At 50.6% G+C, this 141951-nt stretch overlaps 1 protein-coding gene and 1 non-coding gene across 2 annotated transcripts; both read left to right on the top strand.

Moving 5' to 3' along the window:
- The first annotated feature begins 21782 nt into the window (after nucleotides 1–21782).
- On the top strand, nucleotides 21783–79897 carry WDR11 (WD repeat domain 11). The gene is made up of 29 exons (XM_002718693.5): nucleotides 21783–22063; nucleotides 22669–22780; nucleotides 26950–27103; nucleotides 28138–28311; nucleotides 30357–30543; nucleotides 34278–34443; nucleotides 35206–35320; nucleotides 36915–37110; nucleotides 37420–37523; nucleotides 41085–41261; nucleotides 43604–43688; nucleotides 50736–50842; nucleotides 53343–53418; nucleotides 57049–57157; nucleotides 59578–59702; nucleotides 60386–60533; nucleotides 66124–66230; nucleotides 66607–66721; nucleotides 67087–67258; nucleotides 70866–70974; nucleotides 71854–71916; nucleotides 72989–73054; nucleotides 74197–74359; nucleotides 74893–74988; nucleotides 75489–75654; nucleotides 76073–76170; nucleotides 76584–76729; nucleotides 77462–77541; nucleotides 78986–79897. The coding sequence occupies exons 1-29, from the start codon at nucleotides 21978–21980 to the stop codon at nucleotides 79141–79143; spliced, it is 3660 nt and encodes a 1219-aa protein (XP_002718739.2). The 5' UTR covers nucleotides 21783–21977; the 3' UTR covers nucleotides 79144–79897.
- Nucleotides 47899–48019, top strand: LOC127484291 (small nucleolar RNA ACA64). Its single transcript, XR_007911172.1, has one exon. It is a non-coding gene; the product is annotated as a small nucleolar RNA ACA64 (small nucleolar RNA).
- Nucleotides 79898–141951: the final 62054 nt, after the last annotated feature.

Raw genomic sequence — 141951 nt, 5'->3', positions numbered from 1 at the left:
CTTCCTTCCGTTGGTTCACCCCCCAAATGGCTGCTGCGGCTGGTGCGCTGCACCGACCCAAAGCCAGGAGCCAGGTACTTCCTCCCGGTCTCCCATGGGGGTGCAGGGCCCAAGCACTTGGGCATCCTCCACTGCCTTCCCGGGCCACAGCAGAGAGCTGGACTGGAAGAGGGGCAACCGGGACAGAATCCAGTGCCCCAACCAGGACTAGAACCCGGGGTACCGGCGCCGCAGGCAGAGGATTAGCCTAGTGAGCCGCGGTGCCGGCACTTTCCATAAATTCTTAAAGATCTCTTGCATAGGAAGAAGCACCTGAAGGAAAAGAGTTGTCTTTTTTTTTTTTTTTTTTTTTTTTACTTCCAGAATCCAATCCTACTGTTCCAGTTGTGGGAATGCCAAGTTCATGACCAAGCTGGGCCAAGCTTCTGTCTGGGGTGTTGCACCTTGAAAGAATGTTGTGGACTCAGGAGTCCTGGTGCATGGGGGTGAATCTGGCAGCAGGAAGTGGGATGTCCAAGGGTGGTGAGACCAAAAGCAGCAAGTGAAGTGTCACGGAGCCCGGATGCAGTCCTGAGAGCAGATTCCCGATGCAGTCGTGAGCATGTTTCACGGCCCTGCTCCTGGGAGCCTGGTCTCCCAGTCTTCCCATTGATTTTACTGATTTCCAAACCCTTTAGAACAAGTTCCTTCTCCAGATGAGTTAGCCAGAGTAGGTTCTGTTGTTTGCAGCTTAAAACATTGATTAAGACACTGTCTGTAGGCATAGGTTTACAATGGTTTCTAGATAATGGGATTGATCAATTCAGCTGCAACATAATGCAGGCCAGCAGGGGGCAGTAAGGTAGAAGAGGGCAGGGGTATTTCTTCCATGCATTCTTCCTTAGTTATTTGTCTCCTCCTATTTTAAAAAATGTGTGTGTAAGTGTGTGTGTGACTTTGAAATTTTTTTATTTTTATTTTTTTGACAGGCAGAGTTAGAGAGAGAGAGAGAAAGAAAGGTCTTCCTTCCATTGGTTCACCCCCCAAATGGCCTCTAGGGCCGGCACTGCGCGGATCCGAAGGCAGGAGCCAGCTGCTTCTTCCTGGTCTCCCATGTGGTGCAGGGCCCAAGGACTTGGGCCATCCTCCACTGCCTTCCCGGGCCACAGCAGAGAGCTGGCCTGGAAGAGGAGCAACCAGGACAGAATCTGGTGCCCCGACTAGGACTAGAACCCAGGGTGCCCGGCACCGCAAGCAGAAGATTAGCCTAGTGAGCCGCGGTGCTGGCTTGACTTTGCATTTTTTAAGAAAACTTATTCATTTCATTTAACTTTTCAAATTTATGAAATACAGTTATGTCATACTTTACAAATAGTTTAGAGGCAGGCATTTGGTGTAGCAGCTAAGAAGCTGCTTGGAATTCTGCATCCCATGTCAGAGCGCCTGGGTTTGAGTCCCAGCTCAATGTGCAGTTCTACTGTCTGGCTATGCACACCCTGGGAGCAAGCAGGTGGTGGCTCAAGTGCCTGGGTCCCTACTATCCACGCAGGAGACCCAGATCGGGTTCTGGGCTCCTGGCTTCAGCCTGGCTCTTGAGGTCATCTGAGGAGTGAACTCACAGATGGACTCTCTCTCTCTCTCCTTGTCTTTCAGATAAATGAAAAAAATTAAAAACATGACTATGGGGTATATTCCTTTCAAAATATTTTAATGTTGCCATTGCTATAGCTTCTTCACATCCCAAATATTATTTGTGTTTCTCTCATTTAAAAATATTTGTCTCCAGATTGTAATGCCGTTCTTGTTATTTTCAAAAGAGTGCTTTGATTTATTGATTCTATTCTTTTATATTTTGCTTCTCTTTTGTCTTCATTATATCCCTTTGTTTGATGGGAGCAATTCTTTTCTAATACCCTAAATAAAATTCTTAATTTGCTCTATTTTTCTCTTTCTGTGTAGCATAAAAATCATTTACGTGGATTAATCTGGTTCAGTTAAACAAAGATGCATTGCAGGGCTGTATGTGTCAGGCAGGGGGCAGCGGAGAGGATGACACAGATGGATTAGACATGAGTGTGGGTCTCTAGGAACAGGCAATGAAAAGATGCTTTAAAGTCATGGGAATCTGGTAGTTGTCTTTAGGGGGCATTAATTATTAGTTTTTTCTCTTTTATAAACTTTCAAATTTACTGATATTTCAGTGATACCTTTTTAAATTTACCAATATTTCATTCATGAGTGCATATAATTAGAAGCACATGGAAAATACATTTTTAAGAAAGCGAGCATGTGGGGAGCTGGCATTGTAGGGGACTGGCATTGTGGGGGGCTGGCATTGTGGGGGCTGACATTGTGGGGAGATGGCATTGTGGGGGGCTGGCATTGTGGGGGCTGACATTGTGGGGAGATGGCATTGTGGGGGACTGGCATTGTGGGGGGCTGGTATGTGGGGGAGCTGGCATTGTGGGGGGCTGGCATTGTGGGGGCTGACATTGTGGGGAGATGGCATTGTGGGGGGCTGGCATTGTGGGGGCTGGCATGTGGGGGAGCTGGCATGTGGGGGGCTGGTATTGTGGCACAATGGGTCAAGTTGCTGTCTGCAACACCAAAATCCTGTATGGGTTCTGATTCATGTCTCAGATGCTCCACTTCCAATCCAGCTCCCTGCTATGGCCTGGGAAAAGCAGCAGAAGATGGCCCAAGTCCTTGGGCCCCTGCACCCATGTGGGAGACCCGGGAGAAACTCTTGGATCCTGGCTTCAGCCATCGTAGCCATCTGGGGAGTGAACCAGTGGATGGAAAACCTCACTCCTTCTCTCTCAAACTCTGACTTTCAAATAAATAAATAAACATTGTAAAGAAAAACAAAAATCTGTCCAAGGCACACCCACGGGTGCCAGGCAAAGGAAGCAGCATAGAGGAAGGCCCAGAGGGGTGCAAAAGGGGAGCCTCGGCCAAGTGTGAGCTCCATGCGGCCGGGCCTGCCGGCCTCACCACGGCGTCCCTGGCAGCCTGGAGGGAGCACAGGACCACAAGCCGGCCTGCAGCACTGGACCTAACAGGTGTTCCCCGGCAGGAGGGGAGGGCAATGGTCAGCACATGGTGCCATTGTTTGATCCTGGAAGTTGTCTCCGTTTTCAGAGCTAGAAGTTTGCTGTGCTTGCCGCTGTCTGTTTTAGAAGCACAGGCACTGCTCGGGGCTGGACAATTCCCCCATGGTTTAAAAGCAGATGCTGCATGGTCATCACTTCCTTGGACCACAGAAGTTCATACAAAGGCACCTAGACCTGCTGTGTAGGTCAGTAAGCCCTAATGCAGATTCCGCAGTAGCCGCAGAACACTGATAGGAGCACATTGCCACATGAAGACTACTCTTAGGGTCTGATTAAGCTGAGACCCAATGGATTCCTCCATCACGGACATCATAAATGCCTCTGGGGACGGCTGCTCCATGGGCCTGCTCTGTTCTTGCTCTCAGCAGCAACCCACGGCCCTGGAAGTCACTCAGCTAGAAAAGGCAACACTCAAAATGGGGACATTTGAAATCATTGCCATCTTCCCAGATAGCCACTTATCATAGCAGTTAAACATTGGATGTGCATATATAATTTGTATTGTGGATTATACAGGGAGATGTATCACTCACATGCAGACACACAAAATAGAAAATATGTGTATCTATAAGATATACAATGCATTATATAGAACATATAGAATATATAGTCACAAATGAAAAGTTCCACTTACTATCTTGCTTCTCAATAAATAGCATTGTTACTCAGCTCATCAAGTTTTATAGGATGTCACTTTCTACAATTATGCAAGAATCCTAGTGGTTTTCCCTCTTAAAAATATAAGTGAAATTTAAGCCTGATTCCTATAGGGAATTAATTTTTGTAACCACTACATTGTGCCACAAGGAAGATTAATTACTGCTTTCCTTCTCTGCCTTCTATCGAAAGTCGCCATGCAAATAGGACAAATGTGAAGAACTTGGCACAGGGCAAAGTCAGGTATGAATTCCCTAATTAATTTGGCTGGAACTCCCGGGTATTGTGCTTTGCCCTCTAAAGAGCATCTTTCAAAGGCAGAAGCCAAACTGTGTAACTGGCTTGTTTTACAGTCACCTGGCTAGATCTGCTGAGAAATGATATGTGGGTGTGGTGGGTCTGCAGTCACCTGGAGCCGCCTCCCAGGTGTTGGCCCTGGGATGTAGCAAGGAACCAGGGAGGGAAGGTGAGGCTGAGAAGCCCAGGCCCCTGCTGGGTGCAGATCCTCTGAGATGGCTCTGACTCAGCAGGTGCCCTGTGGGAACAAGACCAGGCCAAGGGGTGGAGCAAGGTGAGAGGGAGGGAGGGTGATGCCTTCGGGCCTGTCTCCAGCTCAGCTCCAGATTTGGAATCTCTCAGAACTTTAGGAAGAGTTCCTGTTCCTTCGTGTCTGAGTCTGTCTTTGTGTCTGGCCAGTCCTCAGATGTGTTTGTGCTGTCACAAATACAAATAGACTTCATGTTGGCAGATGACACATGGGCATTCAAGTAAAGAAAGGCATGTGATGAAAAGTCAACAAATCTACAAACCTACAAAAGGCAGATGCTAAATTAGGAAAAGATTGCACATGATTACATCAGATTATTTAGTGGAAAGAGAAGAGTAAACACAGTTTTTTAAAGTATAATATCAATTTTATAAAAGTAGTTTGTGGGCCGACGCTGTAGTACAGCAGGTTAATGCCCTGGCCTGAAGCTCGGGCATCCCATATGGGTGCCGGTTCGAATCCTGGCTGCTCCACTTCCTGTCCAGCTCTCTGCTATGGCCTGGGGAAGCAGTAGAAGATGGCCCAAGTCCTTGGGTCCCTGCACCTGCGTGGGAGACCTGGAAGAAGCTCCTGGCTCCTGGTTTCATATCGGTGCAGCTCCGGCTGTTGCGGCCAATTGGGGAGTGAACCAGCAGATGAAAGATCTCTCTCTCTCTGTCTCTCCTCTCTCTGTGTAACTCTGACTTTCAAATAAATAAATAAGTTTAAAAAAAAATAAAATAAGGCCGGCCCCGAGGCTCAATTGGCTAATCTTCCGCCTGCAGAGCTAGGCGCCCTGGGTTCTAGTTCCGGTTGGGGCGCCAGTTCTGTCCCGGTTGCTCCTCTTCCAGGCCATCTCTCTGCTGTGGCCCAGGAGGGCAGTGGAGGGTGGCCCAAGTGCTTGGGCCCTGCACCCACATGGGAGACCAGGAGGAAGCACCTGGCTCCTGCTTTGGACAGGCTCAGCGCACTGGCCGTAGTGGCCATTTGGGGGGTGAACCAATGGAAGCAAGACCTTTCTCTCTGTCTCTCTCACTGTCTAACTCTGCCTGTCAAAAAATAAATAAATAAATAAAAGTAGTTTGTACATGTATTTTAAAGGGAAACATATAGTCACTTAAAGGAAGCACTTTTGGTGTGTTTATGCATTATGAGACTTTCTGAGCTTTCTGCTATGAGCATCTATTTGCTCTTTAATTAAAACATTTTAATAGTAAAAAGTATATTCTATTCATTCCTGAAAATTATCTTAAGGAAATAAAGTTAAACCAACTATAAACAAAAAGATGTTTACTGTAACTTTATTGTTTTTAAAAATTGCAAATCAGTTAAACAATAGTGCACATTGTCACTCAAATACTAATACCTAAATATTAGGGAATAGTGAAATAGCTAAATAAGTTATTGCATATCCACTCTAGCAACTGTTATAAAATCATCCCAGTAATGATTATGACTACATAAACATTCTAAAGGTGATTATGATAGAATGTTCAAAGAAAAAAGATTAACAAGATGCATGTATATTGCATGGTTTTATAAAAATATGCTATCATTCAGATAGGAGCTGGGGAGATGTATGTAAACAGGAAAATAATTACATCAGCGAATGAAGACTTTGGCTGCAATTGCTGTGTTACTCTGTGTGTGTCAGAGAAGTAACACGAGCCAGTCCCCGAGCAGGTGCAGCCGTGTCGAATGCTGGCATCAAGGCCTCTCGCTCCAGAGCCCTCCCTGCAGGCTGGCTTCCGCAGACTCTGAATGACAAGTGAGTCTTTCCCTGAGCAGAAACACAAGGATGCGACTGACTCAGAGAAGCCCTGCTAAATTGGCATCTATTTTTAATCACAGCGATTGGAAGATTCTGTGAAAAACCAGACAGGGCTGTGAAACCACTAAACCCGGTGAAGCGTCTCAGAACTTGTTTTCACCGGGGTCTGGCTTGTTAAAAATGCAGAAGTAGGGTTAACTATACGATCATTAAGTAAACTGAAGATAGATCTTTGTGAAAATTACGAGCGGGAATGTGGGAGGGAGGGGATGGAGGCAAAGTGTCACTGTGTTCCTAAATCTGTATATGAAATACATGAAACTTAAATAAAATTTTTAAAAATTTTCAAAAACAAGAATGCAAAATCAATAGGATCGTTTCTCCCAGAAGTCGTTATTGCGCCCCGCGTACAGCCTTGTGCGTGTAATCTAATGCATGAACCACTGTTCCACAAGCACACTGTCAACACATTGTTTGGACTAACAAAATGAGGATGAAAAAACCAAATAAGAAAGTCCTGCAGCTTGTTTTTCCTTTAAAAACAGCCCATAACTAGAAACACATATCCTGGCAGAACCCAGCAGCCCCAGGAGTGAGGCATGCAGGGACACCCCCCACCTCCCATGACCGATGGAGCAGGGCTCAGTCCCCGACAGAGAGTGTCCCGCGGTGCAGGGTCGGGCTCTGTCCTCAGAGCACATTGCAAACCCCGAGCGAGCACTTGCCCCCCCACCCATGTTACACCTCATTTAATCCTCACAACTCGAGGAGTTGAAGGGTTAATAGGCAGTAGGAAAGGCTGCTGTGGGAATAAGGAACTGAGTGTTTGTGTGAAAACTAACATCAGCTGATTGGACAGAAGACATTGCCCCAAGACAATGAAAAGGCTGACAGGGAACACAATGGGGCCCCGACCCCATAGGTAATCCTATGAGAAACTGGGCTCTGGCACCACACCTGACCACACCACAGAGCAACAGGTCTCAGGTGCTTAGCAACGCATCAGGTGGCCAAAACATTTATTTATAACTGGTCAACAATATTTCTCAGCTGTCACATCTGCCAAGCGGTCAACATGGTAATGTTTGTTCATTGGTCAGGAACCATGACCACTGCGCAAGAGGCATAATGAAGGAACACCTTGACAGTAGGGACTCCATTGTGGAGAACCTGAGACTCCATTTTGAGAAAGCACCCCCCACTGTGAGGCTCTGGTCTGAAACTATGATCTAAACACTCAGACAATAGCAGCCCACGACATCACAGGGCCATGGCCGACGGCACAACTTCTTTGTTCACTGATGGGGGTAGCACAGTAGAGATGGGGTAAGAAGAGCAGAGACTGCTGTCACCCTGAGGACAAAGCCATGTGGGCTCAAGCCTTGCCTCAAGGGACCTCCACTCAAAAGGCTGAGCTCAATGCTCCCTCCCAAGCCTTGGGCTGGGGAAACAAGGACGAACTCAACATCTACGCTGACAGCTGGTATGCTTTCACAGCAGTCAATGTTCACGCTGAAGGAAAAACTGTTTAAAAACAAAGAAGAGCTATTAAAGCGTGTTAGAAGATGTATGGCTGCCAAAATGGTGGCGGTCATTCATCGTAAGGGACACCAAAAACTATATCCCCAACAGCCAAGGGGAATCATTTGGCTGACAAGATAGCCAAAGAAGTAACTTTCCTGGTAGGTCCTGTAACTCTTCTGCCTCTAAAGGGCTTCCCCTCCCTAAAATACCAGAGACACCCATTTATTCAACTGAAGAAGAATTTCTAGTTAAAAACAGACAAAAAAAAAAAGGACTCTAAGGGCTGATGGATATTGCCAGAGGGACAAATAGTAATGCCAACCAGTCTTAGTCGTCAGCTGATTAAACAACTACATCAGCCACCCATCTGGGGGCCACTCGACTGGACCAGCTTAGCAAAACACAGTTTTTCTTTCCTGTCTGAGCAGACAGCCCTCAGGTACCCAGCCTGGGCCCAGGTAAACCTGAGTCAAAGACCAAGAGAAACTCCAAGGACACGGTACCAAGGGCTGTCCCCAGGAGGCCACTGGGAGTTAGATTTTGCTGAAATAAACCCCCCTCAGGCAGGAATACAAATATTTGTTAGTCCTGGTAGATGCTTTTGCCCGATGGTTGGAGGCTAAAATTTCTTGGTCAGAAACGGCCCAAGTATGACAAAGTTTTTGCTCCACGAGATTTTTCCAAGATACGGGTTGCCCGTCTCCATTGGTTCAGATAATGGTCCTGTCCTCACTGCATCCATAACTCAGGAAGGTGTTTAGTATTTCCTGGGAGCTGCGTTGTATCTACTGGCCCCAGAGCTCTGGACAGGTAAAACACTTGAATAGAACCATCACAAGTACTTTATCTAAATTAGTCTGGAGACCGATGAGGGGTGGAGTTCGCTGATTCCTATTGCCCTGCTGAAGGCCAGATACACTCCTTATAAAGCAGGATTCACTCTTAAAATTATGTTTGGGGGCTGGCGCTGTGGCATAGAGGGTAAAGCTGCTGCTTGCAGTGCCAGCATCCTAGTTCGAGTCCCGGCTGCTCTACTTCCGATCCAGCTCTCTGCTATGGCCTGGGGAAGCAGTAGAAGATGGCCCAAGTCCTTGGGCCCCTACACCCGCATGGGAGACCTGGAAGAAGCTCCTGATGCCTGGTTTCGGATCGGTGCAGCTCCGGACATTTCGGCCAACTGGGGAGTGAACTAGCAGATGGAAGACCTCTCTCTCTCTTTCTCTCTGTCTCTCCTTCTCTCTCTGTGTAACTCTGACTTTCAAATAAATAAATATATCTTAAAAAAGAAATTATGTCTGGGAAGGCCTCCCCCTTTGTTGCCCAAACTTACCGATGTAAAGAAAGGAGAAATCACTAATCATGTTCTCTTCAAGTCTCTCCAGTCTGTAGAACAGGTCCAGGGGTCAGTCCATCGACAGGGCCGTTCTGTGCTCCCTCCAGTGTAATCTGTTCACCGGCATCCTTTCCAGCCTGAAGGCACAGTTTTATTCAAAATGTTCTAAAAAGTAGGGCTGGCTCCAGCCTGGAGAGGACCTCACGTTGTCATTCTGACGATGCCCTTAGCAGGAGAGGTCGGCGGCATCCCTGCCTGGCTTCCGCAGGCTGGGGCCACACCTGCACCGCCGGCAGAGTCTGACCCAGACAACCCGAGATTCCACATGTATGCCATCAACATGGAGCGCTGTGAAGGACTCAAATCCCCTCAAACTGAGACTGGCTCATCTGTAATAGTGCGTCTAATTGTATTCATTCCTCTGGTCTTTGCACCCATCAACAGCGATAAGTGATTATGAGTTCACGTTGCTTTCCTTCCAGAATGGGGTTGTCCTCTAACAGATCAGTTGGACAAACTATGGTCCCTGGAGTCAGATGAGCCCTGTCATTTTCTCTGTGGATTTGGTCGATCTCTTCCCATACATCAGAGGTGGGAACCAATTTACCAATCCAGCTTCCTACTTTGCCCAACGGGATTTTTATCTCCGCCCAGGAAACCCAGTCAAGACCTATTGTAATGATGTCAGTGAATTCCTTTGCCCATACTGGGACTGTGTGACTATCACCACAGACTCCTGGGTGGGTAGAAATGACACAGACTATCAGTTTTTAGAGAGGAAAAACCCAGCCTTACTGTAGGTGAGGAGAGAGGTACACCCTGGCCTTCATTCAAGTGGCTCACCCCGATCACTCCATATGGGGTACTGGCCTGACCTGGGAAATACGTCATAAGCCTGGGCCCTCCAGAGATCCTGGGTCCATGTTCCATGTACAGCAACAATTTATTCCTCCTGTTCCACAAAAAAAAAAAAAGGCCTACTGGTCCTCTGGCCAGCCTAGAAGATCGATTTACTGACCCCCGCAAGGTTCCCCCCACACCAGGACCTATGTCAGACCCTGGTTTTCCCTCTCTTTCCTTTCTATGGCTCCAAGCCTGCCCCCCATTCTATGGGATATGCATCACCTCTCTCACTGCACCCAGCCCTCTTTAGCACGAGATTGTCAGCTCAATATTACAAAGGCATAGGAAGCCCTCACCAGATAGTAAGTTCTAACACTCCTTGTTTTGCTACAAATCCTTCTCTCTCTTGGGCCTATCCAAGGAAATACTTCTTTGTGGGGAGCAAACCGGATTAGACTGAGTTACTGGAATTAAGACTTATTCTATGCATCTGCTCTCCCACAATATGGCGCTGGGAGAGAAGTAAACAGCTTCTACACAGCTGCCTCCAGTTCAGCTAATAAACTGTGGGACCTGCTCCTGATTGGAGAGCAGCGTACTCGGCGTGTGGGCAGCCGAGTTAGGATTGGCGGAGGAGGACTATAAAGGAGGAGAGAGACGGCATGCACCAGGAACATCTAAGGGGAACATCTAGCTGAAGGAACACCCGTGCAGCCCCCGAGAGAGCCGGCCGGCGGTGTGCCGCTCCCCTGCGGAAGTGGGGAATGTGGCCAGGGGGAACTGCCCTTCCACGGAGGTGGAAGGGATAGTAGCCAACCCGGGAAGAACCAGCAGCAAACCCGGGGAGGGCCGAGCAGACGAAAGAACAGTGCAGGGTCCTGTGTCGTTCCCCCACGAAGACGGGGAGCGACATAATGGTGCCGTGACTCGGATATGAAGCCTAGGCAGGGCTTAGTGTCGTTCCTCCACGAAGAGGGGGAGCGACATAATGGTGCCGTGACTCGGATAGGAAACCTAGCTCGGATAGGAAACCCAGGACGGATAGGAAACTTAGGAGGGAAGAAACGGGAAGAACTGGGAAAATACCGGAGAGAGAGACTAGCAAACAGCCTAGGGAAAAGCCGGACGAAAAAGGTGCCGGAAGAAGCTATTGAAAGCCTAGGCATAGACTCGGATACGGACTACAGGGGGAAGCTGGGAGAAATCTCTAAGGTCGAAAGCGAAAGTGAAAGCTAGAACAAACAGGCTCCGATGCGGACTGTGGGGAAAGGCCAGGAGAAATGAGGGAGGAATATTGTTGGAAGAAAACTTAGGGAAACGTACCGGGTAGAGAAAAGTGTTAGGGAAATTGAAGCCGCGGGGGGCAGGCCGAGGCTGAAACGAAAGCCACTTTGGGATTCTCAAGTTAGCCCGGGAATAGGGGGCGAAAAGTTGAAACCAGAAGCTGAAACATAAGCCTGGTTGGGATCCGTCTGATTAGCCCGGGGAGCAAAGGACGGGAAGCCAAACCATGGGGCGGAGACGTAAGCTGGGTTGAATTCGCCAGGCTAGCCCGGGGAACTTAGATTGAATGCTAGTGGCGGACACATAAGCTACGCTGTGTGACTCGTGGAGGCTGCCGCGCGCAGACAGAGCGTGCGGGGCTCAAGTACATAGGGAACGCAGGGCTGGCGCGAGGCCGTGGTTCAGACGCGAAAGGGTTAAGTGCGAGACCGCGGAGTGTGCGCGCAAAGCCGAGCCGCACAGATGAGAGAGGCGCGGGCTGAAGCGGCTCAGAGCCGGCGAGGCGCCGAGAAGCAGCCTCGGGGCGGAGCCCGCCGGCAGGGCGAGGCGCCGGGAGGCCGCGGGGATAAGAGAAACAGAAGTTTAGAAGTAAGATGAGAGAAATAGGAATGCTGGAAGATAGAAGTAAAATGGGAGAAATAGGAATGCCCGGAGATAGAGAAATAGAGAAAGAGAAAGGCCTCCCCACAATACTACAATGTGAGAGCTTGGATTCGGTCTGCCTGATTAAGTGAGGCGATGAGCACCTGCGGCGGCTAGCAGCTTATGCGCCGCAGGTCACCAAAGACAGGCACGAATTAACATCAGTAAGGCCTCCCCACAATACAACAATTAGGAGGCTTGGATTCGGTCTGCCTGATTAAGGCGGTAAGCACCAGCAAGCAGCTCGACCAGAGTATGAGCTGCAGGTCACCGAAGATAGGCACGAACCAACACTAATAAGTCTCCCCCACAATACGGCAATGAGAAAGCTTGGATTCGGTCTGCCTGATTAAGGCGGTAAGCGCCAGCAGGCGGCTCGACCAGAGTATGAGCCGCAGGTCACCGAACACAGGCACGCATCAGCGCCTAAAAACCTCCTCACAACATGGCGAAGAGAGGACCCGGATTCGGTTTGCCTGATTGATAGGACTTGTAAGAACTTGTGGCAACTCTGGCAAGTAGAGCAGAGTGTGTGCCGCGGGACACCGAAGACAGGCGCGTATCAATGCCAAAAATAAAAAGAAAGGGGGATCTGTGGGGAGCAAACCGGATTAGACTGAGTTACTGGAATTAAGACTTATTCTATGCATCTGCTCTCCCACAATATGGCGCTGGGAGAGAAGTAAACAGCTTCTACACAACTGCCTCCAGTTCAGCTAATAAACTGTAGGACTTGCTCCTGATTGGAGAGCAGCGTACTCGGCGTGTGGGCAGCCGAGTTAGGATTGGCGGAGGAGGACTATAAAGGAGGAGAGAGACGGCATGCACCAGGAACATCTAAGGGGAACATCTAGCTGAAGGAACACCCGTGCAGCCCCCGAGAGAGCCGGCCGGCGGTGTGCCGCTCCCCTGCGGAAGTGGGGAATGTGGCCAGGGGGAACTGCCCTTCCACGGAGGTGGAAGGGATAGTAGCCAACCCGGGAAGAACCAGCAGCAAACCCGGGGAGGGCCGAGCAGACGAAAGAACAGTGCAGGGTCCTGTGTCGTTCCCCCACGAAGACGGGGAGCGACACTTCTTGCATATTTTCATCTAATTATGATGTTCTTAACTCTCCTTACACTAATACTTGCACGTCAGAATATACTTTTTTATTTTTATTTTTTTGACAGGCAGAGTGGACAGTGAGAGAGAGAGACAGAGAGAAAGGTCCTCCTTTGCCGTTGGTTCACCCTCCAATGGCCGCCGCGGCCGGCGCGCTGCGGCCAGCGCACCGCGCTGATCCGAAGGCAGGAGCCAGGTGCTTCTCCTGGTCTCCCATGGGGTGCAGGGCCCAAGCACTTGGGCCATCCTCCACTGCACTCCCTGGCCACAGCAGAGAGCTGGCCTGGAAGAGGGGCAACCGGGACAGAATCCGGTGCCCCGACCGGGACTAGAACCTGGTGTGCCGGCGCCACAAGGTGGAGGATTAGCCTAGTGAGCCGCGGTGCCGGCCCAGAATATACTCTTAATGTTTCTTTCCCTTCTACGAAAAAATACCACCACCACCCCAATAACTCGTGGTTTGCTTCCACAGTGGGTTTGACTTGCTGAATTATGTTTCTTGTAAATGAAAAGCATGTAGCCCCTTTCTTGAGTGTATCAGTACACGTGCTTCCTCAGGTGGTGCAGAGGGGGACCTACTCCTTTCCAGTTCTCACCCTGAACTAAACCAAGCAAAACCAGCAGCCCCTCTGGTTGTCCCAGTCCTGGTAGGCTTGGGACTTGCTGGAATAGCGGCCCTAAGTACTGCTGCACTGGTACGAGGAGAAGTGGGTCTCACCCATTTAACCGAGGCCAGGGATGCAGACTCAGGTCACCTCCAGTACTCTGTTGACCGCCTAACGACCAGGCCAGTTCTCCCGCAGGCAGGGTGCTGCACAACAGGAGGGGGTGGGCCTCCTGTTTCTGACTCAAGGTGGCCTGTGTGTGGCACCAGGAGAGACTCGCTGTTTCTGTGCTCATCAGTCAGGAGTTATAACTGACTCCCTCCAAAAGGTGAAGCAAAACTCAGAAACTTGCTGTGAACAGCGTGAAGACTCACAACTGAGGTACAGTTGTATCTTTAATGGAACCCATGACTGGCCACCTTGTTAACTGACCTCAGGGGACCGTTAACCCGCCTCCTCCTCCTCCTCCTCCTCCTCGGACTGATTGCAGGACCCTGCACTCTCAGCTGTTTACTGAATTTCACTAGACAAAGTGTAGCTTCTGGTAAACTCATGAGTATGTACACCTCTTACTCTGCTTTTTTTTTTTTTTTTTTTTTTGGACAGGCAAAGTGGACAGTGAGAGAGAGAGACAGAGAGGAAGGTCTTCCTTTTCTGTTGTTTCACTCCCCAATGGCCGCTACAGCCAGCGCACTGCGGCCAATCCGAAGCCAGGAGCCAGGTGCTTCTCCTGGTCTCCCATGGGGTGCAGGGCCCAAGCACTTGGGCCATCCTCCACTGCACTCCTGGGCCATAGCAGAGAGCTGGCCTGGAAGAGGGGCAACCGGGACAGAATCGGCGCCCTGAATGGGATTAGAACCCGGTGTGCCAGTGCTGCAGGCAGAGGATTAGCCTAGTGAGCCACGGTGCTGGCCATTGCTCTGCTCTAAAAAACAGACAATCACAGTCCACAGCATCCTACTTGGCAGAGCATAGAACCCCCCTAGTATCGTTGCTCAAGCTTAAAAACAGGTAGGCTGCACCCGGTTTAATGATAAGATTGTAATCTGTCTATGTCCTGCATATGATTTAGGCCAACACCTGGATTAATGTCAAGATTGTAATTGGAATTGTTAAGATTGTAACAGGTATGGTCAAGATTATAATTGATATTAGTTTCTCATAAGCCTTAGGTCAGCTTTACCCCAGTAACCATGTAGTCCCCCCGATCCTAGCAACTGTGGGGAAATTAGACACACGAGACAAAGATGGCGCCCAAAGGAAGTAAGGTGGGCAGAACACAAAGTTGTCTACCACCAAAGCTAATTGGCTGCGCAGCATCAGGGAGGTGACAAGTGATGATGAGTGTACAGACATATGGCCAGTCCTATAAAAAATTGCCCTGTAAAATGACCTTTAAGTGATTGGTTAGTCCTTATGCCCTGCCCCAATGACTGCAGTTTTGTGCTTTAAAAGGCTCTGTTATGCGTGAAATAAATGGGTTCTTGCTTGACTTGACTCCCCACTGTGTCTGATTGTCTCCGGGATCCTGAGGCTGGGAAACAGGTGAGCGGCGATTACCCTTCCTCGGGCCCAGTCCATCCTCGTATGGGTGGACTAAGACCCTGCAAGCAACCATGTGTTCCCCCTCCTGTTTTTGTGGGTTTTGCCCTTATAAGCCCTGTTGCTTTGGGCTTCAGGGTGGAGAGTTCTTTGGGGGCATGAGCCCACTCTCAGCTGCCAACAATAAAGGACTCCAAAATTGATCAGTGTGTGGGGCTCCTCTGTCAGCACTCGCTCGGCACAACAATAGAAAGAGCAAAGCAGACTGCTGACTTATTGAAACTAGGTAGAAGAATTGGCTAATTGATCTGTATTCCCTGTGTAAACTCCTAATACCCAGACCTGGATGGACCCCTTCCTTGGGGGCCCCTCCTGGCAAGCAGGAGGCTCTGTTTAGCAATAAAATCTACTTTCACTGGCTTTGCTCACCCGCCTTTATTGTCCACATTGTGATTCTTTTTTTTTTTTTTTTTTTTTTTTTTTTTTTTTTTTTTTGACAGGCAGAGTGGACAGTGAGAGAGAGAGGCAGAGAGAAAGGTCTTCCTTTTTCCATTGGTTCACCCTCCAATGGCCGCTGCAGCCGGTGCACTGCAGCTGGCACACAGTGCTGATCCAAAGCCAGGAGCCAGGTGCTTCTCCTGGTCTCCTATGTGGGTGCAGGGCCCAAGGACTTGGAACATTCTCCACTGTACTCCCAGGCCACAGCAGAGAGCTGGCCTGGAAGAGGGGCAACCGGGACAGGATCCGGCGCCCCGACTGGGACTAGAACCCGGTGTGCCAGTGCCACAGGCAGAGGATTAGCCTATTGAGCCGTGGTGCCGGCCCACATTGTGATTCTTGATAGCTGTGAGATGAAGAACCAGCTCCAAATTCCTGTAGCAACAGCTTTACCAGGTAGGTTATTATCAGCCCTGCTATTCAGATGACGAACCTGAGGTTGGCAAGGCTCACTTACTTTTCCAATAGCACTCAGCAAGTGCTGGGCTCCCGGGACCTCGAACCCATGTCACCCGGCTCTCAGCCTGGTGTCCTTTCCTCCAGGTTATATTACTATAATTGATCCATTACTATATTACTGTAATTGATCTATTACTGTCTGGGGCCAGGCACCTTAAATATATGACTTCAGTTAATGAACACAGTGTTACCATTATGTAATATTTTATCCCCTAAACTTGTCTAAAGTCTCAGAACTAAGAGGTGGCAGGGCTGGGCAGGACTGTTTGTCTTTGCCGTTCCAAAGGCTTCACTGACTCCGGCAACATCCAACTGCTTCCCTCACACTGAGCACGTCCCTCCTTCGGCCTCTCTGGGACTGAGCCATCTTCTCCAGAGAGCTCCGTTCAGAAACCTCCTCTGCTCCAATAAAGCTCATCACCAGGCTGTCAGGCGCAGTGACTAATCCGTTCTGTAATTATTACCCACAATGTGTAGGGCCATAAATGACATTAATAATGACTGCAGCCAAATAATAAATTGGATTGATAATCATCTATGTTGGAGAAATGAGTGGGTGGAAGGTATTTAAGGGAAAGCATGCGGAAAGAAAAGTCGATACTAGATCTGACTCTTGCTCCAGTGCTCCCTCGCATTGAGCCAGGCTTCTACCCTGCTGCTGACTTTGTCTTCCACGTGCCTGGACGGCACCAGCTATGCTCCTGGTCCCCATTCGTTCCCCCATGAAAACCTCACAACACTCCTATCTCACACAGAAGCGGCTTGAGCTGAGCCCTGGCTTTGGAGCAGAAAAACCTGCACCAGGTCCACCTCTGCCCTTGGTGAGAGGCATGATCTTGGGGAAGTCACTTACCCTGTCTTCATCTGGAAAATGGGTTTGGTGATGCTTATCACTGACAAAACAGGGTTGGCTTAAAATATAAATGCTTTTGGCTGCACAGTGAAGGACTGACCAATTTAAGATACCAAGTGTGATAAAGCAAATAATTTAACAAATGCAGCAAACATCTCAGCACATTTTGAAGCCGGGTTGGTTTGGAGTCTGAGCAACCAAGCATCAGAAGAAGGTTCTGAGTGCAGAGACAGTGTGAGAAAGGAGGCTCCTTCGAGGCCGGACTGGAAAGAGACAGGTGACAACCTCTTGCTGAGAGGCACACAGGCTGAAGCTCCTCCGCTTTGGAAGCCAATCCAAGGTTATCCTTGAGAAGCACCTGCCGAAGCCAGCAGGAAGTGACTTGTAGGTGGCTGGCCCTGGAAGCAGATCTGCCTGGAAGCTCAAGTAACCACCTTGTCTTCGGCTGGCCTTTTAGAGAGAGCTGAGTTAGCCCCTCTGTGCCACCATCAGCAGTGATTTCCCAAACTGCTTGAGGCCTTCCCTGTTACAACTTCCTAAAGCCCTCATTTAGAGCTGGCTGCAGGGGGTTGGGTGTCCAGGCAACAGACACAGCAAATTCAACTCCATTTTTACCCATATCCTTACAAGTTCTTCTCTTGAAAGCCACGTCTTAAAGAAGAAAAGATGTTTTTTTCAAAGTCAAGGTGATATAGCTTGGAAGGTCCAGTGCTTTCTTGAAGACCAGAGACCTAGATTGATGCCCCAGCTCTATGAACAAATAAGAAGGTCCTGTAGGAAACTCAGGATTGTGTTGAGCTCTTTAATACATTCTCTAATTCAATGATTTTAATGACCCAGGGATAGTTTAATCTCTTTCCCCCAAAGAATAGAAGAAAAGGAGCCTTGATGAAATCAAGTAAGCTGCCAACATCACAATGCATGTCCTTCTATTGTTAACACTAACCTTCTGTGCCTCCCTAGAAGATATTTGGTCAAGTGTAAAGTTCACGTGAGTATTTTTATCTGAGCCGGCACTGAACAGGACTATCAGTGGTATGTCTGAATTTGCTCCTGTCCTGCCATCTTAATAAAAGAAAAGTACAAATAAAAGCTACAAGAGTAGTGAAAAAAATTTTTACAAAATGTACAAAAATATTCCCTTTGACCCATTTCATTATTTGTGAAAGTGCACCCTGTAATTATATATAATGTTGATGTCAGAATCATGTTGTCTTCACTTTCTGAATCCTGCCACAGCCAATTCAGCACTGTCTTTCTTAGCTCTGGAAATAAGACTATGGCCTTACCGGGAGTGTTTGCTCAGCCAAGTTGCTCCAAGTCCATGCTGCCACCTACAGAATGGGAGAAAGTTTTTGCAAATCATATATCTGATAAAGAACTTTAGCTTTAATATATTAAGAAAACACAACCTCATAGTGAGAAGACAGATAACCCAATTTGAAAATGAGCAAAAGATGGATCTGAATAGATGTTTTTCCAAATAAATTACCGTAATGGGCAATAGACACATGACAGGATGCTCAATATCATGAACCATCAGAAAAATGCAAATCAAACCACAATGAGACTCTCTGTATACCCACTAGGATGGTTAGACTCAACAGAACAGAGAACAAGTGTTGGCAAGGATGTGGAGAAACTGGAGCCCTCACACACTGCTGAAGTCTATCTTTGGACAGCAATCTGATAGAGTCCCAAAAAGTTAGACCACAGGAGCCACACTTCTTCTAGGTGTACACCCATGAGAAATGAAAACGCAAGTTCACACAAAAACATGTATATGTATATTCACAGCAGTGCTCATAATAAAGGGAAAATGGAAACAACTCCAATGTCTGTCAGCCAGTGAATGGGTAAATGAATGATGGTATATCTGTGTGATGAAATAAGAGGGATAAACCACTGATAAATACTGCATTGTGGAAAAATCTGAAAAACATTATACTCAGTGGAAGAAGCCAGACACCAAAGACCACACATACTGTATGATTCCATTTGTTACTGTGTGATATTCCCACAATCAGCAAATCTGCAGTGCCAGAAAGTAGATCAGCAGTTGCCAAGGGCTGAGGTGGAGGGAATTAGTGGTTGCTACTGGGTGCAGGGCTTCTTTTAGAAGTGATATAGTGTCCTAAAATTGATCACAGCGGTGGTTGAAAAGCTTTAAATTTACTAAAAGCCGCCACAATATTCCTATGAAGTGGATAAATGGTATAGTATATAAATTATATCTCAGTTGTGTGTGAGACAGAGTGCACAGTGCATTTAAATTTCATGCGTCCCATGCAGCTTCAGTTTATTCCTACTGGGCTGTGGATCAGATTGTGGCTTGGAGGGCAGTGTGGTGCCATAAGTAATCTAAAGCATGAGTTTCGGAATCACTTGCCACTGGGTTCCAGCATTGTGTCTGTCTTCTTCTGTTGGCTGTATAACCTGGGCAATTCTGTAAACCTTGATTTTGTCATGTATAGGATTCTTGTGCTGACAAAGTCTTGTGGATCTGAGTAGATTAAGTAGGTAAGGGGATTGTTATGCTGCTGGTTATGCTGTTGAGTGCTCAATGGTAAGCTGTTGACCTCATCATCTCAGTCCTCAACATCTGCATTCAGGCGCAAACCCGTTTACCAGTGCTGCCTTTAATGGTTCCTTGGAAAGTGTATTAAGGAAGTGATTCATTCAATTATATATTACTTATCATCACTCTCTCCTGATTCCCCACACTCAATCAGTGTAGGATTAGGAAATTTACATCCTCTTATCTCCACTATCTTGAAAAGACAAGGGGAAAAATTGTCCTAATTTAGGAATACAAATGATGCTGTAGTGGCAGGATACCCCTGAGTTCACAGCACCAGGCTTTGGAGTCAATGTCATTGTGCATGGGGGGACAGGACAGTTTTTTAGGTATCAAAGAGGAGAATAGGTTTGGCCCTGCTAACAGATCAATTGTCTTGTGTGTTTAACATTTTATCTTCCATGCCAGCCAGGACAGATGCTTCACAGAAGGCCATAAAACTCCATTAACATACTTAATTGCACACTCTTATGCCATGGGAGATATATTGCTGTTCCAACCCCAGCTGGCCCTTGCTGTAAATATTCAACTTTCATGAACTCAAGGTATCTTACAGATTTAAACTAATTAATCTGTCTTCCTCCAAAATCCTTTTTCTTCCCAGGGAAATGGGAGGTCCGGTTACCTGCTGCCCGTCTCCATCTGTGAGCTTCTGCACTGACTCCTGATGGTCACCTTCTACCTGCTTGACCTTATGCTTCCTGAGCACTTGAAATTCCTGGAACATCAGTCACTGATTGAGAACCAACGTGTGCCACGAGGGGTGGCAGGCATGGAGGAGAAAGAAAGGCTGGGATTTGGTTCTTTTCAGAAAAAGTCGTGAGTCTAACAGGGTCTATTTATACCTCTGCTGATACACTACAGTTAGCTGCAAATGTGCTGCTCTCCTGTGAGTCAGACATAGTTGCAGCCAACACCAATGTCTAAACACTGAAATAGTTCATATGAAAGCACAGACAAGTGAATTCTCAGAGGTCACAACGCTTCCACTTAACATCTCACTGGCCAAAATTTATCCTTACAGCCTGGTCTAGTTGTTATGGATGCAGGGAAATGTACCCATTTAATGGAATGACAATGTGCCCAGATATAAATGGAAGTTCTGAGCCTATGAAAGAAGGGAGGAATGAATTTTGGAAGCCAGTTAGCAATCTCTGTCATAGGACACATCAACCATTTTTAATAAGGGACTGATAAATTCAGATCTGTGGCTATGGGCATCTCTCGGGCCCTGGATGCATCATTAGGAAAGACGTGGGACCAGGGAGAGGAAGATGAGCAGCAGCAGCAATGCATTGCAAGGGCACAACTAAGAACTAAAACCTGTTCCTTGGCTTTGACAGTGAGGAGGACGTCTGAGGACGTCTGAGAAAGCTTCCTTTACAAGAGTGCTAAATGTTGGGACCGCAGGAGAATCCAGGTTAACAGGTTGACGAATAGTGTTAAGGTTGCATGCTGCCATGCCTGCTTATCTATGCCTCCACAGATAAGTTCCCAGTGATAGATGCATTGCCTGCTGGCCAGCAGGCCCAGGATGGCTGATAGATTTTCTGTGGGATAATTCTTTGGCTGATGGCCACTGTTGTGTAACCCTGCATAAAAGGAGCCACCCCTTGTGGGCTGCTACTGCTGCTCTGTTCTCGTCACCTATGCTGCTGGTGCTTCTACTGCCCAAAAAAAAGAATGACCCATTAGCCTGCAGCTGGGCCAGTGTTCTGTCAGTTCCCAGCCCTGAGTGCCTCCACGTCCCCGACCAAAGAGCTGGGGTCCAACACCAAGGTGGACACACAGACTCGTGATGAAACTGCCAAATATTTTGTCCGTTTTTGCTGATCAAGGAGCTGACCATGTATGGAGGGGAAATGGTCAATTATCATTCCTGAAAGAAATCCTTGCGTTGAGTGCTGTCATAAAGGGTACAGCGCAAAGGAGGGAATAAGTGAGTCTGATTCCAAGGAGACAGGCATGGGGGAAACAGCAAAAGTCAAAGCAAGCCCAGCAAACAGGTGAAGGGGCACTTGGCCACGAGCACAATGAGCGCCATTTTTCCTCAAGTGCGGAGGGGACACTGCCAGGACCGGACACACAGTGTTCTCTGTGTTTCCAGAGCCTGGAGTCCATTCACGTCAACCCCCGCCCCCCCCCATTTCATTTAATGCACCCCATTCATCCATCTGTCCATTCATCCATTCATTCTTCTTCGTAAACTCTGTGAGAGCGGAGACCCGTCTTCTACAAGGACCCAGTCCTGACGTCCACCTTGGTGCCCGACACGGCAGCTGTCCTACATTAAAAGAAAGTCCCCCTGGGACTTTTATCCCTTGCTTTTCACGACTTCCAGCAGGGCACAGGGACTTATGCACCCCCCCGCCCCCCAAAGCAAAAACAACACTATCTCCTCTTCAAGCACAATTCTAGCAGGCATCGAGTGGCGGAACCACCTGGGCGTCGGAACCCTGGAAAGGCGGAACGCGTTCCCGGTAGGACCTGAAGGCAACGGAGCCTGAAGTGAGGGAATCCGGGTCGGTGGAACCCGCGGGGAGTGGAACGTTGGATCCGGCGGAACCCGGCAGCGGCGGTCCGGGGGCCACCCGGACTCCGGAACGGAAGCGCGAGTCCGCCGCTTCCTGGTTGCGGGTCGGAGGGCAGGGCGGGCGTCGCCGCTGAGATGTTGCCCTACACCGTGAACTTCAAGGTGTCCGCGCGCACCATCACGGGGGCCCTCAATGCCCACAACAAGACGGCGGTGGACTGGTGAGGCGCTGGGCCCCCGGGCCGCCGGGGTCGGCCAGGCGTTTGTGAGGGGAAGGGGAATGCAGGCGGGTTCGTGTGGCTTCGCCGGGACAGGGGGCCGCCCTCAGTCTTCCAGATGGCGGATACCGGCTGTGGTGGTGGTAAAAGGAGTGAACGCTCCGTGTGGGTTCGCCCGCGCTCTCCGGGGCGTGCTGCCCGCACCCCGGTCCGTGGCCGCCGCCTGCAGCCCCCGGCCGCCTGTCCCCGCCCCTTCGGGCCCTGTGCACCTGCTGGTCTCCGTGCTGACTATCCTGTCCCCCTGCCCTCGGGTTTCACGCCCCGTCGCTCGGCGGCCACGCCCCGGCCCCGGCCGCCCCTGCTGGCCCTTGTCCTTGCTGGGGCTCCCCGAGTCCAAGCCCTCAGGACGCCTTCTTATCCGAACGAAAAGCGAATTTCGGCAAGCGTTTTGCGCTTGGCTCCGCCTTTTCTGTAAAGGAGATCATAGAGAACGCTGACTTTGGTGTCTAAATAACTCATGGATGGTGCTTGTGAATAAAATTGAGCATTTATTAAAGAAATTAACATCCTTGTTTTGTGCTTAAATTTGAATTTTGCTGTCTTGCCAGGGGCTGGCAAGGTTTAATTGCCTATGGATGCCATTCCCTTGTGGTAGTCATTGATTCCAGTACTGCCCAAACTCTTCAAGTTTTAGAAAAACATAAAGCTGACGTTGTCAAGGTAAGCCACGTCCCGCTTTGACTCTAACTTGTGTGAAGTTCACCGAATCGCTGGGTTCTCATTAAGTCCCGCGTGGAGCGGCTGAAAACCTCTTCCGTGTAATCCGCACGACTTCTCGCCCCTCTCGGATGAGTGATTAAACGCTGGTTCTCACCTCGCTGTGAGGCTGATGGGAAACAGCAGTTGTGCAGTTTGCCAGGCCGCCCGCCCGCTCGTCCCTTCAGCCTCCCCTGAGAGCAGAGCAGGCCCGAGGGGGTCCGCTGAAAGCCCCCGGGTGAAGTCTCACAGCTGATGACCGGCTGTGGGAGGGCGGGGGTCGGGGGTCGCAGAAGGCTCTCCAGTTCAGGGACTGGTGGACACGTTATCCAAGTGACAGACGGGACCCGCATGGCAGGGAGGTGAGCAGTGTGCACGCAGTGGTGAGAGGTGGGCACCCTGGTAGGAGTGCTGACAGGGGACGCGCCCCGAGAGCCGCCCGTCTGTCCTGAAAGCTGTCACACCAGGAAGGAGTTGGGATTTTAAGCAGGAGGTTGATGTGACCATGTTTGCATGTTAGAAAAACTCCCTGTGGCAGCAGTGGAGAAAGGCGAGACTGGAGGCAGTGAGGCCATTTAGGAAACGTTTGCAGGAGTCTCAGCCTAAACTGAAGCTGAGGCATGGAGGAGTCGTGTTCAGGAGCTGCGGAAGAGGGAAACTGGTCGTCTTTCTAGATGATCGATATGAGGAGGATCAGCAGAATGACTCCAGGGTTTCTCTGAGTAGCTGGTGGTATTGCCGGTTATGGTAAGCTGAGTGTGTGTGACGTCCGTGAGGTTAAGTTCTGAGCATGACAGTCGGAGATGCCTGGAATGTATTACAGCGATGTGACGTGTAGGAGAGGTCAACACTGGAAGTTGAGATTTAGGGTTTTTGTGGTTTTTTTTTTTTTTTTTTTGTAGTAGTAGCTTTATTGAGATGTTCATACCATAACATTCACCCACTTAAAGTGTGTAGTGCCGTGGTTTTTAGTATTTTGACAGTTGTGCATGAATTTCATCACCCCAAAAAGAAATCCTGTACTTGTTAGCAATCACCTCCCATTTCCCCCATCCACCTCATTTCTAGGTAGCCAGCAAGAAGCTTTCCATCTCTATGGATTTGTCTCTTCTGAACTTTTCATATAAATGGAACCGTACAATCTATGGCATTTTGTTCCTGGCTTCTTTCACTTAGCGTGATGTTTCCCAGGCCCGTCCATGTCATTGCATGTATAAGCACTCAGTTCCTTTTTAGTGCTGACGGACACTCCACTGTAAAGATATGTCCCGTTTTGTTAATGGGCGTTTGGGTATTCCCTCCTTGTGGCTGTTATGAGTAAAGCTGCCGTGAACACTTGTGTACTAATGTTTGTGTGACTCTGTTCTCACTTCTGCTGGGTGTGTATCTAGGAGTGCATCACTGATTGGCTTGGTGACCCCATGTTTGACTTCAAGGAATAGCCAGACTGTTTTCCAGATTTTACATTCTTATTAGCAGTTTATGAGGAGTCCAGTTCCTCCAAATCCTCACCAGCACTTGTTCTCTGCTTTGATTATAGCATCCCAGTGGGTGTGAGTTGTTCGCCACTGGGGTTTTGATTTTTTTTTTCCCATGGCTAATGATGTTGAGTGTCTTTTCAGGTGCTTATTGCCCATTTGTATATCTTCCTTGAAGAAATATCTATTCACGTCCTTTGCTCATTTTTAAATTGGGTTTTCTGTTTTTTTTTACTGTCAGAGAGATGTCTTTTCAGAAACTGTCTTTTTAAATTTGTAATGTATTTTTAATATTGAGTGAGATAATGTATTCTGGATACAAGTCCTTTATAACATGATTTACAAACATTGTCTCACATTTTCTTATGCTAACCTTTAAAGGACAAACATTTTTAATTTTGATGTAGTCATTTATTCTTTTGTTGCTTGTGCTTTTGGTGCTATGTCCAATAAATCACTGCTTTCTTCAACATGAAGATGTACACTTGATGTCTTCTCTGAGAATTTTGTAGTTTCATTTCTTCAATCCTTGATCCATTTTGAGTTAACTTGTGTATATAGTGTGAGATAGGGGGGAAAATACCGCTATTTTTACTTTTTAATTATTTGAAATGCAGAGAGACAGAGAGAGAATGAATCTCTTCCATCTACTTGTTTACTCTCCAAAGTCCCTTAACAGCTGGAGTTGGGCCAAGTCGAAGCCAAGCGCCCAGAACTCAGTCTGGGTCTCCTACATTGATGTCAGGGATCCAAGTACTTGGCCTGTCGCCTGCTGCCTCCCATGGTACACGCATCAGGAGTGGAGCCAGGATTCAAATCTAGGCACTGCATGTTCACAGACATATGTATACATGAACACACCCTTCCAAATACATGTACTACATATGTGCATACATATGCCTGTATATATACATACATCTTTAAAAAGTTACCTGGGAAAAAGATATATTACAGCAAGGCCTAAGGCTCATTCATACTAATGTTCAGAAATCTTTGTTTCCATCTTTTCACGAATACCATTGGAATCTGTTAGCTCACTTTCTGACCTTAGCGTAATGTATGAGTATGCTTATGTGTGTATGTGTTTATATGTATATATTTGCAGATTTTATGGTTTTTAAGGTGATTCATTAAAGGGAGAACATCAGCTCTGGGCATGGTGCTAAGGTCTGGAAAGAGAAATTCAGGCCTACGTGATCGGCCCTATAGAGCTGGCAGTTCATGGGTGGATGACGAGTGAGAAAAAGTGAACAGTTACAGGTAATTCAGTGTCTTTGAAGGACACAGGCAGGATGCTGAGGCAGGAGGTGGTGCCCAGGGAAGGTGTGGCTCCTGGTACAGACTATGGAAGTTGTCTCTGCTCTGTCAGCTTTCATTGTTGAAGGATTCAGCCAGATTTGCTTTGAGAGTCTTGTGTTTTTTATTTTAAAATTCTGTTCTTAATAATGTTAATAAAGGTATGAAGCATTTATTTTAGAGGAAATGCTCTTAGATTTTTATTAAAGAACAATGTTTTTTGTTGTTGCTTCTTTTGTTCTTTGTTGCTTTTTTTCTTTTTCTTCCCCCCGTGCGAGATTTTTGTGTTCTTTAAATCAATAGAATAAAGTTCAGGAAAACATTCTACTTGGCAATTTATGACTTTAGATATTCTGTCATAATTAAGTTTTAGGAAATCTAATTTTTTAAAGATTTATTTTATTTATTTGAAAGAGTTAGAGAGAGACAGAGGGGTGGAGGGGGGAGAGAGAGAGAGAGGTGTCTTCCATCTGATGGTTCACTCCCCAGTTGGCCACAACAGCCTGAACTGCGCCAATCTGAAGCCAGGAGCCAGGATTTTCTTCAGGGTCTCCCACGTGGGTGCAGGGGCCCAAGCACTTGGGCCATCTTCTACTGCTTTTCCAGGCCATAGCAGAGAGCTGGTACTCTTAACTGGCACCCATATGGGATGCTGGCACTACAGGCGGCAGCTTTACCTGCTATGCCACAGCACCAGTCCCAAGAAAACTAATTTCTAAGGTATTTTGGAGTCTTTACCTGAATTTCTCAAAACATTAAAACTGTAGGCCGCCGGCGCCGCGGCTCACCAGGCTAATCCTCCTCCTTGTGGCGCCAGCACACCGGGTTCTAGTCCCAGTCGGGGCGCCGGATTCTGTCCCGGTTGCCCCTCTTCCAGGCCAGCTCTATGCTGTGGCCAGGGAGTGCAGTGGAGGATGGCCCAAGTGCTTGGGCCCTGCACCCCATGGGAGACCAGGAGAAGTACCTGGCTCCTGCCATCAGATCAGCGCGGTGTGCCGGCCGCAGCACGCTGGCCGCGGCGGCCATTGGAGGGTGAACCAACGGCAAAGGAAGACCTTTCTCTCTGTCTCTCTCTCACTGTCCACTCTGCCTGTAAAAAAAAACAAAAACAAAAACAAAAAAACTGTAGGTCAGGAGCATTTTGATGTTCTCAAAAATATTTAATGACAACATTGAAAAGCTATTGTAAATAATAAAAAAGGTCTAATTTCAAAATGAAAACCAGCTTCCTGTTTATGCATATGCCAATTATTTTTATAATATAAATGTAGTATAGGTTCTTGTTGGTGTTCTTTGAAAACTATGTTTAGTTTTGTCCAGTTCAAGTGTTTACTTGATTTGGTTTCTTCTTGATGCCAGGTTAAATGGGCCAGGGAAAACTATCACCATAACATTGGCTCCCCATATTGCCTGCGCTTAGCTTCTGCTGATGTCACGGGGAAGATCATCGTGTGGGACGTAGCAGCGGGAGTGGCGCAGTGTGAGATCCAGGAGCACGCCAAGCCTATTCAGGGTGAGGCAGGGGGCTCTGCCGAGGGTTTCTACCCAGACTCCTGCCCCATTCACTTCACCTCCTCACTCCCAGCATGTGGGCGTGTTTCCTCTCTTCTGTGGATGCAAATGTAGCTTTCTTTTCCTTAGCGTTACACCTCTGGGCTTATTCCCTCAAATCTCCACTGATTTATGCTTTGGCAGAACTCGTTAACTTCACTGTCAGTCTCAATCAAACCTGATAAGAAAAGTTTGCTGCTGCAGTCTTGTAATCTAAGGAATAATATGAGAAAACTTGGCCAAACTGCCATCCGGGCTCACTTTACATGAATAGCACTGAATAAAAGCATATTCTCATTTTGAAGTAGGTCGCTTCTTTATTTTACTGACCTAAGACTAGTACAATATTGTTCTTTCATAATGAGTGAAAATTGCCTTTTACTTTCTTTTGAAGTGATACTTCTGGTTGTTTGAAAAGTTGGCCTTGAAATTTTAACCAGACAGTTCATTTTTCTATAAAATTACTTTTTCCTCTGCTAATATTGATATACATACCTGTTACATTTAGTGGGGAGGGAGAGGGTGAGGAGATTTTAAGGATTATGGTTTTTTATTTTTTATTTTATTTTTTGACAGGCAGAGTGGACAGTGAGAGAGAGAGACAGAGAGAAAGGTCTTCCTTTTTGCCGTTGGTTCACCCTCCAGTGGCCGCCGCGGCCGGTGCGCTGCAGCCAGAGCACCACGCTGATCCGATGGCAGGAGCCAGGTGCTTCTCCTGGTCTCCCATGGGGTGCAGGGCCCAAGCACTTGGGCCATCCTCCACTGCACTCCCGGACCACAGCAGAGAGCTGGCCTGGAAGAGGGGCAACCGGGACAGAATCTGGCGCCCCGACCGGGACTAGAACCCCGTGTGCCAGTGCCGCAAGGCGGAGGATTAGCCTAGTGAGCCGTGGCGCTGGCCAGGATTATGTTTTGAAAATGAAATGTCAAGGAGAAGTTAGCCACATGTTTGATGAATGATTTGTGAGTTTCGCGTTGATTTGTCCGGTCCTACAGATGTGCAGTGGCTGTGGAATCAAGATGCTTCGCGGGATTTACTGCTTGCCGTCCACCCACCGAACTACATTGTGCTCTGGAATGCAGACACTGGCACCAAGCTCTGGAGGAAGAGCTATGCAGATAACATTCTCTCTTTCTCTTTTGACCCTTTTGATCCTTCACATTTAACTTGTAAGTAATAGTAGCTTGTGGAAAATAAGTTGAGAGGTATTTAAAATATAGTTAATGCTATAAACACCGTAAATGCACACGGACTCTGTATCTGTGAGTATATTGTTAAAAATGACTGAACAAAGTGGAGAAGCACATCTGGTCCATGTATTTGCAGCTCCCAGTACACATGCTAAGTCATGACCCAGTATCATCTGCAAGCCGTGCCTCTACCATAAGAATTTGCAAATCATTTTAGGTCTGCCAGGGACAGAATTACTATGATATTCCACTTTAGAGTTAATTCAGTTTGCTTTTCTAGGAATGTTTCAAGAACTTCAATCAAGGGCTTCATTTAGTCTGTGGCCAAATCAAGTCCTGCCTTTGTGCATGCCATTCGTTTTGAGTGCAGTAACACGTGTTACAGTGACACTGTAAGCCTGGCTGAATTTATTCTTGCAGAGGCGGATTTTACCTCTCTGCGTTGGTGTTTTACTGAATTAATAATCTAAAAATGAGATGGGTTTTACAGATATTTTTGCAGCTAAATTATTAGAACATTTGTGTGTTCTTTATTCAGTCATCCAGCAGGTCTTTGGAGCTTATTATTGCTGTTCTGGGAATCAGGACAAGTGTTCCTTTGCAGAGCTTGATTAAAGTGTAGGGGTCAGATCATGAACTGTGAATGTAACAAATTAATAAATTCTAATGTATTGAGTGGTGATAGGTGATGTACAGGAGCTAAAACTGGGTAAAGTGTAAGCAGGGAACAGGAGATGAGGTTAGTTTATGTTAGATGGCGTGGTCAAAGTAGGCTTCCTTTTGATCAAGATCAGAAACTTGAAGGAAGGGAGTTAGCTATGGTGCAAGATGTTTCTCTGAGTGTCTCATCTAACTTACTTTCAGCATTTATTGAAGGGTGTGTGTTGATGGAGGAAGTGGAAGGCAGACAAAAGGAAGTTAAAATAGGAAGCATTTATTAGACATAAGTACATTCAGTGTTCAGATACTGTTGTACATAAACGTTTATGTGTGAACACGAGCCTGCAGCACTTGCGTGCTCACTCGCTGATTCCTCGTTGGCTCATGTAAGATGGGTGCTGTGGGATTAGGCAGAGTAGGGGAAGTTGGCATGAAAGAAGTTGAGCAACAGGGAAGTTGAAACCCGAGTTCTGGACCCTGATGTGTCAGCGCTTTGTGTCTGTAGTGTGCTTGGTGGAAGCCCTCTATTTCAGTGTCAGCTGAGCTGATGTCTGTGATGCACTCCTACTGCATGTGCTGGGGCTGTCATGACGCTTGGACGCTTCCTCGTTTCCAAGCTTACAGCAGCCTCGAGGTAGATAAGGACTCCATGCGCATCTAACCCAGGATTGCTCAGCGCCAGTGTAGAGGGGTTATTTTCTCCATCATAAAAAAGCGAATTTGTGCTGCTAATTGTGGTGCTGCCTCCTGGAATACATTTGTTTTCTTAACACTTAGTAAGCCATTACTTCTTTATTTCTAAATATACAGGGGAGGAAACCCCCTCACTCATTCTAAGGTTCAGTCTGATGCTGGAGAAGAAAAAACAAATTTGTTTCTACTGAGTAGATGATGATATTCATAAAAAATTCAGGGCTATCAAACCAAATATTTGAACTCAGCTAATTGTGATACACAGGCTCTCTCACATACGGGGTTTTTTTCTTCCTCTGTGAATTGTATATTCTGAAAAGTGTTTGGATTTTGAGGTTATGGGATGTAATGAGGAAAGATATTTAGTGAGAGTCTGTGCTCTGAATTTATCTGGAAAAACAAACATTTGTTCTTTCTGCCAATAACCTCCTGGTATCTTTTTAATATAAAGCATAATTTAGAATGCTGAGTTTGGAGGCCTCAGATGAATTGTAATGGACCACCTGCTTTTCTTCAGCTGGAGAACATTTCCATTATGTTACGACTGCCTGACTGCATCACAGTTCAATATTATTAAAATTATTGTTATCTTGTTCTCAAAACTGTATTAGAATAAAGCTCTGTGCTAACTTGATTAAGGTTTAATCAGAGCTTTTCTTCTCTCAATATAGTGCTTACCAGCGAGGGTATTGTGTTCATCTCAGACTTCTCTCCATCCAAGCCTCCCTCCGGCCCAGGGAAAAAGGTTTACATTTCCAGCCCACACTCCAGCCCAGCTCATAATAAGTTGGCTGCAGCCACAGGTGCCAAGAAGGCTCTTAATAAAGTAAAAATTTTAATCACACAAGAGAAACCTAGGTAAGGTACAAGTATAAGACTAAATGTACCATTCATCTATTTATCAGATATAAAAGCATTGTTTTTGGAATTGTGCTAGGATTAATTTCTTACTTCATTTTATCTTTTTTCATTTCTAGTTTTGAGTTTATTAAAGGAAAGAATAACCATTGTGACTTCTTCCCCAACAGGAGGTTGAACATCTAACATGGCTGCTTTCTATTAGTTGTGCCAACCGCCCCACCAATTTTTACAGATTAAAATATTTGACTTCTGAATCTTACTTTTGGAAGCATGAGATGATTCTAGGGTTGTGGTTATTGGACACATTACAAATTGGGGGCATGAAAGCTGAATTTTTTATTTTAAGTGCATTTTCCTTATTTAAGTGCTGTGCTCTCTCATTAAAGTACCGCGTGTTTTTGCAGGTGAAGATGTTTGCCATCATGGTTAGGAGGAAGGGTTCTGGGGCAGGCTGCAGTTATGTGATCCAGAGACAGTTTCTTAGTTTTGCTCAGATTTCACTCTTAATCTCTAAAATAGACTTTTAAAGTATTTCATGAGGTTGCTGTAAAGATTAACAGATGCAGTAGCATTAGTACAGCATTGTTTGTGGTGGCTGATGCAACTGAAGAAAATTGTGGGTAACAAATTGTAATGCATCAAGAATAGGTTTCTTCTATTCTAGAGATGTGATCTTACATATTTATTGCTTTGGTAGATTTTTTGACATTCATCTTAAGATAGCCTTTATTTTTAATATGCTAAGATTACTGTGTCCATGCTTTTGGGGTATTTACTTGAAAACTTTATGGTAAAAATATAAATTATATTACAAATGCATTCTGAATTTGTGAGTGAATTTTTTTTTTTATTTATTAAACCATAAGCTGATTAACTTCACTAGTTAATTTATCTCCAGATTGCTCCTTAAAGTTTTGTTTTTATTTTTTTTTTATTTATTTTTATTTTTTTGACAGGCAGAGTAGACAGTGAGAGAGAGACAGAGAGAAAGGTCTTCCTTTGCCATTGGTTCACCCTCCAATGGCCGCCGCGGCCGGCGCGCTGCGCTGATCCAATGGCAGGAGCCAGGTACTTATCCTGGTCTCCCATGGGGTGCAGGGCCCAAGCACTTGGGCCATCCTCTACTGCACTCCTTGGCCACAGCAGAGAGCTGGCCTGGAAGAGGGGCAACTGGCGCCCCGACCGGGACTAGAACCTGGTGTGCCGGCACCGCAAGGTGGAGGATTAGTCTAGTGAGCCATGGTGCCGGTCTCCTTAAAGTATTTTAAGAGAACTTTCAATTTTTCATGAAATCCCCGTTATAAACAATTATTTGGCAGTCTGAGTAGTTTTATAAGTTACAATTTATACCTATTAGGTTTTCTGTCATGTGAATCATGTGCGTCTTGAGTTTTGGGAAAATGTATTATTTATCTCTTTCAATAGAATTGTACTGGGTGTTTTTATATCCACTCATATAATCTTATTCCAATTCTGAGCAGTAATACTGTTCTCACTTTACAGATGAAGACAACCAAGTCCTACATTATTTTCAATATGTTAAACTTACCTAAGTAGGAAATGGCAAAGGCAGGATTTTTATTTCAAAAACAAACTCCTTCCAGTCCTCTAAATTAACTTTAAAATTCAAAACCTATTAATACTATTATGTAAAAAACCTTGTTATAAACCTATTCCTATTGAAATGTATTTTATGTAAAAAGGCTGTGATTATATGCAACAGTCATTCATTATTAAAATGACTTTTTTTAAAAGCTTTTTTTTTAAGATTTTATTTATTTCATTTGAGAAGTAGATTTACAGACAGGGAGAGGGAGAGACAGAGAGAAAGGTCTTCCTTCTGTTGGTTCACTCCCAAAATGGCTAAAACGGCCCGAGCTGTGCCTATCTGATCCAAAGCCAGGAGCGAGGAGCTTCTTACGGGTCTCCCACATGGATACAGAGACCCAAGGACTTGGCCATCTTCTGCTTTCCCAGGCCATAGCAGAGAGCTGGATTGGAAGTGGAGCAGCTGGGACTAGAACTGGCACCCATATGGGATGCCAGTGCCACAGGCGGAGGATTAACCTACTACACCACAGTGCCAGCCCCTAAAATGACTTTTGAGGTTCTTAACGGTCTTTTGCAAGACTCACAATTTCTTAGTTGTTTTTTTTTTTTTTTAAGATTTATTTTTTCAAAAGTCAGAGTTACACAGAGAGAAGAGAGGCAGAGAGAGAGGTCTTCCATCCGATGGTTCACTCCCCAGTTGGCTGCAACGGTCGGAGCTCCTGGCCAGGAGCCAGGAGCTTCTTCCAGGTCTCCCACGGGGGTGCAGGGGCCCAAGGACTTGGGCCATCTTCCACTGCTTCCCCAGGCCATAGCAGAGAGCTGGACAGGAAGTGGAGCAGCTGGGATTCGAACCGGCACCCATATGGGATGCTGGAGCTTCAGGCCAGGGCATTAACCTGCTGTACCACAGCGTCGGCCCCTTCTTAGTTGTTTTGGTTTTGGCTTTTTGTCTTGTACTTAGAAGGAAATGCTGTGATATAGGCGAATGAAATACCTACTCCGTTTCAGAAAAGATTTAAGAATGAAAGTAAATTAAGTGAGCCGGCGCCGTGGCTCAATAGGCTAATCCTCCACCTTGCGGCGCCGGCACACCGGGTTCTAGTCCCGGTTGGGGCGCCGGATTCTGTCCCGGTTGCCCCTCTTCCAGGCCAGCTCTCTGCTATGGCCAGGGAGTGCAGTGGAGGATGGCCCAGGTGCTTGGGCCCTGCACCCCATGGGAGACCAGGAAAAGCACCTGGCTCCTGGCTCCTGCCAGGATCAGCGCGGTGCGCCGGCTGCAGCGGCGGCCATTGGAGGGTGAACCAGCGGCAAAGGAAGACCTTTCTCTCTCTGTCTCTCTCTCTCACTGTCCACTCTGCCTGTCAAAAAAAAAAAAAAAAAAAAAAAAAAAAAAAAAAAAAAAAGAAAGTAAATTAAGTGACACTTGACCCAAGGCCATACAGATAGTCTAATAACCCCTTGGCCCAGTGACCTTAATTATCCAAAATGTTTGTTTTAAACCTAAATTTTCAGTTTAGCAGTCTGTGAATACTTTTAATTTCAAAGTGAAAATAAAATAAACTATTTTATGAGTGTCAGTATGATATTGTCTGTATAGTATGGTATTACCTCATCATAGACATACTTTAAATGTTTCACAAATTTAGAAATACATCATCACCAACCCATGCAGTATTATTTTAATAATTTTAATTTTAGAACTTGCTAAAGTTTTAAGTTTTTTTTTTAAAGATTTTATTCATTTGAGAGGTAGAGTTACAGGCAGAGGGAGAGACAGACAGATCCCATCTGGTGGTTCACTCCCCACAAATGGCCGTGACAGCTGGAGCTGAGTCCATCTGAGCCCAGGAGCTTCTTCCGGGTCTCCCTCGTGTTTGCAGGGGCCCAAGCACTTGGGCCATCTTCCACTGCTTTCCAAGGCCATAAGCAGAGAGCTGGATCAGAAGAGGAGCAGCTGGGACACGAACTGGTTCCCAAGTGGGATGCTGGCACCGCAGAGGCTTAGCCTACCGTGCCATAGTGCCAGCCCCAGAGTCTTAAGTTTTGATTGGTAACTCATGTAGATCATCTTTTTCATTGACAATTTTATGTGGAAAATAAATAAAATTAAATTCCTCTATTAGCTTTTTCTGAAATAAATCAAGTTGTTGACTCATCTCTTGATGTTTCCTTTTTTTCAGTGCAGAATTCATAACTCTCAATGATTGCCTTCAATTGGCATATCTGCCTTCGAAAAGGAATCACATGTTGTTACTCTATCCTCGAGAGATTTTAATCCTTGACCTTGAGGTGAATCAAACAGTGGGTGTGATTGCAATAGAACGAACGGGAGTTCCATTTTTGCAGGTATCCACAGTTTATAAATTACAATCCCATAAGTTAGCTTGAATTCTCTATAGAAAAAGATGATGATCTTGCAAAAGTCATTAGTTTTACTTTCTCTTTGCTGTTTACTGAAAAGTTAACATTATTTTATATTCCTGATTTTTCTACACTTTTTTTTTTTTTTTTTTTTTTTTGACAGGCAGAGTGGACAGAGAGGGAGACAGAGAGAAAGGTCTTCCTTTTGCCGTTGGTTCACCCTCCAATGGCCGCCACGGCCGGTGCACTGCAGCCGGCGCACCGCGCTGATCCGATGGCAGGAGCCAGGTGCTTCTCCTGGTCTCATATGGGGTGCAGGGCCCAAGCACTTGGGCCATCCTCCACTGTACTCCCGGGCCACGGCAGAGAGCTGGCCTGGAAGAGGGGCAACCGGGACAGAATCCGGCGCCCCGACCAGGACTAGAACCCAGTGTGCTGGTGCCACAAGGCAGAGGATTAGCCTAGTGAGCTGCGGCGCCGGCCACTTTTGATTGGTTTGATTTCCCTAGAAATCCTGACTGATCCTGAGATTTATTGAACTATTAAGTTACATGGTTGGAGACAATTTTTTTTAGGATTATAAATTAATTTTTAAAATGTTCATTTACTTTTAAAGCTTGGGGATTATGTATTTTTCTTTCTTTTTTTTTTTTTTTTTTTTGACCCGTATCTTCGAAATACAAGTTTGAGTTTCATGGTATATGTCTGTTGATCTGTTGTGGACTTAAATATATCATCTATTTAAAGGTAATACCCTGCTTTCAGCGTGATGGTTTATTTTGTCTACATGAAAATGGTTGTATAACTTTACGTGTTCGAAGATCTTACAATAGCATTTTCACCTCTTCAAATGAGGAACCAGGTGAGTTCACATCTCGATGATATTAATTATGCTTTTCTTGCGTTTTTTTTTTTTTTTTTGAGATTTACTCATTTATTTGAAAGGCAGAGTGAGAAAGAGATCTCCCTTCCACTGGTTACTCCCCAAAATGACTGCAACAGCCCTTGCTGGGCCAGGCTGAAGCCAGGAGCCAGGAACTCCATCCTGGTTCTCCCACGGCAGAGACCCAAGGAGCTGGGCCATCTTCGCTGTTTTGCCAAGCGCATTAGCAGGGAACTGGATCAGAAGTGGAGCAGCTGGGACCTGATCCAGCACTCGTATGGAATGCTTTGATCACAGGCTTAACCCACGGTGCCACAAATCCAGCCTCTTCAACATTGTTGATAAATCTTCATGCAGCAAGTATCTACCAACCATAATGCTAGTGATAATATTGCCCTGAGAAAGTGTAAGAGTATGGTTATAATATGGGTGTATAATAAATGAGTAAAAATACAGCCTCAAGATTAACCTCTTGGTGTTACCATGGCACACCTCCTAAAGGCCAAAGACTATTTTGTAGTTCCTTCTTGATTGTGTCTGTGAGAACAGTAGATTTTACTTTTGTGAATTTTTCTTCAGTGCAAGCTCAATCTTGTATGCCTTTATTATTAACACCTCTTTGACCTCTCCTTAGATTCAGAAATTTCCAGTGTAAAATGACATTAATAAGTCCCAGGGCACTTGGTTACCAGGTCAGTTGTATCTGGGAGAATAGAAATAATGCTTTTGTGAGGTGAAGGTGAAAGTGACTTTCAGTTCTTTTGTAAGAATTGTGTGCAGTGATGGTCTGTATTCATTACTTAAATGTGTGTCACTTTGATTCTTCAAAACATTTCTTTATTTTGAATAGGCTTAAACAAGATACCTTTTTTAGAGATTAAACTTGTTGTATTTGGTCATTAAGATATTATCCTTATGTTCTGAAGAAATGTGTCGCTCCCCCTCTTCGTGGAGGAACTACACAGGACCCTGCGCTGTTCTTTCGTCTGCTCGGCCCTCCCCGGGTTTGCTGCTGGTTCTTCCCGGGTTGGCTACTGTCCCTTCCACCTCCGTGGAAGGGCAGTTCTCCCTGGCCACATTCCCCACTTCCGCAGGGGAGCGGCACACCGCCGGCCGGCTCTCTCGGGGGCTGCACAGGTGTTCCCTTAGATGTTCCCCTTAGATGTTCCTGGTGCATGCCATCTCTCTCCTCCTTTATAGTCCTCCTCCGCCAATCCTAACTCGGCTGCCCACACGCCGAGTACGCTGCTCTCCTCCAATCAGGAGCAAGTCCTACAGCCCATTGGTTGAACTGGAGGCAGCTGTGTAGAAGCTGTTTTCTTCTCTCCCAGCACCATATTGTGGGAGAGCAGATGCATAGAATAAGTCTTAATTCCAGTAACTTAGTCTAGTCCGAATTGCTCCCCACAGAAATGAGTAGTAATTGTAAAAAATACAGTGACTCCTGGCCAACTTTGGGTTAATGAAAGAATGATAGTCTTTTTAGATGAGGTTTGATTTAAAGGAAAGTGAACAGTAATGTTACTGGTATGGTTGCTTTTTGTTATTGAAAAGTAAACCTGTTTTTCTTAAGATCCAGATCCTGTTCAGGAGCTTACTTACGATTTACGAAGCCAGTGTGATGCCATCAGGGTGACAAAAACTGTCCGTCCCTTCAGCATGGTGTGCTGCCCTGTCAATGAGAATGCAGCAGCCCTCATAGTGAGTGATGGCAGGGTCATGATATGGGAACTCAAGTCTGCGGTTTGTAATAGAAATTCACGGAGCAGGTAAATGAATCCAGGGGTTGGTGGGGGTTGTTTGTTGCTGTGGCTTTCTGTTTCCACTTTTAAAAGAGTTGCCAGAATTGTAAAAACAGCAGGGTCGTTTTTCTGTAAATATATTAGAGGTGGTAATGAAGATTTTAAATTATTAGGGGATTATGTAAATCTGCTATACCTCCCTTGCCAATGGGTAAAGTTTATAAGTACTGCCTACAAGTGGATGGGGGTGCCATGGCCTGGAAGTAAGGCTTTGCGTTCTTAATGTGCGATGCAGGTTTCACTGTGTAAAGCCACCTCATTGTTGTGTCTTTGCAGTAGCTCTGGTGCGTCCCCTTTGTATTCACCAGTGTCTTTCTGTGGAATCCCTGTAGGAGTGCTACAGAGCAAACTCCCAGACCTGTCCTTAGATAACATGATTGGTAAGCTGTTTCTTCTCTCACCTTCATGTTACTCTTTTTGAAGGGCAAAATTAATAGTCACTGACTTGTAATTATTATGAAGTCAGAGTTCATACTAGAAAACTAAAATGTAGAATTAGTCTCTTAAATCAGAGGGGTGTAAAATATTTACACATAAAAGTGCCTGAGGTAGCCGAGATTGGCATTTACAGCTGTAGCAATCCAGGACTGTTCATTCAGAAGTGGCTCTGATACCAGTGAAGGAGGCTGTTGGACGTCTGCACTCTGACTGGGGAGCCCTTGCCAAGCCATCCCGGACCTCCCCAGGGCCAGCAAGCTGGCCGGTCCCCGGCTTGGAACTCAGTGGAGGCTTCCCTCTCTCCCTTTCTGCCGTGCCTAATTCAAAATTCAGCTCAAGGATTGCGTCTAATCTCCCACGCCTGATTTAAATGTTCTTGTGTGATCCCTAATGGTTAATCAGTTGTGTCATAATGTGGTTTTACTTCCGTTACCTCCTATAAATTGTAAGCTCTGCAAGGATGAGACAGCGTCTGGTTTTAATTTTGTCCCTCCTACTCCAAAACTCAACAAAAGACCTTGTGCATTCTACATGTGCAGTAAATATTGAAGGATTAAAGTCACTGAGCAGAATTAGAAAAAAGACTTTAACTTTTTAGCATGAATTTTGTTATTTTTATAGTGAAGATCCTTTCAACATATTTGTAGGTAAAATATTCAAAGTTATTTAATTATGTATATACTTAATAATAGTAGATATTAAAGGAACAATGGAGGATTTGTGATTTCAAATATTATGCAATTGGAAGTTTTTAAGATTTTGTAAATACGCTAATTCTTTTAAAATTGTACCTGTAGTTTATAAAGCATTTTCTAAATTATTTATTCTTCCAACATGTGATTGAAAATGGGTATTAATAGTTTTTTTATTTAAGTACTTGATAGGTGATATACCAGAAAGAGCACTGCCTTATTAAGTTATATTAATCAGATGTGGTTTATTGAGTTCTTACTACTAAGTTAAGTGCTATGCTAAATACCCCACATGTTATCTCACCACAACCCTGCATGGTAGGTAATATTTCCATGAATCTATATGAGAATTTGCCCAAAACCACACAGCATATATATAAGAGAAAGAGCTGGTGTAAACCCATATTCCTGGCTCTGGAGCCTGCTCCTTAGCAGCGGCGGCTGCTCCACTGTCAGCTTGGGCAAGACCCTGACCTCTCTAGACCTTGACTTTGTCATGATTTCTGTCAGTTGTAGAATTCCTCCACACAGTGGCACTAACTTATACTTAAAATTCTTTCTGTTCACCATCCAGACATAAATCCAGCCGAGGATATTGAGAGACACACTTGTTTTGCAACGCTCATTTTATCAGTAACGTAATTTTCTGAGTTAATTGACCCTGTCTCTTCTTGATATAAAATATTAGAGTGAAAGGAATTATAAACACACATGAACAGAACTAATCAGTAATATGGAGCCCTTGGGAGGTAGAAATTTTATGCTGTTTAGGTATCTAAGTGGTATAAATTAGTCTTTTAAGAGGCCAGAAAAAAAATATAGGTTGTATAGCAGTTCTAGACAGTGCAGTTGATTTAAAACTGTTAAATAAAGCTTTGTTACTGGAAAACATTTTAATTAAAACTTTTAATTAAACTTTTAATTTGAAGTTCACTGTGTACTTAGTGATAATTGAAAGCAATTCAGTTAAATACAGAGTCTGATTTATATTCATTGGTAAAGGCGGCTGCTTATTAAGGCCTAATCTGCCCTACCTTGTAAATTGCCTCTTATGGAAAACTCTTGAAGAGTGATAGTTCTCAGGAATCAACTCCAAGCTAATAGTGTTGGCATATGTAGTTCCTACCTGTTGCATTTCCTATTCCTTTATGGCCCATGTTTTGTTACCAAATGTAGACAGAAAGAGTGGTATCAATTGTATGACTACTCCTAAAGGATCATTTTAATTGGATTAAATCGATGGCCATACTTTCTGTGTATTTTCTATTTTTTTGAAATAATATTGAGGGGTCAGCATTTAGCCTAGCAGTTAGGATGCCTGCTTCCCATGTCAAAATACCTGGTTCAGTAGCCAGCTCTGGCTCCTCACTCCAGCTTCCTGCTAAGGCACACACTGGGAGGCAGCAGGGATGGCATAAGTGATTGGTTTCCTGGCACCTGTGTAGGAGACTGGGCTTGAGTTCCTTGCTCCCAACTTTGGTCTGGCTCAACCCCAGCTGTTGCAGGCTTCTGGGGAGTGAACCACAGATGGGACTCCTCTCTGTCTCTTTGTTTCTCTACCTAATAATAAAAAATAAATAATTATTTTTAGGAAATATTTTTATGAAAAACTACAAAATCTGAAACATTCCTGGGTGAGAGATACTCAACCTGAATGTATTTTTATATTTACTATTTTACATATTTACACACAAAGTATTTAATTATAAAGCTTAAATTTTGGTGCCAGCATTGGGGCATAGCAGATAAAGCCACTGCCTATGACACTGGCATCATATATGGGTGCCAGTTTGTGTCCTGGCTGCTCCCTGCTAATGGCCTGAGCCCCTGCCACCCACGTGGGAGACCCGGATGAACCTCCTGGCTTTGGCCTGGCCCAGCCCTGGCTATTGCAATCACCTGAGAGGTGAACAAGCAGGTGGAAGATGTCTGTCTCTCCTGTCTCTCCCTCTCTCTGTAACTCTGCTTTCAAATAAATAAATAAATGTTTTCAAAAGCTTAATTATGTTGATACATCAAAGTTTCTTATCAGAAATCATTAATGAATTGTTTGAACCTGCTTGTTAAAAATTATTTCTTTGAGAAGCATAGAGACAGCAACTGGAGAGGCAGAGAGAGATATATGGATAGAGTTCCTGTCTGCTTGTTCATTCCCCAGCTGCTGGCCATTGCAGGGCCTGGACAGAGCCGAGGCTGGGAGCCAAGAACACAGTCCAGGTCTCCTAATAGTTGGCAGGGACCCAGTTTCCTGAGCCATGTCCACTCCCTTCCAGGGTCTGCGTTAGCAGGAGGCTGGAGTCAGGAATTGGATCTAGATATCAAATCCAGGTTCTCCAGTTAGGATGCAGTCTCAACTACTGAGCTAAACACTCATCCTTGAACCTGCTTTTGGTGATCACCAGTTCTATGTGAACTTTACAGAGGGCATTGGATTGAAAAGTAACCCTTTTAAAGGCAATAAAATGGGAATATGTTTCACTGTTCTCTAGTGTGTTTTCTTGATTTGTTCTGAAGCTTGTATTTAGTGCCCAAACACCAGGAACTTTGTCTAAAACCGTGTTTGTTCAAACTCAAATTTATAGGTCCTTGAATTCTAAAAAGCAATAACCAGGAGTAATCTACCCTTTGAGATGTTAGCCAGGGTGATTTAAGTCTGTGGCCGAGCACAGAGCCATTGTGGCCCTCGTAGCTACAGCCCCTAGAGTTTATTTCTGGGCCTGAAGAGCATGCGTGGGGAAGTGTTTCTGTAGATTCTTAAGGTCCGTGTGTGCTATAATAAACGTGCACTTGTATTTTCTGATTGCAAATTAGGGCAAAGTGCAATTGCTGGGGAAGAGCCTCCCAAAGGCTCCGCACTGCAGGAGGTGCACCTCAAATTCCTGCTCACGGGGCTGCTTTCAGGGCTGCCCTCCCCACAGTTCGCTATCCGGATGTGCCCACCACTGACCACCAAAAACATCAAGATGTATCAGCCGCTGCTTGCTGTTGGTGAGTGTTTGGCCTATACTTTTTGAGATTTGTAGTTGTGGTTTTGTGGGTTTGGGTTTTGTTTGATTCCTTTACTTGAATTGTCTTTTTTTTTTTTTTTTTTTTTTTTTGACAGGCAGAGTAGACAGTGAGAGAGAGAGAGAGAGAGAAAGGTCTTCCTTTTTGCCGTTGGTTCATCCCCAATGGGGGCGCGGCTGGCGCACTGTGGCCGGCACACCGCGCTGATCCGAAGCCAGGGGCCAGGTGCTTCTCCTGGTCTCCCATGGGGTGCAGGGCCCAAGTACCTGGGCCATCCTCCACTGCACTCCCTGGCCACAGCAGAGAGCTGGCCTGGAAGAGGGGCAACTGGGACAGAATCTGGCGCCCCGACCGGGACTAGAACCCGGTGTGCCGGCGCCACAGGCGGAAGATTAGCCTAGTGAGCCGCGGCACCGGCCTTGAATTGTCTTATTTTTAATTGCAGTGATGGAGCGTCCACCGTGAGACATGCAGTCAAAGCTCTGAGAGTAGCAACATATTTCTGAAGTAACAGGAGGATAGTCTTCGTAGGATAACGGACCCAGGCTCCTCAGCCTTTCCGGGGCCTCCCCAGTCGTTCTGTGCTTCTACTCTGTGTTGGGTCTTTGTTAACAACCTGTACAGTCAAGCTAACAGTTTAGTAATAACGATGTTCTTCATCTGCTAACAATTATATATTAAACATTGTTTTAAGTGGCTATGGTCTGTGTGACCTAGATCGCTATAAAGTTTATTTTTAAGAATAGTTTTGCAAGGAAGTTCTGAAGCTTTATGCAGCAGATGAGCTGCAGTTGGAATTTGCATTTTTACTATCATTCTGTTGCTTTGTATGAATCCATGAATCCTTTGAAATTGAGAACAGAAAGGAAGTGATAGTTCAAACAAGAGTACCATTCACTTTTCTTCCTAACTTACAAAACCATTTTAGGGACTGAAACTTTCTGAAGTGTGTCCATCTTCCTTCTATTTAAATTTTAGACACTCTGAAACCACGGATAGCTTTACGAATAATTGTTACTGATAGTGATAAACAGAAAGACTAGTAGTTAACAAAACGTGTCAGGCACTGTCCTGATTTGCATGTTTTCTCATTTAATCTCTACTGCGTACATTTTCTGTTTCTCCATCGTAAAGAAGTAATAACAGATTTAGTGTGGGGAAGTGATTTGCCCAGGAACAGGGAGCAGGACCAGGGTTTGAACCTGGGCTCCTTTAGCTACAGAAACCACATGCTTCACTATCTTATCATGATTTACTGAATGTAAGAGAAAGAAAACCCAAACTTTCTGAAGAAAAATGATTACTGAGCTCTGCTAAGTTGTCTGAGAATCAGCTATAATAAAATTTGTGAGTCTCAAAGAGTATGAACTCCTATGTGTATAAAAGTTTAAGAAAGTCCTTCTTCAAATTGTGTATGTATTGATTTAGGTTTTAAAGTCAGAGTACATGAGATTAGGCCCATTTTTAACAAGGAAGAAGACTAATTTTTAAAAACATATAGTTTGGGGCCAGCGCTGTGGCATAGCGGGGGAGGCCACCACCTGCAGTGCCAGTATCCTATATGGGCACCAGTTCAAGTCCCAGCTGCTCCACTTCTGATCCAGCTCTCTGCTATGGCCTGGGAAAGCAGCAGAAGATGGCCCAAGTCCTTGGGCCCCTACACCCATGTGGGAGACCCAGAGGAAGCTCTTGGCTTGGGATCTGCACAGCTTCAGCCATTGCAGCTGTTTAGGGAGTGAACCAGCAGATGGAGGACCTCTCTCTCTCCTCTCTCTCTCTCTCTGCATCTCTCTGCCTCACTTCTCTCTCTAACTCTGACTTTCAAATAAATAAATAAATCTTTAAAAAAATTTAGAACATAAATAAAAAATAAAAACATACAGTTTCTTTTATAAAAGATACCTGTTGTAAAATAATTGAAATCTTGAGAAAATATTTAAAAACTTTTTATTAATTATTGATTTGAGAGACATAGAAAGAAAAAGATAGACAAAGCTTTCTCATCTCACTGGGTCACTTCCCAAATGCTGGCAATAGCTGGGGTTGGGCCAGGCTTGAAACCAGGACCTGGGAATGTAGTCCGGGTCTCCCATGTGGGTGGCAGGGACTCAACCACTTCAGCCATCACCTCTTTCCTTCCAGGATGCACGTTGGCAGGAAGCTTCAGTCCCAGCGAGTAGAGCTGGGAGTTGAGCCCGGGCACTTAGATATGAGATGTGAACATTCCAACCGGTGTTTTTAACACCCACCTGGAGGGAAGACTGTTGTTGGAAAAATCTGGAAATACTACCAAATTAATACTCTTCTGTTACATCACTTGACAGGCACAAGTAATGGTTCCGTCCTGGTGTACCACCTGACCAGTGGGCTGTTGCACAAGGAGTTAAGTGTGCATTCGTGTGAAGTCAAGTGAGTGTGCATTATGCAGTCGAAGCACAGACGTCCACTAATCAGAAAACCTTCTCAGGGACTTTCACATTGAACACGCTGCAGTGGCGCTCACTGGACGGAAATGTGGGGATAGGACATGTGCATGTCCTGCCGTGTAAATCAGGATGCGTGCTCTTGTGGGCACGAGCAGTGGGGGATTTCTTCCTCTCTTACTGCCACTGCTTCCTTAAGGTGTTGGCTATTTTTTTTCACTGAAAATCACTGTGTTGCCTTGTTCAGGTTTATTTATTTTCCCTTTTTTACGAAGATCTATCAGTAGGACTGTTCCTAACAAATCAAGTAAAATCAATTTAATCTTGTTTGTTTAGACACCATCAGAGAAGGACTGCACTGTACAGCCCGTGTTTGACTGTGAGCTGTGTTCTATCACGAGCCATGAGTAGAGGTGCCTGAGGGAGGGCCGTCCTGGCAGACGAGTGCTTCTGACTCTGTTTCGAAGCCTTCACTCCTGCTCCCAGCAGCTTGCCGAATGCAAGCCTGCTTCCTTTTTTTGCCCCGTCAATCACAGAATGTAAAGTTACACGCCTACAAATATAATCCACACTGTTTTTTGAAGATCCTTCAATGAAAGTCTAAGAATGGCAGTTTTCTGTCTACTATGCGTTATGTAATTGTAGGTTTCGTGTGCGTATTAGAATCCTCAGTGAATGCATTATTCTGAGTAAATGGAGTAAATGGAGAAGTACGAACCCCCTAAGTGTCACAGCTCTCTGACTGTGATGGAGAGCTCCAGAAAGGTTGCATTACCATATCCTTTCAAGTACATTGTTGTGTGGTACAGCCTGGGCAGCTTTTTTGCCACCTTACACTGGGCCTCTGCAGTATTTCCCCACATGTGTTCACGTAGATGCCTGGAGCTCTGGGGTGCGGTGGGTGACGCAGGTGTCTGCACCCCCTCAGTCTGCCATTCGTTTTGTCCACAGGGCTTGCGCTCTGTCACTCTTACCTTGTTCTCTGCTCCGAATGATGTCTCTCCCTTTCTTTCCTGCCTGCCTTCCTTCTCCTGCTGTCTCCTTTCGCCCTTGCCCTGTCTGTGTAGTATTTTTTCTCATGGCTAACACCGTTGAAGCAAAACTTCCTTTTAACTAGTATTTGTTCTTAAGACTGTTTAGTATTACTGTGTCGCATGTATCATTTCATTGAATCCTCAGTAAACAGCCCTGTTGGGGAGGCACTATTACATTTCCAATTTCCAGAAAAGGAAACAGAATTACAATCTGGAGAAGAAATGGAGGGAACTCACTGTAGGCCTTTCAGGCCTCAAGCCTGAGCTTTTTGCCTGAGCTCCCAGTGCATGTGCTGGGTCTCCAGTGACAGAACCTAAGTAGATTAGGAGGAATCCTGTTGGCAGAAATTAAACATGTTGACTGAGCTGTGATTCCTGATAAGAATTTGGCACCTAATGTTGGGAAATCAAGCATGTTGCCAAAATCAAACACTTTTTTTTTTTCTGAACACTGAAACTTTCAGTAGTTAGTTTTTTATTTATTATTATTATTATTGACAGACAGAGTGGACAGTGAGAGAGAGAGAGACAGAGAGAAAGGTCTTCCTTTTGCCGTTGGTTCACCCTCCAATGGCCGCCGCGGCCGGTGCGCTGCGGCCGGCGCACTGCGCTGATCCGAAGCCAGGAGCCAGGTGCTTCTCCTGGTCTCACATGGGGTGCAGGGCCCAAGCACTTGGGCCATCCTCCACTGCACTCCTGGGCCACAGCAGAGAGCTGGCCTGGAAGAGGGGCAACCGGGACAGAATCCGGCACCCCAACCGGGACTAGAACCCAATGTGCCAGCACCACAAGGCGGAGGATTAGCCTAGTGAGCTGCAGCGCTGGCCCAGTAGTTAGTTTTTGGTTTGTTTGTTTGTTTGATTGATTTTTTTTATTATTATTTGACAGAGAGAGAGAGAGACAGAGAGAAAGATCTTCCTTCCATTAGTTCAACCCCGAAATGGCTGCTAAGGCCGGAGCACTGCGCCGATCCGAAGCCAGGAGCCAGGTGCTTCCTCCTGGTCTCCCATGCGGGTGCAGGGCCCAAGCACTTGGGCCATCCTCCACTGCACTCCTGGGCTACAGCAGAGAGCTGGACTGGAAGAGGAGCAACCAGGACAGAATCGGTGCCCCAACTGGGACTAGAACCTGGAGTGCCAGCGCTGCAGGTGGAGAAATAGCCTAGTGAGCCACGGCACCAGCCTCAGTAGTTAGTTTTAAGTAGTTTTATTATCCTGAATCAGATTGCAGATGTCATTAGGCATGTAACTTACCCAAGTTGTGAGAATATTAACAGTTTGTAAACATGACAGTGATTTATAAGGAGTAGCTTAGAAACTGAAGAACCGAGGAGTCTGCTATCCAGACAGAGGAATGTTAAGGCTGACCATGTAAAGATACTCCAGTTCTTATATGGATTTTCCCTCTTAGTTGCCATTTTGAAGATAATTTACATTTTATATTCAGAGACGCTGCCCAAGAGAATGATAGAATCCTGCTGTCTTTGTTTCAATTAATGTAATTTTAGTGTTACAATTAAAAGTCATGAAAATTTAATATATATTATAAAAATTTTTTAACTTATTGACAGTAAACCCCACATGCAAATTAAGTCTAACATTTAGATATTATTTTTCTACATATGCTAAATGTCATTTATGAGTATATATTCTAGAGTTCTTGAATCTTATGGATATACCTGGCCAAGGAATGTTAATTGCAGGTAGAGAAACATGTGGGGTTCTTTACATGGTGTTGTATCCAAGATGCTTTACAAGCGTGTACTGAGCATCTCCCCTGCACCTGTGGGCAGAGCTTTTGAGGCTGTATCTCCAGTCAAGGGTACTTAGAAGTACACCAGAGGGAATTGTACATGGAGAGTTTCTTGCATTAGTTTGTGTCTGTGTCCAGTAGGGCATATTGCATAAATACAGCCCAGCACTATCTTGAATGTCAGAAAAACGACTCTAGTAGCTTACATGGATTTCAGGACCTGGAATCAGATACTGAGCATAGTTTTGCATGTATTGAGTGGTTTGTAGGAGGAAAAATGATCTTTTTCTCTCTGTTAATTGGCAGAAGAATCTGAGAACTTGAAGGCCACTGAGAAAGTGTGTCACCCAGTGTGGAGGAAGAGCCACTGTAGCATCCCTAGTAGGTGACCGATAGGTCCAACTTTAGACTTTTCTAGGAGTCTGAACTCCAGATATCTGCCAGCAGATTTGAAGGTTACAGTTGTTCAAGGGGTTGGGAATCTTACCAGGAAAATTCCTAGGTCAAGTCAGAAAATCAACTGCTGTTCTCATTGGCTCATAGCCCTTGGGGTCAGGGTGTATTGTGATGCCGATGTTCTGATCCTAAAGGCAGTGTGGCGCACAGCCCAGCAGAGTCTTTGTTCTTTTCTTCTGAGAAATAATCCTCTCCTGTCTACCCCACTTTGAAGTCCACCTTGGTTTTTACTTTCTTCCCTAGGAATCAGATACAGGTGCTGTTGCTCTAGTCTGTTCAGAGACACTGTTTATCCTGCCGGATGACAGTAAGCACCACCCCATCCTGTTACGTCCTGTACACAGGGGCGTGTTGTGAACAGTGAGGAAAGACTTCTCTTCTCTAGTGGACATAAGTGTTAGTCTGGTTTGTGCTGCTGTGTCAGAATATCTGACACTGTGGAGTTTATAATGAACAGAAGCTGATTTGGCTCATGATCCTGGAAGCTGGGAAGTCCAAGGTAGAAGAGCCAAATCTGGCAAGGGCTTTCTGATTCTATCATTCCCTGGTGGAAGGGCAGGACAAGAGGGAGAGAAGGAGAGGACCAGACTTGCTTTTATAACGAACCACTCTCATGGCAACAGCATTAATCCATTTGTGAAGGGCAGGGCCCTTGAGTCCTAATCAGTTCTTAAAGATCTCACCTCTCATCACTGTTGCAATGGGGATCAAGATCCCAGTGCAGACTTTGAGGGGTGCATTCAAACCACAGTGCTTGGCACTGGTAACCTAAGGAATGCAAGTTTTTTCTTGGATGACATTTATTTAATAACAAAGTTTCTTGAATGCCTAGCACATGTCTGGAGAGACATGATATGGTACCTCCCTCGAGTGTACAATCCAGTACAATGTTTTTCAGCCAATTACACTGGTTCCTCAGTTATTTAGGCTTACATCAAAACTTTATTTCTCAGCATTGCTTGAAAGTAGCTGTGGCTGTGGCCATGAGTGAGATTTGGTGCCCAGAGTCACCAGGGGCCTCCACTTGCTGCCCACTGCTTCAGTGTAGGGAAGTAAAACCCAAGCCCCAACAAGTGGGGAAAGAAAAAAAAAAAAACCTGTGTTTGTCCTTTGGGTCTCAGCTTTAGTGGTCCACCAGGAAACCCTGCCTGATCTCTGAGCCCAGATTTTCTGTGACCCTTGCATTCCCCCATTGAACTCTGTGACAGCTTCTTTTATAATAGTTAATACAGAAAGCAGTTGTACAGTGTCTCTTTTCTGCTGCATTGTAAGCTTTAGAAGGACAAGTTATATCTGATTCAAGCTGTATTGCCAGTGCCTTCCACAGTTAGGAGCATATACTGAGTTCTTAACATATATTTTTATAATGAAGACTAGGAGGAGTGGAATTGTTAGTGTCTAGGGATCATGGCTTCACTCTCCTGGAGCATAAGTAGTTTAGATTGCAGCAACTGGACGTGGCAGGGTGGGTCTTAGGGTCCTCCATGGATAAGCATCTGCCTGAAGCTACCAGACACACATACAAAGTGGAATAAGACACAAAATGATTTCCCTCTTCTCTTGTTCTAAGTAGAACAATTAATGAATACTGTACCTGCTAGAGGAAATAAAGGAGAAACGAGACGAAGGGACTTTCTAATGAATAATTACTGAAATTATATGCTATCCACTGTAGGCATGGTCTGAGCTCAGTAAATGGAGGGGTCAGGTCTGATTGAGAAAGCAGGGCTTGAAGTACCTCTTGGAATAAGAGCAATAGCATGTGGACAAGGAGGAGACCCACACGCTCAGGGATCAGAGAGCCACAGGGGGCTAGAGCCAGGACTGGAACTCCAGGAGTGTTTGAAGAGGGAGGGAAAGAGGTCTTGCCAGGCATGGAAGTTCCCGAAGCTACAGCTGTAAGCAGCTTAATTTGAGTATGTCTGCACAACTGACTGTTTGAGGAGTGGTAATCCTTGATAGATGCACCAATTCCCAGCTGTTGAAAATCGTTTCTTTAGTCATCTTTGGATTGTGTTTGCCCCTCTTAGAAAAGACAAGCTGGTGGGTACATGGGGATCAGTGAGGAAGAACACTCTAGTTAAAATAGCAGATAAGGTTCAAGTGACTGCGTGGTAAGCATGGTTAGGTAGGATGGAGCGAATGGCTGGACAGCCTGGAAAGCCACATGGAGAAATGGGGATATGATGCTGGGAGCTATTGTACTTCCTGAGACAATGAGAGACATGTTAAAAGCACAATTTCATGCTAAATCTAGCAGCTGCCTTCAAATTGGTATAGAAATGGATAAACCAGAGTAGGAGTCAGTAAGTAATTTTGTAAAGGCCCAGGTAGTAAATACAGTAAATACTTTAGGCTTAAGATTTTAGGCTGGGGCAGGTGTTGTGGCACAGCGTGTTGAGCCGTGGCTTGGGACACCTGCATCCATACTGGGGTGCTCGTTCAAGTCCTGGCTGTTCACTTCCCATCCAGCTCCCTGCTAATGTGCCTGGGAGGCTGTGGATGATGGCTCCATTGCTTGAATCCCTGCTACCTATGTGGGAGACCCAGATGGAGTTTCTGGCTCCTGGCTTCCACCTGATGCAGCCCAGCCATTTAAGGAGTGAACCCCAGTAAAAGGAAGATGGAGCGCTCTCTCTCCATCTCTCTCTCTCTCTCTCTCTCTCCCTCCCTCTCCCTCTCCCTCTCCCTCTCCCCCCCTCTGTCTCCCCCCCCCGTCTCCCCCTCTCTCTCCTCTCTCTCATTCTACCTAAGAAATAAATATTTACTTTGAGATATTTTAGGCCATAAAACCTCTATAGATCAACTCTGCCATTGTACTATGAGAGCAACCACAGGAAATATTTTTCAAAATTAATTAATCTATGTGAGAGAGACAGGCAGGCAGAGAACTCGAGCCAGGAGCTGGGAACTCCATGCAGGTCTTCCATGTGAGTGGCAGGTACACATTTACTTGAGCCATCACTGCTGCCTTAGAGTCTGCATAGCCGGAAGCTGTAATCAGGAGCCAGAGCCGTGACTCCGACCCAGGTACTCACGTGGGCTGTGATTGTCCTAATGACATCTTAACCACCAGGCCAACGGCCCACCGGTGTCATAAAGGCTGCGCACTTGCCCACAGAGCGGAGCTTCAGACTTCTCTCCCAGGCCACCTCAACTGTTCGGCAGTGCAGATCCCTCCGTGCCTCTCATGGGTGCTTGGCCCGCTGGCGCCTTTCTGTTTCCCACCTCTGCAACTTTTGAACATTAGCTGTTAGTAGGGAGAGTGTGTGTCACCTCTGTCAGTTCCACAGAAATGAGCCCCACAGAAGTGAGGGTTACGGGTTGCTGTTTTGTCAGCTGTGGGTTTCTCTCTGAAATTTGTCTATTTGCTTTTCTATAAATGATGACACCATTTGGAACCTTCATCCACTTCCAAATCTAACAGCTTGTTTTGTGTTTCTGCCTCTTAACCAAGAAGGAATTTTCATAAAATTCACTAGTATACTCAACTTTAAGCATTCTGTTCATAACATTTTTATACCACTTATTTTTAAGCAGTTAAAATTCTTGGAAATGGCTGTGATGTGACTCCCTGACTAGATTTTAGTAGTCGTTTTAATCCTGTTACATTTGGAGATAAAGTTTTTGTTAGAAATGATTTCATATGTCAGAACTATATGGTAATATAGTTACAAATAAGAGGTAATATTTTTAATTGTGTAGTAAAAGGTCTTAGGAAAATTTTTAAAATGAGCTTTTCAAATTAAAAAGGGGTATTAGATTAATTTTTACTTAATTTCTCATTGTAGGGGTATTGAATGGACAAGTTTGACTGGTTTTCTTTCTTTTGCTACTTCAACACCAAACAATATGGGATTAGTGAGAAATGAACTTCAACTGGTTGATCTTCCAACAGGTTTGTGTATTTCTACTATTAAAACGTTCAGAGTGATTCAAAGATGTTGCTGTTCATAAAACATGCTCCAAAGTACTTTTTTTCACCTTGGAATTTTTTCTTATATTATATGCTTACATTTTATTCTTTGTCCTATAATAATTCTTAGAAAAATCTCATTTTATTTTGTATAGAAATCTTGTTAATACAAATACATAATCAAGGGAAGTAACATTAGCCTGGACAGATTCATAAGAAATGTGAAACCAATTCTGCTTCCTACTTGAGTGTGTGTTATGTATAACCTGAAAATAAATTTTAAAATAACTCATTGTGGTTAGACTTCATTAGATTTTTCATTTAAAATTTTGGCCTTTGTATTAAATTTTTTTTAAGATTTATTTATTCACTGAGAGGCAGAGCAACAGAAGGGGGAGCAGGGAGAGACAGAGAAGTCTTCCATCCACTGGTTCAGTCCCCAAATGGCTGCAACAGCCAGAGCTGGGTTGATCCAAAGCCAGGAGCCTGGAGCTTCTTCTATTTCTCCCACATGGGTACAGGAGCACAAGCACTCGGGCCATCTTCCACTGCTGTCCCAGGCCATTAGCAGGGAGCTGGATCTGAAGTGCAGGAGCCAGAACTCAAACCAGCATCCATGTGGGATAGTAAAGGCTTAACTTGCTACACCACAGCGCCTGGACTAAATTCTTGAAAACCTCATAGCTGAAGGATTATTTTGAATTGCCCACATTTAAAGTTTTGATAGTTTTTGGCTGACTGAATTAGGAAAGTTAGTTTGGAAGTTTAACATTTTTGTAATAGGAAACAGTCTAGTAAAGTAACCTGTTCAGAATTGTTAAAACTCATACCCAGTGAATTCTGAAGTGAAAGACTTGAAAACATCATGAGAGTTTAGAATTATTTTATCACAATTATGGTGAATTTCTTTAAAATAGTTCAGCAATATGAATGTCTGTAGATGATTTTAAAGGATACAATGTAAGTGTATGTATGTGTATAATATATCAGGTATATGGTTGTTTCCTAAAAGTCATGTATTTCCAAGCTATGAAAGGTACAGTTGAACTTACTTATCAGACTGTGTTACTTCAATTCAAAGAATCAGCCCCACCTTTAGTCCAGTGGTGCTCCAGCGTCCGAAGGGGACCTGCCCAGTGACCCTCATCCTCAGATTTCTGGTTTGGGAAAGCTGGCCCTGGCTCTGTCTCATTGTGTAATAGTCCAGGAGTAACAGCATCATTCACTTAAGAGAATCCATTTATAGAGCCGGCTCTGTGGCGTAGCGGGTAAAGCCGCCGCCTGCAGTTCTGGCATCCCATTTAGGTGCCATTTCAAGTTCCAACTCCACTTCCGATCCAGCTCTTTGCTATGGCCTGGGAAAGCAGTAGAAGAAGGCCCAAGTTCTTGGGCCCCTGCACCCGTGTGGGAGACCCGGAAGAAGCTCCTGGCTCCTGGCTTCAGGTTGGCTCAGCTCCAGTCATTGCAGCCAACTCGGGAGTGAACCAGTGGATGGAAGACCTCTCTTTCTCTGCCTCTGCATCTCTGTTACTCTGCCTTTCAAATGAATAAATAAATATTTTTTTAAAAAAGAATCCATTTACTGTTTCCAGCTGACTTAAGTTCAGGACTGTTAGGTTACCTAAAATCCAACTTTCACAGCTCTAGTTTTGAGGAACAAATGCCTGTGGTAATTGTTACCGACTTCCTTAAGTGGGACATTTGACTGCATAAAGCTGTCACCTTATCTTCTGAGGAGGTCCCGGCAGGCAAGCAGTCAGAGAAGGGCACGGGGAGTTTTGGGTATAATAGTGGGGAGCATAGTGAGACGCCCCTTGGTAACATGGCAGAGCTGGGGCCGTTAAGACATTCAGTTGTCTTTGAATTGAGTCTGTTCTCTCTCATAAATAAAGATCTATGAAAAGATATAAAAATATGCTCGGATATAAAGAAGAATTTATATTTTTTTTGTTCTCAGAAAACCATTTGGCCTTTTTGTTTAGACAGCACACTAACTCGTAGACAGCTTACAGAACAGTCACTGCGGTTACTGCCACCCCTCGTTGCAGGGGAAAGAGACAGGTCGGTAGGAACATAGTCAAAATAGTTTACACACGGGAAAAGTTCTCTTAACTACCTTCCTGAGGAGTTTTCTTTTTACCCGCTAGTTCATCTTTGGAAACATTATATCAATATAAATATAAAATAGTTTTTACAATGGATAATGTCTTTACCAATTATGTTTCTACATTTGTAAAATTGAATTATGTGAGTCAAGAAACTACAAATGAAAATATCTTTATACAATGGCTATTTTAATAGAGATAATGTATTACTGATTTAACTCAGTAGTTCTGAGGAATTTTTTAATAGAAATGGCTCAAGTAAATGAAGGAATGAACAGGAGGCTAAAGGGTAGGATTGATGAGTTACATTGGTGTGGCTTTCTGATTTGTATGTTTTATGTGCTGTTTCATATTTTCTCACTTGTTTGTAATTATAGGCAGAAGCATTGCTTTTCGTGGTGAACGAGGCAATGATGAGTCACCCATGGAAATGATCAAAGTATCACATCTGAAGTAAGTATTGATTTAAAAAACAAAAATCTGTCAAGTTATCACAGTGGAATCTTACAGGTTTTTTTGATCTGTAAGAAAGTGAGATTATGCTAAAATGCATTAGAATTTCTTAGTGGTGGTAGGTGGTGGTATGCAGCCATTTATCAAAGAAAATATTTTAATCACAAAAGGAAGATGGTAGCACTCCCAGAAAGATGAGGTCAACTTTTTTATGAATCTTAACATTTTATTAGATTGGTAAAACCAGTTACCTTGTGTGGTTCTGTGATAGCTGTATTGATATAAATACACACTGCCACTGAAAATGCTGTCTGATGAAATTCATGTTCATTTCTGCCTCGCATGGAATTATTCAGTGAAAGAACTCATTTCCTTTATAATTTAGTCTTTTTTCCCTTCCAGTAATTTTTTAAGTTTTTTGTTCCAAGGGAATATACGTGGAAAGCAAGATTATTTTAAAAGAAAGAAAGAAAGAAAGAAACTGAATTAAAACCAACCAAAACCACAAAGTTAGCTTTAAAAAAATTTTTTTTTAATTTATTTGAAAGGCAGAGTTATAGCGAGACAGAGATTGAGATCTTCCATCCATAGGTTCACTACCCGAATGGCCACAAAGGCCGGAGCTGGGCTGATCCGAAACCAGGAGCCAGGAGCTTCATCCCAGTCTCCCACACAGGTGCAGGGGCCCAAGCATGTAGGCCGTCTTCCGCGGCTTTCCCAGGCATATTCGCATGGAGCTGGATTGGAAGTAGAGCAGCCAGGACTCAACTTACAGGATGCCAACACTGCAGGCTGCAGCTTTACCTGCTACACCACAGTGCCAGTCCCACAAAGTGAGCTTTCTAAAATAGTTTTCAAAATAATTTTTCTTTTCTAGTATCTTTGTATTTCCATATAAATTATAGAATTACTTGCCATTTTTACCAAAAAAATCTTCTGCATTGACTCCATCTATCAGTGTGGGGAAGGGTTGACAACTTGGCAAGTTTTGTGATTCATGAACATCATTATCCAATTTTTTTAATTAATTTATTTGGAAGGCAGAGTTAGAGAAAAAGGAGGGAAGAGACAAAGATCTTCAATCTGCTAGTTTGGTCCACAAGGGCCAGGCCGGAGTCAGGAGCCAGGAGCTTCATCTGGCAGTCCCACGTGGGTGGCAGGTACCCAAACACTTGGGCCACTTTCTGCTGCTTTTTCCTGGCCATTAGCAGGGAACTCGATTGAAAGTGGAGCAGCTGGGACACGAACCATCACCGATATGAGATGATAGCATTGCAGGCAGCGGCTTTACCGCTCCACCACAACACCAGCCCCAACTTTTTCTTTCTTGCTTTGTGGCGCTGACTAGGACCTCCAGTACAATGTTGAGGAGGTGGTGAGAGTTCCTGAATCTTATGGACAAAGCATTGGTTTTTCACCATTAAGCATGTTATCTGTAGATTTTCTTATAGATGCCCTTTATCAGGTTAAAGAAATTCTATTTCTGGTTTCTGATGAGACTTTGTGTCTTGAGTAGTATTGAACTCATCAAATGCTTTTTCTGCATGTATTGACATCATCATATATTGGCATGTCATGTATATGTGTGTGTGTTGTAAGTCAGCAATTATGGTGAATTGGCATTGGTTACTTTTCAGATGTTAAAGCAACTTCACATTCTTGGGATGTATGGTAGTTGGTCATCATATACTGCCATTTTGATACATTGCTAGATCTGATTTGCCAATGTCTTATTAAGGATTTTTGTAGCTATGTTTATTAAATCTTTTAGTCTAGTTTTTGTGAAATATCCTTATCTAACTTTAGTATCAGAATAATGCGGACCCCACAGAATGAATTGTAGAGCATTCTCTTTTCTTACTCTGGGTGAGTTTTTGTGGATTTGATATTATTTCTCCCTTAAAGAACTCCTCAGGAAATCCCACTTGAGCTTTGAATTTTCTTTGTGGAAGAATTTTTAGTCACAAATTCAGTTTCTTTCAGACATAACAGACAACAGTCATGGGTCGCATAATGACAAGGATATGTTCTGAGCGATGTGTCACTAGCTGATTTCATCGTGCAGACATGGAATGTACTTCCACAAACTAAGACAGCTACGATGCCACTAGGTGATAAGATCTTGTGCAACCACTCACTGATGATGGGCAGTCTGTTGTTGGCTGAAATATTATTGTGCAGTGTAAGATCATAATTGGCCCTTGTATTTCTGTTTAATGATCTCAGCCATCTTCTTGTAGAGTTTAGTGATGCTTAGTGCAGTTATCAATGTGACTTGTGCTTAAAGCTACCATAAAAATATGTTTTCTTAGGTTTAATTTCTAATATGCAAAACATCAATCACTGTAATACACATAAACAAAAGTTCTTTGGAGGTCTACAGTGATTCTAAGCATGGAAGAAGTTCTGAGACTGAAGTTTGAGACTTGCTCAAACTGGTGGGACTTCTGTGTCTCCTGTTTTTGATCAGTCTTGACACGTGCCTGCTAAATTAATACATCTAAAGCAACTGATCCCATTTCCCCTCCTCGAGAACCCCCAGTTATTCTCTGTTGTCTGCAGGATAAACCCCTACGTGGCTTAGCACTGCAGGAAGGGCTCTTGTGTGACCCTAATTTGACTTTTACTCTTCCTTTTCACGGTTGTTCTCGTATATCCTGCATTTCAGGTAGCAGTTTCCCCAAATGCACCACGTCCTTTCCTGTCTTTTGTCATTTGTCACATTTGTAACTGCCTGGAATGCCATTTCCCTGATGTCAAAATTAATCTCCTCTTTCATGGTGAATCTTTACAGCGTTTGCTGAGGTCTATCTTATTAGTTATTTTTATATCTACCTTTGTATTCTTTCATAGTAGATATATTAAACAATGTAGTATGTTGTACTTGTGTAATCCGTCATGGTTTATAAAGCTGTTTCATGTATGTTGTCTTAAAAAGTCCTTACAATATTCCATAGGGCAAGTACAGCAGATGCTATTAACACCGTGTAAATGATAAGTAGAATAACACTCAGAAAGCTGACATGGCCTGTCTGGTGTGACAGTGTCCTGAGTGACGAGAACACAAGGATCTCCTGCTCTGGCGCATTTCCTGTGTGTCAGCTGTCACCTCATGACAAGGGCTTAGTTTGACTCAGTAGTTCCTGACTTACCAAGACTCAGTTTATGTTCGTTGAGCTGCATTCATTCACTCAGTACTTCTCCTTGCTTGGCAGAAAGTCAATACAGGGCATTCTTGAGTCCCTGTTGTGATAAGAGGATAAGAATTCTGCACACATTCATTTAGCTTCATCACTGCATAGCAGTCCTTTGAGATGGGTGCTGGAATTCTCATGCCGTAGGTGAGGAATGAAGTCTCGGGCAGGGGGATCTAAGTGTGGCGTCAGGATTTGAACCCAAGCCATTCTTTCCCTTAAGCTGGAGTCCCTGCCTAATTGAGGCTGAATGTCCTCCCCATAGCTAATGGTGGGCTTGGCCTTCTTACAACTATTAAGTGTAGGAGCTCATTGTTCATTTAAATTGTGTTTAGATGCTGTCATTCCGGGCTTGCAAATTTACTGAGCTTTTAATCTGTACTAATTCACCATGACATTTTTGCAAAAAAAGGCTTATGAAGTAATTTTGTTCTAGGCAGTATTTGGCAGTTGTATTCAAAGATAAGCCGCTGGAGTTATGGGATGTTAGGACTTGCACCCTTCTTAGAGAAATGTCCAAAAACTTCCCTGCAATAACTGCTTTGGTAAGTTACAGTTGGAGAACTAGTTTATTCAGATATGTTTGTGGTGTGTGTTTTACTTCAGCTCGAACTGACTATTTCTGCCATGTATTTTCTTGTTAAAAATGGGTGTTCAGAGACGATGATCTATAAATAAACAAAAATATCTCATAACTAGAGGTAACTCTTATTTTCTTGGGTGAGTCAACCTCATACTACAGTAGTGCAATTCCAGTTAAACTTGCATTTGGATATTTTGAACACCATGGTAAACATATTATAAAATGTGTATGCAGAAATAAGGGTCCTAAACAGCTAAGTCATCCTTGAGAAAAGAGGCATCCGTGTGGGAGGTGTGAGTAGGGTAGGAGACATGCTACCTGATACTGGTACATATCACAAAACCATGGAAATAAAATCGATGTTGCATTGGTGCCAGAACAAGAAAGAAAAAGAAAACGCAGAGTTCAGAAACAGACCCGTGAACATGTGGGAACCCAGTGTAAATGAAGTACCACACACATGGAAGGAGAAGGATGGACTGTTTTGTAGACTGTATTAGGAACGCTGCTTCACTTTATAGAGAATACTGCATCTCAACTATTACCATGTAAAAACGTGGGCTCCACGGGATTAGAGACCTAAATAGAAGAAAAGTAAAATTATAAGATTTAATACGGTAAATGCAAAAGAATATTTGTGTGACCTGGGGGCAGGAGAGGACATCAGACGCTCAGACCCACAGGGAAGGAACAGGAATTGATTATGTCAAGATTCATGCTTTCTGGGTGGGCTTTGTGGTGCAGCGGGCTCAGCTGCTGCTTGTGACACCTGCGTCCCATGTCATCGTGTCTGCGATTGAGTGACGTTTCAGCTTCTGACCCAGATTCCTGCTAATGGGTGATGATGGTTCAAGTGCTTGGATCCCTGCCACCCATGTAGGAGCCTGAATGAAGCTTCCGGCTCCTGGCTTTGGCCTGGCCCAGCTCCAGCATTTGGGGAGTGAACTAGCAGATAGAAGGTCTGTCTCTGTCTCTCTGTCTCTCTCTCTCTGTCTTTGTGTGTGTGTGTGTGTGTGTATGTGTGTGTGTTATTCTGCCTTTCAAAGAAGTAAAATTTCAGGAAAAAGTGCTTTCTGTTCAGTGATGTATATCATTGTCAAAGATTAATAAAAAAGTCACTTTGAGAAAATAAATTTTCAAGTGTCTGAAATTAACAAGAAACTTCTACAGAACAGCAGCAATAACAACAAATTAGAATGCCAGTGGAAAAATGGACAAAGTATGTGTTAATGGTAGAGAAAGGTCTGCAAGCATAAGGAGTACAAACTTGTAAGTTTTCAGAGATGAACAAAGTGAAATAACCATATTAATTTTATGTATTTATTTTATTTAAGAGACAACTTCAAAGACAGATAGCTCTTAGCTTCTGGTTCTCTCCCCACATGCCCTTGTCTGAGCTAAAACCAGAATCCTGGGTGTCCCAAGACAAGATCAGGAAGCCAAGATCAGGAGTGAGAAGCTGTTACTGGATCCCAAGCATTTGGATATGAGATACAGGTGTCCCAAGTGGTGTCTTAGCTGCTGTATCAAATACCCAGTCCATACGTACATCTTTTAGACTAACAAGAATTGGAAAGGCAGATAGCAGTAAGAGTGGATGGAATTAAGGGTATAGGAATCCTTGTGGTAGGAGTGTGTACAGTACAGTTATTCTGTAGAGCAGACCTGCAGCAGTTGGGCAAACACGGACATCGCTGTGCTCCAGTTCTTGAATTCTTGATCATTAAGGAACTTTAGCGAGGATGTTGACTGCAGTGCTGTTTGTCATCGTGGGAGTCTGGAGGCAGTCTGGATGCTCTTTGCTGAGAGAACAAGCAGGTGAAAATTGGTGGCTGCACCTGCAGGGTATTACGTAGCATGCAGAACAGCAGGGATAGGACTTAAATACATGAAAACTGGTGAAGAGTAAGCAGTAGGATGAGGGGTATAGTGCAGTCCTGCTTGTGTAAATAGAAATAACTCAGTGGTAAGAGTTTGTACCTGTGAGGATATTGGATTAAACCATTAGCATAGGCGGGACTGTAAAAGGTAAATAAATAAAATGCATAGTTGAGGGCAGATTTGTGGATGAGGAGAGCACCAGTCTCGCGCCTGTAAGGTAGGGGACGAGGAGGGAAACAGCAGATACAGTAACTGAATTCATTGTGTAATTTTAGAAAAGGTTAGACCCTTCGGGTGTTTGCCATTAAACTTATCTACCTTAAGCTGTAATTAAAGTGCACTCAGCCTTTCTACAAATAGATAAAATTGAAACAACAAAGTGTGGATTCATGTGCAGTAGTGGTCAATGGTGCTGGGCACGTGGTAAGGATGCCCAGCTCTTTGGAAGGACTCCTTGTCGCAAGGAAGCCTAGCGCTTCTAGGTTTGTCTTGCTTTCACAGGAGTGGTCCCCGTCTCACAATCTGAAGAGCCTGAGGAAGAAACAACTTGCCACCCGAGAGGCCATGGCCCGCCAGACCGTCGTCTCCGACGCAGAGCTGAGTGTCGTGGAGTCGTCTGTGATCAGGTACAGTGCACCTGTACTGCCAGTGCCACTGCTGGGAAGGTAACAGGTGTCAGGCATTTCAGGCATTTGTGGTAGCCAGTTGGACTCTGCTAATGGCGTACTGGATTTTCTGTTTCAGTACATAAAGGTTACTGAAAAGCTGATTTGATTATTGTATTGCTTAGTGGAATCAATTATGTCTTCATTGCCTTCTACCCATCGGCATCTAGAGTGAGTTTAATCCTTCTCAGTTTCCTTCTTCCCATAAGCTTCAACATCAGAAATTCAAGTGAACACAGCATGAACATACAGAGATCCCTTAATTATGTACGCACACCAGTGTATTTGGAATTATGTTTTTGGACCATCCTGATCCATGCGAGTTTACAGAATAACATGCTTGAGAGAGAATGAGGGGTCAGCAGGAGGCCTCTCTTCTGTGCGGGAGAGTCCTGCAGCACTGGGAGCTAAGAGCTGACTTGTCCTGGTGTCAGATTTCAGTCACTGTTTGCCCGGTGCAGGGACTCTGTCTCAGGGCACAACTGTTTGGGAGTGATCTGTGTTCTCCCATTCTTAGCTGGGCAAAGATAAGTTTTGGGCTTTTTGGACTCCTGTCAGTGCATCTGGACTTTGGGTGAGTTTTGATTACAGGTGTCACAGTATGGAAAGGAAACATCTCATCTTGTTTTTCCTCTACCCCAAAGCTTGTTGCAGGAGGCAGAAAGTAAATCTGAACTCACTCAAAACATCTCCGCCCGGGAGCATTTTGTGTTTACCGATAACGATGGCCAAGTTTATCATCTCACTGTTGAAGGAAACTCCGTAAAGGACAGTGCTCGTATTCCACCAGATGTGAGTCCAACCCTTGATTGCATCTTCAAGGGGTAGGCATCAGCCTGGCAGTTAGGATGCCTGTTAGGATACCTGCGTCCCACATCAGAGGGCCTGGACCCGGGTGTCTCTGACTCCCGCTGATGCACCTGGGAGGTGGTGGTGATGGCTCGGGCGATTGGGTTCCTGCCTCCCGGGTGAGAAGCCTAGGTTGAGCTCCTGGCTCTTCACTTTGGCCTGGCCTAGCGCCACGTGCTGCAGGGAATTGAGAGCATGTTATCCCTCTCTCCATTTCCCGCATCCCCTTTCTTTCTTTGCTTCTCAAATAAATAAATATTTTTAAAAATCTTATAAAAATTCCTATCAAATATGTTGTTAGTTCCGTATGTAATGAAAGCATATTTCAGCTGGAAAGCTTCAGAAAACCTTAATATAAATAAACTGTACTATTTAGGGAGACAATATCATTGATTAAACTTGCTCCTTATTGCTAGATAATAACATTAGAACTCTTTGATTAAATATTTAACAAGTGCTACTCATTTTTATTCTCAAATAATCCGTAAGGAGTTATCTTCATTTTATCCATAATGAAACTGAGAGGATGAGTAACTTTCTCAAGGTGAGCTCGCTCAGCAGAGCCGTGTTCTCAGCTCCCGTCTGCCAGGCTTCAGTGTCTACCTTTTCCGTGCTAGGTACCACCCTGAAAGATTTGATCGACAGCCTAGTTTTAGAGAAGGTAGTCATGTTGTAAGTGTGGTAGTATCATTAATAGTTACTAACTCATGTGTTTCTGTTGTATGGCCTGTGGAGTCCTTTAAAGTTTTGTAGTTAATTCTTGCATCCACGGGCATCTCACGGGTTATTTTTTAAAGATGGATTAAGAAAATTTTTGTTAACTGTTGCTGACCAGTATAATGGTTAAATGGAAACAACAGAGGGATTTTTTAAAACTATGTAAAATTACTTATAATTGCCTTCTAAAAATGGAATGTTCTTTTTTTTTTTTTTTTTTGACAGGCAGAGTGGACAGTGAGAGAGAGAGAGAGAAAGGTCTTCCTTTGCCGTTGGTTCACCCTCCAATGGCCACCGCAGCCGGCGTGCTGCAGCCAGCGCACCGCGCTGATCCGATGGCAGGAGCCAGGTGCTTCTCCTGGTCTCCCATGGGGTGCAGGGCCCAAGCACTTGGGCCATCCTCCACTGCACTCCCTGGCCACAGCAGAGAGCTGGCCTGGAAGGGGGGCAACCGGGACAGAATCTGGTGCCCCGACCGGGACTAGAACCCGGTGTGCCGGCGCTGCTAGGCGGAGGATTAGCCTAGTGAGCCGCGGCGCCGGCCAAAAATGGAATATTCTAATAGAATTGCAATCCCTATGTTTTATGGATAGCTCAGGAACTCACCCAATACTCAAGATGTTAACTGGGCTTCAGTCATTTGACATAGATGAGTCCGTGGGCTCCCCTGGAAGCTGGCTCACTAGCATGGCTATTGCACACTAGCAGCTGCTGGCTGTCAGCGCTTCCTGCTTGAGTCTCTCACAGCATGGCAGCTGCCTTCCCACAGGACCAGTGACCAGGAGGGAGAAGGAAGCCACAGCGTCTCTTAGGACCTGGCTGCAGAAGTCGCATTGCGTCCTTTGCGCAGTGTTCTTCTTGTGGGAGGTGACTGCCCAAGGCAATGAGTTCCGAAAGGCAGATCAGAGGGGCTTCTTGGAGAAGGGCTGCCAGGTCTTTTATTCACCACAGTAGAAGTGAGGTCACTCCCTCAAACAGCTTCACCACTGCTAAAAGTTGAAGCTGACATGGGAGTGCTTTTCAAGTAATTTTTATTACTAATAGAATAAGTTGGAGCTGAGACTTAGTAATTCTCTTTTGAACTACTCTAACATTGCCAGAAATGTTCAGGATTTGGAAAGGATGAAAATAATGCAGATGTAGAAATTCACTCTTTGCTAGTTATAACAGGAAAGTGACCTACACTGAAGTGTGTGAAAAGAAAAACTTTATAAAGAGTGCGGTTGCAGGGTTGCAGTGTAACGTACTGCCCTTTGGAAAAGCATTTACTTTTTTTTTAGCCTGGGTAGGTTCCCTTGGAACCCTGGAGAAGAACCCACCTGAGCTGGTTCAGTGCCACTCTCGAACAGCTCCGTCTGTTTGTAGTTACTTCACAGATGTGAGAGTGGAGAAACAGCACAGTACTTCTTGAAATGCCAGCCCCATACCCTGCCCACCAAAACAAAAACAGCGTGTTCTTTTTATAAAAGCTTCTTTCAGGGTGCTAACTGTACCATGTGGCTTCTACCACCCTCTCTTTCCATGGAGTCTGAATTGGGACCTGGCAGTTCTCTGTCCTGCCTGCCAGTCCTTTACTCCTCACCTGGACACGGTTCCTGAGGAAGGCTCCAGTTGCCACAATTCAGAACAGTTTTTTTGTTTTTTGTTTTTTGTTTTTTTTTTTTTACAGGCAGAGTGGACAGTGAGAGAGAGAAGAGAGACAGAGAGAAAGGTCTTCCTTTGCCGTTGGTTCACCCTCCAATGGCTGCTGCAGCTGGCGCACCGCGCTGATCCGATGGCAGGAGCCAGGTACTTATCCTGGTCTCCCATGGGGTGCAGGGCCCAAGCACTTGGGCCATCCTCCACTGCACTCCCTGGCCACAGCAGAGAGCTGGCCTGGAAGAGGGGCAACTGGGACAGAATCCGGCGCCCCAACCGGGACTAGAACCCTGTGTGCCGGTGCCGCAAGGCGGAAGATTAGCTTAGTGGGCCGCGGCGCTGGCCCAGAACAGTTATTTTTAGGGAAGGGAATTGACATTTATTATATAGAACAAGGGAAATTGGTGGGTAAAGTATTAAACATTCATTTTGAGTTGAAACTTTTCCCCTAGATTTTGGCCCCAGAATATAGAATATAAAAAGGTGACAAAAAGAATAAGAAAACTTGCCATCTTCTGAATTATGTGCACGTGAAAAACCTATGTCTGACTGCCTCTAGAAAGCTGGAGCGGGTGAAAGGGAGCAGACGCCTGTGCCAGCTTCACATCTGCATGTTGACAGTCGCGTGTCCCATGCAGGCATTTAGCAGTGTCAGCTGCCAGCACCCTGGCGAGCTCTTGTTTTCCCTTGGTTCTGTAGGCTATTTAGAGCCATAATGCAGGTGTGTGCGCTTCCTCTACAGCACCTTGGAATCTCCACATGGCTTGTATCTCTTTTTTTTTTTTTTTTTAAGATTTTATTTATTTACTTGAGACATAGAGTTACAGACAGAGAGACAGAAAGGTCTTCCGTTCACTGGTTCACTCCTCAAATCACCACAACAACCAGAGCTGGGCTGATCTAAAGCCAGGAGCTTCATCCTGGTCTCCCACGTGTGTATAGGAGCCTGGGCCATCTTCCAGTTCTTTTCCAGCCATTAGCAGAGAGCTGGATCGGAAGAGGGGCAGCTGGGACATGAACCAGCACCCATATGGGATGCCGGCGCCACAGGCAAAGGCTTTGCCACAATGCTGCAGTGCCGGCCCCGTGGCTTTTATCTTACCAACACTCTGAGGTAGAAAGTTCTGGATTGTCTGTATAGGTATGTTAACACATCACTTGGTAATTCTAAGCTGGTGACACTTTTTCAGATGGGGAAGTTTGAGGGAATATTTCAACTCAAAACAAATGTTTAACATTTTGCATTTCGGAGACGGGTAAAATAAATATTGGATCAGAACAAAACTTCTACCTAATTTAAAATGATCTAATTTTTTAAGTTAAAAAATAAGATTTAAAATATGAAAGTATTTAAGACTGAAGTATAAATTTAAAGGCAAATTTTTAATTAAACATTCTCTTAGTATGGTCAGGAAAGTCAAATTAAGACCATAAAGGGTTGCTTCATATTATACAATTTCATTTGTTTAGTATGTTTTTATTATTGAATTCATTGTAATACTGGGCTTTTAAAAATTATTTAGGGACTGGGGCTATGGCACAGTGAGTTAGGCCATGGCCTGCAGCGCTGGCATTCCATATGGCTGCTGGTTCAAGTCCCAGAAGCTCCACTTCTGATTTAGCTTCCTGCTAATATTCCTGGGAAAGCAACAGAGGATGGCTTAAGTCCTTGGTCTCCTGGATTCATGTGGGAGACCGGAAGAAGCTCCTGGCTCCTGGCTTCAGTCTGGACCATCTCTGGTCATTGCATCTATTTGGGGTGTGAACCACCAGTGGAGGCACTTGCTCTCTCTTTCTTTAACTCTGCCTTTCAAATAAACAGATCTGTTTTTTGAAAATTATTTAATAATATATTTAGGAGACAGCTCATATCCACTAGTTCAGTCATGGAATGCCAGCAACAGCCGGGGCTGGGATGGGCTAGGCCAAAGACAAGCACCAAGAACCCAGTCCAGGTCTCATGTGGGTAGCAGGAACCCAGCCACCGGAACTTTGACCTGCTGCCCCTGAGGGTTCTGCGTTGGCAGGAAGCCAAAGACAAGGCACCAAACCGAGGCCTCCAGTGTAGGACGTGGCATCCTAACTGCCGTGTCAAAACACCTGCCCTCTAACATTGGCTTTTAAATCTGATCTTTCTTTTGTTTCTTGATTGCCACTGGTATTTTTACAGCACTAGGTGTGTATGCTAGTCTCTTAATGATCAGCTCGTCAAACCATTAGAACTGTCCCACTCCTCACCACAGATGCCATGTGAATTTTTGGAGTGCACCATAAATGCAAAAACAGCATTTCTTTAGTGAATGGAGAAGTAATTGAGCAGCATCATTTAATAGCTACTAGGCGTTGACTGCTTAGTGTGTGGCAGGCGCTGCTTTAAAGCCGCTTCCTTTCTAAGTGTGTGAACATCAGTAGCCACTCCTCGGGTCTCATGTGCTTACCGCATGTCACTGATGATGAATTCAGGACACGGAAGGCTAAGCCAGCAGGCCCCAGACACACGCCAGTTGTAGGTGGTGACGCTGGGATCAGGCAGCCTCTGCGGCAGTTGCTGGAGCCTAGGTCGCTCTCTGCCTCCACCTTGGATCTCTTCCTGTGGCGTTTCCTCTTTTATATTCTGTGTATATATAACTTGCGAAGTTTTCTGTGAATTCAAACTGTACAGATGCTTTTAGTAAACACCATGTCTTTAGTTTCATTATTCCAGAAGTTTCCAGAATGTATCAGTAAATCTCTGGATCTTCTTTTTCAATAGAAAAGTTACTGCGCAGTAACCAAGCGTTGAGTTTCACTTGGAATGGATTTATCAGTCTTTCACGGTGAGAGATGAGTCAGGACCTGCGCTTAGAAAAGGCTTTCCTTCTTTCTTTCTCCTCCTTTTAATTTTCTTCTTCCTAGGGCACTTCGTCCTCAAAGACATCCCTCTCTATAAATCTAGCTTAGACAACTTAATGTCTAGCAAACTGAAATCTCTAGTTTCTGCAGAGTTGAACTTGATCTGCCGTGTAGCTCTGTTAGTGTCCAAAGGCTGCTTTAGAATTTGATGACGTTCATGCTAAATCAAAACCCTTTGCAGTTGATCTACTGAGATATCTTTACTATTTCGTCTTAGTCATTAAGCAAAGCTGAGTGACCGCTTGCAGGCAGTGGAGTGCATGTGTGTGCTGCTGTCGTTCTCCAGGGAAGCATGGGGAGCATCACCTGCATTGCTTGGAAAGGCGACACGCTGGTTCTCGGAGACGTGGACGGGAATTTGAACTTCTGGGATTTGAAAGGCAGAGTCTCCAGGTAGGAGCCAAGAAGGAAATCTTGTTTAGTTTAGGAAAAGTGACCTCCTAACATGGATCCCTTGGAGATCTGTGACTTGGCAAGCAGGGTCAGTAGATGGTCTGAGTACAGCTTGGATTCTTGGGTTCCTTGCCACCTGAGCTGGGGAGGAAGGGTCTTTGGTCAAGCTCAGGATCCTGCACGGGAGACCCTGATCTGAAAGTGGCCCATCAGAGGTCTTGGGGCATCGCGGCCGCTCATGTAGTCAGATACCCGCTCTCAGAGGCAGCAGGTGAAGCGCTTCTCCCGTTACCAGCACGTCAGAAGCGACACACGGGACACTTGCTGGTGACCAGGCATGATTCTCCATCGTATCAGTGTTTTTGTTTGTTCTTAGAGGGATACCTACACATCGAAGTTGGGTGAGGAAGATTCGTTTTGCCCCTGGCAAAGGAAATCAGAAGTTAATAGCAATGTACAATGATGGTGCCGAAGTGTGGGATACTAAAGAGGTAGGCTGAGCTCCACGAAGCTGCTGGTCGGCGGGTGTGCCGCTTTTCTCTGCTGCACGATTTACAAATGAAAACTGTGTAATTAATGGGTTTGCCCAGCTTCTTAAATTATTTTCCTCTTTTTACTACTTTTGTAGTATTTCTGTACTAATGGTGACAGCTCAACAGATTGACTTTATTTTGCAATGTCATTGCTGTCCTCAAGATCTAGAAATGCAGTCCGCAGGGAAGGTTGGTTGCCCAGCACTGTTCAGTTCTAGGCTCACCTAGGCCTTTGCCACAGCCGGTGTCTTTCTGACCATTTAGTCTAGAACATCAACAACTCCTTTCCTGTTTGAAAGTGACAACCACATTCGCTCTTACAGGTTCAAATGGTGAGCAGTTTAAGAAGTGGAAGAAACGTGACCTTCCGCATACTGGACGTGGACTGGTGCACGTCGGATAAGGTGGTCTTGGCGTCAGATGACGGGTGCATCCGCGTCCTGGAGATGTCCATGAAGGCCGCGTGTTTCCGGATGGATGAGCAGGAGCTCAGCGGTAAGGCCGGACAGAGGGGCTGGCCCTGCCACGTGCCGCCGTCTGCGGGGCAGGGAGCCGCCTCTGCGCACGTCGCTCTTACTGCTCAGGAATCTGAGCTGGGGGAAGTGGACGGATGGAGGACTGGAGTGTTCTCCTGCCGCGATGCTGTGCTTCGTGCAGATGTCAGTCATGCCCAACGCAGGGTGCGGAAGTGCCCCTGTGGTCCTTTGCTGAGTGTGTTAACAAAATAAGGGATGTTTACATCTATACAGTTTGCTTACTCGGAATTTAGGAGAGCTCATCGGAGGACATGAATCTAGTGGTGAGGCTGCTGGCTCGTTGACAGTGAGTCTTGATCTGCGCAAGTTCGTATCACTGGACAGTCCATTTGGACAGCATGCAGAGTGTCCTGAGTATTGACACTGTAGGACTTGTGAAATGGTCAAAGCAACATTGGGGGGTTGCAGTATCTTGCCTTTTTTGTGTGAATATTTAATTTTTTTTTACCAGAATGGAAAATATTTTGGTAAAATAATCCCATATATGACTTTAATAATCTGTCAGTTTAAAAGGCAGCTTTTGTCTCATCCTTGGGAGGCACTTTGGGAACCAGTTGTTTGGGTCCTGGTTGAAGCAGGCAGGGTACTTCTGCAGTGAGTGTGCTCCCAGCATTCCTCTGGCGCCCACCCAGGCCGTGTGCTGTAGAGGCTGTTCCTTAGGTTCGCTGAGTCAGCTCCGGGAATTCTGCACACCGCTGTGGGGTCGGTGTGTGGCACTTTCAGACAGGGAGCTTTTGGAACCTGCCCCTTTTTCGCATTGTGCTCGTGCTTGAGGATCTGTCACGTTACGGCTGATGTGGGTTGGGCTAGCTTTGCCTCTGGCAGGTGAGCTTTGGTTTTTGTGACTGCCCTACCCCTGCCTCCTGTATCTGGTCCCAGCACTTCTTCCTGTGTAACCATGAGATGAAGGCAGAAGTTAAGTATTGTTCCCGTGGGTAACGTTGAGCCACTTCCCAGCTCTGCCAAGGTGTTAGGGCTTCTCCCAGGGAAGGGAAGCTCTGGTACTCATTTGAACCTAAAGTTATTTAGTTGCCAGTTGTAGGTTAAAAAAAAAAAGTATGGAAATATAACCTAAAGTGTTCCGTTAATTTAAACTTTGACTCTAAAGAGCTGCAAAGCCAGGGTAGCTTGTTTTTAACTAAACTGAGTTCAGAAATAAAGTCCATCATACTAATTCGTGTTTAATACCATACTTGAACATCCAGCCTGCAGCCAGGTCATAGACTGTATTTTTTTTTAAATTTTCCTAGTACTAAAACATTATTCTATCCAATATCTTCAGTGTTATAACCTCAGTGAGGAAAGGAAAAAAGTTTTAAGTAGTTTTCCTCACAGAGGAAAGGTCAGGAAAATTGTGTATACATTTTACAAACTGAACTTCAAACTCGGAACAACCGACAATAGTATAAAGTGTAGAGTTAGGAGAGACACATCGCTGGGGGTTTACTTCCATACACACGGCTGACTTGGTCTTGGAAAAAAACATTTATTAAGAGAACATATTTTTGTTCTGAGGAATTCGGAAAAAAATTTGAGACTTATTGATTGGGATAAAAATAAAACTGTTTTATGTTGTAGGCATTGATGTATCAGTATTTTATGTATTTTCAGCACTTCTCCTTGTAACAAATACGGAACATTGTAAGGTGCTGATTTAGATCTATCCATTTTGTTAGAACAGCTTAGAGACTGTTCTTCCCAGTGAAGTGGGACAAACAAATCTGGAAGATTAGAATGCCTGTTTGAAATGGAGGACCCCTTCTATCAATGCCTCATTTGTTGGGGACATAAAAGTGTATGTTAGAGGCTGGTGTTGCAACACAGTAGGTTAAGCCTCTGCCTGTGGTGCCGGCATCCCATAGGGGCTCCCGGCTGTTTCACTTCCAATCCAGTTCTCTGCTATGGCCTGGGAAAGCAGCGGAAGAGGCCCAAGTGCTTGGGTCCCTGCACCCATGTGGGAGACCTGGAAGAATCTCCTGTCTCCTAGCTTTGGATCAGCCCTGCGCTGGCCTTTGTGGCCATTTGGGAGATGAAATAGCAGATGGAAAACCTCTCTCTGTCTCCGTCTTTCTCCAACTCTGCCTCTCAAATAAATAAATAAATCTTTTAAAAAATGGATGTTAATCTTTTTAACAACATCCAAAAGGAATGCAAGAATATGAGACCAGTGTAATAACATTCTGATGTAGTTTCCATAGCTTTAAGTACTGTTGACATGCTGTCAGCGTCTTCCACCTGACTTCCTCCTCCCAGCACTGCTGGGCACACACAGGAAGGAGGAGCCTTGACTGGACTCTGGATTCTTTAAACAATACACGTATCAGGATGCTCGAGATAACTGAAGCCTTTTAATGTGAACTGCATTGTAGGTCATTTCTGTGAACCAGTATTAAAATCTTGGTGTGAAAAAATAGTGTTAGAATATACCTGATCACTTTCTGACTCTTGAGTTGAAAATTTCCCTTAATATTTTATCTATAATTTATTTTTTATTTACATACAAGAAAATTCCTTATTCATTTTTAAGTTTTTTTAGTACCTACATTTTAAAAAGTGAAAAGAAACATGAAATTTACTATAATAGAAATTTTATTTAAGCCAGTACATCCAAATATTAGCATTTTAACATATAATCAGTATTAAAAATTACTAAGGTTTTATAGCATTTTCAATTGAAAAAGTAGTCATGTACCACATACGTAGCTACTATTCAACCACTGAATTGAGTATCAGTGTTTAATGCAATTAAATGGGATAAATTTCCATTGCCTCCACTGTCCTAGCAAGTTTGAGTGCTCGGCAGCCACGCAGAACTAGTATCGTTGGAAGATGCAGCTGGAAGTCCGTGTGGGCAGCACCCTTTATAGATCTGTGTCACTTACGTCATTGTATCTGTGCAAAGGCTCATGGGAGAAAGACTCGGCAGGATGCTGGAGGGGTGGTGGGTCTGTAAATGCAGTGGACCCCTGGAGAATAAGATCTGAGGTTGAGACTGATGATGTAGGTGCTCAGAGCATAGTCACTGGCCTTTGGAGCCTTTGGATCTTGTGTTTCTTTGCAGTGAAACGAATTGACAGTCGGGCAGATCATGCCTGTTAGTGTCCTAATGCTGGTCGTGGGTGGCAGAGCCCAGCGTCAGGGAAGCTTTCTGGGGCTACCTTTGTAAGTCAGACATGGAATGCCACTGGTCAGGGGTAGCTGATCCTGTCGTCTTACAGTCATAGAAAGGCCGAGACATTGGATCGTATGAGAGATGCAAGTACATGCTAACTTTTACATTTTATTGGTGTCTGTCGTGTCATTGCATTGAGTCTTTTATTCAAGTATTAGCAGTTTCATGCCGCACAGGGCACGTAAATTTTAAAAGGGGAAGAAAAGTCTCCCAATCAGATTGGAATGCAAAGAATCTCTCCACCCTTAGCCTGTGTCTCCCCAGCTGTTACTACATTGAGTTCACTCCTCAGTTCTGCAGATTTGTACCCTGTTCTTTGCTCACTTCTCTGGAAGCCAAAGTTTTATTATAGTATAAAACTTTATTTTCAAAACCTTTTTTGTTTTTGGTCTAGAGCCCGTGTGGTGTCCATATCTGCTCGTCCCCAGGGCCTCGCTTGCCTTGAAAGCCTTCCTGCTACACCAGCCTTGGGATGGACGGTATTCTTTGGACATTTCTCACGTGTGAGTTTTTCCATGTTTGTTTTGCTTTGATGATTTACCTGGGGTTGAAGGACACCCATGAAAATTGTCTGTAGCCAATACACCAGGGTTTAAAAAGACTTTAGCCTTAACACCAAGCCAAGAGAAGGCAGAAATGCCGAAAGAACCCCGATCTGCCCCTCAGATCCCCTCCCCTGCCTCGGGACCTTTGTAGACTTGTGGGTGCATGAGGAGTGGAGAACACCTGTTGCTCTCAGGTGGCCGTGTGGTGGTCTAACAGTCTGGACAGGGATGGGTACGTCATGATGAGAAAGGTTGAGTAGGACGAGGGTCCCCTGAGGCCAGGGGAGGGTGGAGACCAGACCGTACAGACCAGAACAGCATCAGTGGGTGTGTTATATTTTATAAATCTCAGGTTAGGCAAAAAAAAATTTCACAGAAAATATTATTTGTAGTTACTGATTAGATGCACACATTACTGAATTTACGCCATGTGGAATGCACGGGTATGCATGAGTGGGGGACTTTTGAAAAATATGGTGATGCTTCAGTTCTCTAAGAGCTGTCTGCAGAGCAGAATGAACCAATTCCTTTAGTCATCACTAAGTTCTTTATGAAACGGAAGCTAAAACCAATATGTTTATAGCTGCTGATCAATTTTCTGGCTTCTTGGAAGCCAAAGAGACTTTCTTCACTTATTTCTTTGCTTTGACCCAGTTCGATAAAAGCGGACATTAAAAATGACTGTGGGGCCCTGAGTAGGTTGCTGCCCTTTTGGTCTATAATGAAGTTTTTAACTAAGGTCTACAAAGAAGTTATTTCTACATTAATTTTTTTCTGATGAAGAAATGGATGATTGTACATGACATAATAAACTCATTTAAAATCTTTTCTGCACAGTGATTACCCAGAAAATGAAGAAATAAAGACTCTCCTTCAGGAGCAGTTGAATTCGTTGTCCAAGTAAGCTCTCTGTGTTTTATTAGATAAGAATATGAGAAAGAAAAATTCAGGATTGGATTTTTACAATGAAAATAATGCATGTTATAGAAATGGTGGCCCGAGAAGAGGCCATTCTGTTCACAAAGGTGTGTTTCCCCCTGGAGTCTTCATTTCGTAGACAAGGGCCTGTCTGATGGCTGTAGTGACAGAGCATCCCTCTCCACAGGTGTGAGACTTGCGTGCACTCGCATGTGGTGAGGGCCGGGGGCTGTGGTGGGAGCCTCCTCATAGCCCCGCCTGCCTCCCCCTGAGCTCCCTGGAAGCCTTGTGCTGCAGGACATGCCCCCCACCCCCCGAAATGAAATCTGTACGTCAGCAGACAGATTCATGTGCTCTCTAGAGCCGAGAGTTTCTAAGAGGCAGTTTCAGGAATAATATTACAAAGGAAAGAGAAAAATATGGGTCTGTAAGGAGTTCTTGCATTTCTTTTGTAATCTAGTATCTGCCACATGAAACTATAATAATTAAAAAATGAAATATAGTGGAATGCTTACTGATGGCAAATTCAAAATAGCTACTTTGTTTGCCCTATCCAAAGATTAACATTTAAATTTAAGTGAAAAACTTAAAGACTTAAAAGATTTAAAGAATGTCTTCTCCCCTGGTTTATGAATATTCTATATATGGCTATTTTAGAAATATTTTATAGAAACACTAGGCATTCCTCCTTCAGTGTTTTATTCTGGCAGTATTTTCAGAGTAAGTTCTGAGTGCCATCTTCTCTAACGATTAACAACCATTTTCTGAGCAACGTTACCCTTCCCATGGTTCATATTTTCACACACAGGCCCGCCAGCCAGCAGCAGAGCCCACGGTCCCTGTGCTGGGGGGCAGGCGCTGCTTCTCCACGCTTGAGGACTTCACGCCCCACACTGTAACTTCAGGGTCCTGGCAAAGTAACTTTCCTTTTTAAAAGTTCTGAGCATAGTCTTTGAGTGGAACGTTCCGTTTCCAGGGTCTATCGATGTTTCTCCTTGCTTTGTTGATTGATTGAAATCTTCTCTTCTGCTTTTGTTTGGACTCCTGTCTGCAGTGACATAAAGAAACTCTTGCTTGATCCAGAATTCACTCTCCTGCAGAGGTGCCTGCTTGTGTCAAGGTAACACTTCTGGAAGTATTCTGTGTAAGACACAGACTTTCAAGTTAACTTGTATTTAGGATTTTTAGTTACAACCGGTCTTTCAGAAATTAGAAATCTATGCCAATTCATTCTTTAGATGTGTCACAGTTAGTTTTGAGAGTAGTAATACAAATAGGAGGAAACATCAAACTACATTCAAACATGAGTTGTCGGTCTTCTGTATGGTAAAGAGTCCTCACAGACAGCTGTTAAAATTATGTGTCTTGGGGCTGCTGCTGTGGCGTAACAGGTAAGGCCGCTGCCTGTGGTGCCGGCATTCCATATGGTGCCGATCTGAGTCCTGGCTGCTCCACTTCCAATCCAGCTCCTGCTATGGCCTGGGGAAGTAGTAGAAGAAGGCCCAAGTGATTGGGCCCCTGCACCCATGTGGGAGACCTGGAGGAAGCCCCAGGCTCCTGGCTTCAGATTGGCCCAGCTCTGGCCATTGCAGCCAATTGGGGAGTGAACCAGTGGATGGAAGACTCACACTCTCCGCCTCCCACCCCGCCCCCGTCACTCCACCTTTCAAATAAATAAATCTTTAAAAAAAAGTTTCAAAAGTTTGTATCTTAGAACATTAGCTACAAATGGCATAGACTCAAATATACCATTAAATTATATTTGCATGTAGTAACCTATACTTTCTCACTGTAGAGTGGTCACTTGTAAAAAGGCCTTTCTTTCCCTCCACTCCCCAGAAACTAGATGGCGCATGACTTGCACATCTTGTCTAGCCTGTTATCCTGCAGAAACTTGTTCCCAGTGGTTCCAGGTCAGAAGTCGTGCTAAGGGCATACCTGGAAAGTACTTGACCTTAGCACAGAACAGAGATACTGGGGAGTGCAGGGGCCCTGTGCATTCAGGCCCCTGTGTGTTGGAGACCTAGCAGCACGGCTGGAGGACTTGCTGCTTCTTCCCTTCCCTGTGCCAGGCCCATGCCAGTGCCCCAGCAGACCGCCAGGCCCATGCCAGTGCCCCAGCAGACCGCCAGGCCCATGCCAGTGCCCCAGCAGACCTTGCAAAGAGAGCAGTGGTTGCCGTACTGCTGACCACGCCAGGAACCCAGGCCCGGGCCCAGGCGTGCCGGAGAGCAGTGCTGACTTTGGTTCGGCCCTTCTCAGGCTTTATGGGGATGAATCGGAGCTGCACTTCTGGACGGTGGCGGCCCATTACCTGCACAGCCTGTCCCAGGACAAGCCCACCAGCACAGCAGCTACGAAGGACAAGTTGAACAACCCTCTCGATATATGTTACGACATACTCTGTGAAAACGTCTACTTTCAGGTATTCCTGTGTTAAAACATTGAAAGCTATCATATTGATGACTTCCATTTTTGTAAATATCCTAAACTTGGGAAACTTTCTAACCAAGTTGAAGTCCACATATGAGAAACAAGTCTCAGGACACAAAAGGCTCAAATGCTGAGTATTTTAGTGGATATTAACATTTTGTTATCACAGATTTTTAAATTTGTCTTAAATTCTGTAGCAGGTTCATTTTAATTCTATTTTATTATCTTTCTGTAACAATAAATATTCTGTGCACTTGGGTTAAATTTGCATAGGAAAGGTGGCCTCAGTGCCAGCTCCCTCAAGCGCCATCTGCTGGAAGCAGGCATGCGTGCACATGAATGGCAGTGCATTTCAGTTCAAGTTCTTAGGAAATTGTTGGACTTCTATAAAGCTGATTTGCTAGTAATCTAGGTCAGGCTCATGTTTATTAAAATGACTTTCTGAAGTACATTAAAATGTAAACAGTTCAAAGTCTTACAGTCTAGGCTCAATTTTCTTTCTCTTCCTCTCTCCCCCGTTAATAGAAATTTCAACTGGAAAGGGTTAATCTTCAGGAAGTGAAGAGGTCAACTTATGACCACACAAGGAAATGCACAGACCAGCTGCTGCTCTTGGGTCAAGTATGTCAGTTTCTGTTAACTTTCCGTGCTCCAGGGAGGTGCGAGGCGGTTAGTGTTCCAGCGCTTGTGTCTTCTAACACTTCCGCAGATACCTCTCATAGTGCCTCCTCCGGAATAGGTTTCCATCCCCGTGAACTTGTGCTCACTCTCAAATACCAGCAGACATGGTGAGGAAACAGAAACAGATGGGTACGCAGCCTGCGATTTGGCTGTCATACTGCTAGATGAAGCCTCGCTGTTTGATTCCATGTGTCTCTGGAATGACTGGTGCAAAGCTGGAGGAGGCGGATCCTTGAGCACTTGCGTGCACCTGATTGGCTTCATGTTTGTCTCAGAAACGTGGTGTACACTGCAGTTTATGTAAACACACATCCAAGACCATGTGTTAGAAATGAACATCTTTCTTAAGCTCTGAACTTTGAGTGTTTCACATCATCAGTTTCAAAAGGTTATGTTAGAGGAAGCTATTTCATAATTGGAAAACCTGTTGCTCTTATTAGACAGACAGAGCTGTGCAGCTGCTGTTGGAAACAAGTGCCGATAACCAGCACTATTACTGTGACTCCCTGAAGGCCTGTCTGGTTACCACTGTCACCTCGTCGGGCCCCTCTCAGAGCACCATTAAGCTGGTGGCAACTAACATGATTGCCAATGGCAAGTTGGCAGGTAAGGCAACCTTGTGGCTGGCTGTCAGTCCTGTGGGAAATCAGACCTGCTCTCAGCACAGTGGCTGATTACTGAGGACATGTCATTCTCAGCTATATATGCTGAAGAACGTATCTATAAGATGACCGTAATTTATCATCTAATCATTGCCACAGTGGCAGGCATAAATTGGACAGTCTGAGCAAACCAGAACAATCAAGCCTGGGAGAGAGTTGGGCTCACCTGTGATTTCTCCAGACTGTACAGTGTTCCTCCCTCGGTTATTTGAGTGATTATTGCATGGATCTTTTGTAATATTTTAAAGTTTAAGTCGAGTGTCTCCTTAGATACTTGGTGCACGAGAGTAGCTGAGGTCCAGTGGTGACCTCCTTTGTGACGGCTCGTCCAAGAGAGAGTGCAGTGTCTCTGTGTCTTACAGAGGGCGTTCAGTTGCTCTGCCTGATAGACAAGGCTGCCGACGCCTGCCGCTACCTGCAGACGTACGGCGAGTGGAATCGTGCAGCCTGGCTCGCAAAGGTAGGTGATTGCGGCTGGACCTGGAGCGTTTGGGACAGAAAGCTGTCTTGAGCTCTTGACTCTGATGTGGAAGCATTTCTGGCCTGCAAAGCTGCTTTGCAGTGTTTTCTCTCACATCTCTTCCTCCTGTTGACTTCTTCTCGTGGAGAAATGGAGCTGTCGTCGGTAGCAGTTAGGTGACAGCTGCATCCTCTCCCTGCTGGGTCTGACCCAGACTGAGCCGAGAGGTGTTGCGGCCTGCGGATCCCGCAGACGTGGGCGTTAGCCCTGCTGGCCAGGTCAGCGGCGCCTCCAGGCAGGGCTCGGAGAGCAAGGCCTAGCACCTGCTCCACAGGAGCAGATCTCCTGTCGGGAAATTGTTCTTCCTGTGTAGCGAGTGGATGGTTCTGCTGTTAATGTGTGCTCTGTCTCAGGTCCGTCTAAGTTCTGAAGAGTGTGCCGACGTTCTGAAACGGTGGGTTGACCACCTGTGTTCTCCACAAGTCAATCAGAAGTCCAAGGCCCTGTTGGTCCTGCTCTCCCTGGGCTGTTTTTCCAGTGTGGCAGAGACACTTCACAGGTACAGCGCCAGGCCCTGGGCTCAGTGCGCGGCCCGGGATCCCTCACACTTTACGGAGGCTCCAGCGGGTGGACAGCCAAAGCGCTCGGTTCAGATTTGTTGAAACTCCTGGAGGAGAATGGCGCCCTCTGTGATCACTGATTCTCATTCGGTCTAGGAGCTATGGGGTTTTTCTGCCAGTAGACTGTCAGACCCACTAGGCACCTGTTAAAAAAGATTGTGAGAGAAGCCTTCAGAGACCTGGGAACGGCTCGGCTCTGAGCGGAGCAGCAGCGAGGAAGCCCGAGGGCAGTAGGAAGGGAAGAAAGCGTGACCAGGTGGGGAGTCCCCTCTGGACGCCCCTGAGAGAGGGACCTGTTGCTGCTGAGGGGACGTTTACTTAGCACCAGGGAGACGTGTTGAGACGAGTTGAGGCAGATATGACAAGAGATTACTTGTTCAGTCTGGACAGCAGGTGCCCGAGTACCCGTAGATTTCAGTACATGAGAGGTGTTCATGGAGAAACGGCATTAAAATATTTGACAATCCATGCATAGTTGCTTCGTAACACAGGTTTTTTGTGAACTCTGGAAGAACCCTCATATTTAAACTGCCTCACAATGTTTTTAAGTGTTAATTTTTAAAAAATTCTTGGGTTGGACAGCTGTGTATCTTCTTCTTTCTTTTATAAACTGGGTCTTAGAAAGACCCAGAAACCCTCCCAAAGGCTAACCCTGACCTTGTGTGTTGCAGCATGAGGTACTTCGACAGAGCGGCCCTGTTTGTGGAAGCGTGCCTGGAGTATGGCGCCTTCGCAGTCGGCGAGGACACGGATATCCTTTCTAGTTTGTTCCCACTTGGGGAGGGGCTTGGGGCTCCCCTGTTGGTGCTGCCTGGGCTCTGTTACGCTGAAAAAGATTCATGTTCTGATTCAGCAGGGCTGGGGCCGCAGAGGGATGGAAGGAGAGAGAATCAGGCACAGGGTCATTGCGCCACTGGCGTCAGCTGGGAGCACCGTGAAAGGGGAGGGACCCACATTTTACAATGCTTGACGGGAGACAAAGCCAGTGAAAGAAACTCTGTAGGGGCAGAGTACAGCTCCAGTACTTTAAAATGTTATTCATTCAAAGCAAGGCATGCCATGGAATGGGTTTTATGTTTACTTGGGAAATATATCCTGGAAGAAATAAAAAGGAAGGAATCCCACTGTCAGCGTAGTGACAGTCTAACAGGGAGCAGGATACAGCACTCACTCCACAGATGCGACACTGTGGGCTGCCCCAGCCAAGAACATTTTACTTCTTCTGCACTTCTCAGGCACATTTTTTTCTTTGAAAAGAATGGGCTTGAGAATACAGCTCCCAATTCCCTATGTTTGCATGCACAGCCTAACTTTTTCCCGTTGTACTTTGAAAAAAAAAAGATTTATTTGAAAATCAGAGCTAGAGAAAGAGCATCCATCTATCTGCTGTTTCACTCCCCAGATGGCCACAACGGCGAGGGCTGGGCCAGGCTGAAACCAGGAGCCAGGAGCTGCCTCCAGGTCTCCCACCTGGGTAGCAGGGGCCCAGACACTTAGGCCATCTTCCTCTGCATTTCCCAGGCCATTAGCAGGGAGCGATTGGAAGTGGAGCAGATGGGACATGAACCGGTGGCTTTACCTGCTACACTACAATGCCTTCCCCTGCACTTTTTCTTTAATTATTACGTTTGGCCTCATTTCTGCATGTCAGGTATTTGGTTTGTGTTATTATGTGTGTGTGTGTATTTTTCTGTTGTTATAGGAAAACTAAAATTAACTAAAATTTTTTAAACTGTAAAGCCTGAGCGTCCTTGCTCACGTTCCCAGCTGGTGAAGTTGGACCTGGGTCAGAGGACCCACTTTTAATACCAGAGCCCAGCCGAGCAAGGCTGTCCAGGACCCAGCACCCAGATACATGGAGCTCCTTGGGTATCCGTGTCCCTCCCCCGCCTGCCAACCTTGGACTTCGCTCTTTCTTTTTCCACTCATTAGTTGGTTGTGGGTGGTGGGAGAATGTGGCGGGGTCTCTGGAAGCAGAAGCTGAGGGCTCAGGTGGTGCCGGGTGTAGTGGTACAGACCGGATGTCGCCTGCGCAGCCAGGAATCGCTCTTCCCCCGCGAAGGGTGCTCCTCCGGGCTGCCCGCCGTGGACACCAGGTCTCTCGGCAGCGGCCCTGCTCTCTCCCCCTGCCCGGGGAGCCTGTGTGGAGCATCAGCTCGGCCCCACCACTTGTCTTTTCCTTAACTGCGGTCTACAGAAGCTCATTTCTGCCATCTACACAGACTACGCCCGGAGTTTGAAGAACCTCGGCTTTAAACAGGGAGCAGCTCTTTTTGCGTCTAAAGCTGGAGCAGCTGGCAAAGAGCTGTTGGCAGAGCTGGAATCCCCCAAGCAGGAGCCCAAAGAAGAGTGACACGCTGACTTGGGAGGCAGGGCGGGCGCGCGAGCTAATCCGGCCGTGGTCACGGTCATGCTCACCGTCAGTCCAGATGAGGAAGGCAGGGTCCCGTAAGCTGTCCGAGGCCTCCTGAGGCTGGCCGTGCACCGTGCGGCCCGGGCACTTAGACTAGGAGCAAGTTCCTTGTCCTGTGTTGATTTCCAAAAAATGAACGCTTCCAATTTTACAAGTGGGTCGTATTTTATACTTTTGGGAAGAGAGCTTTAAGAATCCCTGGAAAGACTTAATTTTTTAAAACTTAAGATTGAAGAGACTGAAGTGCTTTTCTCGTTGACTAAAGATGCGGAAGAAGAGGTCTGTGATGCCACTCCTCAGATCTGTGCTGGGCCTGTTTGTGTGAAGAACAGGCAGGACAGGAGCTGTTCACGACAGCGACCACAGCACTCGCTATGTTCTCACCTTGAAAATGCATTTGATTCCTTGTTTTAGGCAGTTACCAAAATTTTGTAATTTCAGGCTCATAAGGTCATAGGGAGGTTTGAAGTTCCACGTTTGGCTCCAGTATGTGGAGTCTTTGATATTTGAATTTTAACTCCTAGGATGCATTACAGTAACCTCATTTTTGAAGTCTCTCTCTTTGTACTTTGATTTTCTGTCTCTGTGTTCTTTAGTAGCTGAAATATATGAGATGTAACTATTATAAATTATTGCTGGGCATTTGAATGTCTGTAACTTAGAAAAACGATAAATAAAAAGAACATTCCATCCAGGCCTTGGTGTTCTGTGCGAACCTAGCTGAGGCACTGGTACCCCAGGAGCCACCCAGCTGCCTGCTCCAAGGCCACGGCCTCTCCTGCCGCACGTGCAGCATGGGCAGGCCTGGTACCCGTGCCTGGGGCTGCTCAGCCTCTGCGTCCCCGCGTGGGACTGTGACTCCACAGACAGAAAGCAGAAGCGCACGGTTGAACTGCCCTGTCTCCCTCCCGGGCCTCACCCGCCATGGCCTGTTTGTAGCCTTTCTAACCAACCAGTTGGACCCCTCTGCCATGAAACAGGCCTCTCCCTGGAACACTTGTTCCCAGACAGTGCTCGGCCCAGGGGTTCTAGAAGGGACCCAGGATCCGTTCACTGACTGCCTGGCGAGGTCCTCCGCTCGCCTTGCTGTGCCGGGCGGGTTACGGCAGGATCCGGAAAGGCCGCGGCAGACCCCGCTCCCTCTGCGGTGCCTGCTGAAGGTGACGGGCAGGTGCGTTCATTCATGCAGCCCCGAGCGCAGCCGGCACTGCAGCAGGCGCTTGTTTCCCGGTTCTGGAGCCGGAAGTCCGAGACTGGTGTCCTGGTGAGGGCCTGCTTGTGTGGCCTTTAGGGCTTCTGGCCTTGTCTTCACGCGGCCTTCCTCTGGACGTGGACACAGTGAGGTCTCTGCCAGTCAAACCCTCATCACCTAATCTAGCTGTAATCACCTCCCCAAGACCCCACCTGCAAACACCGTCACACAGAGGAGTGAGATGTGGGTGGGGATGCAGACATCCAGCCCATCACCACCTTCGGCCAGCTGAAAAGACAGCAGGCAGAGAGGAGACAAAAGTTTTGTTCCAGACTCCAGAGTGGTGTGTTCTAAATATCAGATTTGAGGCCTCGGGGTGAGCAGGGCGTGAGGCGTTGCCTGGCTGCAGAGCGAAGCAGGTGAGACATGGTAGCTGGGCGGCAGCCTGGGCCTGTCGGGGACCAGCTGGTTGGGGGCGGTCTGAGCACCTCACGACAAGGAGACCAGGCGTGTGTCGGACACAGCTGGAAGCGCCCCGGCCTGCGCCCCTGCCCGTGGCAGTGATACAAGCCGGAGCCGAGAGGCTGTTCTGGGCTGGGGGCTCCCGCGGGAGGAAGGCGGGCCGGAGTTGGGTGCTTCCTCGTGGCTGACCTTGTCAGAGCTCTCCCCTCCCCTCTCCGGCCGCACCCTCTGCCCTGCTCCGTGGCCAAGGAACGGGTCCGTGCTTCACGGCCTGCTCGAGCTCCTCCAGGCTCGGGGAGTGGCGGCCGGGGGTCCTCTTCTTTCTAAATGGCTGTCAGAGCAGCACGCACTCCTGTCAGGTGCACCGCCTCAGAACATCTCCACGCAGCTCATCAGCTGCTGCTTCCTGGAGGGGCCGTCGCATGGTATTGTCGCCGCAAATCCTGGCTCTGTGGCTGGACGTGTCACTTGTGCACGTGTTAGGAGTCGGGCACTGAGGCACCATCCTGTCATTGTGCTGCCAACGTAGCAGAATTGTGCCAGGCAGGGGGGCAGCCGTGCGGGGATGTTCTAGCCAACAGGGCCACTTCGTTGGAGCCTGCGTGGGATTGTTGACTGACTCCAAATACTCTGAATGAACGAGCCCTTCCTCCAATTAAAGTGGACAGGCGTGTCTTCCTGCTTAGACCGTGCAGGTGAGGGAGAAGGCGCAGAGCTTCAGCAAGCAGCCAGAAACCTGCCGCAACACGAAGCGGCAGTCTCAGGACCACGGAGAGCGGACGTCCGGCTGCCTCCTGCGGGCCCTGCCTGCTTCCCCCCAAGTGTTGGGTTGGACGTGCAGCACCCACCTGAAATACAGCCCCACGCCTGCCCCACACGGCGGCTTTGAGGGACTGCGGCCCTCAGGGAGTCCTGGGGACCCCTGGGGGCATTTCAGTGTTTGGCTCTTGTGCCTCAAAAGAAAAAACCCCACCCTCACCTGTTTGGTTTCAGGGGTGCAGAACAGTGACTTAGCCAAGGCGGAAGCACCCGTGCAGTGCCCAGGAGGGAGGACTCTGGGTTCCTCAGGGGCGCCCCTGAGCTTGCCCGGCTTCTGCATGTTGACTGCGGAAAGAAAACAGCTCTAAGAGTGAGATGCATTCCAGGCGGAGGGGAGCAGCCCAGCCTGCGAGTGAGCCGTGGGGAGCGGTGCCGAGTGGTCCCATCCCAGGCCGCAGGGTGGCCCTGCCTCGCTCGGCCCAGCGAGGCGGGCTCCGGGTCAGCACGGGTGGGCTTCGCACAGGTTGCTGGTGACGATCTGGGGAGCGTGGCTGAATAGTCACCCTGAGAGACAGGCTGTGGGGAAGTGGGATCCTGATGGCGGGTCTGGGACTGGACGGGGAAGCTGTGGGTGCAGAAGGAAGGACTGTGCAAGGCGGCTGCGGGGAGGACACGCCCCGGGTGCACAGCTCTGTGCCGACGCCCCGCTCGGGTCTTAGTGGGCTTGCAGGGTCTTGCAGGCTCCCTAGGGGCAGTCTGATCTCACGTATTTAAAATTAGCAAAGCCAAGAACCACAGGATGCAGGATTTTCAAGAACCTGTGATGTGTCACTTCAGAGACTGGATTTGGGGCCAGCATTGTGGCGCAGTGAGTTACACCAGCGCCTGCAACACTGGCATCCCGTTTGGGCGCTGGTTTGAGTCCCGGCTGCTCCACTTCAGATCCCGCCCCTGTCTACTGCACCTGGGAAAGCAGCAGCGGATGGCCTGGGTGCCTGGGCCCCTGCATCCACTTTGGACATCCAGATGGACTTCCAGTCTTCTGCCATGCCCAGCCCTGGGTGCTGGGACCATTTGGGAAGAGAGCCAGTGGAGAGAATATTGATCAATCTCTCTCTCTGTCTCTCCCTCCCTCGCCCCTCTCTCTCCCTCCCTCTCACTGTCCTTCTCTGTCCCTCTCGCTCACTCTGACTTTTAAATAAATATTTTTAAAAAAAGGACTGGATTTGAACAAATATTTGAGATGAAAGAAAATGTAGCTCGTGGAATCCGTGCTCCTTTTGCAGTTACGGTAAGTTTCAAATGAATCAAGGTGGCTGATGGGAACGCAGGGGAAAGGGGAGCTACCTGGGATGGGGCAGGGCCCCACATGGTCAGTGCCCCCTCCACTAGGTGATGCCCACGTTAGAGCCACATGCCACCAGGGCCCGTTTCTGTACAGTTCCGGGACACAACTGTGCCACCTGCTGGCTGTGCTCTCCAGGGCTGTTTTCTCCAGCAGAGGTCACTTGGCCTTTTATGGTAGGACATCTGCTGACCCCTGCTATGGGGCCAGTCTGCTTCCCTGTGACGCAAGCTCAGATGTGCCCCCCGGCCTGCTGCTTGCGGATTGGCCTGAGGTTCTTTGCGCCTTGTCTACAGCTACAGGCCCAGGTTCCCGTGGGAGTGGCTCGCTCAGGGCTGACCGTGCTTAGTCCTCACAATTCTGAGCTAAAAGGCATCAGCGGAGTGCCAGAGAGTCCAGAGTGTGCTGAGGGCTGTTGGGGTGGGGGCGTGGCTCGCTCTGCCCTGCATCATGGCGGGGGTGCGGTGATGGCACGGAGCTGCCTGGAGAGACGGCACCCATGGGCGCTTTCCTCGGGGAAGCCATAGCCTGTGTGCCACAGGCACTGTCCTCGGCACAGCCGTGAGAGCTGCAGGTGCGTGCCACCGCACTGAGACAGACCCAGCCGGGGGAGGGCCAGCCGCACTTTCCTGTCTTCAAGGAAGCAGCCACTGGTGGGGCCATGAGGGCCTGCCCCCCCCACGGAGGGGGGCTCCACTGTACCTGCTGCTGGTGGGATGGGGGAGGGGGCACTGCAGGGACACCTGAGACCGGCCAGCGCCAGCCTGGGCATGCCCCCCTAAGGCACCAGAGGCCTTGCCACCTAACTCCGCCCTGACTCTGCAGAGTGTTCTAGAAAGGTTACAGGTGCTGAGTCATCACATCCCCGAAGTTTCCGTTTTGTCTCCCTGGCGCCTAGTGCAGGACTGACCGGCTGCGTTTTCTGACCTTATTCCATTTCCTCCAGCAAATGCGTGTGCTGTCCCGCGTCTGTGCAGTTCTCAGAAGCTCAGTACCCAGGGCATTCAGCCGGACACATGTCTTCCCCTAGTGACGAACACAGAACAATGTGGGATTTTCTAGAAGGAAAAATGCCACATCTTCAGCTTCCGAAATCCGTTGACAGGCGTGAAGCCAGGAGACGGCCGCTGCTCCGCGAGCAGTGTGTCCTGCCCAGTGTGTGTGTGGGGGGGGGGGGACAGCAGGGGACGTACTGAGTTCTGTCACCCACCCCATCCTGCCCTTCAGCTGCCCCAGGCAGTAAAGTGCTGGGCCCTGCCCTGGACTGCACCCCAAGGACTGAATAAAAATTTAGCCACCTGCCAGCGATGTAAGTGAGCCCTGGCACCTTAACCCATGCCTCAGTTTCCTCATCTGTGAAATGGGCTTCCCAGCAGCTCTCAGCACAGAGCTGGGAACAAAGGCGACTGGTGCTGTCCCAGCCCCACTTTTGTCTGAATGGGCCTCAGGCAGCCAATGAGAGCGATGGATCCTCGCTGAGGACACCGCCTATGACCTCAGCCCAGTCTCCGGGCAGGCGGGGAGTGGGGGCTCCACAGACACGCATGGAGAGGAAGGGACCATCAGCGGAGGAGCTGAAGGTTGCAAGGTCATTTCCAAAAGGGAGTGTGAGAAACACCAGTCCCCCTGCAGAGTCCTCGGAACGGCACCAAGGGAACTAACGGGAAGGCAGGACACGGCTCTCGGAAGCCGCCTCATCCCGGTCAGCCCCACGCACAAGGCACTGAGAAGTCCTGCAGGAAGCACCCACGTCCTGTGCGTCCGCCAACACCAGCTGACCTCTGAGGCCGTCCCTCTCCCTTTGCTGTCCACTGACACCCCCTGAAGTCCACGCCGAAGGCTTTAGAGGGGCTCCGTGGCTGGATGCACACAGGGACCGGCTGGGTGCGGACCCGTGTCCTACGCAGGGTACAGAGCCACAGGGCCATACTCTGCCCGCAGGTTGTGCCCGGGAGCTCCCCAGGGCTCTAAGCCTGGGAGAGGTATGGGGAGGGGGAGGAAGAGGAGGAGGAGGACGCCACCAGCACCTGGACCATGCAGACAGCAGCTCATTTCCAGACACAGCCGCACGGCGCTGGGAACTTGGGCGGATTAGAAGGGATGTCAGGTCTTTCCCAGTCTTGTGCACATGGCACCATCTCTGAAGCTGGGATTGAGAGCGTTAGACGATGTTTCCCAAGCCTAGTTTCACAGGAAAGAAAAAACACTTAAACCACAGCAAAACAAGACAATTTCGAGGACAGAAGGGCACTGAATTCTGTGAGATCTCAGCCTTTTTGGGTTTCTGTGGGTCCTGCCACCGGTTTTACTCCGATTTTGTTTCTGCGATTCCCAGCGTGGAACTCAGCCCTGGCCTGATTCTGGTGGCTCCCGGCCTCTGCTCACATCCCGCCCATGACGGGGCCCTCACTGCCGCCCAGGTCTTGCCGTGTGAGCCAGCGGCCTGCCTGACCCCAGGTCTCCAGAGGAGAGAGCGTTCAGGAAGATGCTGTCTCCAGCTGGGTGGGAATTCTGAGTTCTCTCTTCACACAGGAGGGGAACGGGCTCAGCTCAGCCAGCAAAGGAGGCAGAGGAGGGAGACGGGAGGCCAGCGGGGCAGCCTGGAAGGACCGGCTTTAGCCTGCACGGTTGGGAAGAACACAGTTTTCAAACCACTCTTTAAACGTTCTTGCGTGGGGGAGCCCGGCCACTCCAGTAGGTTCCCGTGGCAAGCCTGGAACAGGGGGTACCACTTTGGTATGAAAACCGCTGCAGAATGCTGTCATGTGATCCTTTGTTTTTCTTTTAAATGAACAGCAGATGGCTTTGGGGGCACTGAAACCGTACCCCACGGCTGAGCAATGGGCCTGGCTCTGCAGTGCCCGGCTGCCCCTCCCCGAGTCACGTCCCTCGCTGCTGCCTTGGAGGGGGGCTCTGTTTTCCATTACGAGGCCAGCAGGGTTGGTGCTGGCTCCCGGCCGCCGGCAGGCAGCGGTCGGTCGGTCATAGCCGCAGTGGCTCCTGGTCATCCAGACCCTGCCCTCAGGGAGTCTCATGTCCAGGGCCCGCCCCCACGGTTTGGTCTTCTCAGGAATGCTGGCGAACTGAAATTCAATAAACTAAGTAGGCTGGCATCAAAGCCAGGCACCCCAACATGGAATGTGGTGTCTTAACCACCAGGCCAAACGCCCAGCCCCAATTTTTGCTGTTCGAAGCCACCGAGTCTGTGGGGATTTGTGATGGCAGCTGCAGGAAACCCCGGTGAGGCCCTGAACTCCTGGGTCCCGGGCTGCAGGGGCCTCCGTCCCTAAAGCAGGGGTGGGAAGCTTTTTCTGCCACAGTCCATTTGAATAGTTACAGCATCATTCGAACTGCCAACTGGGAAACCAGGCTGCTGGCAGCTACCGGGCAGGGCCAGACGAGTGATTCTGCTGGTCTTAGCGGGCGCGGGCGGAGCCGTCCCCGCCGCCTATTGTCCGGGTTGAGCACGTGCGGGAGGCGCCTTCCCGTGGGCTGCTTTGCTGCAGGTGTAGCCGACCCTGTCCCTTCCCAGGGCGTTTGCTGGGTTTTGCTTTCCCTGCGCTGTCTCCCAAGGACAGCTCTCGCCCACCCCATCTGTCCCGTGTCCCTCTTCCGTGTCTCCCTCACCCCATCTGTCCCGTGTCCCTCTTCCGTGTCTCTCCCTCACCCCATCTGTCCCGTGTCCCTCTTCCGTGTCTCCCTCACCCCATCTGTCCCATGTCCCTCTTCCGTGTCTCCCTCACCCCATCTGTCCCGTGTCCCTCTTCCGTGTCTCCCTCACCCCATCTGTCCCATGTCCCTCTTCCGTGTCTCCCTCACCCCATCTGTTCCATGTCCCTCTTCCGTGTCTCTCACTCATCCCATCTGTCCCGTGTCCCTCTTCCGTGTCTCCCTCACCCCATCTGTCCCGTGTCCCTCTTCCGTGTCTCTCGCCCACCCCATCTGTCCCGTGTCCCTCTTCCATGTCTCTCACTCACCCCATCTGTCCCATGTCCCTCTTCCGTGTCTCCCTCACCCCATCTGTCCCGTGTCCCTCTTCCGTGTCTCCCTCACCCCATCTGTCCCGTGTCCCTCTTCCGTGTCTCCCTCACCCCATCTGTTCCATGTCCCTCTTCCGTGTCTCCCTCACCCCATCTGTCCCGTGTCCCTCTTCCGTGTCTCTCACTCATCCCATCTGTCCCGTGTCCCTCTTCCATGTCTCTCACTCATCCCATCTGTCCCGTGTCCCTCTTCCATGTCTCTCGCCCACCCCATCTGTCCTGTGTCCCTCTTCCGTGTCTCTCCCTCACCCCATCTGTCCCGTGTCCCTCCCATGTCCCTCTTCCGTGTCTCTCATGGCCTTTTCTATTAGCAGTTTTATTATTCTAGGTGTTGCTTGTAGATTCCTTCCTGTTCATTTAGCGCTTCATATTTTAAAGATTTATTGATTCAAAGAGAGAGAGAAAGAGAGAGAGAGAGAGAGATCACTCTTCATCTACTGTTTCACTCCCTGATGGCTGCAATGGCCAGGGCTGCTCCAGACTGAAGCCAGGAGCCTGGAGCTTCATCAGGGTCCCCACATGGGCGCAGGGGCCCAAACATTTGGGCCACCTTCCACTGCTTTCCCCAGGCCGTTAGCAGGCAGTTAGGTTGGAAGTGGAGCAGCTGGGATTTGAACCAGTGTCCAATGGGGTGCCGGGGTCGCGGGAGGCAGCTTACCCACTACGCCACAGCACCGACCCCAGATGGGATCGTTCCACTGGATGCTCTGGGTTGGCAAAGGTTTTCCTGCAATACTTGGAAGGTGGCCCCCTGTCTTCCAGACTCCGCTGTTCCTGTGGGGAAGCCAGAAGTCACTGCTGCCGGTACTTCCTTGAGTGCGCCTGGTGGCTTTCGATTGTCGGAAGTTCTGTGCCTGAATCGCCAGGTGTCACTGGCCTCTGGATGGTGTCGTCCTGCTGTGAGGACCCACTCGTCCTTCTCACAGGCGGCTGGGCCAGGCTGCTCGCATCCTGAATCCACGTGGGACGGGAGGCGACTCCAGGTCCTCGCCAGGTCGGTCCCTCCGCTGGTCGCGGCTGCTTTTAGAGCGCGACTTTCCAGCATCCCCAGTCCCCTCTTGTCTGCTGAAAGCTGCACTTCTTGGCCTCTGGGCGCCGCTGTAGAATGCATGTCCGCCGGGTCTTGAAGAACGCGGTGGGATTCCAGAGTCCCTGGCTCGCCACCTGCAGGGTCTGCTGTGACCGCGGGGGGGGGGGGGGGGGGGCGGCTCCCTCCCCCCAAGTCACCGAAGCGACTCTCGGTCAAGTCATTCACAGATGCTCACCATGCTGAGCTGGCACTCAGGGGCCAAGTGACAACCACCGTGCATGTCGGGGATTTGCAGATGGCTGACAACGTTGAGCCCAGCAGGTAGGGGTGTGTGTGTGTGTGTGTTTATAATATATATATATATTTTTTTTGGACAGGCAGAGTGGACAGTGAGAGAGAGAGAGACAGACAGAAAGGTCTTCCTTTTGCCATTGGCTCACCCTCCAATGGCCGCCGCGGCCGGCGCGCTGCGGCCGGCACACTGCGCTGATCCGATGGCAGGAGCCAGGTGCTTCTCCTGTCTCCCATGGGGTGCAGGGCCCAAGCACCTGGGCCATCCTCCACTGCACTCCCTGGCCACAGCAGAGAGCTGGCCTGGAAGAGGGGCAACCGGGACAGAATCCGGCGCCCTGACCAGGGCTAGAACCCGGTGTGCCAGCACTGCTAGGTGGAGGATTAGCCTAGTGAGCCGCGGCGCTGGCCATGTTTATAATTTTTTTTAAAAATAAAAGCATACCGTGTGCCTGTGTGTGGGACTAGCTGGCTAGCAGCATTTGTCTGGTTCCTGGGCAGAAGTAACGAATGTATGGGCATCGCTGGTGTCCCACGGGGACTTCCCAGGCCCCTGATTGGCCCAGATGGGGGGAGGAGGAGGAAGAGGAGGAGGAGGAGGGGCATGGGGGAAGGAGGAGGAGGGTGATCCCCCTGGCTCTGGATGGGGCGGGGCAGCCAGTGTGAATGACAGGTCAAGGTGCAGCACTTCTGTCCACCCAGGGCGGGTCGCAAGGACTCAGCTCCAGCTGACGGTGAGCACAGGAGACCCGGCACCCAGGGCGCCGGGTCTTGGATCTCGCGAGGGAAGCTGGATCTCGCGAGGCTCACAGCACGAGGTGAGAGATCTGGATTTCTGAACGTTGGCCTGAATGAAAAAATGCACTGCAAGCCAAACAAAATACACCTGTGGGCCCAAACCAGCCCCCGCCGCCACCACCTATGAATTCCACAGCCATCCTAGCAAGCAAGCCCCATGTCCTGCCCCGTGTCCTGCCCCGTGTCCTGCCCCGTGTCCTGCCCACCGTGTTCATACAGCCAGAAAGCTGCGTCCCACACCCGAGGGCCTGCGCCGACACGCGTGGACCTCCAGAGCAGCAGCCCGCGGTCTCTGCCCCGCTCCGCTCACCCGACTCGTATGCGCGAAGCTGAAGTCGCAGACCCACACCTCCTGGTTCAGATGCTGTCTTGAGAGGGCCTGGGGTCTGCCCCACACCCACGTGACTGCGCGCGGCCTGAGCCGCTCCCGCCCCGTCAGAGCGCTGGTGACCGTGAGTTGCCGTGCACCCAGGGCCGCGCCATCCCTCAGCCCCCAGGAGGACCCTCCTCCCAGCAAGACGTCCACAGTCACATGGCCGCTGTCTGGACCCCTCCCAGGGGCAGGTGTGCCCCCCGGGGCAGCGCCTTCTCTGCCCCTTGCAGGCTGGACTGGGCCCTTTCCCATTCGGCCCCCGCTGGCCACTTCTAACAGGCGGTGGCCCTGATGGACAGCAGCCGGGGAGTGGCTCTCAGCTTCCTGAGCCTCCTCGGCCCAGACCTCCGTGTGTGTCCAGTTCTCCAGGGTCCTCCGCTCCCCTGCAAATCTCCCATGCTGCCCTGGGAGCCGTGTCCTCCGAGCAGCCCCCCTTCCTGCCTCGGTGTCCCCAGAGTTCTGTGGTGCCCGGCCCAGGACACAGGGCTGGCCCATGGCCTGCCGGGGGAAGGGGACTTTGGTTCTGGTTCCTGATAGACGTTGACCCCCTGGACGCCCTTGGAGACGGGAGGCGCTGCTTCTCTGCTCCCCCCGCCCCCAGGCTGCAGCCCACTCTGCCTTCCTGCCTTCCCCTCCCCCGCTGCTTCCACACGGGCCCCACTGTCCCCATCCCCTGCTGCCTGGGGCCTGGGGTCCTCACTGACTCTGTCGTCCGGGAGGAGCTGTCACACAGCACACCCTAGGACCAGTCACTGCCTCCTTCAAGCGGGCAGGATTTCAATAAGCAAACCCCTCCCAGTGGTCTGATGCTGGGGGCAGGGCCAGCCGGGCATTAGACAGGAAGGGATGCTGGGTGCCCCCGGCATAGGCCCTGCTCCCCCTTCTCCTTTCACGAACCAATGGCTCCATGATCTCCTGGCCAGTCCAGGTACCTGGAAGCCGTGCCCACTGCTCCAGGGAGGAGGGTGTTTCTCTCCATCGTGGACGAGGGCTCGGACGAGGGCTTGCTGTTCTTCCGGCTCAGCCCATCCACGCCACCCAGCATCCTCAGGCCTCCAGCATGGGGCGCCCTGTTGGGGGCGCCTGCCCCCAGGACCCCCACTCTTCCCCAGGTCGCTGCGGCCATCCCTTCCATGCGTCCACTCCCTCCCCATGCCCTGGGCGCATCTCGGTTCCAGCTCAGCTGGGCAGCAGAGGGAGGCCGGGAGCCGCCACTGCGAGGGGTGCCCGAGACACGGCTTCTCCCCGCCCGCTCTGGAGATGCAGAGGGCGATGAGCGGTGGTGCCTGGGGCCCTTTTGCCAGGCACCCAAGAACCGGGCACGATTTACCCGCAGAGATGCAGTGGTGTCACTTCTGAGCGCCCGAGCGCTGCCTGAGGTTCTCACCCCGTCTGGAGTCGCGGGTGCAGGGGGAAGCGTTGTCTGGTTTTGCTGTTGTTTGGCACGGCTGCCTCTGCCCGGAACTTTCCTGGAGCCTCCTGCCAGGTCTCTGCCCCTCTCCTTACTCCTCTCCAGCACCCGGAGGTAGGTGAGCAGTCAGAGCCTAAACCAGACCACTGGCACACGAAGCCTCACAACACACTCTCATTGTGTTTGATGCTCCACTTCCGGTCCAGCCCTCTGCTGTGGCCTGGGAAAGCAGCGGAAGGTGGCCCAAGTGCTTGGGCCCCTGCACCCACGTGGGAGACCTGGAAGAAGCTCCTGGCTCCTGGCTTCCGATCAGTGCAGCCCCCCCATTGCAGCTATCTGGGGAGTGAACCAGCGGATGGAAGACCTCTCTCTCTCTCTCTCTCTCTCTCTGTGACTCTGCCTTTCAAATAAATAAATAATTTTTTTAGATTTATTTATTTATTTGAAAGTCAGAGTTACACAGAAAGAGAAGGAGAGGCAGAAAGAGAGAGAGAGGTCTTCCATCTGCTGGTTCACTCCCCAATTGGCCGCAGTGGCCTGAGATGTACCAATCCGAAGCCAGGAGCCAGGAGCTTCCTCCAGGTCTCCCATGTGGGTGCGGGGGCCCAAGGAGTTGGGCCATCTTCTATCTTCTACTGCTTTCTCAGGCCACAGCAGAGAGCTGGGTCAGAAAAGAAGCAGCTGGGACTCGAACTGGTACCCTTATGGGATGCTGGCGCCACAGGCAGGGGATTAGCCTACTGCACCACGGCGCCTGCCCTGCCTAATTCTAATTGTAAGAAGACTCCGCACACAAACCCCACCGTTTGTGAAGTCTCCCTCCAGTCTGCACCTGTGGACCCCTGGGCAGTGGGGGGGTCCAGGGGTCGTCCCCCACCCCCATCAGCCCTCCCGCGGGCCAGAGCACCTGTGTCTCCCCTAAAAGGATCCTCAAACCGGGCAGGGAAACGCCGGTTAGGAACAGCTGGCTCTCAAGGTGTTTCCACCGAAAAAATCCCTTATTTCTTAAAAAACGATTTACGTATTTGAAAGTCAGTTACACAGGGAGAGGCAGAGGTAGGGAGAGAGAGCCTCCCTCCATCCGACTCCCCCGATGGTCCCGGAGGAGCCAGGAGCCTCATCCGGGCCTCCTGCGCAGATGCAGGGGTCCAAGCACCTGGCCCACCCTCCGCCGCTCCCCCAGGTGCGTCAGCTGCGGGCTGATCAGGAGCGGGGCGGCGGGCGGGGGCCCTGCGGACTCGCGGTGCGGCCGGGACCCGGCCCCGCGGTGGAGGGAACCGAGGGCGGGCGCGGCCAGCAGAGGGCAGCAGAGCCCGGGGGACCGCGCTGGCCGCCCCGCCAGGCCCGGGGTCGCGGCGCCGCCACAGCCTCTGAGTCGCCTGCGCTCTCGCTGGGACGAGCGGCTCCCGCGCGTGGGCGCAGGTCCCCGGGGCTCGGCTTTCCCTCGCCCGGTGCCTCGCGGGGCCTCAGGTGCGGGCAGCCCCGGGAGGCCGGGTCCCTGGACGTGCCTCGGTCCGGGGTCTGTCCGGTCTCAGCACAAGAACCAGAGGCCTGTGCGCCGGCCTCCCGTGTGGACCCGGGTTCGAGTCCCGGCTGCTCCACTTCCCATCCAGGGCCCTGGGACCCCTCCCCTACAGATTGTGGGCTCCCGGAATTGGCGGGGGGGGGGGCGGGACCTGCTCTGCCTCGGGGGCACTTCTGGGGGCTCTGTGCTGGGGGGGGGCTGCCCCAAGGCCCCCTCCTGGGGCCCCCGACACCTCTTTAAATCCGCGGAGCCGGGAATCCATGGAAGTCTAACACACTCTAAAGTAGGGACACGCAATTCAGCTTCTTTATCCACAAAACATCGTGTCCCATGCCCGTCCCCTGTGGCCGAGAGAGAGAGAGAGAGAGAGAGAGAGAGAGACACCCTGCTCCCTAGGGAGCGTCCACCCTCCTTGGGTCCTGGTTCCAAGGTCACCTCCTCACTATTCCAAAGTGGCTGCCACTGCCGGGCCCTCTGCACCACATCCTGTCGCTTAGCCCCTTCTTGGCCTTCACGGGTGCAAACCTGCTCCTCTGTGTAGTTATTTTGCTCATCACGATAAAATGTCGCCAAGGCCAAGGCCTGATGTATTGAGGTCATCCCCTTATCCCTACAGTTGCTGGGGTAAAACACGAATATCAGTGATGGATGGAGTCGCCCCCTCTCCGCGGGCACCGAGAGGCACAGCAGGTTCCTGCTGGGGCAGGGGGCGGGGGGCGGGGGGGAGCGGTGGGTGTCGCGGCTTCCAGGTTGCGACTGCCCAGCGTCTTCCATTTGAAAGTCAGAATTAGAGGCACAGATAATCCTCCATCCGCTGGTTCACTCCCCAGATGGCCGCAATAGTCAGGACTGGTCCCATCAGGAGCCAGGAGCCAGGAGCTTCCTCCAGGTCTCCCACGCAGGTGCAGGGGCCCGAGGACTTGGGGCATCTTCCACTGCTGCCCCAGGCCGTAGCAGAGAGCTGGATGGGAAGCGGAGCAGCCGGCCCGGGAAGCAGCTGTGACCCAGCCTGCAGGTGCAGCGGGCGGGGCTGGGCCCGGCTTCCCTGCTCCCCTGTTCACTCCCGGAACGGCCTTGCTCCCCACCACGAGCTCGGGGCGGACCCCGCCGGCCGCGCCCTTCGCTGCGCAGCTGGGGAGGGGGCGCTCCCACGGGCGCCGGGGATCTGTTCGCCCGGCTCGCCCCTGGCCCGGGTGGCTGCGCCGCCGGCTTCGGCCACGCGGTGGCGCTGCGCGCCCGCTCGTCTGCACGGCCGCGACCCCCGCCTCCCGGCTCCGCGGCGGCCTCGGGGTTCGGTTCCGGACCCTGCGCGGCTGCCGGGCTCCGGGCGCGGGAAGGGCGCTCGCGGGCGGCGCCGTGGTTTAATTAATTAGCAGCCGGGCGATTACCCATCGGTGACTCTTGCGTTCACGGGGCTGGACACGCGGGAGGCGCGGGAACGCGGGGCAGGGGCCGGGCGCTGTGCCCCGGGCGCGGGACCCCGGCGGCGTCCGAGTCCCCAACTCGCCGAGCTCCCGTGGGGGACAAGGAGGGCGCGCGCAGGCCGGGCCCGGGGTCCTGGGCCAGTGGTCGGCGCGCTGCGTGCGCTCGAGGGGGCGCGGGGCCCGGCTGGGCCCTGGAGGCCGCAGGCTGGGCGGGGGGCACCCGGGAGGGGCGAGCCCCGCCAGGTTCCGCGGGAGGCCGAGCTCTGTATCCACAGAGGCCGCGGAGAGGCGGGGCGGGAAGCCGGCCGTGCGGGATGGGGCCGGTTGGAGGTGGACCCCTGAGGCTCCCGGCCTGGGCAGGGGTCGCTGAGCGCCTAGGGGCTCCCCTGGGGAAGGGCCAGCGGCTGCTGCAGGCTTGGTTTCGTGAGCCTAGTGCGTGCAGATGTGAGTGTGCAGGTGTGAGCGTGCAGGTGTGTGCAGGTGTGAGCGTGCAGGTGTGAGTGTGCAGGTGTGTGTGCAAGTGTTACTGTGCAGGTGTGAGAGTGCAGGTGTGAGTGTGCAGGCGTGAGCGAGTGTGCAGGTGTGAGTGTGCAGGTGAGTGTGTAGGTGAGTGTGCTGGTATGTGTGCAGGTGTGAGTGTGCAGGTGAGTGTTCAGGTGTGAGTGTGCAGGTGTGTGTGCAGGTGTGAGTGTACAGGTGTGAGCGTGCAGGTGTGTGTGTGTGCAGGGGTGAGTGTGCGGGTGTGTGTGCAGGTGTGAGTGTGCAGGTGTGAGTGTGCAGGTGTGAGCGTGCAGGTGTGTGTGAGTGTGCAGGTGTGAGTGTGCAGGTGTGTGTGTGCAGGGGTGAGTGTGCAGGTGTGAGCGTGCAGGTGTGTGTGTGCAGGGGTGAGTGTGCGGGTATGTGTGCAGGTGTGAGTGCAGGTGTGTGTGCGAGTGTGAGTGTGCAGGTGTGAGCGTGCAGGTGTGAGCGTGCAGGTGTGAGTGTGCAGGTGTGTGTGAGTGTACAGGTGTGAGTGTGCAGGTGTGTGTGCAGGTGTGAGTGTGCAGGTGTGCATGCAGGTGCGAGCAAGCGTGCAGGTGTGAACAGGGCATCTGCAGACTTCAAACTGGGTGCTTGGTGCTCTGAAAATGCGTTAGTGATGGAAGTCAGAATTGTCGGGAGCGGGGTCATTGGTGACAGCCCCTGCATTAGCTCACGGCGTCTGGTCTCTCCCCCCCACCCCCACCAAGGCAAAGGCTGCGCTGATTTCTTTTTGAAATTAAGGAAGCAGGGATTTGCTGTCCTGTTCTCTGGACAGAGAAATGAAGAGTCTACGGTCAAAGACACCGAGCACCCAGGTTTCCCAGACGTTGTTCAGGGAAATGTATTATTTCTACCAGGCCAGAAAACAGGCGGTTTTGAGGAATATTTACTGTGCTTTCATGAGAACAATTTCTGAGCTGCAAAGCAGATTTGAAACAATGGACACCTTGAAAGATGGCTTATTCCAAAATTTGTATTTTTCTTCCTAAGTTTCCATTAAACTGGTGCCACTCATTGGCCACCATTTTCTGGTGTGTGTGTGATAGTTAGAATTCTCGCTCCATGACTGCATTCCAGATACACTTTTCCGGCTCCAAGGGCAAGTGTAGCAAACGTTTAAATCCCTCCGAGCTTAAATTGGGGGGGCACTCAGCTTTGTTCCCCAGCTCCGTGTGGCTTTCCCCTGTCTCATGCTTAGGGGACGCTGGAATCCCGGGGACCTCACACGCCGGGAGGGTGCGGGGAGACCCGGACACCTGCACGTGGTGCTGCTGACGCGTTCTTCCAAACCTGGTGTTGGGCAAAGCCCGGTGGAACTAGGATTTCATTGCAAGGTGCAAACGGGGCTGCTCTCACAGCGGGAGGCCGGCTGGCCTAGGAGCCTCTCTGGCGATGGTGGCGGAGTTCCAGGGCCTGACAGCCGCACCCCAAGCCAAGTGGGGGGCCGAGTTATACACAGCACCCCCTGCCCGTGCCCACGGTGCAGGGAAGGCAGCCAGGTACAAGGTTCTGCTCTGTGGCCAGGGTCCCAAGCTGAGGGCAATGAGAAAGAGTTTCCTCCATGCTGGCCTGGCCGGGCCCAAGGTCTTTTCTCACCCTGCCCTTGTTTGCTTCTCCATTGCAAAGCAAAGAGCTGGCTCCTTGGAGCTGGGGGAAAGCCAGGTGCATGGTGTCCTGGAGGGAAGTCGTAAGCCGGGCCGTGAGCAGGATGCAGTAGCCTGGAGTGCTTCCTCGAAGCACATTTTCATAGTTCGATCCAGCTCCGCGCACTTCGCGATGTCTATTAAAAGTGTTATATCACTGGGGGAAAAGACAGACAAGGCTATTGTAAAACCTCGCCGGGCAAATGAAACCGTGAACAGATGGGTCAGCATCCCAGAATGTCTCCGACGCGGACCCTCGTGGAGATAATGGAGATAAAAAATTAGTACGTGGTAAAGATCCGTGAGGGAGGGGAGATTAGTCAGCACAGGATGCGAGGACAACCCACGTGGAAGAGATTAAACCTAAGCCCCGGGTTTCCCCATAGAGCAAAATAAATTCCACATGCACTTAACAGCTCCACGCGAAAACAACGTCAGATAGAAGACGCAGGGAGACACAGCCCTCCACAGCCCTCCTCTGTAGACACCGACGTTGGAAAGCAGATTACAAAGTGAATGATTTTGGGGTTTAACCGCAGAAGCATGAGAACGTCTGGACGCTGGTCATGCTGGGAAGATATTGGGGATTGTGGGGAGCAGCTCGGACTAGACTGTTACTGGAATTAAGACTTATTCTATGCATCTGCTCTCCCACAATATGGCGCTGGGAGAGAAGTAAACAGCTTCCGCACAGCTGCCTCCAGTTCAACCAATTAACTGTAGGACTTGCTCCTGATTGGAGAGCAGCGTACTCAGCCGAGTTGGGATTGGCGGAGGAGGACTATAAAGGAGGAGAGAGACGGCATGCACCAGGAACATCTATGGGGAACATCTAAGGGAACCCGTGCAGCCCCCGAGAGAGCCGGCCGGCGGTGTGCCGCTCCCCTGCGGAAGTGGGGAATGTGGCCAGGGGGAACTGCCCTTCCACGGAGGTGGAAGGGATAGTAGCCAACCCGGGAAGAACCAGCAGCAAACCCGGGGAGGGCCGAGCAGACAGAACAGCGCAGGGTCCTGTGTCGTTCCCCCACGAAGACGGGGAGCGACATAATGGTGCCGTGACTCGGATAGGAAACCTAGCTCGGATAGGAAACCTAGGACGGATAGCAAACTTAGGAGGGAAGAAACGGGAAGAACTGGGAAATTACCGGAGAGAGAGACTAGCAAACAGCCTAGGGAAAAGCCGGACGAAAAGGGTGCCGGAAGAAGCTATTGAAAGCCTAGGCATAGACTCGGATACGGACTACGGGGGGAAGCTGGGAGAAATCTCTAAGGTCGAAAGCGAAAGCTAGAACAAACAGATTCGGACGCGGACTGTGGGGAGAGGCCAGGAGAAATGAGGGAGGAATATCGTTGGAGGAAAGCTTGGGGAAACATACCGGGTAGAGAAAACTGTTAGGGAAATTGAAGCCGCGGGGGGCAGGCCAAGGCGGAAACGAAAGCCACTTTGGGGTTCTCAGGTTAGCCCGGGAATAGGGGGCGAAAAGTTGAAACCAGAAGCTGAGACGTAAGCCAGATTCGGATCCGTCTGATTAGCCCGGGGAGCAAAGGACGGGAAGCCAAATCGTGGGGCGGAGACGTACGCTGGGTTGAATTCGCCAGGCTAGCCCGGGGAACTTAGATTGAATCCTAGTGGCGGAGACGCAAGCTACGCTGTGTTACTCGCGGAAGCCGCCGCGTGCAGAGAGAGCACGGGGCGTGAATAGATAGGGAACGCTGGCGTAGGCCGTGGTTCAGACGCGAAAGGGTTAAGCGTGGAGACCGCGGAGCGCGCAAAGCCAAGCCGCGCAAAGCCGGGAAGCTGCGCAGATGAGAGAGGCGCGCGGGCTGAAGCGGCGCAGAGCCGGGAACCCGCCGGCGGGGCGAGGTGCCGGAAAGCTGCGGGGATAAGAGAAACAGAAGTTTTAGAAGTAAAGTGAGAGAAATAGGAATGCTGGAAGATAGAAGTAAAATGGGAGAAATAGGAATGCCCGGAGATAGAGAAATAGAGAGAAATAAGGCCTCCCCTCAACATGCCAATTAGAAGGCTTGGATTCGGTCTGCCCGATTAGTGAGGCGATGAGCACCTGGGCGGCTAGCCGCAGGTCACCGAAGACAGGCACGAATTAACATCAGTAAAGCTTCCCCACAATGCAACAATTAGGAGGCTTGGATTCGGTCTGCCTGATTTAAGGCGGTAAGCGCCAGCAAAGCTCGACCAGAGTATGAGCTGCAGGTCACCGAAGATAGGCACGAACCAACACTAATAAGTCTCCCCCACAATAAGGCAATGAGAAGGCTTGGATTCGGTTTGCCTGATAGGTTTTGTAAACACCTGCAGGCAGTTCTAGCAGAGCAGAGTATGCGCTGCAGGGCACCGAACACAGGCACGCATCAGCGCCTAAAAACCTCCTCACAACATGGCGAAGAGAGGACCCGGATTCGGTTTGCCTGATGGATAGGACTTGTAAGAGCCTGTGGCAACTCTAGCAAGTAGAGCAGAGTGTGTGCTGCGGGACACCGAAGACAGGCGCGTATCAACGCCAAAAAAATAAAAAGAAAGGGGGATCTGTGGGGAGCAGCTCGGACTAGACTGTTACTGGAATTAAGACTTATTCTATGCATCTGCTCTCCCACAATATGGCGCTGGGAGAGAAGTAAACAGCTTCCGCACAGCTGCCTCCAGTTCAACCAATTAACTGTAGGACTTGCTCCTGATTGGAGAGCAGCGTACTCAGCCGAGTTGGGATTGGCGGAGGAGGACTATAAAGGAGGAGAGAGACGGCATGCACCAGGAACATCTATGGGGAACATCTAAGGGAACCCGTGCAGCCCCCGAGAGAGCCGGCCGGCGGTGTGCCGCTCCCCTGCGGAAGTGGGGAATGTGGCCAGGGGGAACTGCCCTTCCACGGAGGTGGAAGGGATAGTAGCCAACCCGGGAAGAACCAGCAGCAAACCCGGGGAGGGCCGAGCAGACAGAACAGCGCAGGGTCCTGTGTCGTTCCCCCACGAAGACGGGGAGCGACAGGGATAAATTTCACAAGGAGTTGAGCTCATCTTTATGCGGACTTCTATTGCAAAACAAGATAAGAGTAAGCATGAGAATACTGCAGTAGACAACACAAGTAAACAACAGAGTACGAATGTTCAGTGAATGTGTAAAGCATTTATTCATAAAAATGCATATCACTTATTCACCAAAAATGTGTATGAGACCAATAAGCAAAATTCACTTTGTTTATCCAAATTTTTTTTTAAAGATTTAGTTATTTGTTTGAAAGGCAGAGCTAGAGAGAGGCAGAGGCAAAGAGAGGAGAGAAAGAGAGGGGGGGGGAGAGAGAGAGAGAGAGAGAGAGAGAAAGGTCTTCCATCTGCTGGATCAATCCCCAAATGGCCACAATGGCTGGAGCTGAGCTGATCCGAAGCCAGGAGCCAGGAGCTTCTTCCAGGTCTCCCACGCAGGTGCAGGGGGCCAAGGACTTGGGCCATCTTCCACTGCTTTCCCAGGCCATAGCAGAGAGCTGGCTCAGAAGAGGAGCAGCTGGGACACTAACTAGTGCCCATGTAGGATGCTGGCATTGCAGGTGGTGGCTTTACCCACTATGTGACACACCAGCCCCTGCTTATCCAATTTTTAAAAGACACTAACCCTTTGCTGGTGGGAGTTGGCACAGATAAAAACATGCAGTAAAACGAGAATGTTCATTGAGAGCCTCAAAAATGCTCACATCCTCTCCTGGAGTTTGCCTCTTTCTGCAAATGCTCCACAACCAATAAGAGCACCGAGCCTGGTTTGCAAGTGCTGCTCTTTGGGACTGGTTACCGACTGGGAGAACTACTCCATAACCCAGTGAGTGGATTCGTATCCAAATAACGGAATGTTGTTAAATCACTATTGCTCTTCGCAGGGTGGGGGCCATCATCTGATAAGGGGTGCGGGTGGCCCACGGGACACCACTACTGCCGTGCCAAATGTCAGCCCTCGGATGGCTTTTCCTGAAATGTGTGACATACAAGCTGGTTTGGAAAGGGTGGAAGAGCTAGTGTGGCATAGGCGGAGACTATTGACTGCCCAGCGCTCAGACAGGATGCCGGACTGCTGCAACACTGCTACAACTACCAGCCCTGGCGCTACAGGGAACCAAAACAGCCCCCAAGGAAATGGGGCTCATGAGAGGTGCTTGGGAAATAACGGCTACCATTCCCCCCTGTGAGAACTCTTGCCAGGACAAAATGGAACTCCGAGTCATCACACCCAAACTCCTCTGTTCTCACGACATTATTTTCTCATGTACAGCTTCCCCCCCGGCAACGCCTGTTCATGCTCACAGAATGACACTTGCAAATGCTCAAAAATAAAACAGGATAGGGGCCATGACCCTGGTGCATCACGATGAAAGACTTTGGGTATAAAAGGGTACATATTGGTGCTGCAAAGGACTGCAAAAAAAAAAAAGTCCTCCTGTTTTTAGCAAGGTATGAGGATGGCATTTTCATTTCTGCTTTCACGAATTATTTTTTTTTTTTCATAGTAAAATTGATTAGTTTGTTGGTAGAAAGAAGCTGTGGATAGTCACACCACTGTCTCGGTCTAAACTCTTCTGGCGGAACCTGTTGGTGGTCAAGGAGACAGGGATTTTCCCGAGGTGGTGGGTGGCAAGCACGTGCTCTCACTAGGAACATGGCCCTGTTCGCACAGGGCAGGCCAGGCCCTCCCTGGAGCTGCTTCTAAGTACGCACGTTCTGCCCTCGTCCGGCTGCAGCACGGCTTGTCCCAGCCTGTGCAGGGAAGCGGGGTCTGCAGGGTGCTACGGGCTGCCTTGTGCCCGGCTGCCTGCACGTCTGTCTCTGGGAAGGAGAAGGCTTGCTCCCCTGCACTGCTCTGTATCCGGGAGAGACCCTCTAAGTCTGGGGTCGTCGTAGAGCGGGGTAGAGTTTCAGGGCTGTTTGTGCACCACAAAGTCAGGAGGGCTGCACTGTGCTTTGTAAGCAAAGGGGAGCAACCTGGGCTTCACCAGTCCGATGCCCCCTGGCTGTGGGCACCATCGCGTAAACTGCGGACAGAGAAAGACAGAGAGGGAGGGGATTCATTCATCCGCTGGCCCAGTGGCCAGATGCTCACAGTCACTGCTGGGTCAGGGGTGAGGCCAGGAGCCAGGAGCTCAGTTCTGCTGTCCGAGAGAGGAGGCAGGAGCCCAAGCACCTGAGCCACCACTGTGCCTCCCAGGGTGTTCATTAGCAGGAAGCTGGAGCCAGGAGCAGCACTGGGAATCGAACCCAGGCACTCTGATGTGGGACGCAGGCATTTTAGCGAGGCCAGGTGCCCACCCCACAGAACAAAAACTTTAAACCCCATGCAGGAGCTGGCCTTCAGCGGTGCCGGCTTTCAGAGCGTGTGCAAGGGCTGTGCCCGGGTGTGTGCCAGGGCTGCACCTGGCATGCTGGGGCCAGATCACTGTTGGTTCTGCGGGCTCCTTGGGGAGCATCTCTTCCCAACTCTGTCATTCACGTGAAGACTGGCCATCGCAGGAATCCACACCACAGACGCAGACAAACACTGCCAAGCAGAGAGAGAGGTCTTCCATCCGCTGGTTCACTCCCCAGTTGGCCGCAACGGCCGGAGCTGTGCCGATCTGGGAGAGGTGTATATTAAATAAAATTCTCCCAGCGCACTCCCAGCTGTGCTGAAAGCAGCCATCATTTTATTCTCTCTCGTGCTTTCTGTGGGACAAGGCCGGGGCTTGGTTGGCTGTCTCTGGTGTCAGCAGCTGGAGTTGAGAGAGGGGCCTGGAGCAGCAAGAGGCCGGCTGGGAATCTCGCTCTCGTGGGGCTTCTCCACGGGCAGGCGTGGGCTCGCTCACGCACGGCAGCCGGAGCACCTGCGTGGTGGCTCGCGGCTGTCCTCTCGCCGCTGAGGCCAACAGCATCCTTCCACTGTGGTCTACACCAGCAGCCCCGCCGGTCTCCCAGGCGGAGGGATTCGTCTCCAGCTCTTGGTGGAGACGCGACGAGCAGGCAGGGTGCGAAGCATTGCTGTAGGGAAACAGCCCGCCAGAGGGCTTTGAAATCCGTGCGTGGATTCCCCACAAAGGCTGCAGCCCCCTGCTCTGGACATTTGGTGGGCACGGCTACTCCCGCTCCTGAGCGCATGCTTCATTTCTGAGAGTAGATCGAAGGAATTGGAAGTCAACGGCGGTAGGCAGAGCAGGGAGCTCAGTGCGTAACCTGTAACCTTCGGGTTACCGGACAAGGGGCCGGATGGTGGGCGGTGGGAGGAGTCAGCTTTCCTGGGAGCTCTCCCTGCCCGCGTCCCCTCCAGGACAGCATGATGCAGTCCTTCTCAGCTGCATCTCAGAAGTGCGCGCTCGGCCTTCTGTTTAATCTTCTATAGGATTTATTTATTTATTTGAAAGTCAGAGTTACAGAGAGAGAGAGAGAGAGAGAGGTCTTCTATCTGCTGGTTCACTCCCCAATTGGTTGCAACTGCCAGAGCTGCACTGATCCGGAGCCAGGAGCTTCTTCCCGGTCTCCCACGTGGGTGCAGGGGCCCAAGGACTTGCGCCATCTTCTACTGCTTTCCCAGACCATAGCAGAGAGCTGGATCAGAGGTGGAGCAGCCGCCATTAGCAGGGAGCTGGATTGGAAGTGGAGCAGCCAGGACTCGAACGACCACCCATATGGGACACCGGCACTGCAGGTGGCAGCTTTACCCACTACACCACAGGGCCAGCCCTAAGTGCCCAGTCTTCTGGACTACATATTGCAAGTGTGGCTTGTTTTTCTACAAAAAAAAAAAAAAAAAAAATAAGCAATCTGTCTTCCCTGTTGTGGATTCCATGTTGGTGGATTTAACCAACCATGGATCAAAACAAACTTTTTCTTTTTTAAATTGTGTCTGTCCTGTCTCAGAGCCTTGTAGCCCCAGTAGAGTTTTCTTTGGTAACCATGAGAGTATTTAATAGTGCACCAGGCAGATGACAGGGACAAGTAAATAGACGAGTGATGGATGCCGCATCCAGAGCAAAGCTAAGCCGGCTTCTAGTTCAGTTCAGATCCTAAGCACTAGTCGGGCTTGCCCAGTCGTAAAGAAAGAGAAGTTGAGCCCTTCTATTAAAAACCACTTAATGAAAATTCTAACGTGTTTAAACTAGAGGGCTCAGGGTATAAATAAAAATACACATTTCCCTTGATACCTCCTCTCGTGTTCTCCTTCCAAACTGCCTGAGACTGTGCACTGTCTCCTCTCATCCTCGTTGGCGGAGCGCATGGAGGTGGAGGGCAGTGGGACCCATGGGAGCTACTTCACAGCTCCTCGAGGCAGACCCAGATGGACCAACTGGCGTGCTTCTGTCGGGGTCACTAACATCCTCTTAGTTCTCAGGCCCTGCCTGGCCACCAGCTCAGCATCCATCCCAGATTTAGCAAGAGCACATGTTACGTTGTTACCAGGCTAGAGACAGGTGTGGAAGTCCTCACTTCCCCTCCGCTGAAGCGTTGAAAGCCCCACCTGTAGCTGCCAGAGACTAAGAACATTTTTAAAGTCGGACTCCCACTTGTAGAAATGTTTAGGCTTATGTTGGGTGACAGAGACATTTCCTGCTCACCAAGCACCCCCCATGTTCCAGCCCCCTTGCTGAGGGGTGGGACTGTGTGTCTGGTTCTAACCAATGAGAGGAAGTGATCTGGATTACTGTGAGGCTGGAGCATAATTCCAGGATGGGTTGGGATATCCATGTGTTCTCTTCCCCTGGAGGTCCTATATTCCACAGAATGCAACTACAAGACGTAGGGACTGCCACTGGCCTGGGTGTTCACGTAGCTACGCAGAGTGCCTGCTAGGAAGCCATGGCCAATCACAGTGGACATGGCACCAACCGTTGTTTGCCAAGGTGCTGAAGTTCTAGGTGAGTTGGTTATTTCAGGACAGCCGAGTCTAGTCTGTTGCACACAATTGCCTTCAACAAAGCAAGAGGTGCATGCGCTGGCGTGTCCTCAGGTAAGTCTAGCTGAGAGGTCTCGCCCTCGCAGAACACCTGGTGGTCCAGGCTTAAGAAGCTACTTTGCTGGTGGTGAGAAGTTCCACCTAACTGCTGCTTTAGGGAAAATATAAATGGGACTCTCAAGGGCCAGTGAAACACCTTTCCTTTGGACACAATAGAGGCACAAGAGATGTTAGATATTTGACGTGATTATTATGGGATATGTTTGGGGGTTTCCAATCATGATAATATTTGGAGTTAGCAGCCAATGTCTGATGAGACAGGTAGACACCTGACATGCAACTATCTGTCTGTATGTGTGTGTCTACATACCTGTGAGTTCGTTGGCGCTGAGATATCATAAATAAGTGACTTTTCTGTCCCATTTGTAGCTGGTCATTTAGTGGTTCAGTGACAGATTTTATAAATAATAAATGAAGGAGGGCTAGAAAATTATTCCTCTAAAGGAAGAAAGCCAGCAACTCTGGGTGTTGCCAGCAGACTTGGGGGGGGTGACGCAGCAGGTTAAGCTGCTGCTCGGGACACCTGCGTCCCATATTGGAGTGCTAGTTAGAGTCCTGGCTCCTCTGCTTCTGATCCAGCTTCCTGCTGATACACCCCGGGAGGCAGCAGATAATGCCTCAAGTACTTGGGTCCCTGCCACCCATGTGGGAGACCTGGATGGATTTCCTGGCCCCTGGCTTCAGGCTGGCCCAGTCCTGGCTGTTGCAGACATTTTGGTAGTGAACCAGTGGATGGGATTTCTTGCTCTCTATCTCTAGGTCTTTCAAACAAATTTAAAAATTAAATATATATACATATAGAAAACGAAAATTGTTTCTCATACAATGGAATACTATGTGATCATGATAAGTAATGGGCTGATGAATATTTATTGATATGAAAAGTTTATGAAATAAACAATCTTTCTTCCCTGTTGCGGATTCCACTGACCGTGGGTCAAAAATGTTTTTAGCGAAATTGTGTCTGACCTGAACATTTACAGACTTCTTCTTGTTGTTATTCCCTAAGCAACACAGTGTAAGAGGCATGTTTATCAGGTGTTGAAAATGGGGGCTGGCGCTGTGGCTCAGAGGGTTAAAGCCCTGGCCTGAAGCACCAGTATCCCATATGGGTGCCGCTTCTAGTCCCAGCTGCTCCTCTTCCAATCCAGCTCTCTGCTGTGGCCTGGGAGGGCAGTAGAAGATGGCCTAAGTGCTTGGGCCCCTGCACCCACATGGGAGACCCAGAAGAAGCTCCTGGCTCCTGGTTTCAGATTGGCATAGCTCCGGCTGTTGCGGCCATCTGAGGAGTGAACCAGCAGTTGGAAGACCTCTCTCTCTGTCTCTACCTCTCTGTTACTCTGTCTTGCAAACAAATAAAATAAATCTTAAAAAAAAAAAGAAAATGATCCAGAGAGGATTTAAAGTATACAGGAGGCTGTGCACAGGTTTCACACCAATTCTACCAGGGACTTGTCTACCAGGGACTCGCCCAGCAGCAGGTGTGGCTGTCTTCAGGGGGGTACAGACCTGTGCCCTACAGACAGCGGGGGCAAACTGGACACCAGACACGATGCACCTGCAGCCCCATGACCGTACATAAGCGCCTATCATGTGTGCGTCACGATATGAGCACATTGCATTTCATATTTAGATGGACACAGTTTCCAGGAAGAGAGAAACCTGGAAGAGGTCATCATCAGGTGTCGCGGCTGGGATTTGGGGTTACTGACGAATTGAACTTCGTCCTTTGTACCTCTCAGCGCTCTCTGAATCCGTTTGCAATGATGGAGCTTCCCTTTCTAACTACACGTGATCATGTTAATAACGAACACGTTTTGGGTGCTTACTCTTTGCCAGGTACTGGGCTAAGTTCCTTAACTCTTGGATTTCTTCATGGAAATTCTGTGAAACAATAGTTGTTTCTATCTCACAATGTACAACAAATGTAGAAAACGGTGCAGGTTCCCCCAGCCTCATTCCACAGGTTTGGAAGGTCCCCAAGGACTAGCTCCCTCCGACGCCATCCTGGGGACCGGGATCAGGGGCGGAGACTGGCTGAGGGCCCCACTGCTCAAAAAAATGCTGAGACCCGGCTCTTTGCAGCCAGCACAGAATTCCTGGGGCTTGGCTGCGGGGACAGGACTAACGGATTCAGGCAGGAATTTTGTCTGTCTCCTTCTCTGTTTTGAAAAGAAATAGCCACTGTCTAAACTGGGTTGGGCCTTGGATGATCCAGTTTGCTTCAGAACCTGAGGAAAGATGAGCGTCACCATCCACCCCCGGCAGCCAACTGATCAACAGGGGACCCAAGGGGACCGTGAGAAGCGAGTTCAGCCCTGGAACTGGGCTCTCGAAGACAGCGCTTGACAAATCCTCAGCGTCTAGCACTTTCTTTGCACTCCGCTACGTGGAAACTGCAGAGCCTGCTCGATCAGAGGCCAGAGGACGTGCACGCTCGTCTCTCTTTGTCGGTCTGCCTGCGTGACCAAGTCCCTGAGCCTTGCTGGCCCGCAGATCACTCAGAGGAAAACTTCGGGCTGAAAATTAAGTCGTGTTTGGATTTGTTGACTTTAGAAAATGCAAGCTGGGGCTACGGCGATGAAGTCGGATCCTGGAGACCGGATCCCGTTTGTCCACCTTGGGGCTGTGCGTGTGTCTCTTAGGGCAAACCCTCAGCGTTTGTCATTCTTCGGTGTCAAAGCCGAGTTTGGGGCTGGATTTCAGCATCAATGGGCTTAGCCGGGGAGGCATCTCTGTGGGCAGGGGGAAAGAGGTGGCCTTCCAGAATCACGCCAAACGAGGGGGCCCCTGACCTGCGTAGAGCGAGTCAGTACCCCCTGGGGCTTCCCATTGGCGCTCCTAAGATCACGCCGCAGAATTAGGCACGGTTTATGGTTCTTCTCAGCGAGCCAGAGCCAGAGAATGGTGTAAATGTCAGTTTCATGAAAATCCATTCTAAAAGCCACGATCGGCCGGCTCCTCACTCAGCGGCTCCCCCTCTGCCCAGAGCGCCGGAGGTGATTCTGAGATCAGAGCTTAATTACCAATGAGCGGGGGCTCTGGGGACGGCTCACAGCTTCATTAGCTCTCGTTCCTGCACTGTCTCTGCTGCTAGACCTCACGTTCACGGGCGCGGGAGTCCCCACTGCCAAAAAATTCCGAGCCGGAGCCGCTGGCCTCGTTAACCTGCTCTGCTGGGCCGGTCCCTCCTGACTCTGACATCCAGGATGCAAGGAGGCCCTGCCAAGGAGCAGCGCGGGCCTGAGCCACTCCGCCAGCCCCTGCTCCTGCAGCGGCGTGCCTGGGCTGGCCCCGAGGTGAGGCTCCCAGGAATGCGGAGTGGCGGCGGCGGCAGCAGCCTGCACCTGCTCAGCCCAGCCCAGGTCAGGAGGCTGCAGGCTGCAGGTGTGCTTCTGGGGGGTGTCTGAAAGGGAGGGGCCCAGCACACAGTGTGGAGGTCAGTGAGCGATAACCGTCAGGGCTGGGCTGAGCCATCCCCTCCGAGCACGAGCCACAGGCCCCTCGAAAGGGCATAGGATTTGTGCAACGTCCGAAAGAGGAAGCTGGACAATTACACCTGGAGGGCCGTGGCTTCCTGGGGCACCGTGGCCTGCGCTGACAGAGTCTCCACCCCAAAGTGAACTCTCTCTCCCCTTCCCCTGGACAGAACGGATGTCAGAGGAAGTGTCTGGAAGGCAGAAGAGACAGGCCATCGACTGGGCGCTGGTGTCTGCTGAGAAGACAAAGGTGGGGGGGGAGAAGTGACATCCTCCCTCCCCAACCCCTGCAGCCCCAGGCTCTGGCCAGCCCGCAGGCGGACAGAGGGGTTAAGCCGCACCCCTGCCTCAGAGACAGAGAAGCCGAAGGGTGAGGAACACGTGCTGACTTGAATGCCCCCCAGCCAGCAACATGTGCAAAAGGCGGCCATCGCTCTGCGTCCGCCGATATACAAGGTGTGTCCCAGGGCTCACAGGGCGCGTCTCCGTCTGATAAGTGGGAGCGGGGGCCCCGGGAGCACGAGTCTGGCCCACAGAGCGTGGACCCGCGCAGCCTCTGAAGCCCTCTTCCGCCTTCCACGAGGTGGAGGAAACGTGGACCTGTCCAGCGACAAGGCGCTGAGCCTCCCGGGGACCAGGGAGGCCTCCGAGCGCTCAGACACTGTTCCTCAGGACAGAGACTTGGGGAGGGGAGAGGAGACTTTCCCTCTCATAGGTGGCACTCGGCCCTGCTGGCCCGGCCACTCCGTGAGTCACCTGTGGCTCTCTGTCATCGCTGGGAAGGCTCCCAGGTGGAGGGGAAACCAGAGTGGCTGGGCACCTGCTGTGTTCATATTTAATTTTATTATTTTATTTTCAATTTTTTCAAAGATATTTTATCTGAAAGGCAAAATTACACACACACACACACACACACACACACACACACACGGAGAGAGAGAGAGAGAGAATTTTCCATCCTCTGGTTCATTCCCTAAATGGCCACATCATCTGGCACTGGGCAAAACTGAAATCAGGAGCCAGGAACTAGGAGCTTCTTCCAGGTCTCCCATGTGAGTGCAGGGGCCCAAGGACTTGGGTCATCTGGTCATCTTCCCCTGTTTTCCCAGGCCATAGCAGAGAGCTGGATTGGAAGTGGAGCATCTGGGAATCGAACCAGTGTTCATATGAGATGCCAGCAGCAGCTTAACTCACTATGCACAGTGCTGGCCCCACTAATATTTATTTATTTGAAAGGCAGAACAACAGAGAGAATCGAAGAGAGAGAGAGAGAGAGAGAGAGAGAGAGATTGAATCTTTCATCGGCTGTTTTACTTCTCAAATGGTCACAACAGCCAGGGCTGGATCAGGCTGAAGCAAGGATCCAGGAACACCATCCAGGTCTCCCATATAAGAGGCAGGGGCCTTAACACTTGGGCCATCTTGTGCTGTTTTTCAAGGTACATTAGCAGGAAGCTGGGTTCCTAGTGGAGCAGCCGGGACTTGAACCTGCATGCCAATATGGTTTGCTGGCATTGCAAGCAGAGGTTTGACCCGCTGAGCCACAGCACAGCCCCTCACATTTATATTTTAAACAGGCATCACCTGGATGCCCACCACGTGACAGGCAGGTGCTGCTTTTGCAGTGCCCAGAGTCCGGTGGGGGAGACAGCTACTGTCCAGCCGGGAAACCTTAGAGCAGGGCAGGCCAGGGCATAAGGAGAGGCACTGGCAGTGTGCCCCTCACTCCAGCCGGAGCTGGGGAGACCAGGCGAGGAGGGGACAGCCAGGCCGGGCCTGAGAGGATGACGGGAATATCCCTGGGGCTGGGATGCCAGGCAGGGGCGCAGGCCGGAGACTGGACAGTGACCCAGGGCAAGGCTCCTGCGTGCTGCTGCCCTGGGCAGTTGAGACGGCACCTGCTGGGCTTTGTGAGCTGCAGCAGGAGTCCAACAGGGGGCTTTCCTCTTTGCTCCGTACCCCAGCTCCCTGGGTAACTTTTCTGTCTGCAAGGCAAGGATGCTGTCATGAAGGCCCCAGGGGGGATTGGGCCCAGATCCAGGGCAAGCTGGAAACCCCAGGCCTCACCGCTCAGCGCCCCCAGGAGCTTATTGGAACTGCAGAGTCTCGGGCACTGCCCTCCAGCTCACTAGGCCAGATGTCTCCAGTACGTCATAGCTCAGGTCACCTGGACCCCACATGGCCACTGCCGGGGCCAGTGTGACCTCCCAGACTCAAGTCCCTGAGCACCAGGCAGCAGCACCACCAGAAAGTTGCCAGGCTTCAGCCGGGGGAAGGCAACCAGCCAGGGCTCCGTCACTCGGGCACACGGCGTCAGGCGCACAGTCCAGAAACTCAACCCCGCAGGAATGCAGGCGCGCCCCCACGCCGGCAGCAGTAGCTCATGCTGCAACTAGTCCTGTGTGCTTGGTGGAGGGGCGGCCCGGACAGGTGGAGTCCTGCGCCCGGGCCTGTCAGCGCTTACATTATCCATGATTATCTGGATTTTCTCCCCAGCTGGCCTCAGGAAAGGAGCCACCACGCAGTTGAGCAGAGCGGAGACCGTGGCCTCGCCCTCACACTCAACATAGATGCAAATAGCCTGCTAACACGGTGTGCAAGTGCACGTGTGTGCAAGTGCACGTGTGTGCATGCATGTGCTGTGCGCATGTGTCGTGTGTCTGTGTGCATACATGTGTGCACCTAAGTGCACATATACCCGTGTGTGTGTGTGTCTGTGTGTGTGTACACGAGGTGCGGTTCCAGTGTCAGAGCTGTCACAGCGTGCTGCACCTTGATGAGGGCTGGCAGAGAAACTGCCTACCTTGGCTGAACTGCGGGTCACAGCGTGAGAAAATCTCCTCATCACGTTTAGGGCCTTGAGCATTTGAAAATAATAAAAAGGAAAAGTTTTGAATTAAAATTTATGGTTGAGTCTGCCTGTCTGGGAGGAGCTGGCTTAGTGGGCAAGGCGGACGCCAGCCAGGCGGCAGGGGCTGGGAGAAATCGGACACCGGCGAGGCCGGCAGGGAGGAGGGAGCCCTCTCCCCGCTCTGTGCACGCTGGATACTGCTGTGACAGTGTTTAGCAATGCTGATGCCCAGGCCACCAGCGCCACTTAGTGAACCTGCATTTCTGGGGTGGGGCCCAGTCACAGAAGGGCTTTTAAGTTGGGTCAGAGAATGGACCACTGTGGAGGCCCGTGGGAAGGGAGCGCGGGCAGGCCCCTGGGTGCACTCGGCTCTCTGCAGGACCCCGACTGTCCCAGCAGGCAGGCGAGGCTCACTGTGAATGGGGATGGGTGTGTGTCCAGCAGCCGCTGCCCCCCACCCCACATGAGCCTGAACAAGGCAGGCACCTCCCATTTCCACCAAGAGAACTGGTGCGTGGTAGACCCAGTCGCCCTGGGTGTGAGTTTCACTCTCGTGGCAGACTGCTCGTCTGCTGTGGCCTCGGACACCACTCATCTGCGGTCCTCCAGTTCTGGGTGTCGCGGGCTGCACTGTTCTTCCGGGGCTGGGGCTTCTGATTCCCCTTGGGGTGCGGGGAGGCTGCCTGCCCTCCTGGTCCCTCCCGTACATCGCTCTGGCCTCTGCTTCTGCCTCACATCCCCTTCTCCGACTCGCCTCTACTGGCTCCCTCTCCCAAACACCCTGGTGTCCTTTGGATGAGCGTCCCTGGCTTAACCCTGTCTTCAAAGTCCCCTTGGCCGTGGAAGGTCACATTCACACACGCTGGGGACGAGGCCATAGACATCTTTGTGGGGGGAGCCTGACTCCATCCCCCACCCCCTGAAACAGGGGTCCCAAGGGCATCCATGCACCCATTTGGCAGATGAGAAAACTGCCAGCTACGGCAGAGGCAGGCAGCTCCCAGAGAGCCAAGCTGCCAAGTTCCTGTGCTCCCCAGCCTCGTGGCCACCGCGTCTGGCAGCCGCCTCCAGGGATCAGCGCCAACCTCCCCCCGCCCCTGAGGCCTGGAGGATCCTTCTCGGCTGTATGGGGGGGGGGGGGAGTTGCTCTCGCACACCGGACTCTGGGCAGCCTCACGGGCACCCAGCTGCTCACAGACCACTGCTGCTCCAGGGCCAGGTGTGCAGCGCTGTGGGCCCAGGAAGCCAGGTTCCCTGGGATGGCCTGGGCACCCCTGATGCTCTTGGCTGGGCCACGTGTCCCCAGCCACACAAATGGTCACTGCGTTCCAATACTCTGGGGCATTTGCCAGAATTCTCCCATTAAACCGGGCCCTTCCCGTTCAGCTGTGAGCTCAAGAGGACAGGAAACACTTGCTTTTGCTCTCCAGGGTCTTGTAACGCGCACGCAGTATTGAGGGGGAGCTTCATAAAAATCTGTAAGTCAAGGACCACTTGCTGGCCATCCAAGGCCTACAGATGGAGAACGACTGCCTCTTGGCCTCCTAGAAGCTGCGGTTGCTGGCTTCCGTGCCCCCACCCTCTCCCTTCCCTGCAGGAGGGTCTCGCGTCCCCACTCGCTGAGACGGAGCTGCAGGCGGTGTTTTCTCGCTCCATGCCCGCGCTCGGCCACGGGACTTGCTCTGGCCAATGGAATGCCAATGGCAGAGCTGGAAGCCTCGTGCGAGCCGCTCTGAGCGCCGTTACAAGCCTCGACTCTGCCTCTTGCGTGTATCCCTCCGCCGAGAGAACGCACAACATCCCAACCACAAGACGCCCCTTCAGCCTGTGTCCCAGAAGACGCCAGGAGAGCCACGGGAGGCTCTCAGCGAGACTGAGACAGATGCTGTTGCCGCTCTCTGCCACTCAGATCCGGGATGCTGTTACCGCAGCAGAACTTGGCGCATTTGACAGACACCTCACCGCACAGCTTGGGTACCCTTAGCTGTCCTTCCTCCCAAACGGAGACCTGGGCACAGCCCTGGCTCTGCCACCTGCACGGAGTGATCCTGAGACAGGCACATGACGTCTTCGGCTTCAGACTCCTGCAGGCAGAGATAAAGCCTCCGCTGGCTTCACGGGCAGTGGCTCTGGGGCGCGCCATCTCGCTCCCGGTAGCCCTCGGCAAATCTCAGTCTACTCCCCTGTCTCTTTCCGTCTTCGTGGGACTCAACTCTTTGAGACGTGAAGTTTGGCTTCCCGTATGTCCTGAGTTTGGACACTTTGAGAGAGGAGCATGGATAAAAACACATGGAGATCCCAGCAGACTCTATGCAGGGGTGAGGCTGGGTGGATGAGCCGTTCTCACACTTGGGACTCCCGTTCAGGCGAGCAATGTCATCGGTCAATGATGATGTTTGACCTTGGGCACCCCCTCCATCTCTTGACCCTGCTTCCTGGGTGGATGGAATTGGGGCTTCATCCCACCCTTTGGTTTGTGTGAGGGTACTTTGTGTGAGGGTACTTCAATAACCTTATGGAAAAGAGAATTAAAAGATAAGTTGTGGGGCCGGCGCTGTGACGTAGTGGGTTAAGCTGCCGCCTGCAGTGCAGGCATCCTATACGGGCGCTGGTTCGAGTCCCGATTGCTCCTCTTCCGATCCAGCTCTCTGCTGTGGTCTGAGAAAGCAGTAGAAGATGGCCCAAGTCCTTGGCCCCTGCACCCACCCGGGAGACCCGGAAGAAGCTCCTGGCTCCTGGCTTCGGATCGGCGCAGCTTGGGCCGTTGTGGCCAACAGCGGAGTGAACCAGCAGATGGAAGACCTCTCTCTTTGCCTTTCTCTTTGTGTGACTCTGACTTTCAAATAAATAAATAAATATTAAAAAAAAGTAAAATCCTCGGAGGGAGGCCCAAGCTGAGTAGCCGGGGCTTGGTGGTGCAGGTGGAGGCCACGGCCACCTGGGTCTGTCTTTGCCTTCCCAGGCCTTTTTGCTTTGGTCTCCTAAGTCTCCTTTTCTACCAATGTCCAAACAAGAGGGGAATTCTCTGCTTATTACCTCAAAGGAGATGACTGGGATTTTTCAAAGATGATTTTATTGAAAAAATTAAAAAGGGGGTGGGGCAGGAAATAAAAATACAAACGCACAAAAAAAGGGTGTGCTCCGGAGAGCATATTCCTCCCTCCGCAGTGACGGACACCACCACCAGCCCGGGCCGGCGCATGCGTCTGGAGTCCTTGCTACCTCCCCCGCGCTGTCGAGGAGAGCCAGCCCTGAAGTCCCCACGTGGAACCCTGGGCTTTCCTCCCCTCCCCTCCCTCGTTGGGCTGAGCCCCCACTGCTCATGGTGTGGCGGCAGTGGTCGGCAGCTGGGCCGAGGTCCAGCTTTCTTTCCCAGCACGGCCCGGGACCGAGGCCCTGGTGGGGGAGTGCAGGTGGGGAAGACATCTGTGTATACTCATGGTGGTCCTTCTGTCCACTGCCTCAGAGCAGGAGAGCTGGGGACCCCAGGTGCCCAGCAAACCGTAACTTCTCTTCCCCAGGAGGGTGTGGGTCCCTCACCTTATCTTCGGGTCGCAGGTTGAAAGATCACCCATCCAATTTAGACCAAAATGGAGAGAAACAAGTAACCATTCTTCCCTGTTTTTGCCTGGGGTGGGGGTGACTATAGGTTTTAAGCTCAGATAATACTGTGCCATCACGCTAATTCTTCAGGTGCATTTTGGGTGGGTGAGAGTCCCGATGGCCACTGCGGAATGACCAACATGAGCCGACGGATTGGGCAAGGTCCACACGTGGGAGAGAGTGGACGAGTGGCACCCCTGGGGCCCTTTCCAGGACAATCACCGCGTGACTGGCATGGGAGGGGGTTGATTCCATTCTCCTTGCAGCCCACACCTACCTCTGTGGGGTGACTGGTGTTATGCAGAGCCAGTGTGGACTGCAGGAACACGACTCGCCTCTTTCCTCGGACCTTTAGAAGCTTATTTACAAAGCCCTCTAGTTCCTGGGTTGAAAGGGCTCAAAAAAAAAAAAATGTAAGATGTTCTCTCAAAACCATCCAAGGCCCAGTCAATATTTATAACCAGGGGCTTCAGCTCAGGTGGCTCCGTGAGACTGTTTGAGCTCCACTTAACCACCGTACATGGATCATCTGCAGGACGCCGCGCCCCTGCTGGCTCCTCTGTCTTTATTACACTGTGCAAGTGGGAATACACTTGACTTTCAAAGGCTCCACTTGTGCCATTCAAGGGAAAACTTTCCACCTTATTTTTAAGCGCTATCTTGCTCGCCCAGTCTGAATAAACATTGCTCCATCGCCCAAGTTACTTAGGCATCAATCATTTCCACTTCAAGGAGAAGGTGCAGGGAACAAAGACGCAGCAGCGCAGAAAGATTGAAATTTAACCTCCACTGCTGGGTGCATTCCAAGCTTGTTCAGATTAGTTCTTCAAAAAGGAGCCCCGGAGAAGTGATGTTACCTCGAGTTCCCCGAAACGCTCTTTCTCTCAAGGATTACACTTGAACCTGATGCAAGTCTTCCAGGAAGCCCCGGGCAGGTGCGCCGATGTGGGAGGACTTGCATTCTCTCCTTTCTGAGTGGTTTCCACATTCCATTGCATGGAGGGTCTCTTGCCCAGCCCTCCACCACATCTCTCTCCAATACAACTCCCCGATTTCCTGTTCACGACCTGCCACCATCTCCGTCTTTTTTTTTTTTTTTTTTTTTGACAGGCAGAGTGGACAGTGAGAGAGAGAGAGACAGAGAGAAAGGTCTTCCTTTTGCCGTTGGTTCACCCTCCAATGGCTGCCGCGGCCGGCACGCTGCAGCCGGCGCTCCGTGCTGATCCGATGGCAGGAGCCAGGTCCTTCTCCTGGTCTCCCATGGGGTGCAGGGCCCAAGGACCTGGGCCATCCTCCACTGCACTTCCCAGGCCATAGCAGAGAGCTGGCCTGGAAGAGGGGCAACCGGGACAGAATCCAGCACCCCGACTGGGACTAGAACTTGGTGTGCCGGCGCAGCAAGGCGGAGGATTAGCCTATTGAGCCACAGCGCCGGCCACCATCTCCGTCTTAATCCTACCTACCTTCCTCCCTCTCCCTCTACCTATTCTCTGAAAATCACACATCTGCTACATAGAAAGTCTGGACTTGGGTAACCTCTACTTTCTCCGGGCTCATGACTTCCCAGATGCCGCCGCTGGCTTTGAGACGCAGAACTGCTGTGCAGAGCTGGGGCAGCGTTTGCCAGGTGTGGCCTCTGACTACCTGTACTCAAATCACCAGGAAGTTTTTAGGCACAGACTCCCGGAACCGCAGCCTCCTCTACGGAATTACACTATGGAAAGCAAGCCCAGGCCTCCTGCAGGTGTCACAACGCCCCAGGTGGGATCTCCCGGGGGAGCTTCGGTCCAGAGGCGGGAGCCTGTTTCCCAGCTGGGTCTGGTGCTTTGCTTGTTGCTAGCGGCATGATGTTCCCAACAGCCTGGTTGAGATTTCACATGTGCACCAGCCAACAGCCAACACACGCACCCACTGTGCGCAAGTCACCAGTCAGCCCGCGTCGTGCACACTTGTATCTCCCCAAGAGGAAGCCCACCCACAGTCCCTGTCCAATCACCCTGAGGCCCCACGGCTCCAGCCCAAGTAACCACGGATCGTCCCTCTGTCCCAGACACTCCCTGTCCAGATCACACAGTGTGTGGTCACTGGCTTTTGGCTTCTCTCATGCTACACATTTCAAGGTCCATTCATGGTGCTCCACGATTCCTTTTCCTGGCTGAGTCATAGTCCACCGCGTCCACCTTTACTTCTGCATTTGTCAGCGGATGGTATTTGGTTGTTTCCCATTCTTGGCTGCTATGAACACTGGCGTGCACGTGTTTCCTGTTCACGCACTCTCACTTAGACCCAGAATTGCTGGGTCTCACCGTGAGTCTACCGTGACGTGTTGAGGCCGTGGCAAGCCGTTTTCCAAAATGACTTCAGCACCTGACATTGCTACTGGCAGGGTCTGAAGGCTCCAGTTTCTCCTGGCCGGCACCGCGATTCTCCGTCTTTTTGTCATAACCTCCTGCTGGTATGAAGAGGCATTTCCTCGTGGTTCTGGTGTGCGTTTCCCTGGGGAATAACGGCACTGGGCATCTCCCGGGCTTGTTGGCCATTTCTGTCTCTTCTTTGAGTGGCTCTCCCCTTTGGAAACACTTTTAACCCCTACGAGTGTCAGTTCTCTTGCCTGGAAAATGGGCTCTCTGGCAAGCTGACTGAATTAGACAAGGCAAGGAAGCTGGGGTCTCTGACACATAGTAGGCGCTTCACAGAGGTTAGCCTTCCGCACCACTGATGTTGAAACACATCACCCCAGGTGGGCCACAACCAGGATTCCCAGAATTCCCTTCGCTGTGTGGGTCTGGGCTAAGGTGGGCCACAGGAGAAGTGAGACACAGGTGGCTCTGACGGCTGGCACAGGGTACTGCGCAGCTCCCGTGTGTCACAGCTGCTCTGCTGGCCTGGGCAGCGGGTGCACCTGCAGCTCTCCCACCTCACCTCCTCCTTCTGCTCCTTTAAGTCCTGGGCCAGGTACCCGGGCACGTCAGTGGCACAGGGCACAGGGTCTTCAGCGGGTCACTCTGGTGGGCCCAGTTAGCTCTTGTGGATTCCAGCGTATCCTCACCCTCCTCTATTTAGATCAATTTCCCCTCCCTCCACCCCAGAGCTTTCCAGCTTCTGGTAATTCGTCTAAGCAATCGCGGATTCTCCAGCACTCGGAGTGATGCTGCGTCTCTGACACAGCCTGTGATCCGCACTCCCCAGGGACAGCGGGGGCACCGCTTCCTCTAGAGAAACCAGGGACCGCGACTCACGGGATTCGGTCTCCCCAGAGCCAGGGTGTGTGGTAACTGGGACTTCTCCCCACACTCGCAGCCCAGGTCTCCCCGGTGTCGGGGACCCCACTTGCCCTTGCTAAGTTCCCTATCACTGCTAGGACAAATGGCTGCAGATTTGGTGTTAAAGCAACACGGATGTACAGTCTGACGGTTCCAGAGGTCAGAGGCCCAAACAGGTCTCCCTGGGCCAAAGACCAGGGGGCATCAGAGCTGAAGGCTCGGGGGGGACTCCATTTCCTGGCCTTTCCAGCTCCCAGGGGCTTCCTGCATTTTTTTTTTTGGCTCCTGGTCTCTTCTCCCATCTTCAAAACCAGAGAGGCACCTTCAGCTTTTCTCATAACGACACATCTGCCTCCTTCCTGGGAGGGCTCTGTGATTACACTGGGCCTGCCCAGCTAATGCGGGATAACACTCTCAATTCAAGATCGGCCAAGTGCACATTGCCAAGTCCCTCTGCCCCAGGGCAGTACGTTCACAGCTCTGAGGGTGGAGCTTGCACACGCCGGGGGCTGTCATCCTGCCGACCACATCCCCAGATCCTCGCCCTCCTCCCTCTCGCCGCTCAGCGCCTCCCCATCACGGACGCTGTGGCCTGCAGCTGCGGGCTTTCTCACACTCTCGCCTCGGCAGGGCACCTGCAGAGGTCAGGAAAGAGAGGGGAGTCCCAGGTCCCCCCCTCCATGGGGCATGAGTGTTGGCTGAGTCCCTCTCCCCAGAGACACTCTGCTGGTGGCCAGGCCTCTGCACAGCCCAGCCCTGCCTGGTCTCTTCCCGCTCAGCCCGCAGGCCCGGGCAGGGTAACAGCTTCCCTGCCTCGCGGGGTCTCCCACCCCGAGCACACCTCTACCCAGGCTCCTAGGTGACATTCGTAAAATAGCTAAGCTGCTGAATCTTTGGGAACGCAGCCTGGGGAGACCTACTCACGGCCTTGGGCTTATCAATGGATCCTTGTGTATGACGCAGAAAACATCATCAAGAACAGAAAAAAATAGATGAGTTGGATTCCATCAAAATTAATTTTTTTCCCCTCCAGAGGACACTAGCAAAAAAACGTAGGGAAGAAAAAAACACAAACCTCCACAGAGTGGAGTACAAGCATATTTCACATTGTATCTCTGATCGGGGTCTAGAATCCAGATTATATAAAGTACATAAAGGAAGAACTCTTACAAACCAACAACAACAAAATGCAACCCAATTAATAAATGAACAGAGACCTCGAGTAGGCACTTCTCCAAAGAAAACAGACAAACGGCCAACAAGCACGTGACGGGAAGCCCGAGATCAGTGGTCATCAGGGAGATGACGCGCCTCATCGTGCGACAGCACTTCGCACGCACCGCGGTGGCTGCCGTCAAAAGCAAAGGCAATCCCACGTGCTGGGGGCCGTGCAGGAGCGGCCTTCACATGCCGCCCTGGAGCAGCGAGGCACGTGGCATGCTGCCTCGGAACAGGCTGGCCGCTCCTCGATGAAGCAGAATCTCGTGGGCTTCTGCCAGTTTCCTTGCTCTGCGCCGAGACCTGAAACCAGTGTCCAAGGAAACCTTCGCACAGGCAGGCTCACTGTGGCACTGCTCATGGTAGCCAAGAGGTGGGAACGGCCCCAAAGCCCTTCGAAGGGTGAGCGGACAAACAAAACGCGAGGATTGCATGATGGAATATTACTGAGCAATAAAAAGGAATGATGGGGCTGGTGCTATGGCGTAGTGGGGGAGGTCTCAGCCTTCGGCCCCAGCATCCCATCTGGGCGCTGGTTCAAGTCCTGGCTCCTCCACCTCTGATCCAGCTCTCTGCTGTGGCCTGGGATAGCAGTAGAAGATGGCCTGAGTCCTTAGGCCCTTGCACCCACGTGGGAGACCTGGAAGAAGCTCCTGGCTCCTGGCTTTGGATTGGCCCAGCTCCAGCCATTGTGGCCATGGAGTGAACTGCTGGAGTGAACCAGCGGATGGCAGACCTCTCTCTCTGTCTCTGTCTCTCCCTCTCTCTGTCCGTAACTCTACCTCTCAAGTAAATAAATAAAATCTTAAAAAAAAAAAAAAAGGAACGAAGCCTGACATATGCTACAGCTCGACTGAGCCTTGAAAAATTACGCAAAGTGAAAGAAGCCAGCAGACACGGCCGCACTTTATGTGATCCCACGTCTGTGAAATGTCCAGGATAGGAAAACCAGAGGGCCAGAGAGCAGGCTGACGCCTTCCAGCGCTCCTGAACAGGTACACACAGGCAGTGAGTGCTTACTAGCTACGTGGCTTCCTTTCGGGGTCATCCAAACACTCTGCGGCTCCTCGGGGCCATGGTTGCACAACGTTGTAAGTGTACTGCCTCCTACTGAATAGTGTGCTTTTAAAGGGCACAGAGGTTAAGTTCCTTTTTAACTGACTTTGAACGCTCCCTGTAGCTCCTGCTGAGCCCAAGGCCCCAGACCCTGATGATTCCGCCACGGAAGCCGAGCTCATCCCCCCACCCCATTCCTGTCTCAAGGATTCCTTGCCACAGGACCCTATGTCCTGGAAATGCCGGAGTCCTCGGCCACGGGAGGGCCCCGGGTCGCAGCGGCCACTGCCAACCACGGCATGGCCCGGGGGCCAGGGCGAGCGGCTGCACGCAGATTCCAGGAGCTTCTCCAGCAACACTGGGTACACCCTCCGGGCCACCCGGGCACCTCGACACCACCGCCGGGGAGATGCCGACAGCCCGCTCTGTCCTCCCCTCCGCCGTTGGGGGTGAGCACGTGACGTCACCATGCCCTCCGACACTCTGCCAGGGGACGGGTTGTGTTTCTGGAGATGTGGCCTGGGCACAAAGTCGGGAGGCAGCTGCTGGCTCGGAGACCGGTTTCAGGGAAACCTGTCTGGTCCTCTGGTCCTCTGAGTGACGTGGCGCTCCTTAGCCAAGCCTGCTCCTCCCCGCCCTCCAGGAGCACCCTGCCCTCCCCAGCTGCTCCTCCACACGGAGCCCCCCGCTGCAGCCTTCTCCGTCACCTCTCCTCCCAGGCTCTGCTTTCAGCCAGGGTCCCCAGCTGACACCTTCTGCCTCCCACCCTTCACCCATCCTGGTCCCCATCGCTCTCTCATTGTCATTTCTAACCATTGTCAACTTTGTTACCTTGCTCCCTGGCGGGGAGGGTAACCTCTGTCCCACTACCCACGTGCCCTCCCACCCAGCTCCATTAAAGAGCAGACCCTGTGCTGTGGACGCCGCTGCAAACGAGCTGGGGGCACGGTGTCTGCGGCCGGGAGAGGCATGGGCTGTGCGGGGCTGTGCGGGGCTGTGCGGGGGTGGGGGAGGTGCTGTGCGGGGCTGTGCGGGGCTGTGCGGGGCTGTGTGTGTGTGTGGGGGGGGTGCTGTGCAGGGCTGTGCAGGGCTGTGCGGGGCTGTGCGGGGGTGGGGGGAGGTGCTGTGCAGGGGCTGTGCAGGGCTGTGCAAGGGTTGTGCTGGGCTGTGCGGGGCTGTGCAGGGCTGTGCAGGGCTGTGTGTGTGTGTGGGGGGGGGTGCTGTGCAGGGGCTGTGCGGGGCTGTGTGTGTGTGGGGGGGTGCTGTGCAGGGTCTGTGCAGGGCTGTGCAGGGCTGTGCGGGGGCTGTGCGGGGCTGTGTGGGGCTGTGTGTGTGTGGGGGGTGCTGTGCGGGGCTGTGCGGGGCTGTGCGGGCTGTGTGTGTGGGGGGGGGTGCTGTGCAGGGGCTGTGCGGGGCTGTGTGTGTGTGTGGGGGTGCTGTGCAGGGTCTGTGCAGGGCTGTGCAGGGCTGTGCGGGGGCTGTGCGGGGCTGTGTGGGGCTGTGTGTGTGGGGGGGGTGCTGTGCGGGGCTGTGCGGGGCTGTGCGGGCTGTGTGTGTGTGGGGGGGTGCTGTGCAGGGGCTGTGCGGGGCTGTTTGTTGGGGGGGCTGTGCAGGGCTGTGCAGGCGCTGTGCGGGGCTGTGCGGGGGTGGGGGAAGGTGCTGTGCAGGGGCTGTGCAGGGTTGTGCTGGGCTGTGCGGGGTAGTGCAGGGCAGTGCGGGGGGCTGTGTGGGGGCTGTGCAGGGCTGTGCGGGGCTGTGTGTGTGTGGGGGGGTGCTGTGCAGGGGCTGTGCAGGGCAGTGCGGGGGGCTGTGTGGGGGCTGTGTGTGTGTTGGGGGGTGCTGTGCAGGGGTTGTGCTGGGCTGTGCGGGGGCTGTGGGGGGTGGGGGCTGTGCAGTGGCGTTTATCACCACGAGAAGTAAAGGTCAGGGCTTTGCCAATCGGGCTATTTCCCAGCGTGCCAGAGAGGGGTACCCTCAAGCACCTATTTATGGGGCTCCAACATCAAAACAAGGTCGGAGGAAAATTGGCTGAGCCGCTCCAAGTCCAAAGTGATTTCAATTCCTATGGGGAGGGAGGATGGAGATCATGGACAAGAGAATTTCAGATTTACCGTCTGATGTTCCGGCTCCTAAAAATAGACACCCTCCTGGACTCTGACCTTGGCTTTCTCTTTGCAGCTCACTGTGTAGACGTTTCTGTGCTAAATTTTTACCTGCCTGCTGCGGATCCTCTGCTGGGAGTCCTGATCCAGTCACATGCAGCACACCCAGATCGATTGAACCTCCCTGCCTCCCTCTCTTCCCTGTGTGCCTCTTGTCACCATCACCTCCAATTCTCTGCCCCTGCCCTCCCCACCTGTGACTCTGTCACTGTCATCCCCCTCACCCCAGCTTTGACCCTGGTCTCTGGTATCCAAGTCCTTTCTCTTTGCCTCAAACACCCCTGCCTGCTGGCTGCCAGCCCACACCAAGGAGTCCTGGTGTCCTGTCTCCCGCTGTGGCCGTCCCCAGTCCACCCTTGGTCCCACAGCACAAGCTGCCCGAAGTCCAGCCTCAAACTGTCTCCCACTGCAGTGTCGCCCCATGCACTGCCCTGAAAATGCTGGCAGCTCCACTTCACTCGTCCTGCGCCCGGTGTTCCTCGAGTATCTGCGCTGCGCTGGGGAGGCTGCCAGGGGCTGCACCGTAACAGCAGACAAGACCTTCCAGAGCTCACAATCCAGCGGGGGAGCCATGACCTTGCCCTGCAAGCTACAGGGTGCTGAAATCGTGGGGAGAATACACTCTTTTATTTTTTTTAAAGATTTATTTATTTATTTGAGAGGCAAAGTTACAGAGAGAGAGGGACAGAGAAAGGTCTTCCATTTGCTGGTTCACTCCCCAAATGGCTACAATGGCCGGGGCTGGGCCAGACAGGAACCAGGAGCTTCAGCTGGTCTCCCAAATGCGTGCAGGGGCCCAAGCACTTTGGCCATCTTCCAGTGCTTTCCCAGGCCATTAACAGGGTGCCGGATCAGAAGTGGAGCAGCTGGGGCTCACACTGACGCCCATATGGGATACTGGTGCCATAGGCGGAGGCTTAACCTACAATGCCCCAGCGTCAGCCCTCGGGGATGCACTCTCCGGCCAGAAATAAGGGCCCCCACTCTGCCTGCGGGTCCGGGAAGGCCCCCCAGCACTGGCACGGCCGAGTCTCAATGCTAGCGAGGATGTAGGCGTATCCATCCCTGGAACCTGCATTCCCTGGCCTGTCTGTAGATTCCCTTTCACGATCCATGAAGCACCCACGAAGGACCCTGCCTCCTCCTAAACAGGCCAACATTCTCTACTTCCGAACATTTTTGTTCCTCTTCTCTTCCTCCCTGGATTGACCTTGCTCTCACCTCTTTATTTCAAATTCCTGCTGTATCTTCAAGAGCCACAGAAACACCGCTTCCTCCCTGAAGCCTCCCCTGGTTGTCAGATTCGCACAAACCCTTGCCATTTTGTGCACAATGTACTGTGAGGTCTTCTGTATGTCTTCCTGGTCCCACTGAACTCAGCAGGGCCAGGGACCACGTTTTGTTCATCTTGGAGAGCCCCAGAGGGCCAATCCACCGCAGTGCCTTATACCCACGGCAAGGAGGTGAGGCCGGGAAGGGGCTGTGTAGAGACCTTTGGTCTCGGCTGTGTTGAAACACAAGCGGGCCGCCCCGTGGTAGGTTTGGACAGTTCTGTGTGCTGAAGGCCGCCACACTCATCTGCTCCCTCACTGGCCTAGGCAGAGGTCAAGGGTAAATCGCACTCATGCCCTGTGCTGGCATTTTGTAGGTCTGCAGGAAGCATTTCTGAACCCCAACCAAGAGCAAAAAATGTCTTTCACTTCACCCGTGTGCAGACAGGATTGAATCTCTGCAAATACTGGGGCACTTCAGAAAGGTTGTGGAAAATGCAATTAAAAGATGAATTTATTTTGGTGCAAAACACTCTAAAATCTATGCATAAAAGGGAGCTTCACAAATTGGTGGCGCGGGGCTGTGGGAGGCTCAGCAAGCTGAACTTCTGCCTGCGACGCCGGCATCCCATTTTAAGGTTGTTCCGCTTCTGATCCAGCTCCCCGCTGATGCGCCTGGAAAAGCAGTGGAAGGTGGCCCAAGTGCATGGCTCCCCACCACTCCTGAGGGAGACCAGGACGGGGTTCCAGGATCCTGGCTTCAGCCTGGCCCAGCCCTGGCCATCGTGGCCACTTAGGGAGTGAACTAATGGAGAGAAGCTCGCTCTCTCTCTCTCTCTCTCTCTGCCCCTGACCCTCCTCCCTCTCTGTTACTCTGATTTTTAAATAAACTAATAAATCTTTAAAAAGTTTTCATGGAAAACACATATTATGAAAAACCTACGCATGACTTAAATTTTTCTGTGCGTAATGAACGCGTCTTTTCCTTCTGTCTTCTGGGAACCCTCTGAGTGCTCACACCTTTCTCTCTTGCTCTTTTGGAGCCGGAGAAGTTGCTTTTCTCCGGAACCACTGCTCTCTGCCAAGCTTCCCAGCCCATCTGCCCACTTCCCCGCCCACTGGCAGGTCCTGGCCTCCGGGTTAGCTGCATTTGGATTGGCTCTGGGCCCAAGCCATGGAACCTTCCTTCCCTCCCCTCCCCTCCTCTTGCACTGGGGCCTCTCACCTTGGCTTTGCCTTGGAGAAAGTTCAAAAGGCCGGGTTCCCGCGTCCCCTTTAATCATGTTGTTATCTTGATCAGCATTTTCATTTTACGTGGTGAGACATTCTGCCTTGAATTCTGACTTTGTTTGGGGGTGGGGGGAGATGGAAGGAGGCTGCTGGCGATGGCTGTATTTTATGGGTGACGGTCATGGGTTAGACACGCAGTCCAGCAGGCTGGAGGTTGGGGGTGAGGAGGGGGAAAAGCACACTAAATACCGTGAAGTCACAGGGCAAAATATTTTTCAAGGCGACATCAAAGCCTTTTTCCATGGTGTCTTGCCTTGACCCCATTTCACACTGGCAAAACACAAACTCAAATTAAAATAAAAATACCAAGCTGGCTCCATTTAGCCAGCTGGGCTGCTGGGCTAAGTGACCGGTTTTATTAAAGTCACCGAAGGCAAACATTCCAAGATTTATTCTCTTTGCTTCTAATTTTTCTGCCTTTCCACTGGTGGGCTGTTTATTTCTCATAATTTGGTGGGAAAAAAACATTTGCTCATAGCAGTGGAGGCCTGCTACGCCACACTGCAAACCAGAGCACTTTTTATTGCGGAGTAAAACCCCTGGAAAACGGGCTCCAGGGGGCCGCGCCGGCCGCGCGCAGGCGGAGAGCGGCGGACGCCATGGTAATTAGTTCCCCTCCGGAGGCTCAGCTTTGGGGGCAGAGATCCGAATCTTTCCCTGCACCCAAGCTGAGCCAGAGCAGAGACATTATGGAGGGTGACTCACAGAGCAGCTTCGGGCTCCGCAGACTAACGCAGAGCCTATAAATCCAACCTACATTCTTTTACTGGGAATGACTGACTTTTATGAAATCCGAGGATTGTAAATCAGAACCCTAAATAGCTTACTTTGCACCAGATAAACACAGATTTATGTCGTGGCCGAGCCTGAGGTTAACCCTTTCACGGTGCACGTCATGCCGTGAGGATTTCGACCCTCTTATTGCAACCCGAAGTGATGCTCACAGAAGCGAACCTATCCAGGGTTGGGTGCGTGCGAGCCTGGTGCCGACCGCGCTACTAACCCCTACGTGTGAGGAGGCACAGGCCTCCTGGACATCACACTTCCCATCTGTAAAGTGGTGGGGATTGCACAGGACAGCTGTGGACGGCACTCGATGCAAGCTAGCCAGTGTCACTACCGTACATTGCTGGAAGCAGCCGCTACCCACTCATACCAGCTGAGAATCTCAGCAAAGTGCAGATTCTCGGGCCGGCGCTTAGCACAGGGATTTAGATGCTTGCAACCCAACCAGGAGAGCCGGGTTCGAGTCCCAGCTCCTCCACTTGAAATCCAGCTTACTGCTGTGTGCACCCTGGGAGGTCAGCAGGTGATGGCTCAAGTGGGTGGGTCCCTGCCCCACCCATGTGGCAGAGCTGGGTGAGTTCCTGGGCTGCTGGCTTCTCTCTGACCCAGCCCTGGCTGCTGCAGGCATTTGGGGGAGCGAACCAAGGGATGGAGATCTCTCTCTGTGTCTCTCTGTTCCTTTCCCTTTCCAAAAGTAATCTTAAAAAAGCAGTTAACAGTTCTAAAAAGCGCAGATTCTGATCCAATGCGCGGGCCGAGGTTCTGCATTGCTGCTGAGTGGCCAGGTAACCCAGCAGGTGCCTGAACACTCAACCCTGGGTCGCTTCATGAATGCATCCGAGGCCATTCAAAGCTCCTTCTCCAGTCGGTGGCATTAGCGCAGTACACCCGATCCCGTGCAGAGAGCCGGGTCCCGACGCGGGACTCCAGAATCGCTCCCCTGCAGCGCCCCTGCGGCCGGGCGCGCCGGGTGGGTGCTGCCCGCTCCGACCTGAAGGCTAAGCAGGAGCTGCCGACCCCGGGCGGGTGCGGGGAGGGAAAGGGCGTCTCTCATTTTTCTGTGGTGTTTCCAAGGAGGAGGCCCCAGCAGCGCAGCGGAGACAAAGGCCCTCGCGGGGTTCCTGGAGAAGCCCGGTGTAATCATTAACACCCAATACTAAACCAGCCTGGGGGCGGGGGCGCCGAGCTCCGGCGCGGTCCTCCGAGCCGGGGGCCCCTTGGGGCAAGGGGGCTCCAGGCTCTCGTGGGTGGTCGGACCCATCCTGGTCGGAGCTGAGGCTAGGAGCCCTCCACCCGGCACAGATCAGAGCAAGGGCTTGAAGAGGGTTTTCTGGGCCTGTCTCGAGGCCCGCGGGGCAGCAGGTGGCGCCCCCACGCCAGCTCCCGGGGCGTCCGGGCCTCCTCTTTGCCCGACCCAGCTCCACTCTGACGTCTGCCGCCCCTCCCCGGCCTGTGCACCTGCGCCCGTCCCACCCGCGCAGGGGCCCCCAGCCACCCCAGCTCGTCTGAATCGTGCACCTGCAGCTGGGAAGGAGGGCCTCCTTGGATGTTTCCCCAATCGCGGGGCCGGCCTTAAATCCCGCGGCGAGGAAGTCGCTTCCTTGGCGGTCCGGGCACCTCCTGAGGCGGGCGGGTGGGACCCGGTGGCTCTGCTTGGCGGTCAGAATGTAAGAAGCACCTCGCGTGTTAGCTGTGCTTCTATTTAACTTCGTTTTCCTGGTATGGAAGTTTAGCCCCCCGCAGGGACGGGAAGGGGATGTTACACGGAGTGAACTGATCACAGAAGGAGCAGCCTGTGAAACCAGCACCCAGGGGGGTCAGCGGAATCCCCCGGCTGCCCGGCTGCTGGCCCATCCCGTAGTAGTCACTGCACCCTCCCGCTCTGCCCTCCCCCCACTTCTGTCAACGGAAGCTTGTGCTGAGGGTTTGTTGTTGTTGTTTTTTTAAAGATTTATTTATTTGACAGAGTTACAGAGAGGGGGAGAGAGAGACGAAGAAAGAGAGAGAGAGAGAGAGAGAGATCTTCCATCTGTTGGTTCTCTTCCCAGATGGCCGAGATGGCTGGAGCTGCGCCAGGTGGAAGCCAGGAGGAGCTTCTCCCAGGTTTCCCACGTGGGTCAGCACCCGAGCACTCGGGCTGGCCTCCACTGCCTTCCCAGGTGCATCAGCAGGGAGCCTGATGGGAAGGGGAGCAGCCGGGACTCGAACCGGCACTCATATGGGATGCTGACATTGCAGGCAGCAACTTAACCCGCCATGCCATCACGCTGGCCCTTGCGCTGCCTGTTTTTGACATCAATGCTATGCATGGAGTCACCCAGGTCCCACCCCCACCCCCACCCCCCAGCTTCTTCCTGGCCCCTGCTGTGTGCGATATGCACCTGTCTTTCTGGGTGGGGTTGTGGACGCCCCGTTCTCATGGAGTCGGCTTCACGGTCGCTCTCTATGCAGAACACACACAGCAGTCTTCCCTTGGCTGCCCTCAGTGCCTTTTCGAATTACTGAAGGATGAGACGGATAAAGCACAAGTTAATAGTGCCGGTGCCGGTGCAGCGGGGATGGGACAGAGGGAAGGTGGCGCACGGTCGGGGGGCGCGGCATCACATGGGAGGGCGGTGGGGTTTCGGACCCTGTGCCCGGGCCCAGTTTTCCACCTTGTTGAACAGGAGCGTGATAAAGCCTGGCGGGGCACCTGCTGCGCCGCTCTCCTGCCGGCCAGCGTCCCGGCGGTGTCGCCCTCTCCGAGGGCCCCGGCCTGTTGTAGAAGGCCCCAGGGCCCCAGCGGGTACACAGGTATGGGGGGGGGGCTCTCCTGAAGCCTTCCTGTAGCAGGAGGGGTGGGTCTGCCCCAGAACACACAGCTGACCTTCCCTGCCCACCTGTGGGAAAATTCCTCAGGAGGAGATAAGATCAGCGGGGTTGGGGGTTGGGGTTAGGGCCTTGCCTGGGCCCCCTGGCTGGCCGGCTGGAGAGAGACCAACGGTGCACCTGTGGCTTAAGCCAAGTGCCCCCACCGGGTTCCCTGCTGACTAGGGGGGGAGACCCCCTAGAGCAGCCCCAGGCCAGGATCCCGGGGTGGGGGCGCTGGATACCTGGGATGCCAGAGAAACCTGAGCTCCCTCCCCCACTCCCCCCACCCCTGCCTTGGGCTCAGCCAGGCTTAGATTTCCTCTCAGACCCTGGGCGAGGTGGTCCTGGGGCTTCACCTTCAGATAGGGGCTGGGCAAGCCCTGTGGGCCCATTCATCACCACACAGCAGGGGGTGGAGAACCCTAGCTCTGCCCTCCCGCCAGCCCCAGCCCCAGGCCGGCTGGCCCCTCCGGGCTGCGTGACCTCCGTGACCTCCGGCAAGCCCCTTAACCCCTCTCAGCGGTCATTTGCTGGGCTGTCCCGTGGGAGAGAACTCAGCTAGGTGGGCTTTCGGCAGACACAGCTCAGGAAGCAGCACCGGTCTCCACCGGCCCGAAAAGAGCAGTGGGGAGAATAAAATGGAACTCTGGACCCCGCTCCTCGGCTTTCGGCCCCAGTGTTGGGTGCTTCGTCCCCACATTCAGTTTCCTCTTTGCAGGAGCCTGTGACACAGCTGGGGCTCAGCTCCGCCCAGCGCGCCCCGGGGACAGGACTCCAGCTCCCCTGGCATGGAAGCCTCCGGGGCTTCGTGGTGCCACCAGGTGCTTTCGAAGGGCTATCTCAGCACCCTCAGCGCTGGCCCTGGCAACTACTTGCCCAAGGAAGCCCCCTCTGCTGCTGAGGAGGCCTCGCTCCCCACTCCGCAGGCCTCGGGCCTCGCAGACACTGCCTGGCATCCCACAAGCCCGAGAAAGAATCCTAATCCAGTCTAAGCAACCTGTGGACCACACAGGGTTTCTTTTTTTAAAAAAAATTATTTATTGGAAAGGCAGAGTTACAGAGAGAGGGCGAGAAGGAGAGAGAGAGAGAGAGAGAGAGAGAGAGAATCTTCCATCCACTGATTCATTCCCCAAGTGCCCACATGGCCAGGGTTGGGCCAGGCCAAAGGCAGGAGCCTGGAGCTCCACACGGGTCTCCCATGTGGGTAGCAGGAGTCCAGGTACTTGGGCCTTATGCTTTCCCAGGCTCATTAGCAGGGAGCTGGATCAGCAGCGGAGCAACCAGGGCTCGAACCCACGTTCCATTATGGGATGGCGGCATCACAGGTGGCAACTTAACCCGCTGTGCTGCGACTGCCAGCCCTGGTTTTCCAGCCTTGAACTCACAGTAACTAAGCTGACCCCGTTTTCTGGGCTGTTCCTGGTCTTAGCACCTCATGTTTCACATCCTAGAGATATTTCGGATTGAAGCTCCAAGCTCCACACTCCGGAAACTCCCCTGGGCCCAGGCAGAGGGGACGCCTGGGGACCCTGTCTCGCTGGTTCCATCACACCAGGCTCTGGGTATTTCTCCCTCACCTAGCCGGTGGCTATGCTTTTATTATTTTCTCTCATTTTATTTTTAAAAAACCTTTTCTTTATTTTCATTTTATTTGAAAAGCAGAGAGAGAGAGAGAGAGAGAGATCTTCCATTTGCTGGTTCACTCCCTAAATACCTACAAACAGGCAGGGCCAGGTCGGGCCCAAACCTGGAGCCCAGAGCTCAACCTGGGTCTCCCACATAGATGGCAGGGACCCAAGCACTGAAGCCATCACCTGCCACCTCCCCGGGTGCACATTAGCAGGAAGCTGGAACCGGAAGTGGGGAGGCCAGGACTCAAACCCAGGAGTCCCCACTGGCGACTTCACCACTGCAGTAAATGCGCAGGGCAGCAGCCACGCTGACTGAGCTAAGCACGCCTGCCTTTTCTGTGCGACTTCCCTTCCCTTCCCTCCCCTCCCCTCCCCTCCCCTCCCCTCCCCTTCCCCTTCCCCTTCCCCTTCCCCTTCCCCTTCCCTTCCCTTCCCTTCCCTAACGGTCCTATCAGGCCACTGTTACTGAAACCCCCCGCCCCTGCTCCTGGGCTAACCAACCCCGGGACAGGCTGGTTTCCGGTTGTTGTCCCAAAAGGCGTCTGGGACTGGGCAGGATAACGTGGCTGCTGGCTCCAGGGCATCGCTGCTGCAGAACACAAGGCGCCAGCCTGCATTCCTCGCAAGATGGAAGCTTGCTCGTCATCCTCCCTGTGCTCGCCAGTCATGGGCCTTACGTCATCGAGGGTGCCCCTCCCCAAGCAGCCGCCCCAGAGCTGTCTTCCGGCTCACAGCTCAGAACTCCCACCCAGTCTGCACCCTCCCCCGACTTTTGCCTTCTGAGCTCGCCGGCTCCAGTATTTCTGCAGGTGTGGCCGATGAAGTCTCTTTCCTGGACTAGCCCAGCAGTTAAGTCACCACCTGTGATCCAGCATCCCACATGGATGCCGGTTCAAGTCCCGGCTGCTCCACTTCTGATCCAGCTCCCTGCTGATGCACCTGCGAAAGCAGAGGAGGATGGCCCAAGTCCTTGGGCCCCTGCACCCATGTGGGAGACCAGCCGTGTCCTGGCTTCTGGTCATTGCCACCATCTGGGGTGTGAACCAGCAGATGGAAGATCTCTCTCTCTGTCGAACTCCCTGTCACTCTGCCTTTCAAATAAATCCCTTTTTCAAAAAAGCCTCTTTCCTGAAGAGCAGCGAGTGTATGTGGCTCTGAGGGCTTGCGCCGTGCTGGGTGCCCTGGGGCGGGTGTTGATTCTGGGTGTTTGCAAACAGAGCTGCTGGTGTTTGGAGAGGTGAGTTACAGGCTGAGGGAGAAGCAGTGCGTGAGTGATGGAGCCGAGAGATGACCGCGCTCCTACGCCCCCAGTGCCTGTGTGATACCCAGAACATAGCTCTCACGCCCCAGAGGCCACCCAAGGCCCTCCTCGGCACCTGCCGCCTCCTCCCTTCACGGCCCCTTCCCTCCGCCCTAACCAGTGCTCAGGAGGCTCCTGGGTCCCAGTCCTGCCACCTGCAAGGCCCGCCAGCTCCTCGCAGCGCCCCAGTTCTGGCCGCATCAGTGCCTCTGAGCCTCCTCCAGTTCCAGTTCCCGTGTGCTCCTTGCTCTGCACTTGCCGTGGCCCTCTTACCACTGCATTCAGCCCTGAGCTTCCCGTGAGCCGTGAGCGTGGGGGGCGGGTGGGCTTTGTGCCTCTGCTGGCTTTCCTCCACCTGCTCCATCATCCCCTCGGGGGCTCTGTGTTAGGTGAGCTATGAGCCCCGGCCAGTGCCTCCATCTCTCTGGGCCTCAGTCTCTTCATCTGTGAACTGGGGATAATAATATCCCCACTCATCGATGGTGAGCGTGTGCAGATGGCGTCCGTGACAGCATTTGCAATCGCACACTTTGACGAGGCTTCTCCTCTCACAGCAAACCCAGCGAGGCGGGGGCGGGAATGACTTGTCTGCACTCAGACTCCTTGGACTCTGGTCCCGCAGCCGTGTGCGAGGGACGGGCAATGGGAAAGACCATCTGGGACGCCTCCCCAGAGGCTGCAGAGTTTGGGCACCTGGCTGAGAGGCTGGGGCTGGTTGCATCATTCAGATCTTATTTTGTGTTTTTGATGCTTTGACATCTTGGGTCCCAGCTGGCCTGGAGGTCTCCAAGGGACCGCCCCTCCCAGGGCTAGCTTGTTCCTAGGGACCACAAATGACTTTCTGGGGGCACAGTTGTCAGCAGCCAAAGCCCAGCCCCCATTCCGGGAGCTCTCAGATGCCACCGTTCACCTGCCCTAATCACTCCAGAGCTGGGTACAGCACCTGGGCCTAAACCCTGGAGCCTGCTGCAGTTGTCCGCACTGCTGTCTTCCACTTGCTTGCCTGCCCTCCTTGTCCATCCTCTTGAGAGCCACAGGAGCGTCCCTTGTCCCTTGTCCCTTGCCCATGTTTTCCCCTGCCCCTCTGCCGCCACCTGGCCCAGTGCCTCCCCGAGGGCCCACAGTGTGGCCTGTCCCCTTGCCTCGGGACAACACTCCCCACCCCAGGGGCAGTCACCTCCTGATCCGCAGCCCCTCCACACCTGAGTCCTAGAGGACCCACATTTTAAACCACTGGTGTCCTCGCCCCATGGATCCCAGCTAATAAAATCCAGGGGGAAGGCGTGAGGCTGCCATGCAGAAATGCCAGAGAGAGGGTGACGGAAACACCTGAAATGTGTCGTCTCACAGCTCTGGAGACCGGCCGCCCAAGGCCAAGGCGTGGCAGGGCTGGTCTCTTCTCACCCACTCGCCGTGGCCTGCAGACTCTCACACAGGTGTCCCTGGGTGTCCCTGTCCATGCTGCTTCTTTCTCTTGTCTCTCTGAGTGTCCAAACCCTCGCTTCTTATCCGAACACTGTCGTATTGGATTGCGGCCCCTCTGAAGTACCCCCCCCCCCTTAACCTGATCACCTCCTGTAAGACTGCTACAGCCGGAGGCACCCACAGGACCTGGACACAGTCAGTGGCCTCACCTAGCCAAGGCAGGGAGAACGCCGGACGATCCGATGGTTCAGGGTGGGACCCATCACCTGGGGACAAAATGCTGGCAGCGTCCTTCTCCAGTGGCTGTGCCGAGAGGCCACGGGCTGCAGAATCAGACCCCAGCGCCGGCCTCCACACTGCCGTTTCCTGGCCACAGGAACCCGAGGATGTTGCCTCATGTCCTTGCATGGTCTGGAACGGGAGGGAGAGAGGGGACGGTTGCAGGGAAAGGCAGCGAGGAGTTAAAAGGACGGTCTGTGAGTCGCCCTTCCACAGCTGTGATGTGTGCGGACTGCAGCTTCCTTTTGTTTTTTCCTAATTCATTTTTGCTACTTCAGCTGAGCCCTAAGAAAGCTTTTGGCATTTTCGCTACCCCCCTGGGGTTTGCGTTGAGGTCCAAGTGCTTAGTAAATGTCAGCAGTGGGATTTAAAGATTTTTGCTAAAACTGGCTACTGGGACTCGAACCCGCTGGGAGATTCGTACACGATTGGAAAACCATCGAGTGCTGTAGGAAGCACTGGCATTACGTGCCGCCTGCCCCTTCCTGCGGGCTGCCCACCTAAGCCTGCCCTCTGCTGTGAGCTGCATGGTTCCCCCAAGGCACCTGTCGAAATACTGACCTTCAGCGTCCCGGGGGTGAGGTGCGGTCTTCCGAGAGATCAGGTCATGACACTGAGCCCTGATGAATGGGTTCAGCGTTCTGATAACACAGAATACACTCTGTCTCCACCGTGCCAGGACACAGCAGGGGGACAGTCACCCGCAGGCCGGCAGAAGGTCCCACCAGCACCGACCTCGCTGGCACCCTGACTTCAGACTCTGCAGCCCACCGCCCAGGAGGGAGGCTCCAGGGAAGAGCCCACCTCCTTGTTTCTGGCTTCAAGGGGACACCCACACTGCACGGCCATGGTCTCTTTCTCTGTCACGGTCGGCAGCGCTCTGCCCCTCCTTCCATAGCCACGGGGAAGGATCTCGTGGGATTACCGTGGGACACCTGGGCAGTCCAGGCTCCTCTCCACATCTTGGGTCCTTATGTGGTCACGTCTACAAGGTCCCTTCCACCACGTAAGGTCACACGGCCACAGCTCCAAGGGTTTGGATGAGGATACCTTCGGAGGCTGTGACTCTCCCTGCCATTTAGCCACCAGCTCCGAGTGCATCACCGTCTACGTCACGGGGAGCTGTCCCTGCCACTCGCCTTGGGGACCCAGGAAGGCGGGAGGTGGGAAACAGACCAGAGGAGGTGGGCGCTCAACCTGCAGGAGGAACCCAGGTGCAATGTGGGGTGGGGTCCCCAGCCACTCAGGGAGGCAGGTGGGGGCACACCTGATCCAGAGCTGGCCTGGGTGGGGGGAGGAGGGGAGTGCACTGGGCAGCGAGGGGGCCTGGCTGTGGGGCTCTTTTGGGTGGGTGGGGGAATCCCTGATGCCCAGCCTGGCACAGAGCCAAGCAGAGAGGCACCGAGGGAAGCCAGAGACCACCTTCTCATCTGAACGGCAAGGTCAGGGCCGAGCTGTTCCATGAAAAGCTTAGGAGCTCTTCCCTGAAGGCACGTTCCCACCGCACACGCTGAGGCCCGGCGGCCCCTCAGTCCAGGAGGTCTGAGCATCTGCTGTGTCCTGCATGTGGTGCTGGGCGGGGCTGGGAGAGGCAGGCCTGTCGCTGGCATGTGGGCAGGGACACGAGGGCACAGGTGCTTTCTTGGGAGACACACGTGGGAGGCCGAGGACCACGCTGGCCGTCCGCTTGGAGCACCAGGCGGGCCTCGCTACTAGCGAGGGGCCTTGATGGTGGGGCATGGCCAGAATCTTCCAGACCCTGGAGAACATGGAAGCGCTGGGTGACGGGGCAGAGGGTCCAGGGTGGGAGGGACCGTGGGCGTGGTGAGGGCACAGGCCTGCAGGCCTCTGTGCTCAGCTGACCCTGGGCCCCAAACCCTCAGGCTCTTCAGGGTCTCTGCAGACTGAGTCTACTTCGCCGCCAGCAGGCTTCTCAGAGCCCTGCTGTGCGCCCCTTGTCCGAAGGTCGGCTATAAAACTCCCCACGGGCGCGGACTTTGGTATCTGAGCAGGTTCCCCGTGTGGCTCGGTGCTGGCGGTCCGGGCACTTCCACGAGCAGCTGGGCCTGACAGTCATGCAGGGCAGACAGACTTTCTGATGGCTTCACGCTGGAGAAGAGTGAGCGCTCTGAGCCATGGGGAGATGGGTGTGGGAGGTCCTGAGGACCAACGTGGGTGGAGCTCCTGATGGTTTGAGGTCTTTCGTCGGCCCTGCAAGAGAAAACCTCTTAGCCTTGTTCATGAAGGAGGGAAACTGAGGCTGGAGGAGGCGCAGAAACAACCCGACGTTTCACAGGCTCTCAGCAGAGACCCAGGATTTGAAGCTGCAACCTGCCTCATCGCAGACATCATCGTAACCTCCCCAGTTCTTCTTTTAAAGATTTATTTATTTGAAAAGCAGAGTTGGGGGGGGTCTTCCATCCACTTGCTCACTCCCCAGATAGCTGCAATGGCCAGGTTTGGGCCAGGCTGAAACCGGGAGCCAGGGGCTTCATCCAGGGCTCCCACATGAGTGCAGGGGCCCAAGCACCTGGACCATCTTCCACTGCTTTCTCCAGGCCTTTAGGAGGAGGGAGCTGGATCGGAAGTGGAGCAGCCAGGACTTGAACCAGCACCTTATGGGATGCCAGCGTCACCACTACACTACAATGCTGGCCCTCCCCGGTTCTCCTGATGACTGCACAGGTGCTGGGTGCCAGATGCCGGTGGGTGGGGCTGGGCCCAGAGTCTGTGTGGGAAGCACACCTGTGAAACACGCAAAGCAATGAAGGAAGGAGTGAATGAGAACAAAACTGCTTTGAGGCCCTGGAAACCCGTCCAGGAGGCTCCCCATGACTTCATGCTCCCACTTCTCCTCCCCAGCCTCCTTAATCTGAAAGGGGACCCTGCCAAATCTGCCCAGCTGATAAGGCCCTGAAGCTCACCTGCCCCTGTTATCTGCAACCTAAAACCAAACAGGAAGCTGGGGCTAAGATAAGGCCCAGGAAGGTGCTACCTGGAACTAACACCAGGCTGAACTAGCCATTCAGTTGGATGTCACAAACATGCATGGAGCACCCTCCTAAGCGCCCAGGCTGTGCTAAGCCCCAAGGAGAAAGCAGGATGCCAGAGGGCCCTGCCCCTGGATGGCTTATCACCTGCTGGGGAGGGACCGCAGAAGTTAGAGAAGCATCTGCCAATGGGATGGTGGCTGGAGGAAGAGGAAGCATGAAGCTGGGCAGTCGGTGTGAGCCAGGACCTGAGAGGAGAGGAGTTAGTGACCTGAGAGGAGAGGAGTTAGTGACGCAAGGGGGGACCCCTTCTGCCCTCAGGGAGCCACCGCCCTGGAGCTAAAAGCTGTTTTGCTTTCTCCTGCTCCTGGTCAACATGGCTTTCCAGCAGCCACTGCCCATGGCTCCAGCTCAGCTTTCTCTCTCTCTTGCCCTCCAGCTGTCCCATGGCTTTGCCCCCAGGGACAACAGCCCAGCCTCTGCACCTGCACCATTGCGGGGGCGGGGGGCTCCCACCACTGTCTGGCAGCCCTGCAGCCACAGTCTGTTGAAGCCTCCTTGTGTAGGACTGGCCTCTGATTGCTGCACTCAATTCTTCAGGCCCTGAGGATATCCGCTTGATTTTCTCAGGGTGGTGGAAATACACCACGGTGGGGTTGGGTGCCTCTCTCCCCAGTTTCAAGTTCAGTGACCCCATGCTGGGAGCTGAGATGTCTTAGTCCATTAGGTGTGGCTATAACAAAATGCCCGAGGCTGAGGAGTTTGTAAAGAAAAGAGGTTCACTCAGCTCACAGTTCTGCTTGTCGAAGGGCAGCATCTGCTTAGCTATGGGGAAAACCCTCTGGCTGCATCCCCACATGGCCATGGCACTGGGCAGGAGTTGTATGTGCAAGGAAGAGATCACACAGGAGACAGGAAACAAGAGAGACCCAGGGCCAGGCTCACTGTTTCTATGGCAACCTGCTTTCACAGGAACCAACTACCCAGGGTCCCCAGCACCCTACATTAATCCCTTCCGAGGGCGGCACTTCCAATGACCTCATCACCTTCTGCTGGGCCCCACCTCCTAAAGGTGCCAGCACCTCCCAAAGTCTCCCCACTGAGGACCACGCTGCCAGCACAGGAGCCTATGGGGGATGCCTTGGACCACATCCAAACTATGGCAATAGTGTAGACGAGCCGAGGCGGGAACAGTTACACTGCAGGCGTCGGTATAAGCTGCTGTTTTGCTTTCTGTCTTTATTTCATAAAGTGATGGAGAAAACCAAAGAACATCAACTCAAAAGTGTGCCACACGGAGCTCAACAATACCGAGAAAACATTCTTCTAGGACTAGCAAACTACTTCTGACTTAGCAAATAAGTCACTCACACCACTGACAAACGAGTGAATTTCCGACATACATCTTCATTGTTTCACTTTTGTCTCAGCAAAATGCCAACCAACACCTGCTGGTTCCACGTTTGCTGGAATCACCCTCGTTTGTCAATGATGTGGCCCGAGTCTGCGGATTAGAATAATAGTCAAACATTTGTTCTGACTTTGTGACACTATGGAGCTGCAAATGACGAAAACAGATGGTGGATTTTGTATGAAATAGGAAGTCACTCTGGAGTTCCGACCTCAGATGGGTGTACAGAGTTCACATCGGGCATCACTGTGCATTTCACTACTTGCTGTTGAGTGCTGCTGTCCTGTTAAGTCCACTTGCAGTATACTTGTGCTCACACACGTGCACACGCCTTTTGGAGCCCTGTGTTGCCATTAGTCCACGGTCCTGTTTTCTCAGGTATTTAGAGAATTCTACTCATGTAGCTTGCTTGAGGGTACACACCTGTGCCCAGGCAATTCTCAATGTCTTTCCAATCTCCCCCTTCATGGATTCAAAAACCACGTTTTCTTTGTAAATGCAAGCCTTCCCTGCTGTCCACTACCACATTTAAAAAGCAGTGGTCTCTAACCATCCCTCCAGAAAACCCCGTGCTCCACAGCAAACATGAAGCAGCCCGGAGTCAGGCCCCTGACCGCGAGGGACACTGGCCCAGCATCATGCAGTGTGGCCGCTGCGACCCACACCACGCTGGGGCCTCTGCCCCTGCTGCCTTCCTGCAGGCGTTGATCAGGAAAGTCAGGCACCCGCCTCTGTCCTGTGTGTTTGCTTCAAGGCCCAGCTCACCTCTTCCAGGTATTTGTAGAGTTTTCTAGAAAAGACCGAGAGTCTTGGTGTCTGAGCTCACTGATGACATCATGGAGCTGTGATGAGGGGAGGGGCATGCTACCTCCGTTTCTGTTATCCTGGGCATGCAGTGAGGTCTCTTTGGAAAAGTACCCAGAGCCACTAGGGGAGGAGGCCACAAAAGACCAATGTGAGGCATTTAGCATTAGACAAGTGACTCAGGGGAGCAGCAGAAGTAACAGCGAAGCTCCGGGCACTCTGTGTAGACTTTACACGCATTTCCACTTAATCCTTACTGAGATCCCGTGAGGCCCATGCCAGATTCTCCCTGCAAACAGCTGAGGACAACGTGCCAGGGTCCCTCAGTAGACGAGTGGGGGACCCAGGAAACCACTCGCTCTCCGACCCTGTTGACTTGCTGCCTGGCTGGTCACGTCCTCCGGCCTGTCACCACCCCCCATCACGGCCACAGGTGCACCTCTCCGGCCGGGTGGGGCTGACTGCCTGGGAGGAATCACCCTGGCTGGTATCAGGAAACATGACTGACACATGAACGAATGAAAGCACATTAATTAAATTCTGCTTACTTTTAGAAAATCTACTTATTTATTTTATTTATTTAAGAGGCAGAGAGATAGTGAGAGAGAGAGAGAGAGAGAGAGAGAGGAGAGAGGAGAGAGGAGAGAGAGAGGCTGATCTCATTTACCTTTCCCCAAATGCCCACAGTATCCAGGGCTGGGCAGGCCAAAGCCATGAGCAGGGAGATATCCTGGGTCTCCCATGTGGGTGGCAGGACCCAAGGACTTGAGCCATCACCTGCTGCCTCCCAGGGTGAACAGTAGCAGGAAGTTGGAATCAGGAGTGGAGTCAAGACTAGAACCCTGGGTGTGCACTGTGGTGTAGCCAGTAAAGCTGCCGCCTGCAATGCTGGCCTCTCATAGGGGTGCTGATTGGAGTCCCAGCTGTGCCACCTCTGCTCCAGCTCCCAAATAATGGTCTGGGTAAAGCAGCAGGAGATGGCCCAAGTGCTTGGGTCCCAGCTACCCACATGGGAGATCTGGAAAAAGCTCCTGGCTCCTGACTTTGGCTTTGGCCTGGTCCAGCCCCAGCCATTGCAGCCATCTGGGGGAGTGAACCAGTGCTTGAAGCTCCCTCTCTCCCTCACCCTGTGGCTCTGATTTTCAAATAAAATAAATCTTTTAAAAAGAAGACTAGAACCCTGACACTCAGATATGGGATGTGGGTGTCCCAAGCGGTGCCTTGTCTACTGTGCCAAACACCCACCTCCTGTTTTATTTATGCTTTAATCTATAGAACACATTATTAAGAAGGCTAAGTGAGAAAATCCGTAAGAAGTGTCCAGGACACAGTCTCAACTCTGCAGGGTCGACTTCAGTGAATCCTACATGAGGTGACAGTTACACACTACTCAGAAGAGAGCCTGGCACCCGTCATGTGTTCAGTAAATAATATTACCTGTAATTACTGATATTTCTCGTCCTTTATTAGAGCAACAGTGAGCCTCCTACTTCTAGAACACCCTCTTGTTGTAGAAGTTCCACTAACATTCTTATTTTTTATCACTCTGCATTTCAAATAAATAAATCTTTAAAAAATGATTTACAAGGGGGCTGGCATTGTGGCACAGCAGCTGGGAGATGTGGGTGGAGTTCCTGGCTCCCGGCTTCAGCCTGCCACAGCCCTGGCTGTCATGGCCATTTGGAGAGTGATCCCGTGTGTAGAAGTGTTCTCTCTCTCTCTCTCTCTCATGCACATGCGTGCACACACACACACAATCTGTCACTCTAGCTTTCAAATTATTGAATAAATAACCTTTAACACTCCTGCTTTTCCAGGACACACTGGGCAACAAGCCGGGCATCCGCGCTCCTGTCTAGGGTCCCACCCACAACCTCTAATATTATTTCTGGGGCAAAGAAATGGGTTCTGAGTTCCAAGTAACTGACACATTGCTTGCAAACAAAACCCATTTTATCAATGGAGAACCCATTGGTTTTCAAACACTTTATTTGGGGGCCAAAGAAACCTTTGTTCTAATACCATCTTACCTGCTAACCTAACATATGAAATAGACTTTGCAGTGAACAGGTGCAGTGGAGGTGGAGGGGATAGAGGTGGCCTCAGGCCTGCCCCCGGCACCAGGGTTCTGCCTGACATGGGATAGAACCCTTAGCCTACACTATGGTCAGTGGGAGCCTCTGAAGACCACAAGAGGCATCATTTGGTTTATTGAGTGAGGTTGCATGCCCACCACGTGGGGCTCTTAGAACACGGAGCTGTCCTTGGTTGAAGGCCCTGCCAAGCAGAAGTGACCGTTCCCAGTGCTGGCAGGTTGATAGGGGGTCTGCGGAGCCCCGAGCTACGGCCAGTATTGTGTCCCAGGCATCAAATATGGCAGATCAAAGTCAAGATTTTCAAAGTTCTCTTGCAGGAAGAAATTCCTCCGGGCAAAACTTTGAGGTTTTCGCAGTCCTGAAAATCAGCCTTGACTTTCTTCTGGCAACAACAACAAAAAAAACCCTTTTCTTGGTGCCAACCAGGAATATATTTCTGCTCAGGAACTATTTTGTAGATCATGTGTCATTTTCTACTTTCTTTTTTCATTCGTGCAGTAATTATCTTCCTGAGAGAAAAATGCCGGCGCAGCAGGGAGCAGGCCTGTTGAGGCAGATAAGCGCGCTGGCCCAGCTGCAAACAGAGTGGTTTCTGGAAACTTCTCGTCCCGGTACCCTGGTGCCTCTGTCTCAGGGCAGCCAAGAAAGGAATTACAAAGGAATTCCAAACCCCACCTGGGCTTCTGGAGAAGTGACAGGGCTCAGCGATTTCTTCTCTCGCAGCGACCTGCACCCACCCTGCCAAGGTTTTGGAGCGAATCTGTCCCCACAGGGCCCCAAGTCCCTCCCCAGGCCATTCCTGTGCCAGGGCTGCAGTTACAGGAGTCTCACTGAGGGGACAAAGGGAAGTCGGCGGGGAGGAAAGGCTGAGCAGTCCCTCCTCCTCCAGACAGAGCTGGTTTGAGGCGTGTGGTGTTGGGAATGACACCTTGCTAGGGTCTGGTGTTGGGTGTGGTCCCAGTGGATCGTGTCCTGGTCTGTGGGCCGCCGGCCTCGCTGGGGCCACGTTCAGCCACATTCCTTGACAAGTACCCTGCTGCAGGGATGGCAAAGGAAACCTGCATCCCAGGAATGATAAGAGAATTGTCACTGCCGGTCTTCCTGGCAGGATGAGAGACTTCACGTATCTGCACATGGCTAACCCACTGAGGTTAAGACTTTAGAAAGTAGGGGAAGTTGTTCCTGATTCCAGCCAAGCGAGGAAGGGGCTGTAGCTGACAACCAGCAGAATGCTCCACAAGCTGGGAAATCAACAATTCTTCTTCCATCCATTGGAGAAATGAGGATGCCTGGGCAAACGGCTCTCCCAGGACTGGAGATGGACGAGTGGATCCAGAGGGTCAGATCTAGCGGGGAAGACAAATCCACAGGCAGAAACCTCCGTGGGAACAAGCGCAAGGGAGGAACAGAGGGCCCTTCAGCAGAGCCAGAGCAGCGTGGGCACTGTGGGAGGAACGTTTACAAAGACACATCCATGAAAGACTGCCGTGCGAAATACACCAAGAACACTGGAGAACCCACCGGCAAGAAAATGAACTGGCTGATTAAAATGTGAGCAGAGACCTGAACAGACACCTCATCCGAGCAGATAAGCACGCGAACAGGTATGTGGCACCAGGTGTCCAAGGGACTGCTGCTCAGAGCACAGTGAGAGGCCAGCGTGGCCAGAGCCAGGACGCCAGGCAAACCCCGTGCCAGCGAGGACGGAAGTGACAGAAGCTCCATCCCTTGCTGGTGAGGATGCGAGATAATGCAGCCATTTGGAAACACGGTCTGGCAGTTTCTAACCAAACTGAAAACATTCTGACCATGCACCCAGCATTCGCACTCCCCTGTGTTTACCTAATGAATGAGAACTTGGGTCCACGCAAAAACCTGCCCCTGATTGCTTCTCGCAGCTTTTTATTTTTTTAAATATTTTATTTATTTATTTGAGAGGTAGAGTTACAGACAGTGAGAGGGAGAGACAGAGAGAAAGGTCTTCCTTCCGTTGATTCACTCCCCAAATGGCCACAACGGCAGGAGCTGAGCTGATCCAAAGCCAGGAGTCAGGTGCTTCCTCCTGGTCTTCCACATGGGTGCAGGACCCAAGCACTTGGCCATCCTCCACTGCCTTCCCAGGCCACAGCAGAGAGCTGGATTGGAAGAGGAGCAGCCAGGACTAGAACCAGCACCCAGGTGGGATGCCGG

The sequence above is a fragment of the Oryctolagus cuniculus genome, chromosome 15 (assembly GCF_964237555.1).
Source record: "Oryctolagus cuniculus chromosome 15, mOryCun1.1, whole genome shotgun sequence".
Classification (NCBI taxonomy): Eukaryota; Metazoa; Chordata; class Mammalia; order Lagomorpha; family Leporidae; genus Oryctolagus; species Oryctolagus cuniculus.
This window is presented reverse-complemented; position numbering and strand designations above follow the sequence as displayed.

Coding starts and splice junctions, on each gene's coding strand:
- WDR11 (XM_002718693.5), top strand. CDS start 21,978: ATGTTGCCCTACACCGTGAACTTCAAGGTGTCCGCGCGCACCATCACG. Junction 76,730..77,461: donor GTGGCAGAGACACTTCACAG/GTACAGCGCCAG, acceptor TGTGTGTTGCAG/CATGAGGTACTTCGACAGAG. Junction 77,542..78,985: donor CGCAGTCGGCGAGGACACGG/ATATCCTTTCTA, acceptor ACTGCGGTCTAC/AGAAGCTCATTTCTGCCATC.